The sequence below is a fragment of the Heteronotia binoei genome, chromosome 16, assembly GCF_032191835.1.
Source record: "Heteronotia binoei isolate CCM8104 ecotype False Entrance Well chromosome 16, APGP_CSIRO_Hbin_v1, whole genome shotgun sequence".
NCBI lineage: Eukaryota > Metazoa > Chordata > Lepidosauria > Squamata > Gekkonidae > Heteronotia > Heteronotia binoei.
Genome location: NC_083238.1, coordinates 52,345,781 through 52,489,959, shown reverse-complemented (window position 1 = coordinate 52,489,959; position 144,179 = coordinate 52,345,781). Strand labels below are relative to the sequence as shown.

General features: G+C 46.3%; 1 pseudogene; it reads left to right on the top strand.

Annotated features, from left to right (window-relative positions):
* Positions 1–67,135: 67,135 nt before the first annotated feature.
* LOC132585246 (proline-rich protein 18-like) lies at positions 67,136–110,035 on the top strand (annotated as a pseudogene).
* Positions 110,036–144,179: the final 34,144 nt, after the last annotated feature.

Genomic DNA, 144,179 nt, shown 5'->3' with positions numbered 1-144,179 from the left:
TTTTTGGCACCAGGGACTGGTTTTGTGGAATGTTACTCAGGTTTTGTGGTCATGCTACTCAGATCAAAGGTTTGCTCAATTTGTTAATTTCACTATTCTGTCATTGTACCATTTTACATTCTAAACCACTGCCTACCAGATAATTTTACTTCACTGTCATTGGTTCTTAAATCTGTACCATGTTGCATTCGGGGCCACTGCCTACCAGCTATGTCTGGCTTTGCTCACTGTGCTGGATTCCTCGTCTGATGAAGTGTGCTTAAGAGCAGAGGAAAGCTTACGTTCTAAATAAAAATGGGTTGGTCTTAAAGGTGCAACTTGACTCCTGCTTTGTTCAACTGCTTCAGACCATTCTGTACCATGCTACATTCTGGGCCACTGCCCACCAACTATGTATGGCTCTGCTCAGCTATGTATGGCTTTGCTCACTGTGCTGGATTCCTCATCTGATGAAGTGTGCTTAAGGGCACACGCGAGCTTACGTTCTAAGTAAAAATTTTGGTCTTAAAGGTGCAACTTGACTCCTGCTTGGTTTTGTGGAAGGCAATGTTTCCATGGACCGGAGGGGTGGTGGTGGTTTCAGGAGGATACAATTGTGCACTTTATTTGGGTGTGGTGGCTAAGTGTGCGGACTCTTATCTGGGAGAACCGGGTTCGATTCCCCACTCCTCCACTTGCAGCTGCTGGAATGGCCTTGGGTCAGCCAGAGCTCTCGCAGAGTTGTCCTTGAAAGGGCAGCTTCTGGGAGAGATCTCTCAGCCCCACCCACCTCACAGGGTGTCTGTTGTGGCGGAAGAAGATAAAGGAGATTGTGAGCTGCTCTGACATTTGGAGTGGAGGGCAGGATAGAAATCCAATGTCATCTTCTTCTTACTACTACATTGTAATGTGTAATGAAATAATTATACAATTCAAGGCTCGGTTGCTAACAGGCCACAGAGTGGGACCAGTCCACAGCCCGGGGGTTGAGGACCTGGCCTAGAGCATTCCTGACAAGGGTTTCTCTAGCCACGGCTTAAAGACTACCATGGAGAGGGAGCCCACCACCTCCATAGGCAGCTGATTCCACTGTTGAACAACTCAAAACATTATTTCCTACTATCCAACCAGTACCTTCCCAGCCTTCATTTAAACTTGTTATTGCGAGTTCGCTCCTCCGCTGCCAACAGAAACAGCAAATACTCTAGGAGACAGCAAATACTTATAGAGATCACACATCCGGGCATACATTCAGTCAGCACTGCGTCAACTGCACTGGCTACTAATTGAGTACCGGTCCCATTCCATGGTTTTAGTTCTGACCTTTAAAGCCTTACATGGTCTGGGACCGACATATCCATGGGACCGCTTCTCCCCATATGTGCCTTGGAGAGCACTACAATCCAGCACGCAACATTTGCTGACCATTCCTGGCCCGAAGGATGTCCAACTTGCCTCAACCAGGGCAAGGGCCTTTTTGGCCTTGGCCCCAACCTGGTGGAATCAGCTCCCTTTAGAGAGCCGGGCCCTCATTGAATTGTTACCTTTCCGCAGGGCCCGCAAAACGGAACTATTCTGCCAGACCTTTGTTTGAGGCAGCGGGTGTCCTGTTCCATCGGCTGGCCTTATGCTATGGTATCATCTCTGCTGTAATATGAATTTTGCTCTATCTACTGTTTTAGATTCTCCGTTCATATAACGTGCCCAACTGAGCTGCTATGTATAGCTTATTAAAACTTATTATGATCTATCAAACTCTATTGTTCACATTGATTTGTTTTTTTAACTCTTGTTTTATATGGTTTTTAGAATGTTGTGATGCGCCCTGAGCCCGTTTTTTGGGAAAGGGTGGAATAAAAAATTGCCTAAATAAAATAAATTACAACCTCCTCTTCTCCAGACTGAACATTCCTAAGTCCCTCAGCCTTTCCTCCTAGGGCGTGGTCTCCAGGCCCCTGATCATCCTCATTCTGTTCATTCTCCAGGCCCCTGATCATCCTCATTCCTAAGTCCCTCAGCCTTTCCTCCTAGGGCATGGTCTCCAGGCCGCCGATTATTCTCATTCTGCTCGTTCTCCAGGCCCCTGATCATCCTCATTCCTAAGTCCCTCAGCCTTTCCTCCTAGGGCATGGTCTCCAGGCCCCTGATCATCCTCATTCTGTTCGTTCTCCAGGCCCCTGATCATCCTCATTCCTAAGTCCCCCAGCCTTTCCTCCTAGGGCATGGTCTCCAGGCCCCCGATCATTCTCATTCTGCTCGTTCTCCAGGCCCCTGATCATCCTCATTCCTAAGTCCCTCAGCCTTTCCTCCTAGGGCATGGTCTCCAGGCCCCTGATCATTCTCATTCTGCTCGTTCTCCAAGCCCCTGATCATCCTCATTCCTAAGTCCCTCAGCCTTTCGTCCCAGGGCTTGGTCTCCAGGCCCCCGATCATCCTCATTCTGCTCGTTCTCCAGACCCCTGATCATCCTCATTCCTAAGTCCCTCAGCCTTTCCTCCTAGGGCATGGTCTCCAGGCCCCTGATCATTCTCATTCTGCTCGTTCTCCAAGCCCCTGATCATCCTCATTCCTAAGTCCCTCAGCCTTTCGTCCCAGGGCTTGGTCTCCAGGCCCCCGATCATCCTCATTCTGCTCGTTCTCCAGACCCCTGATCATCCTCATTCCTAAGTCCCTCAGCCTTTCCTCCTAGGGCATGGTCTCCAGGCCCCTGATCATTCTCATTCTGCTCGTTCTCCAAGCCCCTGATCATCCTCATTCCTAAGTCCCTCAGCCTTTCGTCCCAGGGCTTGGTCTCCAGGCCCCCGATCATCCTCATTCTGCTCGTTCTCCAGACCCCTGATCATCCTCATTCCTAAGTCCCTCAGCCTTTCCTCCTAGGGCATGGTCTCCAGGCCCCTGATCATTCTCATTCTGCTCGTTCTCCAAGCCCCTGATCATCCTCATTCCTAAGTCCCTCAGCCTTTCGTCCCAGGGCTTGGTCTCCAGGCCCCCGATCATCCTCATTCTGCTCGTTCTCCAAGCCCCTGATCATCCTCATTCCTAAGTCCCCCAGCCTTTCCTCCTAGGGCATGGTCTCCAGGCCCCCGATCATCCTCGTTCTGCTCGTTCTCCAGGCCCCCGAACATCCTCATTCCTAAATCCCTCAGCCTTTCCTCCTAGGGCTTGATCTCCAGGCCCCCGATCATCCTCATTCCTAAATCCCTCAGCCTTTCCTCCTAGGGCTTGAACTCCAGGCCCCCGATCATCCTCATTCTGCTCATTCTCCAGGCCTCTGATCATCCTCATTCCTAAATCCCTCAGCCGTTCCTCCTAGGGTGTGGTCTCCAGGCCTCTGATCATCCTCATTCCTAAGTCCCTCAGCCGTTCCTCCTAGGGCTTGGTCTCCAGGCCCATGATCATCCTCATTCTCCTATGCACCTGCTCCATTCCGTCCACATCCTTTAAAAAAAAAACTTTTTAGAAGTTTATTTGAAATAAATAATGTTATACAGATCCACATCCTTTTTTGAAGTGAGGCCTCCAGAACTGCACGCAATACTCTAGGTGAGGCCTGAGCAATGCCGTGTATGGCAGGACTAGGACATCTTGTGATTTGGGTGTTATGGCTCTGTTGATACACCCCAAGTTCGCATTAACCTTTTTTATCACTGCATCACACTGGCTGTATCACATTTCACATTTTTTATCCTACCCTTCCTACAAGGAGATCAAGGAAACTTTGATGGCTCTCCACCTCTGTTTTATCTTTATAACACCCTTCCAGGGGAGGCTAGTTTGGTGAGTGAGAGTCAGTTTGGTATAGTGACTAAGTGCACAGACACTTATCTGGGAGAACAAGGTTTGGTTCCCCACTCCTCCGCATGCACCTGCTGGAGTGACCTTGGCCAGTGGCAGTTCTCTCAGAGCGGTTCTCCCAAGAGCAGTTCTCAAAAGAGAGCCACATCTACTTCACATGGTGTCTGTTGTGGGGTGGGGAAGGGAAAAGAGCCACTCTGAGTGAAGAGCAGGGTATATATCCAGTCTCTTCCTCTTCTAGGCTGACAATGAGAATGACTGTCCCAAGTTCATCTAGCCAAGATTCATAGTTGAGTGGGATTTGAAAAAAGCCCAGCAGGAACTCATTTGCTTGTTAGGACAGACACCCCTCTTTCCAAGCCAGCCAGAACTTTGGGGGTGGAGCCAGGAGCCAGGAATTATGTCATTTCCTGTGGTGTCAAGGGCCAAGTGATTACACTTCTGGGGCACACTGAACCAAAACTCCACATTTTTCTATGACGTCACTTCCAGAATGTCCTCCTCCCACCAAATAAATCCCTATGAACAAGGATTTTTATAGAACCCCGCCCAGAGGAGAAGTTTCTGATTTTTTTTGTATCATTAAAGCATACTGTTTAATGGCCCTTTGGGACAGACACTGTGCCATGCCATTGCCCTCAAGCCAAACAACAACAAATATCTCTGTGATATGAATAAACTACCAAACTTTTAAATACTTTTAAAATATGTTTATATACTTTTTAAATATAAAACTGCTTCATACATAATATGTTTAACACATAGGGTTGCCAATCCCCAGATGGGGGCAGGGGATCCCCTGGTTTGGAGGCCCTCCCCCTGCTTCAGGGTCATCAGAAAGCAGGGGGGAGGGGAGGGAAATGTCTGCTGGGAACTCCATTATCCCCTATGGAGACTTATTGCCATAGAAAATAATGGAGAATTGATCTGCTGGTATCTGGGGCTCGGGGGGGGGGGCTGTTTTTTAAGGTAGAGGCACCAAACATTCAGCACAGCATCTAGTGCCTCTCCCCAAAATATCCCCCAAGTTTCAAAACCATTGGACCAGGGGGTCCAATTCTATGAGCCCCAAAAGAAGGTGCCCCTATCCTTCATTATTTCCTATGGAAGGAAGGCATTGAAAAGGTGTGCCGTCCCTTTAAATGTGATGGCCCGAACTCCCTTTGAAGTTCAATTATGCTTGTCACAGCCTTGATCTTGGCTCCACCCCTAATGTCTCCTGGCTCCACCCCCAAAGTCTCCTGGCTCCACCCCCAAACTCCCCAGATATTTCTTAAATTGGACTTGGCAACCCTATTAACACAAAAGTTCACATTGACAACCATAGAAAAACAATTAAATCGTTATAAACGGAGCCCATCGTGATTAACTGATGCAGCAGACAAAGAACTAGTTAATAATATAATAGACCCGTTTCGTGTTCCCCACTTCATCGGTATTATGATATCTTCCACTTGTGCTGTATATTACAAGGGAGTAAGCCAGTTCCTTTCAGCAGAAGCATAGCGAAGCCTTCCACGCCATTGCTGGCCACAAAACTCTCCATACAAATTGCATACAAACACTGAGGCTTCCTAAAGGCACCGCCTTGAAAATACAAATAGCAAAACTCTAATACAGGTTGTTTAGGAACTAATATGATACATTTCAAAGACCCAGGGGTGAAACCAAAACTTTATCTCCAAACCATTTAGCTATTACAGGGAGCAAACACCCACTGTTGCAATGTATTTCTTTTCATGTGGAGCAAGCCACTTATATATCTGGTTCCAAACCGTCACTTCTATGTATGGCATAATGCTCTCCAATAAATTTAGCTATGCAGCAATGAGACCAAGTATGTATAAGGAGTAAGCTATTATTCATTTAAAGCAGGACCAAAGTCTGTCTTTATTGCTGGCAAAAAGGCTCTAAAGATACTGCCTACTGTTGGTCCTTTTCAAGTGAGTGTACCTCGTAATTGCCTACAGCTGGCGATGCAGGCACATGGGCCCAAAGGTGTACAAACCTTAATCAGGGTTGCCAACTTATATATAATAACACTTTAATGTGATTTCTTTAGTTCTTTAAGGCAACCTAATTTATAGTACATGTTTCATACAAAACCAGCTGACATAAAAAAGTTTGTTTCATATTCACAATTAATTTCATTAACTTTCGTAGGAGTCAACCCATGGGTCAATATACGTATACTAAACATTTAATATTACTTTTTAAATCATTTTTAATCCCCAAACTAGGCGTAGCAAGAACAACAGGGGAATCACAGTGAGGATAGATGCAAACAACAACAAAAATCTCTGTGCTATGAATAAGCTGCCCAACTTTTTAATACTTTTTAAATACGTTTATATACTTTTAAATATAAGACTGCTTCATACTTAATATGTTTGACACAAAAGTTCACATTGACAACCATAAAAAACAATTAAATCCTTATAAACAGAGTCCACCGTGACCCCTCTGAAGGAATGCTGGATAAGGCGACAGCCCTGGACTCCAGACCAACACTGGAGCCTGACACTGGATCAGCTCGAGGCGTTTCAAGTCACTAGAGACTATGACATATTAGAGACATAATGAAGTAGATATGAGGTCCTTATCTTTTTTTAACCTCGGGGCACTGAGCACCTTTGGGATTCTAAAACACAGTGTGGTGGGTGCATTCACAAAATGGCTGCCACAGCTTACCTTCAATCCTACCAAGAACATCCTTGTGTTGTGGTGGCAACTGTTGCTAAAGCTGTGCTTTTAAAAAATCTGCAGAGCCAATCAAATTTCCAATGGCCACACATGGCCCTGCTCGTTTTCTAAAAATACTTAACAGACCCCAAGAAAGGTATCAGCAGGATTACCAGTTTGGTGTACTGGTTAAGAATGGTGGATTCTGATCTGGAGAACCAGGATCGATTCTCCACTCCTCCTCCACATGCAGCTGCTAGGTACTCTTGGGTCAGTCATAGTTCTCGCAAAGCTGTTCTCTGAAGAGCAGTTTTCAAAGAGCTCTCTCAATCCCACTTCCCTTACAGGGTGTCTTTTGTGAGGAGAGGAAGGGAAGATTCTTCTTCTTCTTCTTCAAAATTTGTGGCAGGGTATGAGCATTTGTGAGTCACTGCTCACTTCTTCAGAGAGTCTGTTCCCTGGGAAAGCTGCAAAAACAGCTGGGTGGTGGGCAGCACCTCCCCAACACTCAGGTGTTTTGTTGTTGTTGTTGGATATCTTCTGCAGTCCCTTTGGGTTTCTGCTATTAAGCAGCATTTGAAACAATGGGGTAACTTTTAAAAGAACTAAAGCTACTATGGAGATGAAAGCTCACGGATTCTGTCAGCAATCAGAGCATAAAAATGCACCAGTTGTTTATGACTCTGGGGTGACGTCGCATCACAACGTTTTCATAGCAGACTGTTTATGGGGTGGTTTGCCCTTGCCTTCCCCAGTCCTCTACGCTTTCCCCCCAGCAAGCTGGGGACTCATTTGACCGACCTCAGAAGGATGAAAGGCTGAGTCAACCTGGAGCCAGCTACCTGAACCAGCTTCCGCCGGGGATCGAACTCAGGTCGTGAGCAGTGGGCTCTGACTGCAGTATGCAGGTTTACCCCTCTGAGCCATAGGGCTCTTACTAATCAGAGCATAGGGAACATTTAAACCAGTTCATGGCGGTTCGTGAATACAGCAGGGAACCTGAAGAAGTGAGCAATGACTCACAAAAGAGCATACCCTGCCACGAATTTTGTTAGTCTTTAAGGTGCTCTTACTCTTTTGTACTGCTACAATCAGACTAACATGGCTATCCACCTTGAGCTAGATGAACCGAACCACAAAGCAAAATTCATCACAATTTTTGCCCTGCTTATGGTTCATGAACTGAAATTTGTGACTGGTTTACCCTCAAGAACTTCCAGGAACTTTTAAAGCAGTCAATTGTGGTTAGTGGATGGAGCAGAAAGCAGGGGTTTAAAGGGTCTCAGAACCCCTTTAAAACCCCTGCTTTCTGTTCACAGGGAAAGCTACAAAAACAGCTGGGTGGTAGGGAGCACCTCCCTGCCACTCAGCTGGTTGTTTTTTTTTGTTGGCTTTCTTAAGAACATAGGAGAAGCCATGTTGAATCAGGCCAGTGGTCCATCCAGTCCAACACTCTGTGTCACATAAGAACATAAGAGAAGCCATGTTGGATGAGGCCGATGGCCCATTCAGTTTAACATTCTGTGTCACATAAGAACATAAGAGAAGCCATGTTGAATTAGGCCAATGGCCCATCCAGTCCAACACTCTGTGTCACTCAGTGGCACCTCCCCTCCACTCAGCTGTTTTTTGTTTTTTGTTGGCTTTCTTAAGAACATAAGAGAGGCCATGTTGGATCAGACCAGTGGCCCATCCAGTCCAACACTGTGTCACATAAGAGAAGCCATGTTGGATCAGGCCAATGGCCCATCCAATCCAACACTTTGTCACATGAGAACATAAGAGAAGCCATGTTGGATCAGGCCAATGGCCCATCCAGTCCAACACTCTGTGTCACATAAGAACCTAAGAGAAGCCATGTTGAATTAGGCCAATGGCCCATCCAGTCCAACACTCTGTGTCACCCAGTGGCCAAAAAACAAAAACAAAAAAACCCCAAGTGCAATCATGAGGTTCACAAGTGAGTCTAGAAGCCCTTCTACCCCCCCCCCCCAAGCTGTGTGCAGTCCCTTTGGGTTTCTGCCATTAAGCAGAATTTGAAACAATGCGGTAACCTTTAAAAGAACTAAAGCTACTATGGAAATGAAAGCTCATGGATTTTGTCAATAACCAGAGCGTAGGGAACAAGCACTGATGAGAAAGAGAGAATTAAATGACAAAATATTGTCTTTTAGAAACCTGGCAAAAAAAAAATTGGCAAGACGTTAGTAAATTTGAATAGTTAAGCTGTCGTTAGTAAGGGTTTATGCCCATCTGTTACTGAGGAAGCTGAAACACTTGGACCGATTCCCCACTCGCCTTGTTCCAGTCTTGTTGCTCCTTTTCCCTTGGTGCTTCTGCTGGATTTTGCACAAGCTGCCCGGCAGTGGCGAGTTGCGCCAGCTCTTTTCAAGTTCAGGAGGTGGTGGACTCTCCTTCCTTGGAGGTTTTTAAGCAGAGGCTAGATGGCCATCTGACAGCAATGAAGATCCTGTGAATTTAGGGGGAGGTGTTTGTGAGTTTAGAGTGGTTCCTCAGTGGAACAGGCTTCCTCCTTGGGAGGTGGTGGGCTCTCCTTTCTTGGAGGTTTTCAAACAGAGGCTGGATGGCCATCTGACAGCAATGAAGATCCTGTGAATTTAGGGGGAGGTGTTTGTGAGTTTAGAGTGGTTCCTCAGTGGAACAGACTTCCTTGGGAGGTGGTGGGCTCTCCTTCCTTGGAGGTTTTTAAATAGAGGCTAGATGGCCATCTGGCAGCAATGAGGATCCTGTGAATTTAGGGGGAGGTGTTTGTGAGTTTCCTGCATTGTGCAGGGGGTTGGACTAGATGACCCTGGAGGTCCCTTCCAACTCTACAATATACAATTACAATATAAAACAGACTTAAAATACAGACTTAAAAAAAACCTCTGCCTCAACAGTCATGACCAATAAGGTTCAGAGGGCCATCAGTGTCCAAGATTACCAGGGAAGGGGCGAGGGGAGGCCTAATAGAAGGTGACGTCTGTTGCCTCAACTTAAGGCCTGGTGAGAAAGTTTGGTTTTGCAGGCCCTGTGGAACTATAGAGGTTGGAGAGCCACACTGGGGATGTGGAAAACCCAGATTTGAATTTGAATCCCCACTCTGCCATGGGAGCTTGTTGGGTGACTTTGGGCCAGTCACATCCTCTCAGCTTCACCTACCACACAGTTCTTGCGAGGATGAAATGGCGTACAGGAGAATAACCTGCTCATCATTGGTGAGAAAGGCGAAGTATAGATGAAGTGAAATAAAAATAAATACGTTCTCTTCAGTCGTTATTGCAATCTTTTCTCATTTTTTTTTTTTTAAATCTGGTTTTACTGTGTTGTTTATTGGGCATATTATACTGTGAGTCTCTGTGAGAAAACTGGATTAGAAATGAAGTAAATAAGCAAGTTTAGAACAGCAAGTCATGGCTGAAGGGCTACATTCACTTTAGAGGATGGAAAGCTGATTGCCGCAACGTCATTGACACGGTAACATTTCAAAAAGGGCAACTATTTAATTTGCTGTCATCTTTCTTTGACTCAGCCAAAGGGTAAAGGCGAACTGCAAGTTGTTTAACCTGAACGTGAAAAGTCTTTCAAACTGGCGGCATGATTGACATTCTAGGTCTATTGAAATCCCTTCTTATTAGAAATAACTAAATGAGTAAGCAAGTAAACAAGTAAGACCATGATGGTGAAATATTGAGTAGGTAGGGTTGCTCGGCCTCCAGCTGGGGCCTGGGGATCTCCCGCTTGTACAACGGATCTCCAGCTGGCAGAGATCAGTTCACTTGAAGACACTTGAAGAAGATGGCTGCTTTGGAAGGCGGACTCTGTGGCATTACAATCCATTGAAATCCCTGATCTCCTCAGGCTCCGCCCCCAAAATCTCCAGGTGTTTTCCAACCTGGAGCTGGCATCACTATAAGGGCTACCAAGCATGAGGCTGAACATTCAGATTCTTCCTCACTCGCCTCAGTCAAGTGTTATCAAATTTTACCGCTAATTCCCATCAAAGGTATATCTGTGTTTCTGAATTCATTGGCTTAGTCATTCCTTCTCTCCAGAATTTGGTCAAACTGTAGTTCCGTGAATAGGGTTGCCAAGTCCAATTCAAGAAATATCTGTGGACTTTGGGGGTGTAGCCAGGAGACTTTGGGGGCGGAGCCAGGAACAAGGGTGTGACAAGCACAATTGAACTACAAGGAAGTTCTGGCCATCACATTTAAAGGGACAGCACACCTTTTTAAATGTCTTCCTGCCATAGGAAATAATGAAGGATAGGGGCACCTTCTTTTGGGGCTCATAGAATTGGACCCTCTGGTCCAATCATTTTGAAACTTGAGGGGTACTTTGGGGAGAGGCACTAGATACTATACTGAAAAGTTGGTGCCTCTGCCTCAAAACACAGCTCCCCCAGAGTCCCTGAAACCTCCAAATCAATTCCCCATTATACCCTATGAGAATCGATCTCCACGGGGAATAATGAAGTGCTCAGCAGATGTTTCCCTCCCCCCCCCCCTGTTTCTGGCGACTCTGAAGTGAGGGATTGGCCTCTACTCACAAGTTGCAGCCAACTTCTTCAAAGTAACACAGACACCCCATCCCAAGTGGAAGCCTTTCAGTTGGAGACTGAAGCCTCCGGAGGTGCAAAGGCACATGGTCCTCTGGGGGCGGGGCTTCCTCCCGCTGGCCAGCTGACTGTGGGCGGGAAGGAGTCTGGGAAAGCAGAAAAACCTCCGCTGGGACCTGGGGATTGGCAAGCCTATTCGTGAAGGATCTCTGTCAGGGAATTCTCAGGGCACCAAACATAATGGCTAACTGGTTTAACACTGGTATGTTTGTAGTGTAGACAGTGTTCCTATTTGCCCTCTTACGGCAGTAGACCTCTCGGTAGTTTGTCCACCAATGCTCATTTGAGTGGCAGAGAGAAACTTGGGCCAAAATGGGGGAAAGCAATATCAGCCTGAGGAGAAAAATTAAAAAGAAAGACAAGGTCTCATCTATTTACAGGAAGTCTTGACCATAGAATTCCTGATGATTCCTAGAGCTACCCTTGCCCCTTCTGGGTAGCTCTGGGATTTACAGGAAATCTATGGTCAGAACTTCCTGCTCATGGACAGGGCCTTATTTTTTATTTTATTCCACCCCCGCCAGGGACATTGCCCCTGCCGCAACCCTTCTGTGGGTATCAGACAGCTAGGCTTGTCAGGTCTGTGTTTGAAAATACCTGGAAACTTTGGGGATGGATTTGGGAGAGGCTGGGGTTTGGGGAAGGGAGAGGCCTCAGCGTGGTACAGTGCCCTAGAGTCTCCCCTTCAAAGCAGCCATTTTCTCCAGGGGAGCTGATCTCTGCCAGCTGGAGATCAGTTGTAAAAGCAGGAGATCCCCAGGCCCCACCTGGAGGCTGGCAACCCTACAAGTGCCTGGCAACCCTTAGCATAGGCCTAACAGGAAAATGTGACACTACACAGCAACTTTGGTTGCCACCAAATATAACTGTGTGTCCCATTAAGTAGCGTCTAATAGAATATTGCCTCAGGTTGTGACGTGTTTTGCGTTTCTCTCCTGTTCCGTGCCATTGGCTGATGGGGGAAGGGAAAGATAACATTAATATCATAGTTCAAGGAAATTCTCCAGGACATTATAGAAGGAGTGGAGCAACACATGTGGTCCCCATTTTCAGGACATCTGGTGTAGAGTTGCCAACCCCCAGTTGGAGGCAGGGGATCCCACAGTTTGGAGGCCTTCCCCCCACTTCAGGGTCATCAGAAAGCTGAGGGGAGGGAGGAAAATATCTGCTGGGCACTCCATTATTCCCTATGGAGAATAGATCTGCAGGTATCTGGGGCTCTGAGGAGGCTGTTTTTTGAGGTAGAGGCACCAAATTTTCTGCGTAGCATCTGGTGCCTCTCCTCAAAACACCCTCCAGGTTTCAAAAGACTGAGCCGAAAGAAGATGCCCCTACCCTTCATTATATCCAAAGGAGGGAAGGCATTTGGAAAGTGTGCAGTCCCTTTAAATGTGACGGCCAAAACGCCCTTTGGAGTTCTATCATGCTTGTCAAAACCTTGCTTCTGGCTCCACCCCCCAATGTCTCCTGGCTCCACCCCCAAAGTCCCCGGATATTTCTTGAATTGGACTTGGCAACTCTAGCCTGATGCGACACTGAGCGTGCCTTTTAACAAAGGCGGCTTGCTCACTCCTGCAGTTTTTTCCTCTTCCTATTATCATCGGAGGTCATCTCTGTAAGGGATTCCATGTCACGTTTTGTGCTGCAGCACCAGAGAGATGGGCAGCCTGACCTTTTATGATTTTCGCAAATGGATTATTCCAAGCATGGTTTGCGGAGCTCACGGAACTATTTTCTTCCCCCCACGCCATGCTGAGTGGGCAGTGCACAGATGGCCGTTTCTCTCAGCACAAGTGATTCTTGTCAGAAGTGCCTGAAAGTTCTGCCTCACGCTCATAAATCTTCCATGCCAAACACTGATAGGGATGTCGGTAAAAACCCTCATTAATGCGCAGCCTCTGACGACTGTGAAGTGTAACTAATTAACATCCTCAAAGCTTCCTTTCTCAAATTCATTGGACCAACTTGCAGTTGAGATTTCACTTTTCTTACCTCACACACCAAAAGGGGAAAAAAGCCATATTTTTGTTACTAGAATAATGATATTTAATGTCAGGCCTCATTTTGGGCAGGAGCTCACAGGACCAGAACTTGGGAACCTCTACATTTTATTGTGCTCTTTCTTTCTGCCCCACCCCCACCCCCCCAAAAAATACTTGCTTCTGGGCTCCATTGTTCAACGCCCCCCCCCCCCGGTGAGAATGTTACTGAATTCTAAAATTGACAAACTTTTGAATATTTTTCCTCACAAAAAAGGGAAAAAATAACCAATAGATATCAAGCAGACAGATGGAAATCTTCCTCATGCCACTGTGGCCACATAGGAGAAAGTAATTTTAAAAGTATGATGGAGTAAGATTTTATTATGCCAATTGTAATTCAAGAAGCATTTTAAGGTCAAAGCTGGGCTGAATTTAGTACACCTTCCAGTGATTACAGGGGTGTGTGGCATATGCAAATGAGTTGTGCTAATGAACTCTGGCACCTCTTTGTCTACGAAATGACCCCTGTTTAATGTTATAAGCGTGAGCTTAAATTCTTCAGAGTGCTTTGCTCACAACCACCTTATACGTTATTCCTCTGGTAAAGAGGTAAAGGTAGTCCCCTGTGCAAGCACCAGTCATTTCCAACTCTGGGGTGACGTTGCTTTCACAACGTTTTCACGGCAGACTTTTTATGGGGTGGTTTGCCATTGCCTTCCCCAGTCATCTACACTTCCCCCCCCCAGCAAGCCGGGTCCTCATTTTACCGACCTTGGAAAGATGGAAGGCTGAGTCAACTTGAGCCGCCTAGCTGAAACCAGCTTCTGCTGGAATCGAACTCAGGTTGTGAGCAGAGAGTTCAGACTGCAGTACTGCAGCTTTACCACTCTGTCCTCTGGTACAAGGGTGGAATTCTAGCAGGAGCTCCTTTGCCTATTAGGCCACACCCCCCTAATGCAGCCAATTCTCCAAGAGCTTACAAAAAAGAGCCTTGTGATGATGATGAAGAAGAAGATATTGGATTTATAGCCCACCCCCCACTCTGAATTTCAGAGTCTCAGAGCGGCTCACTATCTCCTTTATCTTCCTCCCCCACAACAGACACCCTGTGAGGTGGGTGGGGCTGGAGAGGGCTCTCACAGCAGCTGCCCTTTCAAGGACAACCTCTGCCAGAGCTATGGCTGACCCAAGGCCATGCCAGCAGGTGCAAGTGGAGGAGTGGAGAATCAAACCCTGTTCTCCCAGATAAGAGCCCACACAATTAACCACTACATCAAACTGGCTCACATAATCTCTTTGAGGATTGGCTACACCAGGGGTGTGTGGCCTAATATGCAAAGGAGCTCCTGCTAGAATTCCACCCTTGCTAGGGTTGCCAAGTCCACAGCGTTCCATAGAGTTTTCCCTCCCAAATGGCTAGAGCATCTGGGAAAACCATAGAATTTTAGAGCGGCCACTGCGCAACATCGTCCGTGCGATGATGTCACTTCCAGGTGATGTCATTGTGCTGACGACATTGGGAGAGGTTCTCCTCACTGACCCAATGTAGGCTGGCAGGTTGGGAACCTCCCAGGCAGGGGAACTCCTGCCCGGACCGGGGGCTTGGCAGCTCTAGACCCCCTGCTCGGGTTTAATCTTCATAATTCAGAGTTTGAAAAATTGAGATGGAGTGGCTGAATCTCAGGGACAGTGTCTTACCCAAGGCCAGTCAATGAATTTGTGGCCAGGCAAGATTTGAAGGCGAGATTTCCCAGCTCATGGCTCTCTCCCTTTTAGGTACAACACTTATTATTTTATTGGATTTGTTTTAAACATCTCATTTTATTCACTAGCGATTTCCAACATACAAAGTCTTACAGCTTGTTTTGTGATTTAACATATCATATGAACTTTATGATTCTTAAGCTCAATTACCCTCCCCGACGAGCACATTATCCTAACAGATTTTCATTAAAACGTTCATATTTATTTTTAAGCTGAAGGTGGGAGGCGTTCTGGTGGGAATAATTAGGTTTTACAGATTGCCGTGAGAAGAAGCTTCTTGCCTCTTTAACAGCTCCGCAGTTCATTGTAAAGGACTCCTTTCACCACCCGGCTTCCCCAGATCCTGTCACCCACCCGTGTCTTTGCCTAGGGCTGCCAGTTCCCACGTAGGCAGAGATATAAAGCAACACTCCCGTGTATAGATTAGTCTCAATTGTGCTTCTGAAAGCGAACACAAAGTTACTCTAACACAAAAATATAACTGGCCTCATCAAAATATATTTATAGCAAATGAAACATCAGCAGGAGAAGAGCCAAATGTCTAATTTTATACACACACACACACAGAGATGATGATGAAGATAGATAGATAGATAGATAGATAGATAGATAGATAGATAGATAGATAGATAGATAGATAGATAGATAGATAGATAGATAGATAGAGAGAGAGAGAGAGAGAGAGGGAGGGAGGGAGAGAGGGAGAGGGAGAGAGACAGAAGAGTGGCTCTCAAACATCTGACGTTTCTACTGTGTGGCTCTTACATTAAGCAAGTTTGGCCACCCCTGGCATGTATGAAGTGCAGGGTTACCAGCCTCCAGGATATGTCAAATAAACAGTAGAGCCACCACTTTCTTTAGCGAACCAAACAAAACTGGGATTCTCTGGAGATTAAATAAATACAAACCAAATAGGTAGGGATAAAGGATATAAACACAATGCAAACAATGAATGTAAACTAATAAAAGAGACAGTATACGAATAATTGCAAACAAATATAAAATGTATTTGTAAATAACTATAGGCAAACAATTATGAACAATACCAGTTCGCAATCCCATTTCAAAAGCCAGTCTTCTTCAAGTCTTGGAAAAGAAATCATATGGTAGAAGGTCGTCCCAAAAGGGTACGCTGTACAACAGTGGCAAAGGTCTAAAGAAATAACAGGTTGAAATTACACAAGCATAAATGCAAAAAGGAAATATGCATACAAGGACTTACCAACCTACCAGTAGTTAATTTTTAGGCGCTCAATGATGCTAATACCCTTGTTGTTTCGCAATAGTGAATCCATCTGGAACATATGCTAATAAAATATTCATGAATTTTATAGAAAATTGAACGCAACTACAAGCAGTCCAAGAGTCAATTATACACCCAGTTGCGGCACTGGAAACCTGCCCAAGTCTAATCAGTTGGCAATTGCCTCAAAAGTACGTGTCGAAACCGTAACTCATAAGGACCAACAATGAATTAATAAATTGCTTGCAGGTGTGTTCTTATGGCTTATAGAGAACATCATTATTCCCATAAATACTATAAAAGCAATTAATGCAGGAGCCGACATAGCAGCATGTCAACACTATGGGGTTTGTATTTCATCTTTACTCCGTGGTCCTGTGTTTTGTTTTTTAGCCACCAGGTGTGGACTGGAGATCCCCAAACATACAAATGATCTCCAGACTACAGAGACCAGTTACCCTGGAGAGAATAAAGATATAAATTCAACAGGTTCCAATGTGTGAATATGGAACAATACAATCAACACTGGAAATATACTTATTATCCCACCAAAGTGAGTACAAACATATATTTTAGTGACAAAGAGTTAACATTTAAACATACAGTCATGCTGCCAGAATAACAGCTGATTACGAAAGGCAATCATGGAAGAAGTCTAACAGCGAAAAAGTCCACACAACTCCATATATGGGGCAAAGCCCACTTCTTGTACACGTCTCTGTGTCCTGTCGTCTTCCGTGCTGCTACCAAGGAATCCCGAAAATTCCACTGGAGAGAGAAAGGGGACCATACTCCTAGGTTAAATTACAATTTCGTTTCTTGTCCCTTCGTCAGCCTGATCTCTCCACAACCGTCTTTTCACGGAGCCACAGAGAAATACTTTTGCTTTTGGATCACCACACTTCTGTTTTGCTCTGCACCAGGCACTAGAGAAAATGGTTGTTTTGGAAGGTGGACTTTCTATGGCAACGGTCCCCAACCTTTTTGGCACCAGGGACCAGTTTTGTGGAAGACAATTTTTCCTTGGCCTGGGAAGGGGGGATGGTTTCAGGATGATACAGTGGTGCACTTTATTTCTATTAGTTTGGGGTAGTGGTTAAGTGTGCGGACTCTTATGTGGGAGAACCAGGTTTGATTCCCCACTCCTCCACTTGCAGCTGCTGGAATGGCCTTGGGTCAGCCATAGCTCTTGCACAGTTGTCCTTGAAAATGACAGCTTCTGTCAGAGCTCTCTCAGCCCCACCCACCTCACAGGGTATCTGTTGTGGGGGAGGAAGGCAAAGGAGATTGTGAGCCACTCTGAGACTCTAAAATTCGGAGTTGAGGGCAGGATATAAATCCAAAATCTTCTTCTTCTTACTATTATTATTATTATTATTATTATTATTATTATTATTATTATTATTATTATTATTATTATTATTATTACATTGTAATATATAATGAAATAATTATACAACTCATGGCCCAGTTGCTAACAGGCCGCGGACAAGGACCTGGGGACTCCTGCTCTATGGCATTATACCCTACTGAGGTCCCTCTCCAGGATCCACCCCTAATCTCCAAGTATTTTCTAAGGCTCCATCCCCATGATTGGCTTTTTAAAAAAAGCTTCCCGCATCCTGAAACATGCGGGTGGAGTCAGTGCATGTACAGTTTATGTTCATGGTCCAGCACTCATGCATAGAGGATTGGGTGGGACCCAGTATATCCATTCCCTCTCCCTTTCCATATGCATTGATCTCCATGTGCCACTGAGAACTCCAGAACTTTTTTTATTGAACCTATTTCCAGAGGAGTATTCTAAAGAGATGAGACACATGGTGGCACTTTTTAACACTGCAGCTAGAATCCTTTTGGGGCAGAGATGGAAATCTCAGGAAATTCCCACGAAAATGGACTTGATGGGAAAAGTTTTGGAGGCTGCAGAGCTTGACTTTTTATCCCAGTTGATGGCTGGGAAATCTAAAGAAGCAAGAAAAAATTGGATGAAATTGTATGCCTGGTTGGACACTCAAGACTCTTATGATTCTCTGGTGTGATCTGATTTTTCTTTCCTTTTTTCTTCTGTGCTTATATTATAATATTTATCTTTAGTGGAATTATCAAATTTATTTTGAATGAAATTGGTAATTACTAGAATGTAACTAAAGATTTACATTATAAAACTTTAAAATGGATTATATATGGTTTAGATAAAAAATAATAATAATAAAAGACAACTTATGTTAAGAAAATATCGTAGAACTATCCTTTTGGTTTTGGGAAGTATTTTATATAAAACAAGGCCAGAATGTATCATGCTTTTATCCCCCTTTTTCCCCAATCCCTATTTTCTAAACTTTTCTGAAACTAATAAAAACTTTTGAAAATTGAGAACACCAGAAGGCCTCCCACCGTCACCCCCACCAAGTACCAAGAATACAGAGCATTTGTGCCCCAGACAGAGTGCTGCATTCATACCATGTGGCTAATAGCCACTCATGGACCACTGCTCCATGTGTTTATCCAATCCTCTCTGGAAGCTGTCTATGCTTGTAGCTGGAAGAAGAAGGAGAAGAAATTGGATTTATATCCCAGCCTATATTCTGAATCTCAAAGTCTCAGAGCGGTCACAATCTCCTTTACCTTCCCCCCCTCCTCACAACAGACACCCTGTGAGGTAGGTGGAGCTGAGAGAGCCCTCCCAGAAGCTGCCCTTTCAAGGACAACTCTGCGAGAGCTATGGCTGACCCAAGGGCATTCCAGCAGGTGCAGGTGGAGGAGTGGGGAATCAAACCCTGTTCTCCCAGATAAGAGTGCGCACTTAACCATTACACCAAACTGGCTTGGGTTACCACTTCCTGTATCAAAGAAATGCACATATGAACATATGAAGCTGCCTTATACTGAATCAGACCTTTGGTCTATCAAAGTCAGTATTTTCTTCTCAGACTGGCAGCGGCTCTCCAGGGTCTCAAGCTGAGGTTTTTCACACCTATTTGCCTGGACCCTTTTTTGGAGATGCCAGGGATTGAACCTGGGACCTTCTGCTTCCCAAGCAGATGCCCTACCACTGAGCCACCGTCCCTCCCATATGTTAATGACTCTTTGGTTGAAGAAGCACTTCCTTTTTTCTGTTCTAAGCCTCCTGCTTATTAATTTCATTGAGAGCCCATGAATTCTTCTATTTTATGAACAGGAGAAAAGTGCTTCTTTCACTGCCTTCTCTACCCCAAGCGGAAAAAATGTGAGGTTAAAAAACATAAGAGAACAGAATAGCATGTGAATCTAATGTAAGAAGCAGGATAAAGCAGGATAAGGTTGAATAAGATAGAAAATCAACTCTATGACAGAGATAGCTGAAGGGTTGAATATCTGACTACATAACCTTCAGGTCATACCTCACCCAACATTTTTGTGACTACGTTGTTCACTTTTGCACAGCGGGGCCTAATTCAAAATAGCATTTATACAACATCCGTTTCATACCGTGACAGTTCTTTAAAAAAAAAACCCTCCTAAGTAGGTCAAGGGTATTATCCCTAAATTCCAGGTATTTATGTAGTTAATCCACATCTCGGCCACTTTTCCACTCAAACAGGGCCTCAAGGTGGCAAAACATCAAAACGTTCAGTTGGATAGTTGTGCTGGGGTGAAGCCACAGAACAAAATTCAAGTCTGGTGGTGCTTTGAAGACCAAAAAAGTTTTATTCAAGGTGTAAGCTTTCGTGTGCCTGCCCACTGCTTCAGATACAAAACATTTGAAAGTTGAACTCTTTAAATATTTTGAAGTCCTTCTTCACCCAAAGAGTAATTGACGGGTAGGATTCACTGGCACGGGAAGTGGTGGTGGCTATAAGCACAGACAGCTTCTAAGAAGGGGACAGCAGAAGATGAGATGGCTGGACAGCGTTACTGATGTGACTAACATGAATTTGAGCAGACTTCGGAGGATGGTGGAAGACAGCTTCTAAGATGGAATTGGATAAACATGGGGAGGGACAGCAGCTCAGTGGAAGAGCATCTGTTTGGTAAGCAGAAGGTCCCAGCTTCAATCCCCGGCATCTCCAACTAAAAAGGGTCCAGGCAAAATAGGCATGAAAAACCTCAGCTTGCGACCCTGGAGAGCCACTGCCAGTCTGAGTAGACAATACTGACTTTGATAGACCGAGGGTCTGATTCAGTATAAGGCAGCTTCATATATTCCTATAATTTGGGGAGGGACGGTGGCTCAGTGGTAGAGCATCTGCTTGGGAAGCAGAAGGTCCCAGGTTCAATCCCTGGCATCTCCAAAAAAGGGTCCAGGCAAATAGGTGTGGAAAACCTCAGCTTGAGACCCTGGAGAGCCGCTGCCAGTATGAGAAGACAATACTGACTTTAGGGAGGGATGGTGGCTCAGTGGTAGAGCATTTGCTTGGTAAGCAGGAGGTCCCAGGTTCAATCTCTGGCATCTCCAAAAAAGGGTCCAGGCAAATAGGTGTGGAAAACCTCAGCTTGAGACCCTGGAGAGCCGCTGCCAGTCTGAGAAGACAATACTGACTTTGATGGACCAAGGGTCTGATTCAGTATAAGGCAGCTTCATATGTTCATATGTGGAGCAGAGGTCCATCAGTGGCTATTAGCCGCAATTTTATACAGTTATGACCAGGGGTCATTTTGTAGAAAAAGAGATGCCAGAACTAATTAGCACAATTCATTTGCATAACTCATTTGCATATGCCACACACCCCTGACATCACTGGAAGGTGTACTCAATTATATCAGCTCAGCATCTACCTTAAAATGCTTCTTGAATTATAATCGTCATCATAAAACCTTACGTGGCCACAGTGGCATGATGAAGATTCCCATCTCTCTGCTTTATTTGTTTGGGTTATTTTCCCATTTTTTGTTGGGGTGTGGGATATTTGAATGTTTGATAAATCTTAGAGTTCAGTATTCAAAAAATACTTTGGCCACCCAATGAGAAGGGAGCACTCCCTGGAGAAGATCCTGATGCTGGGAAAGAGAAAAGGCCAAAGAAGAAGGGGACGGCAAAAGATGAGATGGCTGGACAGCATGACTGACGTAACTAACCTGAATTTGAGCAGACTTCGGAGGATGGTGGAAGACAGGAGGGCCTGGAGTGACTTTGTCCAGGGGGTCGCAAAGAGTCGGACTCGACTGTGAGATTGAACAACAACAAAAAGGGTTCAACCAAATTCTCACAGGGGGTTGAACAATGGAGCCCAGAAGCAAGTACTGGGGAGGGGGGGAGTAAGATAAAAAGAGCACAATAAAAATTAGAGGTCCTGGAGCTCTGCTCCTGTGAGCTCCTGCCCAAAATGCCTATTGTGGATGTCTGGATTATACACTGGAGGGTTGTCAAAATCTGTTCTGGGAAATTCCTGGAGATTGGTGTATGGAGCCTGGGAAGGACAAAATTTGGGGAGGGTATAATGCCACAGACTCCACCCTCTAAAACTGCCATTTTCTTCAGAGGAAGTGATCCCTGTGATCCGGAGATCAGTTGTAATCCCAGAAGATCTCCAGGTCCCACCTAGAGGTTGCCAGCCTTACAAATAGCACACACCAAGTGATGTTCCATCATGTGGACCTCAATACACATGATGGTTGAGGTGGTGGGAGGAGATGCAGAAGTTCTGATTGCAGATCGTTGCCCATTTACCCTTACAGTATCCCTTGATGCTACATTTATCAAGTAATGAAGTGTCAACCAGCCAATAGTCAAGTTGTGTACTTTCTTTAGGTGTTGTAGCTACTGCCATTTCAAGCATGAACAAAAAGGAAGACAGGAGTCATGAGCCTTAGATTGTGAGGAAGAGAAAATTTGAGCAGGTGGATCTTGTTTCTTCCTGAACGGCAGGGCTTTCTTTTTGTAGTAGGAACTCCTTTGCATATTAGGCAACACCCTCCTGATGTAGCCAATCATCCTGAAGTTTACAGTTGGCCCTGTACTAAGAGAATTGGCTACATCAGGAGGGTGTGGCCTAATATGCAAAGGAGCTCCTGCTACAAGAAAAGCCCTGCTGAAGGGCAACCTGGTGGTGGTGGTGGAAAGTGCCATTAAGGCACAGCTGATTTATAAAGTCATAGAATCATAGAGTTGGAAGTGATCTCCAGGGTCATCTAGTCCCACCCCCTGCTCAATACAGGAAATTCACAAATACTTCCCCACCACACACATACCCTCAGTGACCCCTGCTCCATGTCCAGAATATGTGGAAAGAAAGAAAGAAAGAAAGAAAGAAAGAAAGAAAGAAAGAAAGAAAGAAAGAAAGAAAGAAAGAAAGAAAGAAAGAAAGAAAGAAAGAAAGAAAGAAAGGAAAGAGAAGAAATAAAAGAAAAAAAGAAAGACGAAAGGAAAGGAAAGGAAAGGAAAGGAAAGGAAGGAGACAGGGAGAAAGAATGACAGAGAGAGAGAGAGAGAGAGAGAAAGAAAGAAAGAAAGAAAGAAAGAAAGAAAGAAAGAAAGAAAGAAAGAAAGAAAGAAAGAAAGAAAGAAAGAAAGAAAGAAAGAAAGAAAGAGAAGGAAGGAGATGGGGGAAAGAATGACAGAGAGAGAAAGAAAGGTCCTCCAGTATTATGGCAAGCCCCATAGGATTTTCAAAGCAAGCGACATTCAGAGGTGGTTTGTTATTGCCTTCCTGTGCCGAGCAACCAATATATTTCTTGGTGGTCTCCCTTCAAACGCTGATCAGTGCTGACCCTGCTTAGCTTCCCAGATCTAAGGAGACTGGCCAGCCTGGGCCATCCAAGTCAGGGCAAATGGAGACTTGCACCATCCTCCTTCCCACATAACTTCTGCACAGCATCAAAAACACAAGAGCCCAGTCCTCCTTCACACCTGGTCGCCCTCTGTGGTCTACTTCTTCTGAATGCCAGAGAGGCACACGCTGTCTTTGTAATTATCTCAGAACTCCTGTGAGAAACTCGCCCAGGTTGTCGTTCAAAGTGCAGACAAGGCATAATGAGGAGGTTTGTGTGAAAAGGTCAAGGCAAACTTTTTGCACTGCTGAATTTCAACAAACACTTTTTCTCTGAGAGCGGAAATGAAAACAACAGCGACCATCTCCCTCCGCTCTGCATTCTGTTTTGGCGGTCATGATCAGGATTGGCAAAGAAGAAGAAAAAATGAGAGTTTGCTCTGGAGCTTTATGCAAAATTCAGATTAAACAATTTGGGAGTCCATGGCCGTGGTCAGATGTCCCTTTTTATCCGACACAGCGGCAGATGCCCTTCAGATTTAAAGTGCACATTCAGAGGACAGCATCTGGGAGTAGTGGGTGAGTTGTGGGTAACCTGTCATGCCCTGACTTACTGTCAGACTTTTTTGATAGTGGAGAAAATCTAGTCCTAAACACTTGATGGTCTACAAATGAATTCCCCCCTGCCTGATGGCACCAGCGCCAGTGAGTCATCGTAACTTGCATCCTAGATCGGTGCAATTTTTAAAAAATCTCAGCGATACACGCATAACTGCATAATCAGCAAAAGGCAGCAGGGGCTCTCTGGTGCCTTAAGAATTGCAAGAGATGCATTCCAAGCAACTGCAAATGTTTCTTTTAAAGTTGTTGTTGTTGTTTTTTAGGTTGAATCTTGTGAGTTGTCGTGCCTGCCCCAGACCCCGCCCTTGCTAACTCCGAGCAGGAGCCACCTGAAACTGATCAGGCCACGCCAGGCCCTAGTGCATCCCCTCCTGAATCACCACCTCCTGTAAGCCGGTTACGTGAGAGGAGGCGACAGGAATTCAGAAACAGACAGAGAGATGCACGCATGCGTGGGAGGAGAGATCTCAGCCCAGAGTACTAACAAGTTAACAAGCCAGCACAGTATATCTGTAGCCCTTACCCCAAGGCAAACTGTGCTGGCAACGAACGACCTTCCTGGGACGTGACTACGCTCTGCACCCTCTTGCTTGCTGCAAGAACCCGTGTGACTCCTGACCCGGCCTGAACCTTGGACTTGGACTTCTGGACTCTGACTTAGCTTTGTGGACTGACCTAGGTAATTGGCGTTGTTTTCCCTGGCTTCCGACCCCCTGCATTCCTGTGACCAAGCTTTCTGTCTTCTCCTTCGGCCGGACTGATTTACGGTGTTGAAATAATTGGACTGTTTAACGACCACCCCTGTGCTCCTCCCCAGCCGGCTGACAGAGTCCTGGCCAGCTGCCAGACGTCGGCCGCCGTCGTTCCTTATCTGCAAACCCGGGCCGTGACATGAGTATCATTATTTCGCCCATGCATCTAGCAAAAAGGGAAAGGTCAAGGTAGTCCCCTGTGCAAGCACCAGTCGGAGGCTCAGTGGGAGGGACAGTGGCTCAGTGGTAGAGCATCTGCTGGGTAAGCAGAAGGTTCCATGTTCGATCCCCGGCATCTTCAACTAAAAAGGGTCCAGGGAAATAGGTGTGAAAAACCTCAGCTTGAGACCCTGGAGAGCTGCTGCCAGTCTGAGTAGACAATACTGACTTTGATGGACCAAGGGTCTGATTCAGTATAAGGCAGCTTCATATGTTCATATGTCGTTTCCAACTCTGGGGTGACGTTGCTTTCACAACGTTTTCATGGCAGACTTTTTACGGGGTGGTTTGCCATTGCCTTCCCCAGCCATCTACACTTCCCGCCCAGCAAGCTGGGGACTCCTTTGACCCACCTCGGAAGGATGGAAGGCTGAGTCAACCTGAGCCGACTACCTGAAACCAGCTTCCGCTGGGATCGAACTCAGGTCTCTACGCTGGAAATTCATCAGATGAGGTGACTGAATTCTAGGGCAAAATAACAAATATTAACAAAGCACGGGGTAAGCGTTGATTGGTTTGTATCAGAGAAATATTTGTTATTCTTTGTTATGATTTGTATGGTAAATGGTTATTTTATTTATGTTAAAGTTCCAAAGTTAAAAGAAAAGTGGCCAGTGGAAGGTGAACGAAACACAGAACTGAACCTAGGACCCGTGTAGCCGCAGCACTCGTCAGACTTCGGTCTGCTGCCCATAGGAGGAATCATATACAAGTGTAGTCCTGCCTGTGTCTTTCAAGCAAAGGAGAACCGAGACAGTGGACTGTAAAGTACTACCTTACAAGAGCGGTGTGAAATAACTTTTTGATTTTTCTATGGACATTTAATGAATATTGGTTTGTGATGATAATAATACAATTGCATCATTATGAAAGAAATTCCTTGTGGTTAAAACAATTTTATTTGGTAACATATGGTAACAAATTATATTTCTTGCATCATTAATAACTTCTTTTATCTATCCTATATATTACTTTCCACACACTCCTCCCCCCGTTACTTGACCCCTGCCGGTGTTATTTACTAATGTTTAAAGGTACCCTTAGCTAATAAAAACAAAAAAATAATATTCTTCTTTTTTCTAAGACTTAATCATTATCAAAAATTGTCCAATGTCCTTTTATTTTCCACTCTTTTTCTTTTTTTGCTTAAGCATTTATTTGCAACATAAAAACACAGTGGTTTTTTTAATTTATTATTATTATTTTAAAAACACTTGAAAACATGCTTAAAATGCTAGCACTCGTTGGTCTTAAAGGTGCTTTCTTTGTATTTCTACCATGGGATCCAGGGAATTGGGCAAAGGAAGCTCTGGCTCTTTCCTCAGGGGACAGTGGGAGCCTCAGCCAATAGAAGGGAGAGAGGCTTGGCTCAGTAGCTCTGCTGTGTGATTGACAGAGCCTGGAAAAACAAGCTCTGCCTCCCCCCCTTCCTCCCCAAAGGAAAAGCCTCAGCCAATGGAGAAAATAGAGGTTTTGCTCTGAGGCTCTCATGCAATTGAGAAAGCCTTGCAAAGCAAGCTGTTATGTAGAAGGAAGCAAGAAAGAGGGAGAAGGAAGCAGATGACAGCCAGTTGCTTGGGGACCTGATAGGAGCCCTCCGGGGGCCTGATTCAGCCCCCTGGCCGCATGTTTGACACCCCTGGTCTAGAGTATTCAAGCAGTCAGGGATGGATTGAAAAGAAATCCAGTCTGTGGTTTCTATAGCTTAAGGCTTCACAGCAGTTTCGGATAAGGAAACATTTTGTTGCCTCTGTTAATATCCTCTGGTTGCCAGGAGCCATTAGATGCTCTAATAAGAGAACTCTTTTGCACGTGGCAAGTTGACAGCTTGTCTGTGGCAAGATGGGAGAGTAAATCACAAATCAGTCTGTATTTGCATCTCATCCCTTTCGCCTCTGCCTCATTCCTTTACAGCAGGGGAAGGAGTGACTTTTTACGATAAGCATTTCTTTTGGTGTGACTTTAATCCTTTCTGAGTAGAAATCAGAGAAGACTTCGAATACATGTCAGTCAGGTAAGTGCTGCCAATCATAGTGTGCAGAGTTTGTGTTTGTGTGTGTGTGTGTGTGTGGGGGGGGGTTAGAATCATATAATCATAGAGTTGGAAGGGACCCCCAGGGTAATCTAGTCCAACCCCCTGCACAATGAAGGAAACTCACAAACACCTCCCCCTAAATTCACAGGATCTTCATTGCTGTCAGATGGCCATCTAGCCTCTGTTTAAAAACCTCCAAGGAAGGAGAGCCCACCACCTCCCAAGGAAGCCTGTTCCACTGAGGAACCACTCTAACGGTCAGGAAGTTCTTCCTAATGTTGAACCGGAAATTCTTTTGATTTAATTTCAGCCCACTGGTTCTGATCCTACCTTCTGGGGCCACAGAAAACAATTCCACACCATCCTTTATAGGTCAACCCTTCAAGTCCTTGAAGATGGTGATCCTATCACCTCTCAACTGCCTCCTCTCCAGGCTAAACATGCCCACCTCCTTCAATCTTTCCTCATAGGTCTCCAGATCCCTCACCATCTTTGTTGCCCTCCTCTGGACCCGTTCCAGCTTGTCTAGATCCTTCTTAAAATGTGGTGCCCAAAACTGAACACAAGACTCCAGGTGAGGTCTTATATGAAAGCCCTTCAAGTCCTCGAAGATGGTGATCAGATCACCTCTCAGTCATCTCCTCTCCAGGCTAAACATGCCCAGCTCCTTCAACCTTTCCTCATAGGACTTGGTCTCTGGACCCCTCACCATCTTCATTGCCCAGGACTGGATCTTGGGGGGGGGGGGGGGAGAAGGGGGTGCTTGCCCCAGGCACTGACAGAGGGGGGCACCAAATTGGGCATGGTCCATTCTATTCTATGAGCCCATAAGATAGAATGGGTCCATAAGGGGGTGTCATTTTTTAATTCCTCCCCCACAAAAACATATAGATCCGGTCCTGTCATAGCCCTCCTCTGGACCCGTTCCAGCTTGTCTATATCTTTCTTACAATTATCCTTGCTGATAGTTACAGAGAAATAGTTACAGAGTCAGTTTATAGCCAAATCTGCAATAAGGCTGCGAATAAAGGTGTTTGACATTTTGGATTCCTGGCCTCTTGGGTGGAGTTTCCCCAGCATTATGAGCGATCACCGGACTACAGTGATTAGTTCTGCTGGAGAAAACAGTAGTTCGGAGTGTGGCCTCTATGGCATACCACAGAGTGCAGGAGAACTGGAAGTCATTTCCTAGGCGTCACCCCCAAGTCTCCAGGAACTGTTCTGTTCTAAGTCATTGTGACAGCATTGTGAAAGAGTGAGAAGTTATTAATAATTAAAATTTGAGAAGCCGGGGAGAAAGCTGCAGAGTGAAGGAAAGGAAAAGGAAAGGTCTCCTGTGCAAGCACCAGTCGTTTCCGACTCTGGGGTGACATAGCTTTCACAACGTTTTCACGGCAGACTTGGCTGCTCTGGAGGGAGGGCTCTGTGCCCTTGTACCCCACTGAGGTCCCAGCCCTCCCCAGACTCCACCCCCCCAAACCTCCAGGAGATTCCCAGCCTGGATCCGGCAACCCTACCCCTCTCCTGGCAACCTTTATCAGCTACCCATCCATCCATCCTAGGGGTGTCAGCCTCCAGGTGGGACCTGGTTATTCCCCAAGTGTTAGCTATCAGTTCCTGTTAAATAAACAAAATGTTAAAAGGTAAAAGGTAGTCCCCTGTGCAAGCACCAGTCGTTTCCGACTCTGGGGTGATGTTGCTTTCACAATGTATTCACGGCAGACTTTTTACAGGGTGGTTTGCCATGGCAAACAGGACATTAAACTGACTTTGCCTGTCATGTTGTTGTACAGGTTGAATGTTTGATAACGCTGCAGGTGGGTTTACGAAAGTAAATTTTCAACGGATTTTCAACTGAGATTGGAAGAGTGGGATTATTCTCTAAAGAATTCATTATATGCCTTTGAGAGGCGCGCAACATGGAGCCTTCGGGTTTCCTCCTGTTCCTCTTTCTGTGTGACTCTTTTTTGTCTGTTGTAATTTCCTGGAAGAGCCCCGTGGCGCAGAGTAGTAAAGCTGCAGTCCTGCAGTCCAAGCTCTGCTCACGACCTGAGTTCGATCCTGGCGGAAGCTGGGTTCAGGTAGCCGGCTCGAGGTCAACTCAGCCTTCCATCCATCCTTCTGAGGTCGGTCAAATGAGGACCCAGCTTGGTGGGGGGAAAGCGTAGAGGACTGGGGAAGGCAAGGGCAAACCACCCTGTAAAAAAGTCTGCTGTGAAAACGTCGTGAAAGCAACGTCACCCCAGAGTGGGAAGCGACTGGTGCTTGCACAGGGAACTACCTTGACCTTTTTAATTTCCTGGTGGTGGCTAGAGATCTTCTGGGGTTATGACTGATCTCTGGGAGACACAGATCAAAGAACTTGGAGAAAATGTCTTCTTTGGAAACTGAACTCTATGGCATTATATCCCAGGGGTGGCCAACGGTAGCTCTCCAGATGTTTTTTGCCTACAACTCCCATCAGCCCCAGCCATTGGCCATGCTGGCTGGGGCTGATGGGAGTTGTAGGCAGAATACATCTGGAGAGCTACCGTTGGCCACTCCTGTTATATCCCATTGAAGCCCCTCCCCTCCCCAAACCTTGCCGTCCTCACGCTCCATCCCCCAAATCTCCACGTTTCTCCAGCTGGTAATCCTATCTATTTGCAACCAATGACTACTGGCTTTCTTAGAGATGCATACCCCACTGTGATCAGAAGGCATCACTTTCTGCTACTTTGGGGGGTCTCAGGAAATTTACAAATACCTTCCTCATTCTTCTTTAAAAAATATTGCTGTTGTGTGCCTTTTCTTTTAGTCTGTTTCTGTTGCTAATGTGCCTGAAAAAAAGAACATAGCCATGTTTTATTTATGCGCCAAAATAACACAAAAAGCAACACTGATGCCATCAATCTTAAAGGGAAAAGTTTGAAACATGCTAACAAAAAATGACAGCTGGAACACTGTGTCTGGGGCAGTGATGCTGTGTGTTCTTGGTGCTTGGGGGGCAACAGTGCAAGGGCTTCTGGAGTTCTGGTCCCGCTGGTGGACCTCCTGATGGCCCCCGAGTTTTGGCTACTGTGCGACTCAGAGTATTGGACTGGACAGGCCATTGACCTGATCCAACATGGCTTCTCTTAGGTTATTATATTCGGGGCAGTTATGCAATGTTCTGCATTATTGGTGCTTGGGGGGGCAACAGTGAAAGGGATTCTGGAGCACTGGCCCCACTGGTGGACCTCCTGATGGCCCTTGGGTTTTGGCCACTGGATGGCACACAGCATTGGACTGGAGGGGCCATTGGCCTGATCCAACATGGCTTCTCTCACATTCTTATGGCAATAAAATGAAATGGGTTTGATTTGCAGAAGGGAGAAGCTAAATTGAAGCAGAGGTTTTTAAGTCGAACAGTGTGGGTCCAAAGGTGCACCCCTCAAGGCTCTATGGCTCCATTTTTAAGGCCATTTTGCATCAGAACATGAGAGGTTGGCAAGAGTATTACAACAGATATCACTACCTTGATCAAGGATTCTTACATTAATGGCAGATGTAGAAGCAGGGGTCATTTTGTAGAAAATTAGGTGGTGGAGCTCATTAGCATAACTTATTAACATATACCACCACCCCCAGCCAAAAGCAACCTGATGCAAGAAAGGATCTCTAGCCAGCCCAAGCAGGTCTCGCTCGCCTGGGGCTCTCCTGGGCTGCCATCCCCCACAGTCAAAAGGCCAGTAAGCCACCCGCCACCCAAAATCACATCAAAAGTGGAGAAAGGGTGGTGTGGGCTTCTCCAGGGGTTAATATAGGCTTCCCAATCCCCAGGTCCCAGCAGGGGATCCCCCGTTTTTACAGGCTTCCTCCCTCTCCCAGCCAGCTGGCCAGCGGGGGAAGCCCCACCCCCACAGCCATTATGCACCTCCATGAACGATTCCCATAGGGAATGATGAGGAATTGATCTGCAGGTATCGGGGGCTCTGGGGGGGGCTGTTTTTTGAGGTAGAGGTGCCAAATTTTCAGTATAGCATCTAGTGCCTCTCCCCAAAATACCCCCCAAGTTTCAAAAGGATTGGACCAGGGGGTTCAATTCTATGAGCCCCAAAATAAGGTGCCCCTATCCTTCAATATTTTGTATGGAAGAAAAGCATTTTAAAAGGTGTGCTGCCCCTCTAAATGTGATGGCCAGAACTCCCTTGGAGTTCAATTATGCTTGTCACACCCTTGCTCCTGGCTCCACCCCCAAAGTCTCCTGGCTCCACCCCCAAAGTCTCCTGGCTCCACCCCCAAAGTCCCCAGATATTTCTTGAATTGGACTTGGCAACCCTAGGTTAATAAGGGCTGCTGGGGGCGTGGCAAAGCCCCTGGCGGCTGGCTGGCTGCCCGCTCTCCTAATCCAGGGATTGTTATGCAACTGCACCTACTATCCAGTGGACAAGGTAGGTGGGTGGGGAGGAAGAGGGGGAACCGTCAGAAAGGTTCAGGAGCTGTGCTCCTGCTGATTTTAAGGCCTGTACAGAAGGTACTTGAAGCTGTGAGAACGGATGAAGAGAGATTGCCCAGCGCACAACTACATGCTCATTGGCTGTGCCTGTAAAACCCTGCTTCCATTCATGGATCGCCTTGACAGAAACGAGGTAACAGCATCGATTTCCTTCTTCCCTTTGGTCTGATGGATACGTAATCAGAGCATAGTAGGGGGTAATGGATTGTTGAGCTTTCCTTCACCAAGTTCATTGGCTTGTTTATGTTCCTCGTTTAAGGGAGTGCCCGGGAAAAAAGTCAGGCAGGCTTGGGAAACGATTTTGTTTTTCGTTCGGTCTCTGCGGCGGGTCCCGCCTTTTCTCATTAAGTTGTGCTGGAGCTCTCGTTCGTTCCAATTATACAACAGACTCGCTTTATTGATCCGCAACAGCCTAATTAATTCACAAGTGAGACATTTGGCATCTGTGTGTGCTAGAATAATGGTCCTGCTTAGGTGTCGCTGGTTGAAGAAGAAGAAGAAGAAGATTTTGGATTTATATCCCACCCTCCACTTCGAAGAGTCTCAGAGCGGCTCACAATCTCCTTTAACACCCCCCCCCCACAACAGACACGCTGTGAGGTAAATGAAGATATTGGATTTATATCTCGCCCTCCACTCCGAAGAGTCTCAGAGCGGCTCACAACCTTGTTTACCTTCCTCCCCCCCAACAGACACCCTGTGAGGTGGGTGGGGCTGAGAGGGCTCTCACAGCAGCTGCCCTTTCAAGGACAACCTCTGCCAGAGCTGTGGCTGACCCAAGGCCATGCTAGCAGGTGCAAGTGGAGGAGTGGGGAATCAAACCCAGTTCTCCCAGATAAGAGTCCGCACACTTAACCACTACACCAAACTGGCTCTCAAACTGGTTTTAGGGAAAGTGTTTGTTAGGGACGTAGACGTGTGCTTGCCAGCCTCCAGGTGGGGCCTGATGATGTCCTGCTATTATAACTGTTCTCCAGACTACAGAGGTTGGTTCCCCTGGAGATGATGGCAGCTTTGGAGGGTGGAGTGTGTGGCGTTGTACCCTGCTGAGGTCCTCCCCTCAACAAACCCCGCCTTCTTCAGGCTCCGCCTCTGAAGTCTCTGGGCAGAGTCGGTTGAAGCTGAATCCAATGAAGACGGAGGTTCTCTATCTGGGTCAGGGTGGTCCAGAAAGGGAGATCCCTTTACCAACTCTTGATGGGGTGCCACAGGGATTCCGACAGGCTTTTGGCCCTTAAACTGGGAGAGAGCTGCCACCTACACTACTGAGATATTGGAACTACTACTACTACTACGGTTTAACTGTTAGTAAAGGGCAATCCCGCCGAGGGATTTAACAGCACCGTAAAATGGTTTTAAAATGTTTTAATGGTGTTTATTGTTTGATGTTTGATCGTTTAATTGTATTTATTGTCTGCAATTTTGAACTGAATTGTTAGCTGCCCTGAGTCCGCTTGCGGAAAGGGCGGGGTATAAATTAAAGGTAATAAATAAATTTTCCTACCCAGAGCTGGCTACCCAAAGAAGAAGACCACAGATTTATACTCCACCCTTCTCTCTGAATCAGAGTCTCAGAGCGGCTTACAATCTCCTTTATTTCCTTCCCCCATGATGTGTAGATAGATCCCAATAGGCAGCCATGTTGGTCTGAAGCAATAGATCAGAGCAGTAGACAAGGGCACCTTTAAGACCAACTAAGTTTTATTCAGAATGGAAGTGTTCAGATGCTCTTAAGCAGACTGCATCAGACAAAATGGGAATGGAAGCAGCAATACTTAATATAAGTGGGCAGTGAGTTGGTATGCAGAATCATGGGAATGTTTTTAGCAGATTAAAAGAATCACAAATAGGGATCTGTGCTTGTTAGAGTTAGAACACAGCAGGGTTGAAACAACGCTGGAGGGTGATAAAAAACAGACTGCTGATCTAGGTGTGACGTGCCATAAATCTAGGTAACATTCTGGCTTTGTTAGTTTAAATAGAGGGCATGGTTTCTCAAGAGGTTATAACATTCAGCCCTGCTTTGTTCTAACACTAACAAACACAGATCGCTATTTGTGATTCTTTTAATCTCTTAAAAACATTCCCATGATTCTGCGTACCAACTCACTGCCCACATATTAAGAATTGCTGTTTGCCATTCCCATTTTGTCTGATGAAGTCTGCTTAAGAGCATATGAAAGCTTACATTCTGAATAAAACTTAATTGGTCTTAAAGGTGAATTTGTCTACTGCTTTGTTCCCCCACAACAGACACCCTGTGAAGTGGGTGGGGCTGAGAGAGCTCTCCCAGAAGCTACCCTTTCAAGGACAACTTCTATGAGAGCTATGGCTGACCCAAGGCCGTTCCAGCAGCTGCAAGTGGAGGAGTGGGGAATCAAACCTGGTTATCCCAGATAAGAGTCCTCACACTTAACCACTACACCAAACTGGCTTTCCGTAGGTAGAAGCATGAAGCACAGCACAAGATTAATGGAGGAACCCATCCCGGTCTCCTGCATTCTGGCACAGAATGGTGCTTTAGATGTCAGTAGTCCAGCCATAGTTTCCATTTGTTCTTCTCAGGATGTTTCCACACATGTTCTGTGGCAATTCTTGCAGTGGCTCTTGGGACGTGGCCATCATGGCTGTTGTGGTGGCTTGCTGCCCCTTTCCTTGTTCTTTTCTTCATGTGTATACCATAGTGCTATAATGGTCCTGTTAAGATCTGAGATACATCAGATGCAATAGATTTTGTACAACTATAGTGCTATAGCGCTGTTTTTGCTACAGTGTTATAGAGCTATAGGGATTACAATTTTTTTAAAGAATGCCCTCAAGAGACCATGAATGCAGCTTTGAGGTTCCTGGAGGAAGGATAAGTTAAAAATTCATTAGATAAACAGCCTCGTCAAATATACCTGGTTGAAAGCCATTTAGGGCTTTATTACATGGATCATAAGTAGCTAAACTAACAATACTTGCAGCGTGTCCCTGCGTTGATCTGATCTCAGTGTGTTAGCCAGTGATGCATAAATATGGGCAAGCTGGACAAAAATACAGTGGGAAGTTTTATCTAATGAACACCTTTCTTTAATATATGGGAACTTCCTAAATGTGTATGCTGGAGGTTAAAAATCTGTGAGCTAGCTCACACTAACTCAGCTTAGAGAACACTGGCCTGGAGGGAACACTGTCACCACCTGACCCAGCTTCCGAGATCTGACAAAATTTGGATGAAAAGAAATGAAAGAGCACAAAAAGGCAGAGGCACCAGAGGAGGCTCCGCTAACAAGAAGGTGGTAGGTCTAAGGCAGAGCGATGACAGCCAGGGAAAGAAGTAAACAGATGGGGTGGAGGTGTGAACGGGAAGTTCAGACGCGATAATGAAAAAGTTAAAGAGCAGCCGGTGGGATAACTGGAAGCCGTTATTTTCAGCGGAATACAGTTTGGGCACTCTGAAGTAACTGTTCACGGGATAATCGTGCACGTAGATTATTTCCGCGACACTGAGCTGCTATTAAAGCAGAGAAGAGCGGTGAGTTATCACAGCATCTTTCTATCTTTGTTTCGGTAATGGAAGAGGAAGAGCCCCGCGGTGCAAAATGGTAAAGCTGCAGTACTGCAGTCCAAGCTCCGCTCACAACCTGAGTTCGATCCCAGAGGAAGCTGGTTCAGGTAGCTGGCTTGAGGATGACTCAGCTTTTTTAATGGGAGAGGAGGAAAGAAAATAGAGGAATTGTATCACTGTTGAGCTTCTCAGACAGGGCTTTTTTTTTTTAGCAGGAATGCACAGGGACATAGTTCCGGCTGGCTCGGCATCTGGGGGTGTGGCCTAATATGCAAATGAGCTCCTGCTGGGCTTTTTCTACAAACAAGCCCTGCGTGAAACAATGGTGATGTCGGGGATGTGGATTAATATGCAAATGAGTCCCTGCTGGGCTTTTTCTCCAAAAAAAGCCTTTTGTGGAACATCAGAGGTATGGTTTAATCTGCAAATGATTTCACCAGGGGTTTTGCCGCGCCCCCAACAGTCCTTATGAACCCCTAGAGAAGCCTCCACCACCCTTTCTCCACTTCTTATGTGATTCTGGGCAGTGGGTAGCTTCCTGGCCTTTTGACTAGGAGGTGACGCCCCAAAAGAGCCCCAGGCAAGCAAGGCCTGCTTGGGCTGACTGGATCTCTAGCCAGCCCAAGCAGGCCTTGCTCATCCAGGGTTCTCCTTTCTTGCATTGGGTTGCTTTTGGCTGGGGTGTAGGGGTGGCATATGCAGTGTAGATCATTGTAAGTAAGATCCCATAAATGTCATTTCTGTACCATGTAATGTGTCATGTGAACACTTCTGCTATGCTTCGGTTCTTTCCGGTGGTTCCAGACTTCTAAAATTCTCACGCAATGGTTATTGATTGTTCCGTTTTGTCAATTGTACTGTCTCACAATGTATTGATCTTCCTTGAGCCCCAGTGAGTGGAGGATGATAAATAACATACAAATCAATCAATCAATGGATTGTTTTTAGCTTTGAGCACCTTTGAGCAGAGCTCTGCCAAGATAACATGCAATCCCCCCCCCCAATAAGTAAGTAGATAAGTAAGTAAGTAAGTAAGTAAATAAAGAGCAGAGAATGAAAAAGGTCTGCTTTTGTGGAAATGAGGAACAATATGTCTTCATTTTCTTGCCAAATTTGTGTTAAGGTTATCACGTGATGCAGAGTGCTAACTTGCAGCGCTGCAGTCCTAAGCTCTGCTCACGACCTGAGTTCGATTCCAGCAGAAGCTGGGTTCAGCAAGCTGGCTCAGGGTTGACTCAGCCTTCCATCCTTCTGAGGTTGGTAAAATGAGTACCCCAGGGCTTTTTTTGTAGCGGGAACTCCTTTGCATATTAGGCCACACCCTGCTGATGTACCCAATCCTCCTGGAGGATTATAGTAGGCCTTGTACTAAGAGCCCTGTAAGCTCTTGGAGGATTGGCTTCATCAGGGGGTGTGGCCTAATCTGCAAAGGATTTCCTGCTACAAAAAAAGCCCTGGCGTACCCAGCTTGCTGGGGGTAAAGCGTGGATGACTGGGGAAGGCAATGGCAAACCACCCCGTAAAAAACCTACCAAGAAAATGTTGCGATGTGATATCACCCCATGGGTCGATTACGACTTGGTGCTTGCACAGGGGACTACTTTGCCTTTTTATTACTATGGAAGTGAGGAGAGTCAGCAGAGATTTTTTAAAATGAAGTATCTGAAAAGGAATTGAGGTGTTTTTGGGTTTTAAGAACATAAGAACATAAGAGAAGCCATGTTGGATCAGGCCAATGGCCCATCAAGTCCAACACTCTGTGTCACACAGTGGCAAAAAATTTTATATACACACATACACTGTGGCTAATAGCCACTGATGGACCTGTGCTCCATATTTTTATCTAAACCCTTCTTGAAGGTGGCTATACTTGTGGCCGCCACCACTTCCTGTGGCAGTGAATTCCACATGTTAATCACCCTTTGGGTGAAGAAGTACTTCCTTTTATCCTGGCTGCTCAGCAATTTCATCGAATGCCCACGAGTTCTTGTATTGTGAGAAAGGGAGAAAAGTACTTCTTTCTCTACTTTCTCCATCCCATGCATTATCTTGTAAACCTCTATCATGTCACCCCGCAGTCGACGTTTCTCCAAGCTAAAGAGCCCCAAGCGTTTCAGCCTTTCTTCATAGGGAAAGTGCTCCAGCCCTTTAATCATTCTAGTTGCCCTTCTCTGGACTTTCTCCAATGCTATAATATCCTTTTTGAGGTGCGGCGACCAGAACTGCACACAGTACTCCAAATGAGACCGCACCATCGATTTATACATTTGTTTTCTCTCAGTCCGTTAAATGGCCATCAGTATTCCACAGGAAGTAGAATGAAAAAAGTGAAAGATTCTGTGAAGGGTACATTAAAATGTGAGTGTCTCATTCCAACTAAGAGGAGATTTGTCTCACGCTATTTAATCTACAAAGTGATTAAACTCTGCTTTCTGTGGACTATTTCGGTCCCCAAATCTAATCAAAAGCTGTTTACAGTCTAACATTCCTCTTAAGCAAAACTGAGATGTCAGAAACACATAATTTGGAGGTGTTTGAAAATTTGATTTATAGCTTTTACACCCATGACGGTGTTGATTTGAAAAGGCTTCTGAATTTAAATTCCAATTATATCAGGAGCAACAGAAGATGGTGGTTCACCTGTTGCTAAGGTTGCCAGGTCCAATTCAAGAAATATCTGGGGACTTTGGGGGTGGAGCCAGGAGACTTTGGGGGTGGAGCCAAGAGCAAGGTTGTGACCAGCATAATTGAACTCCAAAGGAAATTCTGGTCATCACATTTAAAGGGACCGCACACCTTTTAAATGCTTTCCCTTCCTTGGAAATAATGAAAGATGGGGGTACCTTATCTTGGGGCTTATCGAATTAGACCCCCTGGTCCAATCTTTTCGAAACTTGGATGGTGTTTTGAGGAGAAGCATCAGATGCTACACTGCAAATTTGGTGCCTTCACCTCAAACAACAGCCTCCCAGAGCCCACAACACCTGAACAGCATGCTCAAGATTGCTACAGCACAGACATTGTCTCCAGATTTTGATGCAATAATTCCGAACTAGAGGTGTCAGTTATCAGAGACTATTACATTGTGAGAGTGCTAATGTTGTAAGCATGTTTTGTTTTATGTTTTAAAAATTTAATTGTGTTTGTCTGTGTCCACTACCCAGACCTCAGGTTCATCAGGAGTTCACAGGAGCACAGCTCCGGAACCTTTCTGAGGGTTCCCCCTCTTCCTCCCCACCTACCTTGTCCATTGAATAGTAGGTGCAGCTGCATAACAATCCCTGGATTAGGAGAGCAGGCAGCCAGCCAGCCACCAGGTGCTTTGCCACACCTCCAGCAGCCCTCATTAACCCCTGGAGAAGCCCACGCCAACCTTTCTCCATTTCTTATGTGATTTTGGGTGGCGGGTGGCTTGCTGGTTTTTTGACTGGGGGCAGGGGTGGCCAAGGAGAGCCCCAGGTGAGTGAGGCCTGCTTGGTCTGGCTGGATCTCTAGCCAGCCCAAGCAGGCCTTGCTCGTCCGGGGCTCTCCTTTCTTGCATTGTGTTGCTTTTGGCTGGGAGAGGCATATGCTAATGAGTTATACTAATGAGCTCCACCATCTATTTTTCTACAAAATGACCCCTGACACTATCTGACATTACAATTCATGACACACATGGCCTGGCCCGACGAAGTCTCATTTATGTCAGATCCGGCCCTCATAACAAATGAGTTCAACAGCCTGGCCTTATGCTATCCGCTGGAAGCAAAGACTATCAAGCTGAAGCCTGACAGAATCTGAAATGGTTCAACTTGAAGCTCTGGTTTCTGGAAGGAACTTGAAGCTCCCATTTCTGCTAGGAAAGAAGACCTACCTGTTCTCTCCCAGCAGCTGCAAAAGAGCATTTGAGAAGGACTAATTGGCTTGTTGCTCTGCTTCTCAACATTAATGTAGTTGGGATGGCAAATAATTAATGCAGGTTGGCCTCAATTCCCACACCCTCTACCAGCGTGCAGGACAGAAATTAATTCAGCAATAGCAACATCCTTTCTCCCAGGAACAAGCGGTGATTTTTTTTTTTTTAAATATATATACCCTTGGTTTTGTTGCTATTTCAACAGTCAATGTTTTTTTTACTGGGTTCTACCTTTTCGGTTTGTCATGTAAAATATCTCTATCTATCTATCTATCTATCTATCTATCTATCTATCTATCTATCTATCTATCTATCTATCTATCTATCTATCTGTCTGTCTGTCTGTCTGTCTGTCTGTCTGTCTGTCTGTCTGTCTGTCTGTCTGTCTGTCTGTCTGTCTTCTGTCTGTCTGTCACAAGGTCACTGCTGGAGTGTCCTTGGGTCAGCCATAACTCTCTCAGAGGTGTTCTGCTCAAGAGCAGATTCTATTTTGCTCTAGAGCAGAAGGATTTTATATTAAACAACTATTAGAATATTAGTGGGTAACTTATTGATAGGTCAATTGGAGCTGGGAGGGTTGAGAAGGGATAAGCTTAAACATCCTGTCAGTAGAAGGGCTGGTGGATACCAGTAAGAGATGACTGGTCTGGGGATTCCGGTACTCCTGGGGAGGGAAAGTGGGAACGGTGGGAACAGGCGGAAATGTAAGGGAAGGGGATTGAGACAAGATAGTGCTCGACCACCTTCCAGCCTGCGTCCCATCCCGATGGTGACAGGTAGTGGGGCAAGGCGAAATTACTCGCCTCCGTCACTGGTGTTATGTAATGCCAGGTCCATTAATAATAAGACCTCCATCCTTCGGGAATTCCTGCTTGAGCAGGACATGGATCTGGCATGCGTGACCGAGACCTGGGTGTGCGATGGGGAGACCGTAGCTCTCTCCCAGACGGCTCCCCCAGGATACTCGGTCTTTCACCAGTTGTGGACTAGCGGGCGGGGGGGAGGGGTGGCACTGTTCATACGAGAGGCTTACTCCTTCCGGGCCCTCCCGGCCCCGGAGATCAAGGGCATTGAATGTGCCGGTCTGGCGTGGGACATTGGGGAGGGGTTGGCGATCTGGCTGGTGTACTGACCGCCTAACGCACCGGCCAGCGCCTTACTATCCCTGATGGAGGCCGCAGCAGGATGGGCATTGGAGCACCCGAGGCTTCTGATCCTGGGTGACTTCAATGTTCATGCCGATGACGTGACCTCCAATCAGGCTATGGACCTAGTGTCTTCCATGGCGACACTAGGACTCTCCCAATTAGTTACGACGCCCACTCAACAGGCGGGGCATATGTTAGACTTGGTCTTCGCGGCGGGAGTTTTAGTGAACGATCTTGCTTCTATAGCAGTGCCATGGTCGGATCACTATGCCCTCAAGGCTCGTGTGGACGTCCCACCCCAAGCCCGTTTAGGCGGCGAGCACATTTTAGCTTGCCCGCGGAGCCTGATGGACCCAGAACGGTTCCTGATGGCTCTGCAGGATCCCTGGCCCCCTGGCGATTCCCTTGATGACCTGGTGGAGACTTGGAACGATAGGCTCTCCGGGGCCATCGATGAGATCGCACCTAGGCGTCCTCTGCGCCCTCGTTCAAAGCCGACACCTTGGTATAACCAGGAGTTGCAGCGTTTGAAACGGGGACTCAGACGACTAGAGACGCAATGGCGGCGTACTCGAGACGAAGTGACTCGAACATCTTATAGAGAGTTTATGAAGTCCTATGAGATGGCAGTCAAGGCCGCAAAGAAAACATACTTTGCGGCCGAGATTGCGTCTGCAACTTCGCGCCTGGCACAACTGTTCAATATAATTCGGACTCTTACAACACTGCCACAGGGCAGACCAAATTCTAACGAATTGGAAATTGGCTGTGAGGCTTTTGCAAATTTCTTTGCGGATAAAATCGCGTTGCTCCGTTCCGACTTCCCTGCCATATTAGATACAGTTAGCAAACCTGAGGCTCCGTGCCTGTCTTCAGATCGTGTTCTGGACGGCTTCAGTGCTCTCAGCCTGGAAGAAGTCGACAGGATCCTCCTATCTGCACGCCCAACAACTTGCAAATTGGACCCGTGCCCCTCCTGGCTTATTAAGACCTGCCAGAGGGAGCTGAGATATCCTATACGGGATATCATAAATAGATCCCTATTGGAGGGGCATTTTCCATCAGCGCTTAAAGAGGCGGTGGTCTGTCCCCTCTTGAAAAAAACAACGTTAGACCCGGCCGAATTGGCACATTATCGGCCGGTCTCGAATCTGCCCTTTTTGGGCAAACTTATTGAGAGGTCAGTGGCGTTGCAGCTACAGAGTTTCCTGGAGGATGCTTCTGTCCTTGACTCCTGCCAGTCTGGCTTTTGCCCGGGCCATGGGACGGAGACAGTGCTGGTCACCCTGGTGGATGACCTTCAACGGCATCTGGATCAAGGCGGCTCGGCGGTGCTGATGCTGTTAGACCTATCGGCAGCGTTCAATACAGTCGACCATCGGTTGCTGGCTTGCCGCCTTGCCGACGTGGGGATTCAGGGGCTGGCCTTACAATGGCTTTCCTCTTTCCTTGACGGTCGGGGACAAAGGGTGGCGATTGGGGACGAACTGTCCTGGAGACACACGCTTGATTGCGGAGTGCCTCAAGGGGCGGTACTTTCCCCGATGTTATTTAACATCTATATGCGCCCCCTTGCCCAGATTGCCCGAAGGCATGGGTTGGGCTGTCATCAGTATGCTGATGACACCCAGCTCTATCTACTTATGGATGACTGGCCTGCCTGCACCCCAGAAAATCTGGACCGGGCGTTACAGGCGGTGGCTAGGTGGCTTAGGCTGACCGGGCTGAATCTGAATCTGGAGAAGACAGAGGCCCTTTGCTTGGGTCTTTGTGGCCCGGGAAGGGAAATCCCCCTGCCAGTCTTTGACGGGGCACCGTTGACAGCGGCACACAGGGTCAAAAGTCTGGGGGTACTATTGGAGCCTTCATTGACAATGGAGGCTCAGATAGCAGCCACTGCCAAGTCTGCATTTTTTCATCTTAGGCGGGCGAGGCAGTTGGCCCTTTTCCTGGAGCACGACGACCTAGCAACGGTGATTCATGCCACGGTCACCTCGAGGTTGGACTACTGTAATGCCCTCTACATGGGGCTACCCCTGTGCCGAACCCGGAAACTGCAGTTAGTGCAGAATGCCGCTGCCCGGCTGTTATTAGGGCTCCCAAGATGGGAGCACATTCGGCCGGGGCTTCGGGATCTGCACTGGCTGCCAATAACATTCCGAGTCCGGTACAAGGTGCTGGTCATTACCTTTAAAGCCCTATATGGCCTAGGACCTGCGTACCTTAGGGACCGTCTCTCCCCACATGTTCCCCAGAGAGTACTAAGATCAGGCTCACAAAACCTGCTAGTAATCCCCGGGCCAAAGGAGGCCCGTCTGAAATCCACCAGGGATCAGGCCTTCTCGGTAACGGCGCCTTACTGGTGGAACCAGCTGCCGGAGGAGGTGAGGGCCCTGCGGGACCTAGGCCAGTTCCGCAGGGCCTGTAAGACAATCCTCTTCCGGCTGGCCTACAACAACTAACTGACACTGAGAATTTCTGGATGGAGCTAGAATGCATTTGACAGACCGCTGGTTTTTATGTTCTATGTTTTATTAATGTATTGTTTTAACTGTTACTATGTAATTGTTTTTAAGCTAAACTTATGTAAGTTTATATGTTGTGAGCCGCCCTGAGCCACTTCGGTGGGAAGGGTGGGATATAAATCGAAATATAAATAAAAAAAATAAAATATAAATATCAGAGCTCTCTGAGCTCCACCTACTTCACAGGGTGTCTGTTGTAGGGAGGGGAAGGGGAAGGAGATTGTAAACCACTGAGACTCCTTTGTGTACTGAAGGGTGGGGTATAAATCCAAAGTCATCGTTCTCCTCCTCCTCCTTCTTCTTCCTGTATATCTGTCTAGAGGCATCAGCCTGTCCACACACCACAGCCTGAGGGGCACTAATTCATTCATTCATTCATTCATTCATTCATTCATTCATTCATTCATTCATCCAAGCAAACCATTTCTGTGCTGCCTTTATAACCAGCTAGGGCCCTCCAGGTCAGGGCAGGCCCTAGACCATCTGGCACCCTAGGCAAGGCTAACTTCTGGCACCCCTCCTTGAACTGAGAACCAATTTTCAAAAAAATTGAATTGTGGGAAAAATGAAAAGCACCAAACTTGAAATTGCTCCCTCACCTGGATAGCCCAGGTCACTGAGTCACGTGGGGGGCACCCAGTTCAGTGCCCCCGGAAGGCCAGCACCCTAGACAATCTCCTAGATTACCTAGTGGCAGGGCCGACCCTGTTCAAGGTGGCAAACAATGAAGAAGACATTGATCAACTTAGAAACAACCACAGTACACGGGAGGGGTGGCTCGTTGCTAAACATCTGTTTGGCATGCAGTCAAAGCTAGACACCCGACCTCCCCACCCCCCATCTGTGGCTAGTGAGACCAGGGAACCTTAGGTGGGCCAGTCACACACTTGGGGCTTTATTGTAGCAGGATCTCCTTTGCATATTAGGCCACACACCCCTGATGTAGGCAATCCTCTAAGAGCTTACAGGGGCTCTTCTTATAGGGCCTACTGTAAACTCCAGGAGGATTGGCTACATCAGGGGTGTGTGGCCTAATATGCAAAGGAGCCCCTGCTCCAAAAAAAGGCCCTTCATAAACTCTTGGCTTAAAGTTACCTCACAGAATTGTTGTGAGGAGATAATGGAGGAGCGGAGAATGAATTCAGCTGCTTTGGGTACCAATTCGGAGAATGGTGGGATCTAATAATAATAATAATAATAATAATAAGTTTTATTTGTATCCCGCCCTCCCTGCCGAAGCAGGCTCAGGGCGGCTAACAGGACATGGTATACCATGATCAATTATACAATTCATAAAAGATACAGTTAAAATACAGTTTAAAAGTTACATAAAAATTATAAAACCATAATAAATTAAAGGTGCTATTTTCAGTGGGATGAAGTAGATAAATAAATCTAGATGAAGTAGATAAATTAATAACTTACAAAAAAACCCCTACATTCCTAAAGATCTGCACTTAGAAATGAAGATGTCATTAAACCACAAGTGATGTGGTCATGCATCGGGAGATTTTCTTTTGGGATCAAAATCTTAACCCTTAAAAGCCCAGCCATTTGGAAATGTTGATTCCTCATCAAATCCAATTTTAAGAAATTGAGTTGAGTTCTGCATTTTGGAAGGACGGATGAAAGAAAAGAAAGACTTCTGAAGTGGAAAATGAAAGACGGAAGAGCGGAACAGTCACATCAAAATTAACAAAAAGGAACAAGTGTGAGGGGAAAGTGACAGAAAAATAAAACTCTAACATCACTGAGTCTATTTTCAGCTTCATTTCCCCCTCAGCAAGTTTTGACAAGGTGTTAAGATGCTTCCTTCTGCAAAAAAGGCTAACTTCACACTTCATCCGAACTGCCCACTGAATTAGTGGTGAGCCCAGCATGAAAAGAAAGTATGAGCCATCCCCAAATTTAAGCTTATTGTACATTATATGCACACAAATAAATGGGATTCTGTCTCCTTCAGATGAGTTTGGGATCTTGCTCTTTTAAAGACGTACATAAGAGAACATAAGAGAGGCCATGTTGGATGAGACCAATGGTCCATCCGATCCAACACTCTGTCTCACACAGTGGGCAAAGCCCAGGGGCCATCAAGAGGTCCACCAGAGGGCCAGAACTCCAGAGGTCCTCCCGCTGTTGCCCCAGACATAAGTACATAAGAGAAGCCATGTTGGATCAGACTAGTGGCCCATCCAATCAAACACTCTGTCTCACACAGTGGCTAAAACCCCTGGTCCAGTCCTTTTGAAACTTGGAATGGGGTTGAAGAGAGGCACCAGCAGCTATGCTGAAAACCTGGTGCCTCTACCTAAAAAAACAGCCCCCCCCCCCAGATGCAGATACCCATGGATCTAGCTTCCATTATACCCTATGGGAACCAGTCTCCATAGGGTATAAACTGTATAATGGAGTGCCCAGGGGACATCCCTCCCCTGCTTTCTGGTAATCCTGAAGCGAGAGAAGGGTTGCCAAACCAAGGGGTCTCCTGCCCTCAACTGAGGATTGTGTAACAAAAAGGGATCACAGTGAATGGGACAGGCAAGAGAAGTTAAACAACTCCTGTGAGGGTAAACAAGGAATATAGTAACCATTAAAAAACTTTCATATATTTTAAGTTAGCAACCAGATGCTAAAACCTTCTGGAGTTTATATTTTAAAATGCTCAACATTTTAAATTTTACAAACTTCATGCCATAATAAAAATCCAGTTTAAATATCCATTCATATATTTCATATTGTAAAATTAGGCATACGTCATGTTATAATAGAGGTCCAATATTAACATTTCCATATTGCAAAAAAAGTCATATTTCATATTGTAAACTAGGCATACGTCATGTTGTAAAAGAGGTCTAATATTAACGTTTCCATATTGCAAAAAAAAGTCTATGGGCACCCGAATATAGGCCCATTTCATCAGTAGAGTTCCTCGGGAGTAATGCCTTTCTATGGGCGTTTTCGCACTGACCTTTTACTGGCGCAACCACCCTCCTCACGCCGGCGGATCTGCAGGATTTCGCACCAGAAGCGCCGGCGCACCCAAAAGAGCCGGCTACTTCCGTCGCGAAGCCAGCTCAAACGTTTTCCTGCTTCTTGGCGGTTTCCGTTTGAGCTGGCTTCGGGACGGAAGTTGCCGGCTCTTTTGGCTGCGCCGGCGCTTCTGGTGTGAAATCCCTGCAGATCCGCCGGCGTGAGGAGGGTGGTCGCGCCAGTAAAAGGTCAGTGCGAAATCAGCCTATGTTTTTTTCAGGAGTAACAGCCACTAGCACAGACCAGTGTTCATGATTCTTCTTATCACATCTTTACTCTCAATCACTCCAAGACACTTCAGTGTGTACATTTTTCATATAGGAGCTGGAGCCAGTTCAAACTGATACATTCAACCAGATGCTAAAACCTTCTGGAGTTTGCTGGCCCGCAGCCCTCTATGAATATATTAGGCAAGCTGTTCTTTAGATGGCCGTTTGCTCTTATTTACTTAATTAATATATTTTTATGTTTAATGTTGAGCATTTTTGCAGCAGTTTAGCTGAGGGGACTCTCACAGCAGTTGCCCTTTCAAGGACAACCTCTGCCAGGGCTATGGCTGACCCAAGGCCATTCCAGCAGCTGCAAGTGGAGGAGTGGGGAATCGAACCCGGTTCTCCCAGATAAGAGTCCGCGCACTTAACCACTACACCAAACTGGCATTGTACCCCACTGAGGTCTGTGTCCTCAGGCTCCATCCCCAAATCTCTAAGGGTTTTCCAACCTTGAGTTGGCAACCCTACCCCTACATCTCCCACTGGTGGCTGGGAGAGACCGGGCACCCCTACCACAAGCTCAGGAAGGTGAGAGACCCCTGGTCTACAGGCTCATATACATTTCAGTGGTGATCAATTCTTAATTTCCAACTTTGGTTACATTTCATAGACTGAATGCTTCACTTCTTAACAGCTAATGTTTGTTTTCAGACTGGGGATATGCCATTTTGGTATGTTTCCGTTAAAGGCAATTGTCTCATGGAACCTTGAAACACACGGGATGTTAACGATAATTCAAATGTGCATGTTATTAAACTGACAAAATCTCTCACGCGGTGACTTTACTGCCGGTTCATTTCCTTGCTTAATAGACTTGAACTCAGTTAAAGTAGCTGTAAAAAAAAAGGTCTACCCTGATATGCATTTTCACTTCACTTCATCTCATCATGCAGTAATAAGCCAGTTACCAGTCCTAAGTGAATGGAGAAGATGGAAATATTCATCCCTGCTTCGTGCTCATTTCAGATAAACACGAAGTAAATCAAGGGCAATTGGAGTTCTTTTGGCAAACTTTCTGCAGCAGTAGAGCTTATGATTAACCACCTCGCTCAGGAGTCCCCAGCCTTTTCATATCTGTGGGCTGGAGTTGCCAAGTTCAATTCAAGACATATCTGGGGATTTTGGGGGTGGAGCTAGGAGACGTTGGGGGTGGGGCCAGGAGACTTTGGGGGTGGAGCCAATAGCAAAGTTGTGACAACCAAACAGAGTTCTGGTAGGGTTGCCAAGTCTGACTCAGAAAATATCTGGGGACTTTGGGGGTGGAGCCAGGAGCAAGGTTGTGACAAGCAGGCCTCGGATTCAGTGGGAGCTCACAGGAGCACAGCTCCTGAACCTTTCGGAGAGTTCCACCTCCTCCTTCTGAGAGTTCCACCTCCTTGTCCATTGAATAGTAGGTGCAGCTGCATAGCAATCCCTGGATGAGCTCCACCACCTATTTTTCTACAAAACAACCCCTGGTGACAAGCATAATTGAACTCCAAAGGGAGTTCTGGCCATCACATTTAAAGAGACCGCACACCTTTTATATGCCTTCCCTCCACTGGAAATAATGAAGGATAGGGGCACCTTCTTTTGGGGCTCATAGAATTGGACCCCCTGGTCCAATCCTTTTGAAACATGGAGGGTGTTTTGAGGAGAGAAATTGGGTGCTATGCTGCAAATTTGATGCCTCTACCTCAAACAGTGCCTTCCGCCCAAGCCCTAGATACCCACATATCAATTCCCCATTATGCCCTATGGCAGGGGTGCCTTGGGCAACTTAAGAGCCACATATAGTAAATGTCAGATGTTTGAAAGCTGTAAGACATGAACAAATATAACACACATGTCTTTGTTAAAATTCTTAATACTTTCTTTGCACAGAAAGATACTATACATATGTATGCACCTTAGACCATGACCATGCTAGAAGGAGACTTTAAAAACAAAACAAACCCAAAAGCTGGGAATAGCAGTCCCCATAAGACCAGCATAAGGAATGGTTAGGGAATTATTTTTTGGCGTCACTGGGAAAAAGGAAAGACCCGTGTGCCATAAGAATCACTGACTACTGTTTGCATCATTATGCATCTCTGCCTTGACACCAAGGTTAGTAAACACAGCTCCTACAAGAGCTTTTAAACTATGGAGGGGCCTTGCATTGTCCTCTTTAATTCCATCCCTCCTTCCAATGGCTCCCTCAGCTCTTGCACTCTCTTTCCCCACTCTAGGCCTCCAGGCGACCTATGTGGTAGAGGAGAAGAGCTTGCAAGCCTGCCTATTTCCCCCTCTTTCCCCACTTCACACACATCAGCAATAGTTGCTTACCTATGGGTCAGTGCTCAGAGGCTGACTGAGGTCCTGATGCTATGCACGCTTACCTGAGAGTAAGCCAGCATTAAGTTCCTCCTTGACCTCCAGGAGCCGCACAGTATGTGTCAAAGAGCCACGTGTGTCTCCTGAGCCGTGGTTTGCCCACCCCTGCTGTAGGGTTTTCAAAGCAAGAGACGTTCAGAGGCAGAATGCCATTGCTTCTCTGTGTAGCAACCCTGGACTTTCTTGGAGGTTTCCCATCTAATTAGGCTGACTTTACTTAGCTTCAAATATCTGACAAATGAGAGAGAGAGAGAGAGAGAGACAGCAAAAGAGACAGAGAGAAACAGGGAGAGAGAGAGACAGAGAAAAACAGACAGAGACAGAGAGACAGAGGCAGACATGGAGACAGAGAGAGAGGTAGAGACAGAGAGAGACAGACACAGAGAGAGACACAGAAAGACAGAAGAAGAAGAAGAAGACTGCAGATTTATACCCCACCCTTCTCTCTGAATCAGAGTCTCAGAGTGGCTCACAATCTTCTGTATCTTCTCCCCTCACAACAGACGCCATGTGAGGTGGGTGGGGCTGAGAGGGCTCTCACAGCAGCTGCCCTTTCAAGGACAACTCCTACGAGAGCTATGGCTGACCCAAGGCCATTCCAGAAGCTGCAAGTGGAAGAGTGGGGAATCAAACCCGGTTCTCCCAGATAGGAGTCCGCACACTTCACCACTACACCAAACTGGCGAGAGAGGCTGGTTTCACACTATGGAATTGATACAATTTTATCCCATTGGGGAAAGAAAAAACCTGCTTGAGTCTGATACATTCCCAGGCTATCAGACAGCTGCCGGTGAAGTGGCAGGATCCAAGCAGCAGCCTGTGGTTGCCCATTCACACTGCTAGCGCGGCTCAACCACGGTGTGCACTCAAGCAGAGACGTGCACAAGCGCACCTTGGAGAGGGGTTAGGAAACACACACCCCACACACACACTCACACACTGTGCTCAAAACGGCTTGGCACAATCACACAGCTCTTCCACTTATGAGTCGCGCCTGGACATTCAGACAGCGGCTGATTCAGTCAACCTACATTCGATTCAAGGGCATACCGCTGGGAAAATCCAGGTAGCTTTTTCATGCGGATAGGAGGCGTCAGGAGACGGGGTGAGAACGGGTGCAGCTCGGAAGGCAGATGTGCTTGCGCGGCCGTGCGATTTTAATCCAAATGGGAGTCGGGACTCGGTCGGGCCAAACCTCCTGTGTGAAACCACCCAAAGAGAGATAGAGCCAGAGAGAGGCACAGAGAGAGAGAGAGAGTTTCGTGCTTTGTATTTTCATAAAATTGTCATCTTGACATATTCCAAAATGTGTGGAACCCCCCAGCCCCCAAAAGCACTGTCAGGTGTCAGCATTAGAGCAAGTCACTCCTCCCTCATTTTATGGCCATACATCCCGAGATTCTGCTGCTCACCGCCTGGGAAATATGAATCCCCCCTTCCTTTTACTTTGCTCACTGTCACCAGAGAATTGGGGGTGGTCTCTTTGAACTGTTTGTCATCTCCAGGAGAGGAAACTCTCCCTCCCTGTTCTGCAGGGCAGCTAATTATAACCTGCCGAAAGTCCATTAAGTGCCTCCATTTGAAAACCGCCATTTAATTTTATCTAGTCCAAGCGATCCCCTCTCTAGAGCGGGCTGCAAATCTTAAGAGGCGATTATTAATCTTGCTGCAAACGGCGTTCATAACATTAAATTGCTAGTTGCGTCTCTTCCACTTTGCCGCATGCCTTAAATGTTAGATCTTATTGGGCTATATAATTCTGTGACTTGTCTCGTTACTAACTCGGTACTCTCTCCCTCTGTTTGGGTTAGCTTCCGAATGCCACCCGTTTCTGATCTTCAAAGCGCTTTGTAACTGGTGTAACACTTCTCCATTTCTTGTTCAAACAGCTCTGCCATAAATTGTCTGAGATCTGCTGTGGTACTCTGCTCTGGTAAGACCTCACCTGGAGAATTGTGTTCAGTTTTGGGCACCACATTTTAAGAAGGATATGATGGAGGAGGAGGAGAAGAAGAAGGAAAAAGAAGAAGGACAAAGAAGAAGACTGCAGATTTATACCCCGCCCTTCTCTCTGAATCAGAGACTCAGAGCGGCTTACAATCTCCTATATCTTCTCCCCCCACAACAGACACCCTGTGAGGTGGGTGGGGCTGAGAGGGCTCTCACAGCAGCTGCCCCTTTCAAGGACAACTCCTACGAAAGCTATGCCTGACCTAAGGCAATTCTAGCAGCTGTAAGTGGAGGAGAGGGGAATCAAACCCAGTTCTCCCAGATAAGAGTCTGGGAGACTACACCAAACTGATGTAACCACTACACCAAACTGCTGGAATGGGTCCAGAGGAGGGCAACAAATATGATGAGGGGTCTGGAGACGAAGTCCTATGAAGAAAGGTTGAGGGAGTTGGGCATGTTTAGCCTGGAGAGGTGGTGGCTGAGAGGTGAAAGGATCACCATCTTCAAGTACTTGAAGGGCTGTCATATAGAGGATGGTGCTGAATTGTTTTCTGCGGCCCCGGAAGGTAGAACCAGAACAAGTGAGTTGAAATTAAATCAGAAGAGCTTCCAGCTCAACATTAGGAAGAACTTCCTGACAGACTGGTTCCTCAGTGGAACAGGCTTCCTCAGGAGGTGGTGGGCTCTCCTTCCTTGGAGGTTTTTCAACAGAGAGTAGATGGCCATCAGACAGCAATGCTGATCCTTAGGGGGAAGTGTTTGTGAGTTTTCTGCATTGTGCAGGGGGTTGGACTAGATGACCCTGGGGGTCCCTTCCAACTTTATGATCAGTCCTGGGTAGGTTTGCCAACTCCCCCCAATTCCTGGAGGTTTTTTGGAGGGTGGAGCCAGAGAAGAGCAGGGTTTGGGGAGGGGAGACCTCAAAGGGGTAGAATTCCATAGAGCACCCCCCCCCGTGGTCATTTTCTCCAAGTGAATGGAGCAACATTGTGCTAAGATCAGTTGTAATTCTGGGAGATCTCCAGGCCCTACCTGGAGGCTGGCAACTCTACTCCAGATCATTCCCTTATCTAGGGTTGCCAACTATGACTGTAATCAATATCTTCAGAGAGCCAGTTTGATATAGTTGGTTAAGTGCGTGGACTCTTATCTGGGAGAACTGGGTTTGATTCCCCACTCCTCTACTTGCAGTTGCTGGAATGGTCTTAGGTCATCCATAGCTCTCACAGAACTGTCCTTGAAAGGGCAGCTTCTGGGAGAGCTCTCTCAGCCCCACCCACCTCACCGGGTGTCTGTTGTGGAGGAAGAAGATAAAGGAGATTGTAAGCCACTCTGTGACTGATTCAGAGAGAAGGGCGGGGTATAAATCTACGGTCTTCTTCATCATCATCATTATCAGCTCTGATGCCAACTATGGTTGGGAAATTACTGGAGACTTGGGTGTGGAACCTGGGGAGGACAAGGTTTTTTAGATGGACCTCAGTGGGGTACAATGCCATTCACCCTCCAAAGCAGCCATTTCCTCCAATGGATTTTTGTAGTCTGGAAAGCAGTTATAGTTCCAGGAGATCTCCAGGTCCCACCTGGAGGCTGACAACCCTTTTAGAAACATTGCAAAAATCTAACTTTTTCACACCACAAATTGCAGAGCTTTCTAAAGTCCCTTGCCTATAGCCCCTGTCCTCCAACTCTAGGCATAATGCATCTCTGAGGGACCATAATTCCCTACTACAAACTTTCTGCAGTCGCATTCCTCAAACCAGTTATTACTCACAGTGCCCTTTTGCATGTCTGTGCTTCTCTGTGCACTCTGTGACCTTTTCAGTCATTGGCCCAGCTCTGTGGAACTGCTTGCTGGGAGAAGTTCAGAGGGCACCATCACTGCCTACGTTCAAGGAAAGCAAGGGAAAAAATGCTTGTGTCAAAACAGAGAATCTCTGTGGTACAAACTGTAGGCGGAGAGCATTTTTCCAGGCACAACCAGTTGCAATGTGCAGAAAGCCCAGCAGAACCTAGTATCCCTGTGGCACGGCAAGATAAACAGCACTATATTTTGTCTTATATAAGCTCACCTATGATTTGGATCCTCGTTGCTCCTCCCAAACCGCTTCCCTAGACTTTATGTGCAAATGGCGTCCCTTTATTGATAAAGTCTCGATGGACAGCAGGAACCCTAATGACTCATACCATGCTATTTTGATGTCATGTCAACTAATGTTGTAATTAGCCTTTAATAGCTAACGTTGTATGTTTCCATTTCCCTGTTTTATATTGGTACATGCTACACATCTGTTGATGTCTCATCACTATTGTACCTTGAACTTTATATTAATAAAGCTTTTCAAAAATTAAAAAAATAAATAAAAATAAACAGCGCTAATGCCAAATCTGACAGCTTTCTGCAGCACAAACTGAAGGGGGGCATTTGGTTTTTGAGCCCAGCACAACCAATCGTAATTATAGAAAGCCCAGCAGAACTATGCTATTGTGGCAGTGCAGGTTCAACAGGACTAATGGCAAACCAACAGATCTGTGGTAGAAGTTGAACGGTGGGATTTTGCAAACCCAGGAGTATACAGAATCCAATGTGAGAAATAGTTATTTCATGGCCCTGTTCAGATGCACAGTATAATCAGATGTCCCTGCTGTTTCCTTCCGGATTTAAAGTGGCTGATCAGACAGCAACATCTGCCTCCCGGTATTAACTCGTGGTAGCCCCCCCCCCCATAATCACATAAGTGATATGTGCATAACCCCATAACCACATAATGTTTAGCGGAGGGAAACAAAGAACTGCATGGTGCCCTCATGTGAACGGCAGAAGACAGTTTCACTGTGGAGTGATTCGAATTGCAGTATGGCAGTCTGATCCATAATATCCGGAACAAAGATATTCAGAACAGAACCGGGTCAGTTTAACACGGACTCAACATGCTGTGTGAACAGGGCCATAGTATGGAAACCTAAAATGGTATTGGCCACTTTAAGAATGAACTGTAGTGACTCTAAGAAGAAGAAGATAATGGATTTATATCCCGCCCTCCACTCCGAAGAGTCTCAGAGCATCTCACAATCTCCTTTACCTTCCTCCCCCACAACAGACACCCTGTGAGGTGGGTGGGGCTGAGAGGGCTCTCACAGCAGCTGCCCTTTCAAGGACAACCTCTGCCAGAGCTATGGCTGACCCAAGGCCATGCTAGCCGGTGCAAGTGGAGGAGCAGGGAATCAAACCCGGTTCTCCCAGATAAGAGTCCACACACTTAACCACTACACCAAACTGGCTCTCTAGCAGGTGAACCTTGTTTATGATACACCTTAAAAGTACAAACCAGCCTGTAAATGGACAACGCCTGTTTTGCTGACAAGGAATGGGTTAACTATGGTGTTCCCGCTATTATGCCAGAAAACTAGAGAAAGCCAGGGTGAGTGGTTCAGATGGTGATACATTTTTCATGTTATGGGTGCTTGGAGTACACCCTGTCTGTAAGTTATATATTTATTGCTTTGTAGAATTCTGGATTGACATGGATGATGATTGTATAATTTTTGGCACTACTGGACCTAGAAAACTGCACATATTATACAAGATTGGTCCCCAGAAGACGGACTTGAGATCCGAAACGGCTTGCTAAGTGGACTGGTTCTCCATTGGACCTTTTCTCAAATATAGTACTGGAATACAATATAGTGGCTCTGTGCCATATAAGGACAGTAGAAGCATTGTGGAACTAATGAAGTTGCAACGTTCTGGTGTGACTGATGTGTTTTGTATCGATGATGCTCCTTTTTGTATTCTGATACTATATACTCATTACACAGTCAGAATTGTTTTAACACGGAGAGTTTTAGCTTTGTTGTGGTTTAGCGGCTCCTCCGTGGTCCCGGCAATACTGTGAGCTATACAGAATGCCCAGCAGAATTCAGTCAAAGCACAGAATCTCTAAATAAATAAAATCCAAGCAAGGGTGAGGAGGATTTTGCAAACTGTGCAAGAAACTGGGAAGGTAACGCTGGCCATTTCTGGTGCATACCAGAAGTGATGTTTCCATATTGCTGGTGACATTGCTGTGGCTGGACTTTCCCCTGCGGCCAATGACCGCCCCCCCCCCCCGAAAACATCTTTTTAAAATTATAAATCTATCATCCTTATATGTACTGTTGATTAATTGCTGTAGCTCTTGGACCAGATATTTTGGGCTGAAAAGAAGGATAAAAGTCCCATAAACCACTATCACGATGATCATGTTTTCCTTGTAATTCATCTGGTGTTAAATGAAGAAAATAGCATTTGTCGACACAGGGACTTGGCAAATTAATCATTTAATACATTCATTTTTAGCCAACTAAATGTGTAGATGATGTCGTTCAACAGGCCCTTCTTGGGAGCAATTTCGCTCACAACTAGGGTTGCCAAGTCCAATTTAAGAAATATCTTGGGACTTTGGGGGTGGAGCCAGGAGACTTTGGGGGTGGAGCCAGGAGACATTAGGGGAAGAGCCAAGATCAAGGCTGTGACAAGCATCATTGAACTCCAAAGGGAGTTCTGACCCTCACATTTAAAGGGACAGCACACCTTTTCAATGCCTTCCTTCCGTAGGAAATAAAGAAGGATAGGGGCACCTTCTTTTGGGGCTCATAGAATTGCACCCCCTGGTCCAATCTTTTTGAAACTTGGGGGTTATTTTTGGGGGAGGCACTAGATGCTATACTGAAAATTTGGTGCCTCTACCCCAAAACACAGCCCCCCCCCGAGCCCCAGATACTTGCAGATGAATTCTCCATGATTTTCTATGGGAATAAATCTCCATAGGGAATAACAGAGTTCCCAGCAGACATTTCCCTCCCCTCCCCCCGCTTTCTGAGGACTCTGAAGCGGGGGGAGGGCCTCCAAACCGGTGGATCCCCTGCCCCCACCTGGGGATTGGCAACCCTACTCACAACCCACTTCCAGCTAAAAGCTGCAATGCAATTTTCATCTATGAAAATGTATTTGGAGGTGCTCAACATAAGATGGTATCTCAGATTAAAGTTGATGTTGCCGCTTCTGCTTTTGGGACATACTAATGTGCTGAACACGTGATTCATGCACTGGCTGTGCTGAATGGTAATCGGGGAAGGGAAGATGCTTACTTAAAGCCTTTTCATTTCGGCTCTGCGAAATCTTCGCGATCCCATTCGAGCGAGCGGTCACACCGCGTTTCTCTTCCCCCAAATTCCCTGTTTTCCCTTATCTTGTTTTGCAAGCTTCTTTTGCAGCAACTGCAGGAGAGTTAAGCCATTTTTAAATACCCCGGGCGCTTCTCATTTTCATAGTGTCATGCCGAAAACTCTCACGGCGGTAGTTACATAATTTATTAAGCGCTTTTAAAAAACCTCGAGGACGCCTGAAGAACTTGAACCCTCCCAACATAATTTAGAACCGTCAGCCAACTTTTGTCACTCCTAATAGCAACATCGCCCACTGAGAAAGAGAAGGGGGGAAACACTTTGGAAGGGGATTGCGGCCCAGATCGGTGGGTCTCTTTTATGAAGTCTGCTCGAGTGACTGGCCATTTTGTAGGGAGTGAGCAGATTCTCGCAAGTTCATACTGTCATTATTCCACTATTGCCTTGTTTTTAATTCTGCTTCCTGGATGAATGCTCCCATACTCTCCTGAAGAACAACACAATAGGGTTGCCAAGTCCAATTCAAGAAATATCTGGGGACTTTGGGGGTGGAGCCAGGACCAAAGTTGTGACAAGCATCATTGAACTCCAAAGGGAGTTCTGGCCATCACATTTAAAGGGACTGCACACATTTTAAATTCCTTCCCTCCACTGGAAATAATGAAGGATAGGGGTACCTTCTCTTGGGCTCATAGAATCAGTTCCCGGTACAATCTTCTTGAAACTTGGAGTGTGTTTTGAGGAGAGGTACTGGATGCAATGCTGAAATTTTGGTGAATCTACCTCAAAAAAAACAGCCCCCCAGAGTCTCAGATTCCCCTAGATCAATTCACCATTATACCCTACGGGAATCGGTCCCCATAGGGCATAATGGAGTGCTTAACAAATATTTCCTCCCTCCCCCCTCGCTTTCTCATGACCCTGAAGCGGGAGGAGGGCCTCCAAACCGGGGAATCCCCTGCCCCAACCTGGGGATTGGCAACCCTATAACACAATCATCCAAAACAACCACTGTGGCTGCACCATTCTGCTGGTCTTATAGATGGCTTCGTTGTCGTCGTTGACTTTTAAGGATCTCCATTTTTATGCAACTGTATCTTCTTGAGGCTGGTTTCATTTCATTGCTGGAATCCTTTTTTTCTTTTACTGCTCTGTTGGGCTGTAAACATTGATTGCACTGAGGTCTAATAAGGCAATCCTAAAACAGAGCCGTGCCTTTTTAATGGACTTAGAAGGGCCTAACTCAGTTTAGGATTGCATTGTATAGCTTTTAAATAAATAGACTTTAAAATAAATAGACTTTAAAATGTAAGCTTCTTTTTTTTTAGTATACACATTTAGTATACACAATTCATATCCCAGCCTTATGAATTGAATTCCAGTAAATCTATATATGTTCATAGATCCTAGCATGGGTTGTCATCTTTACTTTGCTTTTCACACAGTTTCTAATTGACGGACAGTTTGTAAGTTATCATATCCAATAGTCCAGGGGTGGCCAAACTGTGGCTTGGAGCCACATGTGGTTCTTCCACACATATTGTGTGGCTCTTGAAGCCCCTACCACCCCATCAGCTGGCTTGGAGAAGGCATTTCTCTCTTTAAATTGTTTCTCCAAGCCAGCTGGCAGGTTGGATAATACATTTAAAGTTGCTTTCTTTCCACCTCTCCCTTCCTTCCTTCCTTCCTTCCTTCCTTCCTTCCTTCCTTCCTTCCTTCCTTCCTTCCTTCCTTCCTTCCTTCCTTCCTTCCTTCCTTCCTTCCTTCCGGCTTTCAAATTGTTATGTGGCTCTTACATTAAGCAAGTTTGGCCACATCTGTAATAGTCAATTGTCATTTCATCTTTGGATACTTAAATCTGTGGATTGGGCCCACACTGTCACAAAACAGATAGTTGTAAAAATTGGGGGATCCCTTTAGGTATGTGGAAAAAAGTTTTAAATTACATTTTGAGATATACAATAAAGTATATGATGTGAAACAAAGTAGGAGTCAAGTGGCACCTTTAAGGCAACAAAGTTTTATTCAGAATGTAAACTTTCGTGTGTGCATCCATATGTTTATCCAATCCCCTCTTGGAACTGGCTATGCCTGCAGCCACCACCACATCCTGTGGCAGTGAATTCCACGTGTTAATTACCCTTTGGGTGAAGAAGGACTTCTTTTTATCCATTCTAACCCGACTGCTCAGCAATTTCATCGAGTGCTCATGAGTTCTTGTATTGTGAGAAAGGGAGAAAAGTACTTCTTTCTCTACCTTCTCTATCCCATGTTTAATCTTGTAATCACGTCACCCCGCAGTCGACGTTTCTCCAAGCTAAAGAGCCCCACGCGTTTTAACCTTTCTTCATAGGGAAAGTGTTTCAACCCTTTCATCATTCCAGTTGCCCTTTTCTGCACTTTTTCCAATGCTATAATATATTTTTGAGGTATGGTGACCAGAATTGTACACGAGGTCTGAAGAAGTGTGCATGCACACATGAAAGCTTACATTCTAAATAAAACTTGGTTGGTCTTAAAGGTGAACTTGACTCCTACTTTGTTCTACTGCTTCAGACCAAACGGCTGCCCACTTGGATCTTTGTATATGATGTAAATATTCCTAGGACTTTTTTTGTAACAGGAACTCCTTTGCACATTAGGCCACACCCCTGTGATGTAGCCAATCCTCCAAGAGTTTACAGGGCTCTTCTTCCAGGGCCTACTGTAAGTTCTTGGAGGATTGGCTACATCATGGGGGTGTGGCCTAATATGCAAAGGAGTTTCTGTTACAAAAAAAAAGCAAGGAGTATTCCTCTACATGTGGCTTACCTCACATCATATACTTTACTGTACAGCTGAAAACTCCGGCTGTTCATGATTGTGGAACTATGTGAATGCATTTAAATTAAACTAACACTTTTTGGTACTTTCCAGTTTTCATTTGTCTCATGGAATGATCACGCCTGCTGGGTAATGTTTCTATATGGGATAAAATACATTAAGAGCCCTGTGACAAATGTGAGAGCAGTGCCACCGATAACAGCAGTGTTGGAAGTTCTTTCACCAAAGCCTCATTTCATTAACTTGCTGATTAACTGGGTTAATACATGTAATTATTATTTGCTGAATAACTAATTAATGGGCTGATTGCAGCGCATTTGTTGGCCTGCTGGTTTCCAGGAGATTAACAGAAAGCTGTTTGTTACACTGGGTAAGTCCTTGTTCAGACAACTTTCCCCCATCTTCTGCTTTGGAACAGATAAGAACATAAGAGAAGCCATGTTGGATCAGACCAGTGGCCCATCCAGTCCAACACTCTGCATTACACAGTAGCCAAAAAAACCAGGTGCCATCAGGAGCTCCATCAGTGGGGCCAGAACACTAGAAGCCCTCCCACTGTTGCCCCCCCCCCCCCCAAGCACCAAGAATACAGAGCATCACTGCCCCATCCATAAGAACATAAGAGAAGCCATGTTGGATCAGGCCAATGGCCCATCCAGTCCAACACTCTGCGTCACACAGTGGCCAAAACAAACAAACAAGCCAGGTGCCATCAGAAGGTCCATCAGTGGGGCCAGGACACTAGAAGTCCTCACACTGTTGCCCCTCCCAAGCACCAAGTGTCACGGGCTGAGGCTGGGTCAGGCAAAGTCCAGGGGCAGTCCAAGGTCTGTAGCTGGTGAGCAAAGAGGGTCCAAGGCGCCAAAACCGAATCACAGTCCAGGTATCGCAGGTCAGAGGTTCAGAAGCCGAAGTCAGGGGGTCCAGAAGTCAAAGTCAAAAGCCGGCGTGGATGCTAGAACATCAGGTAAGTGACTAGTTGCTTCCACAAAGCCTCCTCCCAAAGCCCACAGCTATATAGCCCTCTGCTGGCTGTTGCCCATTTGGGCTAATTGCTGGCTCAGAGAGGCAGCCAGGATCCTGCTGAGACTCAAGCATCCTCACTCCAGAAGGGCCAGAATCCTTTCAAAACTCAGGGAGCGTCTTGCTCGTGAGCGTGCCGCCCTCCTCCGATCCCTGAGGTCCTGACGAAGGCGGTCACGCACACGAGCCACCCGAGAGGGCGAGGCAGGGGGGCTTGGATCTTCTCCAGCAGGAGGCAGGGGCACTGGTGCAGGTGGCAGGGGCACAGTTTCTTCTGCAGGCTCAGCTTCTTCTGCAGGGTCCCCAGCACCCATGACACCAAGAATACAGAGCATCACTGCCCCATCCATAAGAACATAAGAGAAGCCATGTTGGATCAGGCCAATGGCCCATCCAGTCCAACACTCTGTGTCACACAGTGGCCAAAACAAACAAACAAGCCAGGTGCCATCAGGGGGTCCACCAGTGGGGCCAGGACACTAGAAGTCCTCCCACTGTGCCCCCCCAAGCACCAAGAATACAGAGCATCACTTGCTCCAGACAGAGAGTTCCAACAATACACTGTGGCTAATAGCCACTGATGGACCTCTGCTCCAGATGCTTATCCAATCCCCTCTTGTAACCACCGCCACCTCCTGTGGCAGTGAATTCCACGTGTTAATCACCCTTTGGGTGAAGGACTTCCTTTTATCAGTTCTAACCCGAATGCTCAGCAATTTCATTGAGTGCCCACAAGATCTTGTATTGTGAGAAAGGGAGAAAAGTCCTTTCTCTGCCTTCTCTGTCTCACGCATAATCTTGTAAACTTCTAACCCGACTGCTCAGCAATTTCATGATGTTCCCATGATGTTCCTTTCCTGCATTCCTTCTTGGCTCCATCCTCCAAAGGGAGACTGCAACCAAGAGCTCAAAAGGAGATTGAGACTGGAAAGGAGCTAGGAAAAAATCAAGTAACACTGCTAAGTCCTATTGATCTCACATGGAGAAGGAAAAGCGGGTGCTTTGAAGTGTTTTTAGCTGGCTACCTCTCATTGCAGGAACACCTGTTCAGATTTGTGGGGGGCAAAGAGATTTGAGGAAAAGGGGAACAGATGTATGGGTTTGCTTTTGGCATCTATGGATAATTGCTTGGTGCTTCGCGTAAGTGGCATAGAAGCATGATAGACAGCAAAGTTCAGAGCCTAGCTTTTGAATATATGCAAGCGAGTGTTCCAAAAGCAGAGAAGGACAGAGAGATTATATTTTAAGAGCTTTCAATCATAGTAGTTCAATATACAGGTTCTCCTTAGTGATAATCAGGGTGCTTTTTTGAGCAGGAATGCACAGGAACACAGTTCTGCCTGGCTTGGCATCAGGAGGTGTGACCTAATATGCAAATATGCTCCTGCTGGGCTTTTTCTCAAAAAACCCTCTATGTAAAGCAATGGTGACATTAGAAGGTGTGGTCTAATATGCAAATGAGTTCTTGCTGAGCTTTTACTTAAAAAAAAGCCCTGTGTGAAACAATGGTCCTGGGGTGTGGCCTAATATGCAAATGAGTTCCTGCTGGGCGTTTCATACAAAAAAGCCCTGTGTGAGACAATGGTCCTGTCAGGGGGTGTGGCCTAATATGCAAATAAGCTCCTGCTGGGCTTTTACTTAAAAACCCACTATGTAAAGCAATGGTGACATTAGGGGGTGTGGTCTAATATGCAAATGAGTTCTTGCTGAGCTTTTTCTTAAAAAAAAGCCCTGTGTGAAACAATGGTCCTGGGGTGCGGCCTAATATGCAAATGAGTTCCTGCTGGGCGTTTCCTAAAAAGCCCTGTGTGAGACAGTGGTCCTGTCAGGGGGTGTGGCCTAATATGCAAATGAGTTCCTGCTGGGTTTTTCCTACAAAAATGAGCCCTGGTTATAACCACACATACAGCATGGTGAGAGAATCTTCCCTATTCTCCATAGGCATATAAGGAGACTATAGGGCCGGCTTCTCCCCACACAATAGACCATGTATAATAATTTCTTGGTATGCATATGTGCCACATCCAAATATGGTACAACAATATCCTGAGAAGACCTCCAGAGCCTCAACTGTCCTTGTTTTGTAAATCAGATACCTTTCAGTAATGTTTTGAGATTATTGCTGCCACTTATCAGGAAAGCGATGTAACCTACCTAAGATTTTTATCCACTTCCTTAGGCTTAACTTGCCTTGCTGCCTATGCATATTTCTTTTGAAGTATTCACCTCAGCAGCTTTCCAGATTTATTCTCAAAGAGATCGCCTGTGTGACACATACGAATTTTTATAATGGGCCTTTTTTGTTCTCACGTGTACCACTTGTTCCCCCCACCCCCCAACGTTTACGTCCTTTATATCATCTCCCCTTCTTCCTAGACAGGGCCTTGAACTGTTTTTGACCTCATTCGCAAATGACTTTCACAACACTTGACTTTTCATTACTCAGTCAGATTGTGTTTGTTTGTGAGGGTGGCCATATTTCTTTGATCGAGCACAATCTGCTGAATACCATAACTTGCGCTTAATGGTTCTGAGTCTATGTGGCCCCTCAGACGGTGAAGGTAGCCTTTAGATAGTAAACACAGTATCATAGTTCAGGGCCTTTTAATAGCAGGAAGTTCTTAGCATATTAGGCCACACACACCCTGATGTAGCCAATCCTCCTAGAGCTTACAGTAGATGCTGTACTAAGAGCCTTGTAAGCTCTTGGATGATTGGCTATTAGGGATGTGCATTCGGCTCGGCCGAGCCATATTTACAGCCGAACCAGTGTTGATTCGGCCGCATACGGAATAGCCTGCAGCCGACTTCCATAAGCGCCCATTACACGGCAGCCGAATAGGCTCGTTGTGTAGTTACGAATAGCTATTCATAAGCAAACAGCTGTCAATTCAAAACAAAAGGCGGCAATTAGCTTCTGGAGCTTCAAAGGAGCTCCTTTGGCACCTTCCCGCCTCTGCCTTAACATCCCTGGGATCAGGGAGGGGGGAGGGGGAAGAGGAGCCCCAACAGCTAATCCAAAGCATGCATTTGTAAAATACATTGGAAATGCATGCTTTGAAGGGCTTTGTAAGGAGTCTTCACTTCCTGGCTGACTCCTCCATGCTGTGTGTAAGAGATTGCTTAAGCTGCTGCAGCTCTCTCACTCAGACTTCCCTGGAAGACAAGGTAAAACACTCTTTGGGTTCTCTTTTTTTATTTATTGTTGGTAAAAGGACTTTTTTTAAAGACTTAGAGTCCCTTTACTTATCCAGATTTGGGTGGTGGTGGGGTAGCTTATTTGGGGTTTCTGCTTGGGGAGGGGGGCCTGGGGTGGGGGGGTTTGCCAATCTGCCCATATCTTAATTTAGTGAGAGGACTTTTAAAAGTGCAGTGTCCTTTTACTTCTCCTGATTTGGGTGGCTTTAATTTCTTGGGGTTAGGGTGAAGGGTTTTTTGGGGGGGAGGGGGTGGCAAAGTTCCTGTATTGTTAAAAGTTAATTTTTTACTGTTTTAAAAGTATTCAGTGTTTGATTTGTTGCTGCTGTGCTGTGTTGTGCTGCTGCTGTTACTCTTTTCTTTGGGTTCTTGGGGCGGGTGCTGTTTGGCCTAATTTCCATTGTTTAAAAGGCCACATTTGTCCCCCTTTTCTTGTTGGTGAAAAGGCCACTTTTTTTTAACACTTGGCCTTTTGTGATTCTGCTGGTTTTGTTTTGGTTTTTTAAATTGCCTCTGGTTGGTGTGGGGGTTGGTGAGGGTGTGTGTGGGCTGGGTCACTTTCTTGTTTTTATAGAGTAGGTTGTGTGTTCTGTGGCAGGGAAGCTGGCACCTGGGTGAGAGACCCAGAACCAGCGGGCTTTTTGTGGTTTGCCAGCTCTCCCCTTGTTATTTGGGGCAGGGCTGGAGAGCTGGCATCTGTAGATTGTGTGTTCTGTGGCAGGGAAGCTGGCACCTGGGTGAGAGACCCAGAACCAGCAGGCTTTTTGTGGTTGACAAGCTCTCCCCGTGTTATTTGGGGCAGGGCTGGAGAGCTGGCATCTGTAGATTGTGTGTTCTGTGGCAGGGAAGCTGGCACCTGGGTGAGAGACCCAGAACCAGCAGGCTTTTTGTGGTTGACAAGCTCTCCCCGTGTTGTTTGGGGCAGGGCTGGAGAGCTGGCATCTGGGTTTGCTGCAAGCAGGTCTGCAGAGCAGACCTTGAGCAGATTGTGTTTTGTGTGGCAGTGAGGTTGGCAACTGGGTTTATGTTGGTGCCAGGCCTGCAGGCCCAGGGTTCATAGATTAGATAGAGGGATGTAGTGCATTTGGGGCCTATAGAGATTCTCTGGTGTGAAGTTAGGTTTGGCTTTGGGTGCCCCAGGAATTGGACCCCATGGTCCAATTTTTTTGGGACTTGGGGGGGTTGGAGGGGAGAGTCCCCTTCAGGTCTCCTGCAAATTTGGGGGCTCTCCCTCAAACCCCCTCCCCTCCAGGCGGCTTCAATTATATCCTATTTGCCATTGATTTTAATGGCCCATAGGGTATAATGATGGAATAGGGGCACCCTCTTTGGGTGCCCCTGGAATGGGATCCCCTGGCCCAATCTTTTTGGGACTTGGGGGGGTTGGAGGGGAGAGTCCCCTTCAGGTCTCCTGCAAATTTGGGGGCTCTCCCTCAAACCCCCTCCCCTCCAGGCGGCTTCAATTATATCCTATTTGCCATTGATTTTAATGGCCCATAGGGTATAATGATGGAATAGGGGCACCCTCTTTGGGTGCCCCTGGAATGGGATCCCCTGGCCCAATCTTTTTGGGACTTGGGGGGGTTGGAGGGGAGAGTCCCCTTCAGGTCCCCTGCAAATTTGGGGGCTCTCCCTCAACCCCCCCCCCTCCAGGCGGCTTCAAATATACCCTATTTGCCATTGATTTCAATGGCCCATAGGGTATAATAGGGCCGTATATTCGGTAATAGCCGTGCATCTACCGTATATGCGGCTATTCCGAATACGGTATTCAGTAGTGCATGGGGAATCCGAAATTTTTTTCCCTGTGCACTTCCGAATCCGTGTAATTCCGAATTTTTTTTTTTTGCACATCCCTATTGGCTATATCAGGAGTGTGTGGCCTAATATGCAAAGGAGTTCCTGCTACAAAAAAAAAAAACCTGATAGTTTTCCAGCTTGGTGTTCAAGATAGGTAAGATTTGTTAGAGTGGGAGAAAGGCAACGTTTCATTTCATTTATTTAGTTTATAACCCGCCCTTCCCACCAAAGCGGCTCAGGGCGGCTCACAACGCAAAAGTTCTAACATAGGATTAAGTTTTAAAATACATCAATTTACAACATTTAAACAATAAGCCAGTAAAAACAGTAAAACGGTAAAACAAAGCCATTTACCAAAGTACCATACTACAGCCTTCTATTCGAAATTTTCAAGTACCGATCAGTTGTATGCCAACCGGAAGAGGACTGTCTTACAGGCCCTGCGGAACTGCCCAAGGTCCCACAGGGCCCTCACCTCTTCCGGTAGCTGGTTCCACCAGCAAGGGGCTGTGATTGAAAAGGCCCTGTCTCTGGTCGACTTAAGTCGTTGAATTGGGAAGAGATGTATCTGGAGGAGTGGAGGTGTAAAGATATTCTGAGCTCAGTACACCAATGAAACCATGTGGCAACTCCAGTCTTTTCAGATGAACCTCCTTGCTGATAACTCTGGTCTTCTCTGGTTCCTCCTTGCTGTGTCCACTACTGCTCTGCTAGAAATGCCAGTGTATGGTTTTGGCTCTTCAGCAATGTGGCCCCATTTCTGTGGATGATCCACCTGGGAAGGTAGGAAGACGTCTTTCCTTCCAGTCTTCCAAAGATTTTGAGAGCCAGTTTGGTGTAGTGGTTAAGTGCCTGGACTCTTATCTGGGAGAACCGGGTTTGATTCCCCACTCCTCTACTTGCACCTGCTGGAATGGCCTTGGGTCAGCCATAGCTCGCATAGGAATTGTCCTCGAAATGGCAGCTGCTTCAAGAGCTCTCTCATTCCCAGCTACCTCACAGGGTGTCTGTTGTGTGTGTGTGTGTGTGGGGAGAGGTAAAGGAGATTGTGACCACTCTGAGATTCAGAGTATAGGGTGGGATATAAATCCAATATCATCTTCTTCTTCTTCCTCCTCTTCTTCTTCCTCCTCCTCCTCCTCTTCTTCTTCTTCTTCTTCATCTTCTTCTTCTTCCACTTCTTCTGGTTGACTTGTTAGGAAGGCTTTTGAGAGTTGTTAGATGTGATCAACGTCATTCTACTCTTAATGGTGTTTTGTGGTTGTAAGTTCTGTTGCAAGCCACTTAATTCCCTTTCCAGGAGAAAAGTGGGGTAAAAAGTGTTTTAGATGGTTAAGGTTTATTTTTAAAAGTATGAAATCCCTAGGTGGGGGAGCGTGGCAAGTCTCTCGCTCTCAAACTGGGACTATGGTTGTGGGATTCAGGGAGAATCCTACCTTGCCAAGCTCTGAAAGCTGAACTCCAAGGAAGGAGAAAGGAGCTTTTGAGGACTGCGTAGCCCAGAACTGCCAATCCTGAAGGATAGAAACATAACATCAGAAGGGACCTCCAGGGTCATCTAGTCCAACCCCCTGCACATTGCAGGAAACTCACAAACACCTCCCCCTAAATTTACAGGATCCTCATTGCTGTCAGATGGCCATCTAGCCTCTGTTGAAAAACCTCCAAGGAAGGAGAGCCCACCACCTCCTGAGGAAGCCTGTTCCACTGAGGAACCGCTCTAAACCCACAAACACCTCCTCCTAAATTCACAGGATCTTCATCGCTGTCAGATGGCCATCTAGCCTCTGTTGAAAAACCTCCAAGGAAGGAGAGCCCGCCACCTCCCAAGGAGGGAAGCCTGTTCCACTGAGGAACCACTCTAAACTCACAAATACCTTCCCCTAAATTCACAGGAACTTCATCGCTGTCAGATGGCCATCTAGCCTCTGTTCAGAAACCTCCAGAAGGAGAGCTCATAGCCTCCTGAGGAAGCCTGTTCCACTGAGGAACCACTCTAAACTCACAAATACCTCCCCCTAAATTCACAGGAACTTCATCGCTGTCAGATGGCCATCTAGCCTCTGTTCAGAAACCTCCAGAAGGAGAGCTCATAGCCTCCTGAGGAAGCCTGTTCCACTGAGGAACCACTCTAAACTCACAAATACCTCCCCCTAAATTCACAGGAACTTCATCGCTGTCAGATGGCCATCTAGCCTCTGTTCAGAAACCTCCAGAAGGAGAGCTCATAGCCTCCTGAGGAAGCCTGTTCCACTGAGGAACCACTCTAAACTCACAAATACCTCCCCCTAAATTCACAGGAACTTCATCGCTGTCAGATGGCCATCTAGCCTCTGTTCAGAAACCTCCAGAAGGAGAGCTCATAGCCTCCTGAGGAAGCCTGTTCCACTGAGGAACCACTCTAAACTCACAAATACCTCCCCCTAAATTCACAGGAACTTCATCGCTGTCAGATGGCCATCTAGCCTCTGTTCAGAAACCTCCAGAAGGAGAGCTCATAGCCTCCTGAGGAAGCCTGTTCCACTGAGGAACCACTCTAAACTCACAAATACCTCCCCCTAAATTCACAGGATCTTCATCGCTGTCAGATGGCCATCTAGCCTCTGTTCAGAAACCTCCAGAAGGAGAGCTCATAGCCTCCTGAGGAAGCCTGTTCCACTGAGGAACCACTCTAATCATCAGGACGTTCTTTTTATTGCTTAGTAAAAAAACCCTCTTCTGATTTAATTTCAACCTGTTGGTTCTGGTCTGACCTTCTGGGGCAACAGAAAACAACTCCGCACCATCCTTATATGACATCTCTTTAAGATGGTGATCCTATCACCTCTCAGCTGCCTCCTCTCCTGGCTAAACATCCCCAGCTCCTTCAACCTTTCCTCATAGGACTTGGTCTCCAGACCCCTCACCATCTTCATCGCCCTCCTCTGGACCCGTTCCAGCTTGTCTATAGCCTTCTTCAACTGCGATTCTCCAAACTGATTTTGGCAAAAGGATGGCCTTGTTCCATATCAAACTCATACCGGGTAACAGGTGAGGTTCAGTGCTCCCTCTTCTCATCAGGACCAGTCTATGGAAACCTGTCTTTGGAACTATCTTCCCAAGGAAGTTAGGAACAAACCCTCTTTCCTTCAGACTGGGAGGGGGCTAGGAGGGACTTTGGTTGTTTAGACTTTAATTCATATATTAGGGTATGGCAGGGTATGTACAGTGAGGCTCTCTCTCTCTGCTTATATATAAAAGGACTTATTAGGGCTGCCAAGCCCCTGGCCCGGGTGGGGGTTCTCCCGCCCTGGAGGTTCCCAACACCAGCCCACATTGGGCCGATGGGGGGAACGTCCCCTGACATCGCCGGCACAATGACGTCACCCAGACATGATGTCATCATGCCGGTGACATTGCATGCCGGCCACTCTAGGCATTTCTGGGAAAACTCTAGTGATTCAGACACTCTAGTGATTCAGGAGGAAAAACTCTATGGTACAATAGGTACCATAGAGTTTCCCCCTCCCGAATCACTAGAAGGTTCGGGAAAACCATGGAGTTTTCCCGGAAATGCCTAGAGCAGCTGGCATGCGACATTGCCGGTGCAGTGACGTCATGTCCAGGTGACATCATCATGCTGCACGCTCAAAGCGTGTGTGAGGCAAGTCCCCCTCCAGAACCAGCAGGGGACTTGGCAGCCCTAGAACTTATATATAACCTCACTTCCTGACTTTTTGTGGCTGGTTCCACTTCCAGTGGCATCCATTTTGTGATTGGTTTCACTTCCTGTGACAGCCATTTTGTGATTGAACTCAAAGAATTTGGGATGCCAATGGTAGAGTTTTAGAAGTGACCAAATTGATCATAATTATTAGCTGTGGCTGTTATGGGGAGATGGGGAAGGTTGTTGTAGATGGGATGTGTATTTTGATTCATCGATAATTCCTGAGATGGTTTTATGTATAGAGGACTGTACATCTAAATAAAGGGTTAAGCAACGTGTGCTTCCAATGCTGGCAATATGATCCAAATTTGATGCAGTTAGCTCAGATAGCATAGTCAGCATAGAGTTTAGCAGAGAAATGATTGATTTGTGAGCAGACTTTCTAAAGAGGAGGGCAAATGAGCATATAACCACTTGAAATTAGGTGCACTTTAGCTGTAGCTTCCAGTGAAAGTTTGGTAAATTGCACAGAACTAATGATATGGTGAAATGAAGTCCATCACTTGGGTCCCAAGAACGCGAGTTAACCAGGGAACTAATTCTTCATCCATCTCCCACCTGCAATTTCGTATGAAGACATTCAGCGTTCGCCTCACTTCTCTTCTGGAAGCAGCCCAGTCGAGAAGGCAGGTTTCTGATGAGGCTTTCTGAATTACACCTGAAATGATAGATGAGCTAAGAGAGATGATGAATGGATTATAACTTCCTCTTCAAAGAACAGGTAAAGTCTCGTTACAGCAAGTTTCACATTGAGGTGCCGGGGAATGTTATAATCAGCATTTCTACCGAGGTGGTCAGAACGGATGGCAGGTCCAGTTTAACAAGGTCACCAAGAACTTCTGGAAGCTGCACTTCCCACCGCTTTGGAGAAACCTGTGAAGATTATATAGGGTTGCCAAGTCCAATTCAAGAAATATCTGGTGACTTTGGGGGTGGAGCCAGGAAACTTTGGGGGTTGGAGCCTGGAGATGTTGGGGGGGGGGGGGCTGGAGCCAGAAGCAAGGTTGTGACAAGCATAATTGAACTCCAAAGGGAGTTCTGGCCACCATATTTAAAGGGACCGCTCACCTGTTAAATGCCTTCTCTCCTCTGGAAAGAATGGACAGGGGCACCTTCTTTGGGGGCTTCCAGAATTGGACTCCCTGGTCTAATCCTTTTGAAACTTGGAGGGTATTTTGGGGATAGACACTGAATGCTATGCTGAAAATTAGGTGCCTCTATCTAAAAAAAAAAACAGCCACTGCAGAGCCCCAGATACCCACAGATCAATTCTTCATTATACCCTTTGGGAATCGGTCTTCATAGGGAATCATGGAGTGCCCAGCAGACATTTCCCTCCCCCACCCCCTCCTTTCTGATGACCCTGATGCGGGTGGAGGGTCTGCAAACTGAGGGATCCCCTGCTCCCACCTGGGGATTGGCAACCCTACTCTCATTTTTGTGAAGCGTTAGAATTAGCGGTGCTCAAAGTAGGATGGGACTGGGGAAGCTGATCTTGTGTCACTTAGTAACTGCTCGAGCCCTCTATCTGCTCAACCTGCATTTCATTTTAAGAAGTCCCCAGTGATTACAAGACACCATGACGGCAAAGGTCTCCCCAGACTTTCTTCCCCCAGTAGTATTAGAAGTTCAAGGATGCATTCAGATTTTTCATCCCCAGTCCACCCTATTTCAGATTTCACTTCTCTCATGTGCGAATGGAGTACATGCTTGTTTTCACATCATTTTTTTCTTTCCTCATACTGACTTTGCCTGTGAAAAAAGTGCATTTGTAGTGTTATTTGTGCACTGTCAAATTGATTTCGTTTGTAGTGTTGCACCAAGGAATTCTGCCCGTTGTATGCAATACAAACAGATCTAGAAATTCAGAGAACCAATCCTATTTGCAAAAATATAAATGGATGGGAAAGGAAAATAAATTATGTATTAGTATTATTTTCACTTAGGTATTTATTTTTATGGTTTCTGTGCTATATGTTGTATGTTTCCCAGAGCCCTGCAGCAGCAAGAATTGGGAGGAGGAGGAGAAGGAGAAGGAGGAGGAGAAGAAGGAGGAGGAGGAGGAGAATAAGAAGGTGGAGAAGGAGGAGAAGAAGGAGAAGGAGGAGGAGGAGGAGAAGGAGGAGAAGGAAAAGGAGAAGAAGGAGGGGGAGAAGAAGGAGGAGGAGAAGAAGATGAAGGAGAAGAAGAAGGAGGAGAAGAAGAAGAAGGAGGAGGAGGAAGTGGAGGAAGAGGGGAAGAAGGTGAAGAAGGAAGGAGAAGGGTGGTGCAAAATATTAACTTGTGTGTTATGTTCATATGCCTAGAAAATACAACCAACCAGAAAGGAAATGCTAAAGCCTATTGCAAGCTTAATGCTTGGCGCCTTGACTTGGCAGCGGTGCCCAAAGACTTTCTGCCTGTTTAGTTTCTTCTTTTTATTTTGTTTGACCTTAAGGAGATGAAGAGCAAAACATGCAAACTCGGCACTTTTAAAACCAACTTTGCATTGCAGAAGTTTCAGGGTAGATCTGATTCGCCGGATAACATCTCTCAAGGACTCCTCGCTTGACGTTTTATCAGGCTAATGGCTGAACATATGAATGACCTCTGTGGAAAAGGAGTACGCTTGAAGAGAGCGGAACATTTTGTCTACTCCGTGATGCACAGTTGCCGGGCCCTTATCCAGAGATGGTTTCTGTGTTTAATAGCTGCTTTTACAAGTCATCTGTGGAAATTGTTTAAGGTGGCATTTTTCCTGGTGGATGAGTCAACTGATTCCAAAATCGTGTTAAAATACTTTATAAAAGCCAGTTAGGAGTGAATGATGTTACTTTGGATTGAGGAAAGTGTCGAGATCTCTTTCACACATATTGTGCAGCTCTTGAAGCTCCTGCCGCTCTGTCAGCCGGCAGCTTGAAAAATGCATTGAAAGTTGAAGTTGCTTTCTTTCCACCTCTCCTTCCTTCCTTCCTTCCTTCCTTCCTTCCTTCCTTCCTTCCTTCCTTCCTTCCTTCCTTCCTTCCTTCCTTCCTTCCTTCCTTCCTTCCTTCCTTCCTTCCACAAAGTAGAATTTTTGCTCACAAAACTCTGCAGCGTAGAGGGGGCATTGCGGCTGCCTCAACCTAGGGTTGTCAGGTCTTACCTGGCTCCCGGTGGGGGACACCGGCCCTCCTTCAGCCTTGTAGCTATGAGGGCTCCAGGGAGCCAGGCTCCACGTTTAATTCCCACTTCCATCTGGAGGCCCCCTCCATTGGATGGCAGCCATTGAGATCCTTCTCCCCCCCACTGCTGCTTCTGAGACCAAAGTAGACCACCGTGGAGTAGCCTTGGCTGGCTGGTGCACAAAGGAAGCCCCCCACCCCGCGCCAGTGGGGACTGTATGCTGCGCCACCAGCACCTGCTATGTCCTGATCGACGAAGCGCTGAGGCGGCAGCTGGCTGAGGGCCCCTCTACAAAGCTCCTTGGGGTGCTCTTTGTGTTTTGCCAGCGGGGAGGGGGTTGTTTTGCTGTGGAAAGGAAAGGTGCCCTGTGGAAGCACCAGTCGTTTCCGACTCTGGGGTGACGTTGCTTTCAGGTTTTCACGGCAGACTTCTTAACGGGGTGGTTTGCCATGGCCTTCCCCAGTCATCTACACTTTCCCCCCAGCAAGCTGGGCACTCATTTGACCGATCTCAGAAAGATGGACGGCTGAGTCAACCTGGAGCTGGCTACCTGAAAACTCAGCTTCCGTCGGGGATCGAACTCAGGTCATGAGCAGAGCTTAGGACAGCAGTCCTGCAGTTTTAACACTCCATGCCACGGGGCTCACATTTTGCTAAGGGGAGGGGGTTATTCACAGCTGGCAATGGCAAACTATGCATTTTGCCTCAAAAAAACCCGATGGGTGCGAATTGACTTCCCACTGCTTTGGAGAAACCTGTGAAGATTGATCACCAATGACAAAAAATTAATTATAGAATTTATTACCTCTTGTGCATTGGTTTAGGCTGAACTACCGCCGCTCCTGTGATCCTTGTGGAAGAGGGAAGTTTGTGCCAAGAGTATAATGTTGAGCTACTTAACTCACAAATGTATTTTCTTCAGTCTCTGGTCATCTATTCCAAGGCTCTTTCTCTAGCAGGAGCTCTTCTGGATATTAGGCCATGCCCCCTAATGTAGCCAATCATCCTGGAGCTTACAGTAGGCCCTGTGTTAAGAGCTGTCTAAGCTCTTGGAAGTTTGGCTACATTAGGGGGGAGTGGCCTAATATGCAGAGGAGCTCCTGCTAGAAAAAGACCCACGCCTATACTGCAGTAGATGCTATCGGTGTCTGAAATTGATGAAACTGAAAGGGGGAAAGATCCTGGAGTCATAGTAGATGGTTTAATGAAAGCCAGTTTGGTGTAGTGGTTAAGTATGCGGACTCTTATCTGGGAGAACCAGGTTTGATTCCCCACTCCTCCAATTGCACCTGCTGGAATGGCCTTGTGTAAGCTATAGCTCTGGCAGAGGTTGTCCTTGAAAGGGCAGCTGCTGTGAGAGCCCTCTCCAGCCCCACCCACCTCGCAGGGTGTCTGTTGTGGGGGAGGAAGGGAAAGGAAATTGTGAGCCGCTCTGAGACTCGTCGGAGTGGAGGGCGGGATATAAATCCAATATCTTCTTCTTCTTAACCCAGTGTCTGGCATCAGTGAAAAAGGCAAAACCTACATTAGGGATTCTTAGGAAAGGGATTGGAAATAAAACAGCTGATATTATAATGCCTTTGTGTAGCAGGGGTGTCAAACTCATGAAGGCCAGATCTGACATAAATGAGACCTTGTCGGGCCGGGCCATCTGTGCTATTAAATATAATGCTAGGTAGTAGATATATAAACTTTATAAAGGACACAGACAAAGAGATTTTTTAAAATGCTTAAAATAAAGCATACCTAAAATATTAGCACTCATCTGTCTGAAAGGTGCTTTCTTTGTATCTTTCCCATGGGATCCAGGGAACTGGGCAAAGGAAGCTCCGGCTCTTTCGTTCTTTCCCCAGGGGACCAAGAGGGAGAGGAGCCTCAGCCAGTAGAAGGAAGAGAGGTTTGACTCAGTAGCTGTTCGATTGAGAGAGCCTGGCAAAGCAAGCTCTTCCTCCCCACTTCCTCCTGAAGCGAGGAGCCTCAGCCAATGGAGAAATCAGAGGTTTTGCTTTGTAGCACCTGTGCGATTGAGCAAGCCTGGCAAAGGAAGCTGTGATGCAGAAGGAAGCAAGAGAGAGAAGGAAGCTAGGGTTGCCAATCCCCACTTGGGGGCAGGGTCATCAGAAACTGGGGCGGGGAAAATGTTTGCTGGGCTCTCCATTATTCCCTATGGAGACCAATTTCCATAGGATATAATTGAGAATTGATTGGCAAGTATCTGGGGCTCGGGGGTGGGGCTGTTTTTTTGAGATAGAGGCACAAAATTTTCAGCATGGTATCCAATGACTCTCCTCAAAAGACCCTCTAAGTTTCAAAAGAATTGGAGCAGGGGGTCCAGTTCTAAGAGCGCCTAAAGAAGGTGCCCCTATCCTTCACTATTTCCAATGGAGGGAAAGCATTTAAAAGGTGTATGGTCCCTTTAAATGTGATGGCCAGAACTCCGTTTGAAGTTCAATTGTGCTTGTCACAACCCTGCTCCTGGCTCCACCCCCGACGTCTCCTGGCTCCACTCCCAAAGTCCCCAGATATTTCTTGAATTGGACTTGGCAACTCTAAAGGAAGCAGATGACAGCCAGTTGGTCAGGGTCCTAGGAGCCCTCTAGGGGCCTGATTCGGCCCCTGGGCTGCATGTTTGACACCCCTGCCTTAGCTCTGAAGTCTGATGACATCAGGCTAGCCTGAGCCATCCTAAATTGTGATATAAATTAAAAAAAAAACGCTAAGAGACGCCATAAATTTTCAACTACAAAGCAGTGTAATGTAGAGGTCAGTGGTGTTCTGACAAAGCTTGCACATAGAACTTCAAATAGACAAAAGCATGTAGCAAAAAGACATTCACAGAAGACAGTTCAGAAACAGTCTTTCCGATCACAAAGGAGTGACAATGTTCCAGTATTTAGTTCATAGAACTACAAGAAGACCTTCCAAAGACGTCTGTTCTAGATATCAAGATGTTTCATCCATCTTTCTTCAGTTTGGAGGCTTATTTGTCACTGGAACCCAATCTTTACAATACATTCACAGGAGACCAACAAGGATCAGAACATGTTTGTTAGATTTCCAGGTTCCTAAATTGTGAAGTTTGGGAAACAACAAACAATGCTATTTCCGCACCCCCAACCCCTTTACTGACCTGTGGCATATGGGACTGAAGGAAATGAAAATCCCCTTGTTTCATTTTTAGGCAGCAAGCTCTTGTGACAATTCTACGCGGTGCTTATGGACTCAGGGAAATCCTGCCACTTCTTCTAAAGGCCCGACTCCTCCATCCAACAGGGGGTCTTTAATTTTTTAGGCATCTCGCCTTCTTAATACAAGAGCAGTCCACTGGAGGTTTCAGAAATGATCATCCACAGATGTTTGGCCATGAACAGAGGCCGTTGCTTGGTGCCAAGAACCGCCTACTCACTTGGCAGCTCAGCGATGATGGTCTACATGCCAGTTTAATTTTGGAAGCCGATTGCAGAGAGCCATAATGCAAAGGAAGGGAGCAGTGGAGGGTTATTATTTTTTTTGGGGGGGGAGTACCTTTAAACAAGGGGCCCCCGCGGCGCAGAGTGGTAAAGTTGCAGTACTGCAGTCCGAGATCTCTGCTCACGACCTGAGTTCGATCCCGGCGGAAGCTGGGTTCAGGTAGCCGGCTCCAGGTTGACTCAGCCTTCCATCCTTCTGAGGTTGGTAAAAGGAGTACCCAGCTTGCTGAGGGGGGGAAGTGTAGAGGACTGGGGAAGGCGATGGCAAACCACCCCGTAACAAGAAGTCTGCCGTGAAAACGTCGTGAAAGCAACGTCACCCCAGAGTTAGAAAGAACTGGTGCTTGCACTACCTTTACCCTCTACCTTTTTTTAAAAAGGTAAAGGTAGTCCCCTGTGCAAGCACCAATCGTTTCCGACTCTGGGGTGACGTTGCTTTCACAATGTTTCCACGGCAAGACTTTTTATGGGGTGGTTTGCCATTGCCTTCCCCAGTCCTCTACAACTTTCCCTCCAGCAAGCTGGGGACTCATTTTGATTGACCTCGGAAGGATGGAAGGCTGAGTCAACCTCGAGCCAGCTACCTGAAAACCCAGCTTCCGCCGGGATCAAACTCAGGTTGTGAGCAGAGTTTAGGACTGCAGTACTGCAGCTTTACCACTCTGCACCACGGGGCTCTTCCTCTACCTTTACCCTTAAACAAATCTTGTCAGTCATTGGAAGCTAAAGATTGGCCGGGGTTAGTAGTTGGATGAGAAACCACCAAGGAAGTCCAAGGTTGCTACACAGAGGCAGGCAATGGCCAATCACCTCTGAACATCTCGTAGATTGAAAACCCTCTGGGGTTGCTATAAGTCAGTTGCAACTAAGGTTGCCAGGTCCAGTTCAAGAAACATCTGGAGACTTTGGGGATGGAGCCAGGGGACTTTGGGGGTGGAGACAGGAACAAGGTTCCTGACAAGCACAATGGAAAAGGCAAATGCAATTTTGGACTTTATCAACAGAAGTCTAGTGTCCAGATCACATGATGTGATGGTATCGCTTTACTCTGCTCTGGTAAGGCCTCACCTGGAGTCTAGTGTTCAGTTTTGGGCACCACATTTTAAGAAGGGTATAGACAAGCTGGAACGGGTCCAGAGGAGGGCGATGAAGATGGTGAGGGGTCTGGAGACCATGTCCTACAAAGAAAGGTTGAAGGAGCTGGGCATGTTTAGCCAGGAGAGGAGGCAGCTGAGAGGTGATATGATCACCATCTTCAAGTACTTGAAGGGCTGTCATATAGAGGATGACGTGGAATTGTTTTCTGTGGCCTCAGAAAGTAGGACCAGAACCAATGGGTTGAAATTCAATCAAGGGTTTCCGGCTCAACATTAGGAAGAACCAACGGGTTGAAATTAAACCAAGAGTTTCCGGCTCAACATTAAGAAGAACTTCCTGACTGTTAGAGCGATTCCTCAGTGGAACAGGCTTCCTCGGGAGGTGGTGGACTCTCCGTCCTTGGAGGTTTTGAAACAGAGGCTAGATGGCCATCTGATAGCAATGAAGATCTTGTGAATTTAGGGGGAGGTATTTGTGAGTTTCCTGCATTGTGCAGGGGGTTGATGATCCTGGAGGTCCCTTCCAACTCTATGATTCTATGAACCCAAAGGGAGTTCTCTACATGGCCTTCCATGGAGATGCATATCTCTGCAAGCCTCTCTTATAGAGCCAATGCCCTCATATTCCCACACACCTGATGCTGGAAAGTCCTCTTTCGATTAGGCTTCTCTCTTTTCCTTTTGATGGCAACCTTAATGTGAACTCAGTCTATTTGAATCAATGTAAGTTCCCCCCTTTTTACAATATACTACTTGAGAGATTTATTTACTGCACTTGATATCATGCTTCTATGACCGAGCAAAGCTCTGCTATATGAATCAAATATCCCAATAGGTGATTCGTCATTGCTTCTCTCAACTCTGGAATCCCTTGAGAGCCAGTTTGGTGTAGTGGTTAAGCGCGCGGACTCTTATCTGGGAGAACAGGGTTTGATTCCCCACTCCTCCACGTGCACCTGCTAGCATGGCCTTGGGTCAGCCATAGCTCTGGCAGAGGTTGTCCTTGAAAGGGCAGCTGCTGTGAGAGCCCTCTCCAGCCCCACCCACCTCACAGGGGGTCTGTTGTGGGAGAAGAAGATATAGGAGATTGTAAACCTCTGAGTCTCTGATTCAGAGAGAAGGGTGGGGTATAAATCTGCAGTCTTCGTAGTCGTCATCTTCTTTGTGGTCTCCCATCCAAGAATTAACTAGGGCTGACCCTGCTTAGTTTCTGAGATGTGATGAGATTGTTATAGCCTTGGTCAGGTGTTAGGGTTAGAGGTTCCGGAGCTCATTAGCACAACTCATTTGCATACGCCGCACACCCCTGTCATCCCTGGAAAGTGTACTACATTATATACACTCAACATCTACCTTAAAAAGGCTTCTTGAGTTATAATTGTCATAATAAAAACTTATTTCTTTATTTCCTGCCACAGTGGCATGAGGAAGATTTCCACCTGTCTGCTTTAGATGTTTTGGTGTTTTTCCCATTTTTTTTATGGGGAAAATATTTAAAAGTTTGTCAGATCTTAGAGTTCAGCAAAATTCTCACAGGGGTTTGAACAGTGGAGCCCAGAAGCAAGTATTTGCAGGGGGAGGGAGGAAGGGAGAGGGGGGGGAGAGAGAGAGAGAGAGAAAGAAAGAAAGAAAGAAAGAAAGAAAGAAAGAAAGAAAGAAAGAAAGAAAGAAAGAAAGAAAGAAAGAAAGAAGCAAGCTTAGAGGTTCTGGAGCCCCACTCCTGTGAACTTCTGCCCAAAATGAGACCTGCCCTGGTTATCCAGGCCAGGGAAATTGTTAGTAACTTGCGGGGGGGGGGGGGGGGGGGGCAGAAGGAAATGTCCTGACATGGAAGTATCTGACTGCATATCCTCTCCATGATGGTATCGTTACATGCAAGGTTTTCCAGCAATATTTGAAAGCAATCAAAACCTAGTTACACCCTTAGATTTCACCCATCCGGAGCCAAGGAGGAAATCTCACTGGCCAGTCTGTAAGGGCTGAATCACATCCAGCCATTCCACAATTTCCGGTGACTTCACTGAGTAATCTTACAGGGACAGGGCTTTAACTTGTTCCTCGTGGCTTTATATTGATGCTAGCAGATCCAACTAAGCTGCATTACTGTGATGGGGTGGGATGAATAAAATCCGGGAGTGTTCAAAAACTGCTTGTATATAAAATTATGAAGTGTTTGGGCAGAGTTCTGATATCCTAAATCCTTATAACATTGCAGGGTAGCTTCTATATGATGTTATATATTTGGGGGGAGAAGGCAGCATGGTGTAGCCCACTCTTCTCAGATCTTGGAAGCTCAGAAAGGTTGGTACTTAGAAGGGGGACCACCAAGGCAGAATTTGTAGAGACAGGCAGTGCAAACTACCTCTGCTTCTCACTTAATAATAATAATAATAAATTTTATTTATATCCCGCCCTCCCCGCCTAGGCAGGCTTGGAAGCCCCTTGCTGGGGTCACCATAGTCTTGGATGGGAGTCCACCAAGGAAGAATCTGCAGAGGAAGGCAATGGCCGACCACCTCTACTTCTCATTTGCCTTGAAAGCCCCTTGCTGGGAAACCACCAAGGAACACTCTGCAGAAGAAGGCAATGGCCAACCACCTCTGCTTCTCACGTGCCTTGAAAGCCCCTCGCTGGGGTCACCTTAAGTCTTGGATGGGAGACCACCAAGGAAGGCTCCACAGAGGAAGGCAATGGCCAACCACCTCTGCTTCTCCCTAGCCTTGAAAGCCCCTTGCTGGGGTCACCTTAAATCTTGGATGGGAGACCACCAAGGAAGGCTCCACAGAGGAAGGCAATGGCCAACCACCTCTGCTTCTCCCTAGCCTTGAAAACCCCTTGCTGGGGTCACCATAAATTGTCTTCGACTTAACAGTGTTTTGTTCACACCATATTATATTTACATTTTTCCCTATGCTGTCAAGGCCTTTGAGGTCAAACAGTAAATAATTTTGATGGACCGAATTTAAAAGATAATGAATGAAAGTGATATACTTTGTTGATTTTCCTCATAATGGGAATTTATCTTTATGGCCATCGCTCTTTTTAAAGATAAAATATTTACTCGTTTTCAGATAATCCTCACTGCTTCCTAGGGTTGCCAAATGCCAAGTCCAATTCAAGAAATACCCGGGGACTTTGGGGGTGGAGCCAGGAGACATTGGGGGTGGAGCCAGGAGCAAGGGTGTGACAAACATCATTGAACGCCAAAGAGAGTTCTGGCCATCACATTTAAAGGGACCGCACACCTTTTAAATGCCTTCCCTCCTTGGAAATAATGAAGGATAGGGGCACCTTCTTTGGAGGCTCATAGAATTGGACCCTGCTGTCCAATCTTTTTGAAACTTGGAGGGAGTTTTAAGGAGAGGCACTGAATGCTTTGCTGCAAATTTGGTGCCTCTAACTCAAAAAACATCTCCCCGGAGCCCCAGATACCTGCCAATCAATTCTCTATTATACCCTATGGGAATCGGTCTTCATAAGGAATAATTAAGTGCCCAGCAGACAACCCCCCCCCCCATTTTCTGATGACCCTGAAGCAGGTGGAGTGGGCCTCCAAACTGGGAAATCCCCTGCCCCCACCTGGGGATTGGCAACCCTAATACTTACATGCAGTTGCTTTGTCTGCCTTCCTTACCCTGTTGTTTAGACAAATGAGAACCTCACTGGTGTTGACATTGGGGCGGCGGCTGCATCTTGCCTGGGGTGGCGGCCTCGGGTCAGTGTCCTAGTGCCATCACTGCATCTGGTGAGGCATCCCACTAGGATGGGGCCAAGGTGGAGAAGGCCCTTGTTCTGGTGGTTGTCAAGGGGACCTCTCAGGGGCCCGGCACCACCAACAAGTTGTGTGATGATGAGCATAGCATACAGTAAAAAAGCCCGTCCCTCCGATATGACAGTCCCAGACTGTTTGGGGCTTTAAAAGTGGCTACCAGCACCTTGAACCTGGCCGGAATATCTCTAAGGCCGTCTGAAATGAAACATTGTTGGTTTGGCTGAATAGACTGTGGCAGCACATATACAAAGTGCTTTTTATAGATCCTGAGCGAGTATTCTTGTGCCTCTTTCAGGATGGAGGGTAGGAAAGGAGGAAGAAGGAGACATTGGATTTATATTCCGCCCTCCACTCAGAGCGGCTCACAGTCTCCTTTATCTTTCTCCCCAACAACAGACACCCTGTGAGGTGGGTGGGGCTGAGAGGACTCTCACAGCAGCTGCCCTTTCAAGGACAACTCTGCCAGAGGTATGGCTGACCCAAGGCCATGCTAGCAGGTGCAAGTGGAGGAGTGGGGAATCAAACCCGGTTCTCCCAGATAAGAGTCCGCATACTTAACCACTACACCAAACTGGAAGAATATAAAGATTTTGAATAATGTCAATTAAATCAGACATTTCCCTTTTATGTATCAGAACTGACCTCATTAATAGAAAATGGCCTTTTATAGCAACACTTGGATGGCGTTCGCTTTTGGAGTGTGTGTAAAATGACATCAAGTGGCAGCCAAATGCCAGAAGTTTTTGAGGCAGAAGTTTTCGAGGCAAGAGATAAACAGAGATGGTTTACCATTGCCTGTGTCTGGACTTCCTTGGTGGTCTCCCATTCAAATACTGATCAGGGCTGAGATCTGTCAAGATCAGGACTTTTTTGTAGCAGAAACTCCTTTGCATATTAGGCCACACACCCCTGATGTAGCCAGTCCTCCCAGAACTTACAGTAGGCCCTGTACTAAGAGTCCTATAAGCTCTTGGAGGATTGGCTACATCAGGGGGGTGCGGCCTAATATGCAAATGAGTTCCTGCTGGGCTTTTTCTGCAAAACAAGCCCTGTGCAAAGGAATTCTTGCTACAAAAAGAAGAGAAAGAAAGAAAGAAAGAAAGAAAGAAAGAAGGAAAGAAAGAAGGAAAGAAAGAAGGAAAGAAAGAAGGAAAGAAAGAAGGAAAGAAAGAAGGAAAGAAAGAAAGAAAGAAAGAAAGAAAGAAAGAAAGAAAGAAAGAAAGAAAGAAAGAAAGAAAGAAAGAAAGAAAGAAAGAAAGCAAGAAAGAAAGCAAGCAAGCAAGCCTTGGTCAAGATTGATCTAGCCTGGAGAATTCTGGTCAGGTCTCACATTAGGTAGATGGGTAGATATGCCACAAATTTTGCAGTGAGAATGTCTGATAACGTATCTTGTTTGTTATCTGCAATCACCCGTCAGCTGAACATCTGATCTGTTGGTCTGTCCATCAAATGGTGTGTTGAACAGCTCTGTATCTCTACAGTCACTCTACAATATCTGTGGGGATGGGGTTTCATTTCCTTGCCTTGCAGTAGGTGTGATTGGTTCTGCTTGGGATCATGGATGCTTAGGGCTTAAATTATATGAGGGGAGAAATAAGGCGGTGCCTAAATGAACTTGCATGACATCAAGTTGATAGCACGGACTGAAATGAGTATCGAACAGGAGGATTTTTTTTTTTTTTTTAAACACACATTATTAATGGAGCGTGATTTCTAATTGCTGGCTGATGGAGTGGTTTGTTCACAAAATGTTTATGAGTGGTGTTCAGTGCCAACCAGGGCTTTTGGGGCAGCAGGAACTCCTTTGCATATTAGGCCACGCCCCCCTGATGTAGCCAATCCTCCAAGTGCTTACAGTAGGCCCTGTAAGAAGAGCTCTGTAAGCTCTTGGAGGATTGGCTACATCAGGGGTGTGCGACCTACTATGCAAAGGAGTTCCTGCTACAGAAAAGCCCTGGATGTAGCCAGTCTTCCAAGAGCTGATAGTAGGCCCTGTACTAAGAGCGCTGTAAGTTCTTGGAGGCTTGGCTACATCAGGGGTGCATGGCTTAATATGCAAAGGAGGTCCTGCTGCCCGAAAAGCCCTGAGGCCATCAACAGGTTGTTGTGTGAGACGGAAAATTAGAACGGCTGTCAGACTCTGTTAGAAGTCAGATGCTTGAAACATCACAGATGACTCCACACGGCATCGTCTGAGTATCTGAAAAGAGCCCAACAAGTGTCCTGTCCTGGTTGACCTGGGCTAGCCTGATCTCATTAGATCCATTGTGCCAGGTCAGTCTCGGTTAGCACTTGGCTGAGAGACCACCAAGAAAGTCCACCGCTGAATGCCTCTTGCCTTGAAAACCCTCATGCACAGATAGGGCTGCCAAGCCCCCGGTCCGGGCAGGGAATCCCCCACCTGGGAGGTTCCCAACCTGCTGGCCCACATTGGGGGAACCTCCCCCTACATCTCTGGAGCAATGATGTCACCCGGAAGTGATATCATCAAAATGGCAGCGCCCGCGCAGGGCCGCTCTAGGCATTTCCGGGAAAACTCTGTGGTTTTCCTGGGTGCTCTAGCCATTTGGGAGGGAAAACGCTATGGTACAATAGGTACCATAGAGTTTTTACCTCCCACATGGCTAGAGCATCTGGGAAAACCATAGAGTTTTCCCAGATATGCCCAGAGCGGCCCCTCATGGGTACTGCCATTTTGATTACATTACTTCTGGGTGATGTCATTGTGCCGTGCACATGTGATGTGCACGCGAAAATCTTCCGCTCCAGGAAGCTGGGGACTTGGTAACCTACACACAGATGTCATCAGAGGCAGGCTTAGGTGGTCACTTGCTGACCAATGAGAGCTGCTGGAAGCCCCACTCGCAGTGGCAGCAAACCCACTCCATTCGTCCTGTGTCTTGAAACCCCTACAGGGTTGCCATAAGGCGGCTGCAATTTGATGTCACTTTCCTCCATCAACCTAACCAACAGGCTCAAACTGCTCACAAACAGCAAACTGATTGACCAAAAACTGACTCCTTCTTCTCACCCAGCAAATAGATGGTGAACTGAACCAGAGGTTGTTCAAGTTTCCCTATATACAGGGACACTTCAAAGACTAACTCCCTGTTTCTATTCACAGTTGCTCCATTCTCATTAAATGTGATGTTAGTTCCTAGTAAGTGTTCATAGGACAATATATGGACTTGACAATATGCTACATTGACTTCAGGGGGGAGCAACTGTAATGGACTAAGGCCATTAGCCTGGTAGCTGGGAACAGCTTGCATTGATTGGCTGATCCGCAGCCATGGTTACCAAATGTATTGATTTGCCAAGAGGCTTGTGTGAGTGAAAAACACTTTGGGTTTTAGTTCAGCTTTGGAACTGGAGTAATTCAGTCTGAGTCTGAGGACTGAAGGAGTTCAGTTGAAGCACTCAACTGGGAAGGAGCTGAGAACAGTCTGTGGGCTGAGTTCCTTGTGAGACAGAACTGAGTTTAAGGTTTCTCAAAGATTTCATGTTTTCATGGCTGGCATCATCATTAGGGTTTGTAGAATCTTTCGGGCTCAAGTGCCGTGTTCTACTGGAGAACATCCTCAGTGGCGCCACTGAGGATGTTCTCTGCAGCTGAGAACGAAACATCTGGAAGAAAAACTTTCTCCAGTAGAACACGGCACTTGAGCCCGAAAGATTCTACAAACACTAATAATTTAAGGTTTCTGTCTGTGAGAGAGAGTTAATTGGAAGAAGGGAGCAAAACCAGACACTTTCTGTGAGGAAAAGCTCTCTGAGGAGATCTGTCAGCACATCAGGGTAGACTCCTGGTTCTATTTAGAACACTCAAACACACTGACAGAAAGACTATATTTTTGTGGCTAAGAAGAAACCCCAAGAGACAAACTAGGACACTAGCTGGGTGGGACTGAGACACACAGGATTGTGATAGCACTCACAGGGTGTGAGTTCTGGACATTGCTGTAATGTCTGGAGTGTGCCTGTATGCAAGTGAGAGTAAGTCTGTGTGGGAATATTTCTGGCACAAGTCAGAAGTCTGTGTGAAAGACAAAGAGTATGTGATCCTTCATTATGTTTATGGTTTAAGAAGCCTGAACATAGCATTATACAATCTTCTCTGAATAGAGTGTTCCCTAAGGCTAAGGAAGCACTGACTGACTGCTTATTAGTTTTCATGTATCTTCTGTCCCACAGTCTTGTTACTAACTGAGGCTGAGAATTCTCAGCAAAGTTGGAAGTAACATCTGAGCTGTTTTAACCTTAAACAAATATGTCCTTACTCTACTTGTATACATGTCTCAACGAATATTATGTCCTTGTCTATCTTCACTGTTGGGCAATAATCAAATTGAGTTGGATGGGTGTATTGGCATAGGGAAGAAACGAAGTATTAACAGGATCTTTTTTTAAAAAAGTCTATCCTTGATTTTATCCCAAATTTAGATGTTTATAGTTTTAAATGGCATTTTCTTTTATTATATAATTGTATTGCCTCCTACTTCCCACTACCTGGATTCCTATGAACAAATGCCTAATAAAGGTTTAGAACAAAGCAGTAGGCAAGTTCACCTTTAAGACCAACTAAGTTTTATTCAGAATGTAAGCTTTCCTATGCTCTTAAGCAGACCATCATTATCTGATGAAGTCTGCTTAAGAGCATACGAAAGCTTACATTCTGAATAAAACTTAGTTGGTCTTAAAGGTGGACTTGTCTACTGCTTTGTTCTATTGCTTGAGACCAACACGGCTGCCTACTGGGATCTATCTAATAAAGGTTTGTATGTATGTATATATCTTCTGCCAGTTTTATGTTTTATAGTAATTCAGCTTGCCAACATCTCTGGTCATCAGAGATTGTCTGTTTAGTGAACTCCTTCCTGCCAACTGATTTGTTTATAAAAACTAATAACTATTATTTTACTCCCTCCCTTGCCTTTTGTACATCAAATAAATATATCTTTTGGTTTGGAGTTAAAAATATCTGGTGCCTTGTTACTTTTCTGACAGGATTTTAGTTTGTGTGCCTGAGGTTCTGGGTGAAGGTGACAGAAAAAAATTCATAGTGGTCACCCTCTCAAGCTGACCCTGACTGGTTCTTCACAGCAACATATGGAATCAAATTGAAAAACTTCAACCCTTTGCCTCATTTACTTAGGAGAAATCCAACTTTAAAAGGACTGGTTTCTGACTACACTACATTTGAAAAGCAAACACAACAACTGTCCAGTCATTTATGCAAGTTATGATTTTAATCAAGGAGGTCTAGTTATTAATGAAACCCTCCGAAAAGAACTGGATTAGTTCTGAAATCAAATAAGCACGTCTGGTTCTGCTCTGGCTACTACTTTTGGCTGGGAACTCAAATACCGACACCCTGCAGCTGTTAGTAGCATTTCACTTTCCAAGCCATTAGAATGATTCATTAAAATGAGCAAAGAGTTTCAGTAGTTTCCTTTCTAGAAACGCAACATGACATGCTTTACTGGCAGGAAAATTACTTTTACTGAAGGTTACTGGAGTTGGGTTGGGAAATTCCTGGAAATGGGGTTGAGGTGAAGTCTGAGGAGGCTGGGAGTTGGCGAGGGAAGGGGAGGGACTTCAACAGGCTGCAAAGACATAGACCAATTTCCCACTCGCCTTATGCTGCTCTCACGCTGCTCTTCTTAGTGGGCTTCCCTCCAATTTCACACTATTTGCCCCGGTTTTAGAGGTTTCTGTTCGGCACGCGAAAGAAGCGAAGCTAGTTGTAGTGTCTACCGGCAGATAGTGTGAAATCGGAGGGATGCCCCACTGAGGAGCGTGAGAGCGGCGTAAGGCGAGTGGGAAATCGGTCATAAAGTCCACCTTCCAAAGTGGCCATTTTCTCCAGGTGAACTGGTCTCTGTCACCTGGAGATCAGGGCTTTTTTTTGTAGCAGGAACTCCTTTGCATATTAGGCCACACCCTCCTGGTGTAGCCAATCCTCCAAGAGCGTAGAGGGCTCTTCGTACAGGGTCTACTGTAAGCTCCAGGAGGATTGGCTGCATCAGGAGGATGTGGCCTAATATGCAAAGGAGCCCCTGCTAGAATTTCACCTCTGCTCCATTGCATATTAGGCCACACCCTCCTGGTGTAGCCAATCCTCCAAGAGCGTAGAGGGCTCTTCGTACAGGGCCTACTGTAAGCTCCAGGAGGATTGGCTGCATCAGGAGGATGTGGCCTAATATGCAAAGGAGCCCCTGCTAGAATTTCACCTCTGCTCCATTGCATATTAGGCCACACCCTCCTGGTGTAGCCAATCCTCCAAGAGCGTAGAGGGCTCTTCGTACAGGGCCTACTGTAAGCTCCAGGAGGATTGGCTGCATCAGGAGGATGTGGCCTAATATGCAAAGGAGCCCCTGCTAGAATTTCACCTCTGCTCCATTGCATATTAGGCCACACCCTCCTGGTGTAGCCAATCCTCCAAGAGCGTAGAGGGCTCTTCGTACAGGGCCTACTGTAAGCTCCAGGAGGATTGGCTGCATCAGGAGGATGTGGCCTAATATGCAAAGGAGCCCCTGCTAGAATTTCACCTCTGCTCCATTGCATATTAGGCCACACCCTCCTGGTGTAGCCAATCCTCCAAGAGCGTAGAGGGCTCTTCGTACAGGGCCTACTGTAAGCTCCAGGAGGATTGGCTGCATCAGGAGGATGTGGCCTAATATGCAAAGGAGCCCCTGCTAGAATTTCACCTCTGCTCCATTGCATATTAGGCCACACCCTCCGGATGTAGCCAATCCTCCAAGAGCTTAGAGGGCTCTTCATACAGGGCCTACTGTAAGCTCCAGGAGGATTGGCTGCATCAGGAGGATGTGGCCTAATATGCAAAGGAGCCCCTGCTAGAATTTCACCTCTGCTCCATTGCATATTAGGCCACACCCTCCTGGTGTAGCCAATCCTCCAAGAGCGTAGAGGGCTCTTCGTACAGGGCCTTCTGTAAGCTCCAGGAGGATTGGCTACATCAGGAGGATGTGGCCTAATATGCAAAGGAGCTCCTGCTACAAAAAAAGGCCCTGCTGGAGATCAATTGTAATCCCAGGAGATCTCCAGGCACCACCTGGAGAAGGGTAACCAACGGAGAATCGCAGAAAAAATGGAGCAGGAGATAGGTAAAATACCTCTGCGAAAAAACAGCCTAAAAATTGTTAAACAAACAATGTAAGTGCTTTATAAATAAACAAGCATGAATAGTATCAAGAGAAATTAATCAAAAAATACACACAGACCATACCCACATTCAAGTCTCTTAATGGACGAATCAACACTGTAAAAGTCATGTACGCAGTTCAGGTTGTGGTAAAGGTAGGTTCATCTGGGGAGTCCGAAATGTCCTCACAAGTACAATGAAGAAATAATCCAGCACAGCAAGGCAAATAAGACGCGACAGGGCCGTACTTGATCCCCTGTTTCACAATAAAGCTTTTACCAGCTGAGGGTCATCTTGCTTTTCACTTGATACTATTTATTCTTGTTTATTTATGAAGCACTTACATTATATGTTTAACATTTTTGAGGCTGGTTTTTCGCGGAGGTATTTTACCTATCTCCTGCACCACCTGGAGATGGGCAACCCTACTTATTTGCATATTAGGCCACACCCTGCCACCAAGACAGCTTGAAGAGCCAGTTTGGTGCAGTGGTTAGTTGTGCGGACTCTTATCTGGGAGAACCAAGTTTGAGTCCCCACTCTTCCACTTACAGCTACTGGAATGGCCTTGGGTTAGCCATAGCTCTCATAGCAGTTGTCTTTGAAAGGGCAGCTGCTGTGAGTGCCTTCTCAGACCCACCAACTTCACAGGGTGTGTTTTGTGTGTGTGTGTGGTGGGGAGGTAAAGGAGATTGTGACCACTCTGAGATTCAGAGCGGAGGGTGGGATATAAAGCCAATATATTCTTCTTCCTGTGCGTTCCTGCTAAGAAAAAAAAAACCCTTGCTTTTACTAATGCTATATAGGACCATACACATTTGTTGGGAATACCAAATATATTCCATGTTTTTCCTGCTCAGTTGTTTTTTGATAGTTGTATCTATGGTTATCCACTGGGGCAAAAGCAGAACTCAAACTCTGAGACTCCGCTAATCATTTTGAACAAAGTTTTCAAATTCTGGTGAGCCTGAACACTTGCCACGATGTTTTGTGTAATTTTTGGGGGGATCTCTAATCAAATGTAGCTCATGGATTCTGGTTTGGGATTTTGCGCGAACCAATATGGCTGGTTACGACTTCTTTCTAATGACACACCAGCCAAAGAAATAAAGAAATGCCATTTCAAATAAAGTCTTTACTGATCCAAAATTCTAAATCCAGACAAGGAAAAAGAATTGTCAACCTTATGAAGGAATGCCAGTTTGAGAGCCAGCTTGGTGAAGTGGTTAAGCGTGTGGACTCTTATCTGAGAGAACTGGATTTGATTCCCCACTCCTCCACTTGCACCTGCTGGCATGGCCTTGGGTCACTCATAGCTCTTGCAGGAGTAGTCCTTGAAATGGGCAGCTTCTGGGAGAGAGCTCTCAGCCCCACCCACCTCACAGGGTGTCTGTTGTGGTGGAGGAAGATAAAGGAGATTATGAGCCGCTCTGAGAGTCTAAGATTCAGAGTATAGGATGGGATATAAATCCAATATCATCATTATCTTCTTCTTCTTCTTTTTCGTCTTCTTCTCCAGGTGGGATGTGGTGATCCCTAGAATTTCATCTCATCTCCAGACTACAGAGCTCAGTTCCCCTGGAGAAAATGGCGGTTCAGGAGGGTGGACTCTGTGGCGTTGTAGCACACTGAGGTTCCTGACCCCCAAATCTCCAGGAATCCTTCAGCCTGGAGCTGGCCACCTTGCTGCCTCTACTTCCACCAGCATTTGCGGGACTTGGCAACCCTAATTTATGTCAAGAGCCAAGGCTCAGAAGAAATGAGGCACAGTTGGATTCCACAGACCAACAATTTAGGAGCAAAATGTTATTATTGGGTGGATGGCTCCATGACTAATGAGTCGGGTTCATCGAACGGTCACCAGGCCTCTTGCTGGGTTTCAATCAGATCATGGCTTCTTTCCTGAATGCCTTTGTTAGCTGTCTCATGCAAACCCTCTGATAAAGGTCAGCATTTTTCAACTGATGCTTCTCAGTTTTGCTGAAGCAATTTTTGCAGGGCTTTTTTTTTGTAGCAGGAACTTCTTTGCATATTAGGTCACACACCCCTAATGTAGCCAATCCTCTCTCTTCTCTCTCTTTTTCTCTCTGTCTCTGTCGCTCAATCTTGGGTTCTGATGCAGGGCAGAGAATCTGTAGATTCTGGTCTGAAGAAATGCTACTTTGCCTTGAGGTTGCTAATTGCCAGGTAGGGTTTGGAGATCTCTCAGAATTACAATGGATAGGGTTGCTAAGTCCCCTTGTGGCTGCCGCTGGGGGACTTTTTCTCATGCATGCACAGCGCGATGACATCACCTGGAAGTGACACAGCTTGTGAGGACACTCTAGGAATTTTTAGGAAACTTTATGGTTTCACACTGGGACACTCTAGCAATTGGAGGGGGAACTCTGTGGCACCATAGAATCCCCCCCCAAAACTGTGAAACCATAGAGTTCCCCATACATTCCTAGAGTGTCTCTGTGTGATGTGCCCAGCACAATACATCATTTCCGGGCACCGCACTTGTCACTTGGTAATGGGATGCTTTGGGGGGGGGATCCCTGCTGGCAGGTTGGGGCCCACCGAACCAAGGGATCTTCTGTCCCTGGTGGGAACTTGGTAGCCCTTTCTCCAGTCCACAACAATCAGTTCCCCTGGGGAAAATGGACTGTATGGCATTATACCATGCTGAAGTCCCTTCTCAGCCTCCACCCTCCAAATCTCCAGGAATTCCCCCAAGCCAGGCCTGGCAACCCTTCTTTGCCTCATCTGTGTCCCATTGGCAAATATATAAAAAAGCAAGGGTCATTTTGTAGAAAAATAGGTGGTGGAGCTCATCCAGGGATTGTTATGCAGCTGCACTTACTATTCAATGGACAAGGTAGGTAGGGAGGAGGAGGGGGGACCGTCAGAAAGTTTCAGGAGCTGCGCTCCTGTGAGCTCCTGCTGAATTCTAGGTCTGTAAAAAAGTAACTACCACACAGACACCTGAAGACTTCTGTTCTCTCTCTTCTCAGAGCAGCTGGTTCGGTTAAGTCATGGCTGCTGAAAATTCTCACTGCTCAGAAGAGTAGGGTGAGCAAAGCCAGATTTTACCGGCTGGCTGAGGGGTCTCATTTTGCAAATCCACCAAAAGCAAGAGAAGGCATGCTTTTTAAAAGGGAGATTGATTTACTTGTGGACTGCAATTAAAAAATAATGCCTCTTTTGCTCCAAAGAAGCATGTTTTGTTGGAACTCACCAAATGAGTGGAGGGGAAGTTTGGTTTCTGAGATTCATTAAATTGCTCGCACGGCTGCAAAAACAAAACAAAACAAAAAAACCTTCCTTTCAGTTAAAAGTGAAAATTTACAGCCACAGTTGAAAGAGTTGCTTACATAGGAATAGTGTTGCTTAAGACAGGGGTGGCCAACGGTAGCTCTCCAGATGTTTTTCCCCTACAACTCCCATCAGCCCCAGCCATTGGCCATGCTGGCTGGGGCTGATGGGAGTTGTAGGCAAAAAAATATCTGGAGAGCTACTGTTGGCCACCCCTGGCTTAAAACAAGAACTTAAAAATCTTCATTCTCCATTTTGTGTATTTTTACAAAGTGATATGTTTAGTCATGATCTTAAAGTTCCTCAGACCATAGCCCTGCGGTGGTGGGAATGCCATCAAATCACAATTGGCTTATGGTGACCTTGTAAGGCTGCCAAGCTTGACTCAAAAAATGTCTGGGGACTTTGGAAGTGGAGCCAGGAGACTTTGGAGCCAGGAAACATGATGCAATACCACAGAATCCACCCTTCCAAACAGCCATTTTCTCCAGGGGAGCTGATCTCTGCCAGCTGGAGATCAGTTGTAAAGGCAGGAGGTCTCCAGGCCCCACCTGGAGGTTGGGAACTCTAACATCAATCTTAGAAAGTAAGATGCAAACACAGAGAGACAGAGGCCATATTTTTAATTGTGCATTAGGGTCCATATTTTTAATTCTGCACAGGCTGAAAGGCCCTCGGCAGTGTCTTTCTTTTTGCTGTGTTGAGCAGGGCGGTGACTTAATTATTTTTCTTGTTAATGGTGTTCAAGTTAATAATTTAATATGGCCCTGTCAGCTAAGGTTAAGGAAAGAACAGTGGGTGTAGCAAACAGGGTGCCTGAGGAACAGAAGGGAAGCAATTCATCTATCTGCCCTGCTTGACTTTCTAAATACAAACCAGTTTTGTTTACAGCAGGATGAGACGGTGATAAAGGCTGATAAGAACACCTCTGCCTTATAAAATGCTCCTCCTTGAAAAACTTGGATCCCAGCAAAATAAAAGAAAGTTGAACTGTCGGGCCAGTCACTGACAGGATTGTTGTGAGGAGAAACTGAGGAAGGGAAGTCAGTGTGGATGAAGAAAAGATGACACAGAAATGTGATAGAAACAACAGACAAATGGATTCCATTTTTAGGATACACAGCAGCAAATATGGCCTCCAAACATTATTGTGGTAATCAACAATATTATAGTATTATGGCCAGGGCTTTTGTTGAGCAGGAACGCACAGGAAAGCCGTTCCGGCTGGCATGGTGTCAGGGGGTGTGGCCTAATATGCAAATGAGTTCCTGCTGATTATGGCACTTCTATGGTTTAATATTTAGTTATATACTACTTAAGATTATAAAACTGTAATTTATTATACCGACTCATCTATTCTTGTACACTGCATGATAATTATACACCTTGGACATATGAAGCTGCCTTATACTGAATCGGTCCATCAAAGGCAGTATTGTCTCCTCAGACTGGCAGCGGCTCTCCAGGGTCTCAAGCAGAGGTTTTTCCACACCTATTTGCCTGGACCCTTTTTTGGAGATGCCAGAGATTGAACCTGGGACCTTCTGCTTACCAAGCAGATGCTCTACCACTGAGCCATCGTCCCTCCACTACCTTAGATTGCTTTGTATTATTTGCTGTATGTTGTATCTTAAGAACATAAGAGAAGGATAAGCCATGTTGGATCAGGCCAATGGCCCATCCAGTCCAACACTCTGTGTCACACAGTGGCCAAAAAAACAGGCATCATCAGGAGGTCCATCAGTGGGGCCAGGACACTAGAAGCCCTCCCACTGTGCCCCCCCCCACAAGCACCAAGAATACAGAGCATCACTGCCCCAGACAGAGAGTTCCAACAATACACTGTGGCCATACCATACCATACCAAACCTTTAATGGCATAATAGATTCAAATAAAAATACACAGAATATAAAAATTTAAACATTGGAGATAAAATCAAAATGAAACCGAGCTTACAGATGCATTCAAACATGGTCAGAATTAAATTTAAGGATGTCAGCCAGAAATTTTGCCACAGCCTCACTAACCACCCCCTCAGTATCACTCAATAAATAATAACAGGGTGGCAGAATAGACAAATCTGGGGGAAAAGAAAGCTTGCCAAATAAATCTTTACGGAGGTCATGGTAAAAAGAACAATCAAGCAATATATGCTGGATTGAGTCAGGAGTATTCGCTCCACAGGAGCAAAGTCTGTCGGCTAAAGGGACTCGCTGATATCTCCCTTGTAAAACTTTGGAGGAAAACGCATTTAGTCTAGCCAACATAAATGCCCTGCGATGACTTGGAATGGTTAAGTCTGATAGATAATTGGGCATTTTGCCACAGAAAACATAGAGACCTAAGGAAGCTGGAGAGCAAATATAAGGGTCTGTTGGCCGTAATTTCGTTTCCTCCGATTCCCACAGTCTCAGTTTAATACATCTGAAGATATATGACTCATCAGAGGTAGAAAAATCATCTACCTCTAACCCCAATTGATTGAGTTTGGACAGAAGCACTGCTGTCCAGGATGAAATATATGAGTCTCAATACACTGTGGCTAATAGCCACTGATGGACCTCTGCTCCATATGTTTATTCACTCCCCTCTTGAAGCTGGCTATGCTTGTAGCTGCCACCACCTCCTATGGCAGTGAATCCCATGTGTTAATCACCCTTTGGGTGAAGAAGTACTTCCTTTTATCCGTTCTAACCCGACTGCTCATTAATTTCATTGAGTGCCCACGAGTTCTTGTATTGTGAGAAAGGGAGAAAAGGACTTCTTTCTCTCCCTTCTCTATCCCATGCATAATCTTGTAAACCTCTGTCATGTCACCCCTCTGTTGCCATTTCTCCTTAATGATATTAATGCTATCCAAACTTGTTTATGCAACGTTATGTTTGTATATCTTCTAAACATTCAAGCAAATTTGAATGTAAAACCAGGAAACTAATCTTCTAATTTATGTGCAGTAAAGAAGGACCACTGTTTCCTTCTCTTACAATGCCATAATAAGAGCACTTTCCTGGGAATAAGCCTCAGCAAAATAAAATCGGACCTGATTCTGAATAGATGTCCTTAGGTCTTCTTGGGGCTCTTTTTCTAGCAGGAGCTCCTCTGCATATTAGGCCATCCCCCCCCCCCCCCCGATGTAGCCAATCCTACTGGAGCTTACAGTAAGCTCTGCACTAAGAGCCCTCTAAGTTCTTGGAGGATTGGCTACATCAGGGGGGCATGGCCTAATATGCAGAGGAGCTCCTGCTTGAAAGAGAGCCCTGGGTCTCCTTCCTAAGAGGGTATTCCTAGGAGAGACTACTCAGAGAATCCCACTTGGGTCTAACAATTAGCTGACTCCAAAGAAAGTGTCCTGAGTACAATATGGGTTTTTTACAGGGCTGGCATGTCCATTAGGTGACCCTAGGTGGTCGCCTATGGGCACAGCCCTGGGGGTGAACCAGTTGTACTGCACTGTGGCACTTAGCATGGCTGTCAGTGTAGCAAGGAAGGGAGCTCCACCCCGCTTTTCAGACGCTCCAGGTAAGGTGGCTGAGGTGAGGTGAGGCTGGCCGGGCACCTGTGGGGGGGGGGGAGACTGGGTGTTGGGGAAGTCTCACCTGGGGCACTATGTGGCCTGGTGCAGCCGCTGGGTTTTTATAGGGGTGAAAATACATTTTCAAGTACAGAAAGATTTTTATTTTACAAATGGGGGATTGAGTTGTAACTGATGACATTAAGCCAGGTCTCTGCTGCTGTTTTAAACACTCATTTCTGAACACAGATTATGGCTGGGGGCATACAGATTAAGCACTCCTTGGTGTTCTCCTTGGTCTGAGAAACACCGAATCCTTATCTATGACAGCAGAGCTACAACCTGTTGCATTATAACCCTTTCCTCCCATTTGTTGCTCATTGAGTGGGTGCATAACTAAATTTCTGAGCTGAAGATATATATGAGTCTTTACTGTATTGGGTCTTTACTGTGACTTTGTGGAATGATATTAGGAATCTGAAAATCTTAGTGAAAGTAAATTATCCGCCCCAAAGGTGAAATCTGTTTTCTGTTCAAGTTTAGGTGCTACTAACTGGCTACTGCATGTGCTCATGTTTTTTCTTGATTCTACTGATTTCTTGGGCAATGGCCTTTCTCACTTCCAATCAGAGATTTGCAAAGGAGGAGCACAGAGCTCCTCCAGCCAATCGCCTTTGGAGACAAGTCACAGAGAGCTGCAGTTCTCTTTCCCTCCCTCCGTTGTGAGGGAGGAGCCCTATTGTACTTTGTAAGTACTATGGCTGGGAAAATAGAGATCTGGGGGCAGCTTGTTCAGAGAGCCATAGAATTCATTGCCTTGGTCCAATTTGCTTGAAGCTTGGGAGTTCTTCACTCTGCTGCAATGTACTAAAAAGAATAACAGGAATGCCCATGGGGAAGAATGGGAGATGCCCGAAGCCCCATTAACTATATTGGGAGCCAGGAATGCCAATGGACTTGCATACGTTCATTGAAATACATTACAGCACACAAAAGTACCAACGCAAATATGGAACAGATTGTGAAAAATCTGCCTTGGGCCTGGAGTGAAAGCCTCCAGATTGGAATGATGGTCCTGGGGACTGGATTAGGCTTGCCAGTTCCAGTTCAAGAAATATCTGGGGGTGGAGCCAGGAGTGAGGTTGTGACAAGCATAACTGAACTCCAAAGGGAGTTCTGGCCATTACATTTAAAGGAACCACGCTCTTTTTAAATCCCTTCCCTTCCTTGGAAATAATGAAGAATAGGGGCACTTTCTTTTGAGGCTCATAGAACTGGACCCTCTGCTCCAATCTTTTAGAAACCTGGAGGGTGTTTTGAGGAGAGGCACTGGATGCTATGCTAAATGTTTGGTGCCTTTACCTAAAAAAAAAAGAGCCCCCCACCCAGCCCCAGGTACCCACAGATCAATTCTTCATTATACCCTATGGGAATCGGTCTCCTCAGGAAATAATGGAGTGTCCAGCAGACATTTCCCTTCCCCCCTGCAAGACATGATATTTGTTGATATGACCCACCTGGGGATTGGCAACTCCACGCTGGTGAAATTATATTCAAAATATCAAGAATTTTATTCTCCAAGAGCAAATGCTTGCGTGCGTTTCCTCCTTTTTCGCCTGTCTTTGGGAGACAAACTGGTTTTACTGGCCTCCGTTACACCACAGATTAAATCTGTGCCTTCTCCAACGCATCAGCGAGGAACAGAAAGTAATTATGGACTCAGGAACAAGACTTATGAATTTTATTAGAGCTAAATCTAGCTTCCACAATGGGTTTGTTCCTGAACTGCTAGTGTATTATGTTGAGGCTTTCACCGGGGGCAAACTGAATACTTGGTCAAAGGCAAGGAAACTTCTAATTTCCAAGCAACAGGGGAGGGAAGCAAATAGAAAAGAAGTACATGGAGGACAACTGAATAATCTTCGGCAGCACAAAGAAAGGGAACAGAATTAAGCTTCTTACAGAGGCAGAGCCAGCGCACGTTTGCTTGGCAGTAAATCTCTCTGTGCTCAATCAGGGTTTACATCCCTAGGATACAGAGGATTGTAAACTTTTTCACCTTTTAATTCTTCCTCCACAAAAGTGTATCCGGCCTCTTTCATCTCCCCAAGGCTGTTTTGTTAAATTACCTACATTATAAGCCATTCAGGGAAGAAATAGGAGACTCTAGATAAAATACGGCTGCTTGTTCTGGGCCCCCAGAAGATGGTGGGTTGTAAATCTCAGAAACAGGGCTTTTTATGTAGCAGGAACTCCTTCGCATATTACGCTAAAAGGTAAAGGTGTGCAAACACTGGTCATTTCGAACTCTGGAGAGACATTGCATCACAATGTTTTCACAGCAGACATTTTTACGGGGTGGTTTGCCATTGCCTTCTCCAGTCATCTACACTTCCCCCCAGCAAGCTGGGGACTCATTTTACAGACCTCAGAAGAATGGGAGGCAGAGTCCACCTTGAGCTGGGTACCTGAACCCAGCTTCCACTGGGATCAAACTCAGGTCATGAGCAGAGAGCTCGGACTGCAGTACTGCAGCTTTACCAGTCTGCACAACTTTCTGATTGATAGGGCTTTTTTGTAGCAGGAACTCCTTTGCGTATTAGACCATACACCCCTGATGTAGCCAATCCTCTAAGAGCTTACCCTGCTGTTAGTACAAGGCCTAATGGAAGCTTCAGGAGGATTGGCTACATCAGGAATGTGTGAGCCAGGGGGTTAATTCTAGCAAGAGCTCCTTTGCATATTTGGCCTCACCAAAACGCCATGATGTAGCTAGGCTTGCCAATCCCCAGGTCCCAGCGGGGGTTCTCCTGCTTTCCCAGAATCCTTCCCACTCCCAGTCAGGTGGCCAGCGAAGGGAAGCCCCACCCTCACAGCCACCATTTGCCTTTCCACCTCCGGAGGCTTCAGACTCCACTTGGAAAGGCTTCCTCTTGGGATGGTGTGTCTGTGTCTTTAAGGCTGAAGGGGGGTGGGGGCAAAACAACATGACTGCTCCCAGTGGCTGTGAAAGGAGCCCAAACCCATTGGTTGTGCAATCTTTTCAGAGGTCGTTTGCATAGGAAAGGTAAACATGAGCCTTTGGTTGTTCTGACTGTGCTCCTTTGAAGAAGTTGGAAGTTCAGCAACTCGTGAGTAGAAATGTCAATCCCCAGGTGGGAGCAGGCCCTCCCCCGCTTCAGAGTCGTCAGAAATGAGGGGGGGGAGAGAAATGTCTGCCGGGCACTTCATTATTCCCTATGGAGATCAATTCCCATAGGGTATAATAGAGAATTGATCTGGGGGTATCTGGGGCTCTGGAAAGGTTGTTTTTTTGAGGTAGAAGTGCTAGTTTTTTTGCATAGCATCTGATGACTCTTCTCAAAATGCTCTCCAAGTTTCCAAAAGATTGGACCACAGGGTTCAATTCTATGAGCCCCAAAATAAGGTGCCCCTATTCATTATTTCTAATGTAGGCAAGGCATTTAAAAGGTGTGTGGTTCCTTTAAATGTGATGGCCAGAACTCCCTTTGGAGTTCAGTTGTGCTTGTCACAGCTTTGCTCCTGATCCCACCCCTAATGTCTCCTGATCCTACCCCTAATGTCTCCACCTTCAAAGCCTCCTGGCTCCACCCCTAAAGTCCCCAGATATTTCTTGAATTAGACTTGGCAACCCTAGATGTAGCCAATCCTCCAAGAGCTTACCAAAAAAGAGCCTTGTAAGCTCTTGAAAGATTGACTACATCAGGGAAGTGTGGCCTAATATGCAAAGGAGCTCCTGCTACATAAAAAGCCCTGCTGATTGATCGAGTTGCAGTTTAGCATTAGGAGAGAAGTATGCTTCCCCCCCCCCCACCCCCATAGAGATGCCCACTCCTGACTGAGAAATTCCTAAAGGTTTTGGGAATGGATTTAGAGGAACCTGGAATTTGGGAAGGGAAGGGGCCTCAGTAGGGTGCCATGCCATACAGACACTCTCCAAATCGGCCATTTTCTAGAGATCATTTTGTAACTTGGGGGAGTTCTTCAAACTAGGATTGTCAACTCTGAGCTGGAAAATCCCTGAAGATTTTCTTTTTTGGGGGGGACTTGGGGAGGGCAGGGTTTGGGAAGGAACCTCAGCAGGTATAATGCCATAGAGTCCATCCTCCAAAGCAACCATTTTCTCCAGGGGAATTGATTTCGGTCATCTGGACATCAATGGGAATAGCAGGAGGTCTCCAGGTGTCACCTGGAGACTGGCAATCCAGAACCCAACTTGGAGGTTGACAGGAAGGGAAAAGGAAAGGTCCCCTGTGCAAGCAGCAGTCGTTTCCGACTCTGGGGTGACGTTGCTTTTCACGTTTTCACGAAGGACTTTTTACGGGGTAGTTTGCCACTGCCTTCCCCAGTCTTTTACACTTTCCCCCCAGCAAGCTGGGGACTCACTTGACCGACCTCGGAAGGATGGAAGGCTGAGTCAACCTCGAGCTGGCTACCTGAAAACCCAGCTTCCGCCGGGGATCGAACTCGGGTTGTGAGCAGAGCTTAGGACTGCAGCTTTAACACTCTGCGCCACAGGGCTCTTATGGAGGTTGACAAGCCAGCCCCAATAGCCCTCAGGAAACTGTTTAAACAGTTAGGGCACGGGCAGGCCTCGGATTCAGCAGAAGCTCGCAGGAGCACAGCTCCTGAACCTTTTGAGGGTTCCACCTCTTCCTTTCCACCTTGCCCATTGAATAGTAGGTACAGCTACATAACAATCTCTGGATGAACTCCACCACCTATTTTTCTACAAAATAACCCCTGGCTGGGGTGTCAAACATGTGGCCCAGGGGCCAAATCAGGTCCCTAGAGGGCTCCTATCAGGCCTCCAAGTAACTGGCTGTCATTTGCTTCCTTCTCCGTCTCTTTTGCTTCCATCTGCATCACAGCTTACTTTGCCAGGCTTGCTCAATCGCACAGGAATTACAGAGCATCCCCCAAGTTACAAAATGATCTCTAGAAAATTTTCTCCATTGGCTGAGGCTCCTCCCTTCAGGAGGAAGGGGGGAGGGAGAGCTTCCTTTGCCAAGCTCTCTCAATCACGCAGCAGAGCTACCAAGTCAACCCTCTCATCCCTCTATTGAAGCTCCTTTCCCTCCTGGTCCCCCATGGAAGGAAGGAAAGAGCCAGAGCTTCCTTTGCCCAGTTCCCTGGATCCCATGGGAGAGGTGCAAAGAAAGCACCTTTAAGACCGAATGCTAATGTTTTAATCTTGTTTTATTTTAAGTTTTTTTAAAAATCTTTAATTGTATTTGTGTCCTTTATAAAGTGCATATCTCTACTACCTGGCATTACATTTTATGACACACGTGGCCCGGCCCGACAAGGTCTCATTTATGGCCCTCATAACAAATGAGATTGACACCCCTGAGTTAGAGAATGGGGCTTCTTCACTTACGACAGGTTTTCAACCAGCACTCTGCTTCTTTCTCTTTCTTGCTCTCTCCCTTCTCCAGTCCTTCTCCTTTTTGACAGCGGCAAAGAGCCTTTGAAGGGTGATAATGCTGCACTAATGCCAGTGTTCCCGGCCAAATTGTTATCTATCTGCACATGCAAGACAGAAGGGAAAAGAATCAGTCGTGCGGCGGACAAGCGGGAAGCCCTTGATAAGAAACCTTGCATTATGTTTTCTTGGAAACACTTCAGCATTTCAGAATGATGCTATCTCATCGCTCAGAAACGACGGGGCAGAGTTCAGGACCAGGATGACTTGTTTGAGAAGACCACTCGAGACAGGCTAGATTTCAGTTCTCTCTTTTCTACAGAGCTTCAGCGTTTCGTTCCGGTTCCATTTGCGAGTGACCTCGAAGGCAGACAGCTGTCAGCTGACGTCCCCACAAGTGACTCAGCATCAACAACGGGATGGTTGCAGCTGGCTCCGTGTCAGGCATTTTCCTCCGCTTAAAGTGCTAGCGGGGAAATGCACTGCCAGCTCGAGATTGTATGTCTGCAGATGGAACATATAATCAGCTGGCGTGGCTTGAAGTTAACCAAAACTATTGTAAGGTGGGGGTGTCAAACATGCGGCCTGGGGGCCGAATCAAACCCCTGGAGCGCTCCTATCAGGCCCCCGAGCAACTGGCTGTCTTCTGCTTCCTTCTCCCTCTCTCTCACTTCCTTCCGCATCACAGCTTGCTTTGCCAGGCTTGCTCAATCGCACAAGAGGTACAGAGCAAAACTTCTATTTTCTCTGTTGGCTGAGTTTCCTCCCTTTGGAGGAAGGGGGGAGGCAGAGCTCTCAATCACAAAACAAAGCTACTAAGCCAAGTCTCTCTTCCTTCTGTTGGCCGAGGCTCCTCCCCCTCCTGGTCCTCTGGGGAAGGAAGGAAAGAGCCAGAACTTCCTTTGCCCAGGTTCCTGGATCCCATAGGTGAAATACAAAAGAAAGCACCTTTAAGACCAATGAATGATAATGTTTTTAAAGCACTTTTTTTTTCATTTTAAGGGTCTTTAAAAAAATCTTTAATTGTGTTTGTCTGGCTGATAACAGACGGGCAATTTGGGGTGGCTGGGAGGAGGTTCTATGCTGGAAATTTGGTGCATCTGTTTCAAAAAACAGCCCCCCCAGTGCCCCAGATACCCGTGGATCAATTCTCCATTATACCCCATGGGAATCGGTCTCCATAGGCAATAACAGAGTGCCCAGCAGACATTCTCCCCACCCCCACTTTCTGATGAGCCTGACACGGGGGGAGGGCCTCCAAACCAGGGGATCCCCTGCCCCCACCTGGGGATTGGCATCCCTATTTTCCAGACGCCTTTTCCTTCTGCAAAGTCCCTCTTCAAGACCTCCTTTTTCTACCAATAAATAAATAAATAAATAAATTCCTGCCCTGATTTTTGATGTAGACTTTTTTTTTTTAAAAAAAGAAGAAGATTCCAGTAAATGAAATGGCTTCCCTTTCTGAAGAAAGATGCTTTATCCTTCTCCTTTGTTGCACTCTACAGATGGAACTCCATTTTGAAACTCCTTTTTTTTCTGCGAAGTCCCTCCGCAAGATCTCCTATTTCTGCAAAGAAAATCCTGCCCTGGTTTTGAGGCAGACATTGAAAAAAAATTGAACACTTCCAGTAAACGGATTATTGTAAGAACAGCCTGAGAAGAATAACGTTGAGCAAATTCCCGCTCCTGTTTCCTTGGCATCCAAAACAATGTATTCTAAATAAAGGTGCTTAACATAAATTTTGTATTCCATGCATCCAACGCTTTGATTTTTTTTTCCTAACAAGTTTTTCTTTCGTTCCGCAAATCATTTTGGCTTTCTATTTGGGCAACTTTTTTTTTTTTTAAAGCTTTTCTAAAGATGATGTCTGTCTTGGCTTTTATTTTCAGATTTGATGTATTTGCTCGTTTGTGCCCATTCTGTTTCAAGACATGCACTCACTTGGCCTGGTCTTCCTTTAATAAAATGGAGTTGTTTTACTGGTTCTGGAGAGAAATTTTAAACCTGTTCAAAAACTTTCACAGGAAAATGCAATGGACAGAAATGAATTAGGGTCTTTTCACACATGAAGGACACTCATGCCCCTTCACTTAGAGTTTCCTCATCTCTTTGGGAAACCTGGTGGCCTCCAGAACCTGGAGTGAACTGGTGTTTTGACCCTTGCCTTAATTAGCCGTTCATCTTTATTAGCCATTTTTCATTTCTCCTTAGAATTGACATCTATGATTAGCCTTACTTTGAACCTTTCCAGACCATCAGGCATTGACAGTGTTGTGTGGTATTATTTGAGGGCTTACATGACACCAAAGTTCTTGTCATGTTCTCTGTGGAGAAAGTTTTCACTGAAGAAAAGGGTGGCCACTTGAATGTCAATATTCAGTACTGAAAATCGCTAGCGTAGTTGGGGAAGGACTCAAAATTCCATGTGAAAGCTGAAAATCTCTGGAAATAACACGGTTTTAGATAGTATTAATTATATTCCATCAAATTTTTGTTGATTTAGGGGTGGCCAGACTTTAGGGTTGCCAAGTCCAATTCAAGAAATATCTGGGGACTTTTTATTTATTTTTATTTATTTTTATTTATTTAAGATTTGTATCCCGCCCTTCCCACAAGTGGCTCAGGGCGGCTTTCCAATAGTAGATCCAACAAAATTACAATAGTTAAACATATAAAGGGATCCGTATTTAAAACAGATAAAACAGATAAAACCTTAGTTATTAATACACATTAATAAATATTGCAACTGTATATAAAGAAATCCAGCAAGTTACATTAAAATTCTCAAGCTAGTTATAGGCTAGCCGGAAGAGGGTCATCTTACAGGCCCTGCGGAACTGAACAAGGTCCCGCAGGGCCCTCACCTCTTCCGGCAGCTGATTCCACCATGTAGGGGCCATAACAGAGAAAGCCCTTTCTCTGGTGGACTTCAAGCGGGCTTCCTTCGGCCCAGGGATGGTAAGGAGATTTTGTGTTCCCGACCTCAGTACTCTCTGGGGAACGTGCGGGGAAAGACGGTCTTCAGGTAGACAGGTCCCAAGCCATATAGGGGCTTTTAAAGGGTGATAACCAGCACCTTGTACCGGACTCGGTATATTACTGGAAGCCAGTGCAGGGTCCGAAGACCCGGCTGAATGTGTTCCCGCTTTGGGAGACCTAATAACAGCCGGGCCGCGGCATTCTGCACCAGCTGCAATTTCCGAGTTCGGGACAGGGGCAGCCCCATGTAGAGGGCATTACAGTAGTCTAACCTCGAGGTGACCGTGGCATGGATCACTGTTGCTAGGTCGTCGCGCTCCAAAAAGGGGGCCAACTGCCTTGCCCGCCTAAGATGAAAAAACGCGGACTTGGCAGCGGCTGCTATCTGAGCCTCCATCTTTAGGGAAGCTCCAACAGCACCCCCAAGCTCCTGACCCTGTCCGCCGCTATCAGCGGCGCACCGTCAAAGGCTGGGGGTGGAGCCAGGAGACTTTGGGGGTGGAGCCAGGAGACATTAGGGGTGGAGCCAAGATGAAGGGCTGTGACAAGCATAATTGAACTTCAAAGGTCAAATCCTGCGGCGACCCTGCACTCGTGACGGGGTGGGGGGTGGGATGCGGCTTGGCCTCTGCTGGCACCTTCCTGCAAACGGGGGCAGGGGCCTCCACTTGCCTCTCTGAGACGGCTCTGCTGGATGTGAACGCCGGCCGACAGCAGCACCGCTCTTGGGACTCCCTCCTCCATCTCCCGCCCAGGGCCGCTCGGGCTTGGCGCTGCCGAGCACACGCTCCTGCGAGGAGTCTCGGCGCGGCGCAAGGAGGGCGCGGAGAGGCGGTGCTGCGCTTCTCGCTTAGCCCTTCCCCCGGAGGCAGTGCGGGTGCTGCAGCGCCGAAGTCTGGAGAAGCAGCAGCGGCGGCAACGAGTGCGGACCCCCCAGGCACGCCTCGCCTGACGCGGCAAAGCCTCTCCTGGCGCCAGGCTCCAACCCTGGCGGGGACTTGCGCGCCCTGCTCCAGGTCTCCCTCTTGAATGAGCGCCACCGCTACGACGACGTGAAGTATGAGGAAGAGGACGCCCGGTGCCACCGGGGCCTGTAAGCCGCTGGCGAAGGGCTGGTGCGGAAGTGCACCGAGTGGCTGCGAGGCGTCGAGAGCGCTGCGGCCCGCGACCAAGGCAACAAGCTGGATACCCTGCCCCACTTGAGTAACCCTGTGAAGGTCCCGCCGGTTCTTCCCCAGGCAGCAGTGTGGACCCCCAGGCACGCGTTCGCCCGACGCGGCAAATGCCTCTCCTGGCGCCAGGCTCCAACACCGGCTCGGGAAGCCTCGCGGTGCAGCCATTTCCCCCCCTCCCCCCGCTTCCATTTTTGGGGGGAGCGGGGGAAGAGGCGGAAAACCTGGGGTCCCCCGCCAGGGCGGGAGGGTTGGGAAGCCTACCAGACTTGCATAACATAGGTTTTTGAGAGTCCCAAGACATGAACGTCAGATGTCTGAGAGTCAGGAAGGAAGGTAGGAAGGAAGGACGACAGATGGGGGAGGGAAGAAGAAGAAGACATTGGATTTATATTCTGCCCTCCACTCAAGAGTCTCAGAGCGGCTACAATCTTCTTTATCTCCCTCCCCCACAACAGGTTGCCCTGTGAGGTGGGTGGGGCTGAGAGGACTCTCACAGCAGCTGCCCTTTCAAGGACAACCTCTGCCAGAGCTATGGCTGACCCAAGGCCATGCCAGCAGGTGCAAGTGGATGAGTGGGGAATCAAACCTGATTCTCCCAGATAAGAGTCCGCACACTTAACCACTACACCAAACTGGCTCTCTAGGAAAGGCAGAAAGAAAGCAGCTTCACTCTAAATGCGTTCTCCAAGCTGCTGGCAATGGGGAGGTGGGGGCTTCAAGAGCTACACAATATGTGTGAAAGAGCCACATGTAGCTCTCAGCCACAGTTTGGCCACCCTTTAGTGAATGCAGGTGAGATTGTTTACATCCCTTCACAATGGTTGACAGCTTTGAAACATTAAAGTAAAACAATAGAGATAAGAGCAGTGCTCCCTCTAAGCAAAGTTAGTGTGAGCTGGCTCACCGTTGTGTTGTTTTTTCACCTCCAGCTCACCCATTTTTGTCCTTAGCTCAGGAAGGATGGCCCCAGAGCAAACTAATTTAGTAGCAAAATCACTTGCTCGCAACCTTAATGCCAGCTAGCTCAGGAGCAGAAAGCGTTTTGCTCACGAGACTCCACTGCTTAGAGGGAGTATTGGATAAGAGTAACATATGGAAAAGCAGAGGTGGAATTCTAGCAGGAGCTCCTTTGCATATTAAGCCACACACCCCTGATGTAGCCAGTCCTCCAAGAGCTTACAAGGCTCTTTTTTGGTAAGCTCTTGGAGGATTGGCTACATCAGGGGGGGTGGGGCCTAATATGCAAAGGAATCTCTGCTAGAATTCCACCCCTACATATTAGGCCACACAACCCCTGATGTAGCCATTCCTCCAAGAGCTTACAAGGCTCTTTTTTGTCTTGAAGGATTGGCTACATTGGAGGGGGGGGCTAATATGCAAAGGAACTCCTGCTAGAATTCCACCCCTACATATTAGGCCACACACCCCTGATGTAGCCAATCCTCCAAGAGCTTACAAGGCTCTTTTTTGTAAGCTCTTGGAGGATTGGCTACCTCAGCAAGGTGTGGCCTAATATTCAAAGGAGCTCCCACTAGAATTCCACCCGTGTTGAAAAGAAGTGTAAGGCAAAAATGATAGACACATTTCCATGTGACCAACCAACCAGTGGGATGGAGGCCTTTTTTTATTGTCAAGGAATCTTTTTCCTCAAGAGCTCTGGATCTTAGAGGTTATGCAGTCTATTAGGAAGTACCAGTAGATCAGGGGGAACAGAAGACCAGAGCCAGGGGTGTGGGAGGTTCAATTACCCGGGTGGTGTCAGGACCTCATCTAGAAGTTCTTTAACTTTATGAAATGTTATCTTAAAACTTCCCCCCCCCCCCCGGGGGAATTGCATATGCTGGCAATTAAGATAAAACCATATCTACCCCTCCTTTCATTCAAGCCATTTGGGCGGACTTTGATGAGTTAAGTTGGGTCTTTTCAGATGAAAAATCGATTTATAAGGGGGCACGCTCCCTTATTTGCTTCCTACGGAGCTAATGAAGTACAAAAGAGCTCTACAAAAAAAAAAAAGCCAGCTTCTGTCTGGTTAAACATCATCAAGAATTCTAATTAATGCCGAGCGGTATATTAATTAGCTTCTGAATTCTCCACTTTTCATCTTCATTACTAGCCCACACAAATCCATCATTTCGACACTCCTGTTTGAAATATCAAAGCTGTAGCTGATTTATGAAAGGAGGGGAGATGTACGCTAATGTATGTCAGCGCTGTTGTCAGAGGAACTTAAGTGCGGCTCAAGAGGAGGCTGACATAAGGGAAAAATCAGAAGACAGCTCCTGAACCCAGAACTTGGAGGAATCAAGAGAAAGAAAGAAAGAAAGAAAGAAAGAAAGAAAGAAAGAAAGAAAGAAAGAAAGAAAGAAAGAAAGAAAGAAAGAAAGAAAGAAAGAAAGAAAGAAAGATAGATATTGGATTTATATCCCACCATATAATCTGAATCTCAGAGTCTCAGAGCGGTCACCATCTCCTTTACCTTCCCCCCCCCACAACAGACACCCTGTGAGGTAGGTGGGGCTGAGAGAGCTCTTGCAGCAGCTTTCCTTTCAAGGACAACTCCTGTGAGAGCTATGGCTGACCCAAGGCCATTCCAGCAGGTGCAAGTGGAGGAGTGAGGAATCAAACCCGGTTCTCCCAGGTAAGAATTCGCGCACTTAACCACTCCACCAAACTGGCTCTTGTTATGTTGTGCTCTTGTTATGGTAAAACATAGCCTACACTTATTATGAACTACTCAGATGATATGCACCTATCTTTGGGTTTAACACCACAGTCTCCCATAGAAAAGCTGGCTATTTTTTTTCTTTTTGTCCTCTCACCCTTTCCTCAAATACATTTTCATTTTCCATGCTTTGTGTGTTCCTGTTGCTTTGAGGGTTGAGGGCTTTTCTCTTCCGCATGTGCTTTGCGTCCTCCAGTGGCCAATTTGATATTACATCAATCTGTATCAGGCATAAAAACCTGCAGTTTCAATCTACAGGGAGATACACCGGCTATAAAACAATGTAATATCAAATTGACCATTAGAGGCAGCAACACGTGCGCAGAAAGCAAAAGGAACACAGAAGAAAGGAAAATGAAAATGTAAGTCCGTTCACCTGGCCAACTTTGACATTTCCTTCTTTGAATTTCATGTTATTCTTTTTTCCCCCCCAAGCTATTTTTCTTTATTTGGCTGTGTTTAATCAGTTGCGTATTTCCTCATTCTTCTCTTCTTCTCTCTTTTTTTTTTTTTTTTAAAATTATTCCTGAGGTGCTTTCTCCTTATTTATGTGTTTTATTTCAAACTTTTCTGTCCTGCTTATCTCCTTCGACTCAAGGTGCCCTTTTCCCTTCTGACTTTTAAGATGTGTTTAATATTCATATTGATTCTTTTTCAGGCCCAGCCATTTTACATTTTCTTTCTTGTCAGATAATTCGAGTTTGTTCTTTGAGCACCTTGTTCTGGTAGCCCAATTATAGATTTTGTTAATTGCTCAATTTCTAATTATCTTTTTATTCCTCTTTCCTATTATCTCATCACCTGTAAAGTGACTTATTCGGCTTCTCCGCTCTCCTCTGGTACACTTTTTTTTGCCTTTCATTTTAGGTATTTTTTTCTTCAGCTCTGTCTTTTGTTTTCTTCATTGTCTCCTGCTTTCCTTTCTGTCCCAGATTATTTGACCCCAATTTCCTTCAATCTGATCGGGCGACTGGCTTGCTGCTTTCCCTAAATTCCTTTCTCAGATTGCACCATATTTTGTTTGACCAGTGGATTATCTCTAAATGCATCCTGTATGTTGATGGTAGATACCCATTTCTTAAATTACATGGTTCTGTCATTATAAGCTTGCCTTGTGTTCTCTGATCAACAGGCCAGTTCCTAGGCCTAAACTGAGTTACACACTTCTGAGCCCATTTAAGTCTAAGGGCGTTTTCGCACTGACCTTCAAGTGGTGCGACCACCCTCCTCACGCCGGCGGATCTGCAGGGATTTCGCACCAGAAGCGCCGGCGCACCCAAAAGAGCCGGCGACTTTCGTCGCGAAACCAGCTCAAACGTTTTCCTGCTTCTTGGCGGTTTCCGTTTGAGCTGGTTTCGCGGCGGAAGTCGCCGGCTCTTTTGGGTGCGCCGGTGCTTCTGGTGCAAAATCCCTGCAGATCCGCCAGCGTGAGGAGGGTGGTCGCACCACTTGAAGGTCAGTGCGAAAACGCCCATTGTCTTTCTCTCTTCTGCTCATTTCTCCTGTTGTTCTTTGATTTTCTCTTTCCCCGAAGATTTTTCTTCCAGTTTCACTGATAAAATTGAGCTCGCTGACATATTTATTCTACCATTTATTGCTGTCACATAAACACATGAAGCCACCAGGGTTTTTTTGTTTTTGTTTTTTGTAGCAGGAACTCCTTTGCATATTAGGCCACAAACTACTGTTAGGGCGCTTCTTCTAATTTCTTCTTCTAATTTCTCCTGTTCTGTGATTTTTCTCTTTCCCCCAAGTTTTTTCTTTCAGTTTCACTGATAAAATTGAGCTCACTGACATATTTATTCAGTACTGGGTCCAATGCTTTTTAACATGTTCATTAATGATTCGGAGTTGGGAGTAAGCAGATGATACTAAATTGTTCAGGGTGGTGAGAATCAGAGAGGATTGTGAGGCACCCCAAAGGGATCTTTCCCAAGAAGAAAGGTTAAAATGCTTGGGGCTCTTTAGCTTGATGAAATGTTGACCGAGGGGTGATGTAATAGAGTTTTACAAGATTCTGCATGGTATAGAGAAGGCATAGAAAGAACTTTTCTTCCTTTCTCACAATACAAGAACTCATGGGCACTCGATGAAATTGCTGAGCAGTTGGGTTAGAACAAATAAAAGGAAGTCCTTCTTCACCCAAAGGGTGATTAACACATGGGATTCACTGCCACAGGAGGTGGTGGCAGCTACAAGCATAGTCAGCTTCAAGAGGGGATTGGATAAACATATGGAACAGAGGTCCATCAGTGACTATTAGCCACAGTGTATTGGTGGAACTGTCATGGGTACTGGGGACCCTGCAGAAGAAGCTGAGCCTGCAGAAGAAACTGTGCCCCTGCCACCTGCACCAGTGCCCCTGCCTCCTGCTGGAGAAGAGCCAAGCCCCCCTGCCTCGCCCTCTCGGGTGGCTCGCGTGCGTGACCGCCTTCGTCAGGACCTCAGGGATCGGAGGAGGGCGGCACGCTCACGAGCAAGACGCTCCCTGAGCCCTGAGTTTTGAAAGGATTCTGACCCTTCTATGAGTGAGGATGCTTGAGTCTCAGCAGGATCCTGGCTGCCTCTCTGAGCCAGCAATTAGCCCAAATGGGCAACAGACAGCAGAGGGCTATATAGCTGTAGGCTTTGGGAGGAGGCTTTGTGGAAGCAACTAGTCAGTTTCCTGATGTTCTAGCATCCACCCCGGCTTTTGACTTTGGCTTCTGGACCCCTGACTTTGGCTTTGACTTCTGAACCCCCTGACTTCGGCTTTTGAACTTCTGACCTGCGATACCTGGACTGTAATTCGGTTTTGGCGCCTTGGACCCTCTTTGCTCACCAGCTACAGACCTTGGACTGCCCCTGGACTTTGCCTGACCTGGCCCTGGCCCCAGCCCGTGACAGGAACTCTCTATCTGGGGCAGGGATGCTCTGTATTCTTGGTGCTTGGGAGGGGCAATAGTATGAAGGCTTCTAGCATCTTGGCCCCACTGATGGACCTCTTGATGGCACCTGGGTTTTTTGGCCACTGTGTGACACAGAGTGTTGGACTGGATGGGCCATTGACCTGATCCAACATGGCTTCTCTTATGTTCTTACATACCATTTATTGTTGTCACATAAACACATGAAGCCACCTGGTACTGAATCAGATCCTTCATCCAACAAAGTCACTGTTGTCTACTCAAACTGGCAGTCAGGGTCCCAGAAAGAGACCTTTCACTCACTTACAGGCTTGGTTCTTTTAACCAACAAGCAAAAGAGACCTGGGGTAATTATATGGCTAAAGAATGAAAGAAAAGCCCCAGGGTGACAAAAGACTTAAGTACTTAATAAAACTCTAAAGTATTTAGCATCTTTAAGTAAGAACAATATGTAAAGTTACAAAGCCCACTTTAACGAGGAAAATTTACAAACAACGAAGTAATACAATATGCAGTGTGACACAGTGCAGTAACTCAATGCGAACGCCATTTGCTCTTAACAAAGAGATGTCAGTCTCTTCTTTCAGCTCCAGCACTTCAGCATAGGGCTGTTAAACTCCTGCTGGGGGCAGGGGATCCCCCACCCAGGAGGGCCCCAACCTGCTGGCGGGGAGCAGGCCACTGGGTGGATCCCTGCCCCCCATAGATCCCCGTTGGCGCTTGCCATCCCTGGTGGTTGATATCACCTGGAAGTGACATCATCACACTGGGGACACTCTAGGACTCGCACTAAAACTCTATGGTACCCTAGAGTTTTATCGCGAGTTCTAGAGCATCCCCAGCACAACATCCTCCGGTGCGATGATGTCACTTCCGAAACTCGGCAACCCTATTGAATCATAATGTCAGTCACGCAATGGAGGAGCCGAGGGGCAACTTTGCGTGGCTGGGCTGAGGGCAGGTCTTTTTTTTGTCTAGCAGGTACTCCTTTGCCTATTAGGCCACACCCCCTGATGTAGCCAATCCTCCAAGAGCTTACAGGGCTCTTCTTACAGGGCCTACTCTAAGCTCCAGGAGGATTGGCTACATCAAGTGGGAGTGGCCTAATAGGCAAAGGAGCTCCTGCTACAAAAAAAGCCCTGGCTGTGGGCGTCTGTTGGCCTGAATCCAGCCCCGTTCCAGACAATGAACAAAATTGATCTCAGCTGCATGATTAAGTTTTGTGTGGCTTTCCAGGAGACTATTCACCCCCCCCTCCCCTCTTCAGTCAATGACAGTGTGGGAGGCAGATCCCGTCCCAGTTGCTGCTGCCCAGGACTTCCGAGGCACAAATAATAAATAATCTATGCAAGCCAGCTTCATCTGTTTCCTTTTCTGAGATCTCCCTTTCCCACAATATACAGTTAATTAACTAATGTGTCTTAAATTTTTTTTTTGCCTCAAACCATAGAAGAATATCCAGAATACCATTGGCAGACATAAAAATACAAAGCCACTGCCCCACAAATCAGTGCAGCCATCGAGAAGGTGACCTTGGACGGCCCTTTGCTTCGGTTTTACTGCAGTGCTAGCAAACAAAGCCAATTTATATGCAGCGGCCACATCTGTCTGTTCAGGAAGAAATCCAAGTTGCCGACAAATTATAATAAGATCCTCTAGACCACGAGGCAAACTAGTAGAAGTAAATCAAACACCTGTGCCAAAAAACTAACACTTCATTTCAAGTAGAAAAGTATTAACGTATTTATAAGTGCACAAGCATCCAAAGTGTTCTAATAGCAATTACAAAACATTTAAGAACACCAAGTCCCATAAAGAGTATGTCAGTTCCACTGCGTGACTCCGGAAGAATTCTCAGTCCTCAAAGGGTTGTGTAAACTCCCAAATTATTTCTAAAACAGGGTCTGTCCACAGAAATCGGCTTCCAAGGGAAATTCACCTTCACAGGATCACCAGCTTGATATGGCGTTTCACTGCGTACAGCTTTTTCATAAGCCGAACAAATATACTGTGGATAAAGTGCAGCGATACACAAAGTAACAAAAGACACATAACTATACTTCTTACAAACAAAGTTATGACAATAAGACAGAAACCATAAAACAATACCTTGCAATGCCATCCTGTAACTCTTGTACTCTTGTAACTCTTTGAGGACTGAGAATTCTTCCGGAGTCAGACGGTGGACTTGACATAGCTGCAGTACTGCAGTCCTAAGCTCTGCTCACAACCTGAGTTCGATCCCCGGCGGAAGCTGGGTTTTCAGGTAGCCGGCTCCAGGTTGACTCAGCCTTCCATCCTTCCAAGGTTGGTCAAAGGAGTCCCCGGCTTGCTGGGGGGAAAGTGTAGATGACTGGGGAAGGCAATGGCAAACCACCCCGTAAAAAGTCTGCCGTGAAAACGTTGTGAAAGCAACGTCACCCCAGAGTCGGAAACGACTGGTGCTTGCACAGGGGACCTTTCCTTTCCTTATGGGACTTTGTGTTCTTAAATGTTTTGTAATTGTTATTATAATGCTTTGGATGCTTGTACATTTATAAATACTTTAATACTTTTCCACTTTAAATGAAGTGTTAATTTTTTGGCACAGTTGTTTGATTTACTGCTCTGTACTGTGCCGGCACTGTTTCTCTCTCCACTAGGCAAACTAGGCAATTACCTAGAGCGCCAGCCTTCTGGGGGTGACAAATTGAGACCCCCATGTGCTGCGATGATGTCATCAGTGTGTGTGGGGGGGCAGAAGTTAGCCTTGCCTAGGATGCCACACTCTAAGGCCAGCCCAGCTTCCAGTTAGAAAACCGGATTCAGGATTTCTTTCCTTGCACTTCTTCAAGGAAGTTTGTTGTCATTGTTCGTTAAAGGGAATGATAGAGAAGGAAAAGAAACTTGACATATGAACCTCTTCGGCTGTCTTATAATGAATGGAGCCGTTGGTCTATAGAGAGTCAGTTTGGTGTAGTGGTTAAGTGCGTGGACTCTTATCTGGGAGAACCGGGTTTGATTCCCCACTCCTCCACTTACAACTGCTGGAATGGCCTTGGGTCAGCCATAGATCTGGCAGAGGTTGTCTTTGAAAGGGGCAGCTGCTGTGAGAGCCCTCTCAGCCCCACCCACCTCACAGGGTGTCTGTTGTGGGGGTGAAGATAGAGGAGACTGTAAGCCTTGAAAGGGCAGCTGCTGTGAGAGCCCTCTCAGCCCCACCCACCTCACAGGGTGTCTGTTGTGGGGGGAGAAGACAGAGGAGATTGTAAGCCTTGAAAGGGCATCTGCTGTGAGAGCCCTCTCAGCCCCACCCACCTCACAGGGTGTCTGTTGTGGGGGGAGAAGACAGAGGAGATTGTAAGCCTTGAAAGGGCAGCTGCTGTGAGAGCCCTCTCAGCCCCACCCACCTCACAGGGTGTCTGTTGTGGGGGGAGAAGACAGAGGAGATTGTAAGCCTTGAAAGGGCATCTGCTGGGAGAGCCCTCTCAGCCCCACCCACCTCACAGGGTGTCTGTTGTGGGGGTGAAGATAGAGGAGACTGTAAGCCTTGAAAGGGCAGCTGCTGTGAGAGCCCTCTCAGCCCCACCCACCTCACAGGGTGTCTGTTGTGGGGGAGAAGACATGGGAGATTGTAAGCCACGCTCTGAGTCTCTGATTCAGAGAGAAGGATGGGTTTGTCAGCCTCCAGATAGTAATACAATACACCCGTGTAAAATAATATAGTCTCTGTACGCTTCCGGTGTTTCATTTTCACACCTACCTCGTATATAACAGGGGTGGCCAAACTGTGGCTCTTTCACACCTACTGTGTGGCTCTTGAAGCCCCCACTGCCCCATTGACTGACTTGGAGAAGGCATTTCTCTCTTTAAATCACTTCTTCCTTCCGCAGGGCCTGCAAGACAGAACTGTTCCAACAGGCATTCAACATCTGACCCGGGAGAAGACGGCCACCCCACATCTCTAAAGAGCTATGATTGCTATCTGATCACCATCAGGAAAAGAATCCGTCTATATTAAAGACAGCACCATAGAATGTTTTTTTTTTTAGAATGTTTTAATTGCAATTATATTTTATTGGTTTTTAAATTGTAAATGCAAACATCTACATTGACTGTTAGCTGCCCTGAGTTCTCTTGCGGAGGGCGGGATAGGAATTTAAGGTAAATAAAATAAATAAATAAATTCTTCAAGTCAAGCCAGCCAGCAGCTTAGAGAATGCTTTTAAAGTTAAAATTGCTTTCTTTCCACCTCTCCCTCCCCGTCTAATTGCCATTCTTCCTTCCTTCCTTCCTTCCTTCCTTCCTTCCTTCCTTCCTTCCTTCCTTCCTTCCTTCCTTCCTTCCTTCCTTCCTTCCTTCCTTCCTTCCTTTCTCCCTCCCTTCCAGAGAGCCAGTTTGGTGTAGTGGTTAAGTGTGTGGACTCTTATATGGAAGAACCGGGTTTGATTCCCCACTCCTCCACTTGCAGCTGCTGGAATGGTCTTGGGTCAGCCATTGCTCTGGCAGAGGTTGTCCTTGAAAGGGCAGCTGCTGTGAGAGCCCTCTCAGCCCCACCCACCTCACAGGGTGTCTGTTGTGGGGGGAGAAGACATAGGAGATTGTAAGCCGCTCTGAGTCTCTGATTCAGAGAGAAGGGCGGGGTATAAATCTGCAATTCTCTTCTTCCTTCCTTCCTTCCTTCCTTCCTTCCTTCCTTCCTTCCTTCCTTCCTTCCTTCCTTCCTTCCTTCCTTCCTTCCTTCCTTCCTTCATCTGATGTTTATTCTCTGCAACCATTACATTAAGCAAATTTGGCCACCCCTTTAAAATAATATAAACATTATTTTAAACATTGCTCATAGCCCATTTGCAAAATGTGTGGCGTTACAATGTATTCTAGAACACTCTAGGTTCACAAATCATTTCCAAAATCATGGACGTGCCATATCTGTAGACATTTATATCACATTGTTCCTACCCACGATGTGGGGGAAATTTAAATGTCCTTTAATCCCAGGGATCGTTGTGTATTGCCCCCCAGAAGTGAGTGGCTTGATGCACTTTTCTGGACTCTTATGTTTTTGTTGCCTTCATTAAAAGTTGCAACCTTTAAGAACCTCTTCAATGATCTGGAACTAGCAAATATCACATATTAAGTCTTCCAGTTTTTCACTCATTTAAACCCACCATTAGCACTTCTACCATACCTATTTCTCATTCCAAGCTTACACACTGCTTTCATAATTTTTTTTAACGCAGACTGCAATTGCTCCAGGAGTTTTCTGCGTGGGTATCATTCTCAGTTCTCAAAAAGAAGGAGGAACCTTACATTTTTTAAAGACATGGACTTCCAACATTCCTGTATTATTTAAAGAAACCATCGCCAAATGATCTGCTTCACTACTTTGCAAACTCAATTTTTATGCATGTGACAAGTTAATACTTATGTCTTATATCCCACGGCCCCGTGGCACAGAGTAGTAAAGCAGCAGTACTGTGATCCGAACTCTCTGCTCACGACCTGAGTTCTATCCCAGTGAAAGCTGGTTCAGGTTTCTGGCCCAAGGTTGACTCAGCCTTCCATCCTTGTGAGGTCGGTAAAATGAGTACCCAGCTTGCTGGGGGGGGGGAGCGTAAAAGACTGGGGAAGGCAATGGCAAACCACCCCGTAAAAATTCTGCTGTGAAAACGTTGTGAAAGCAACGTCACCCCAGAGTCGGAAACGACTGGTGCTTGCACAGGGGACCTTTCCTTTTCCTTATATCTGCTTAATATCGCTTTCCATTCCTTCAGCTACCCCAGATTCTAATCACGGAATAATCCACCAGATTACTGTAGGTAATCTATCATTCTTTACAGGATTATTATAGATTGTGTGTCAGATTGAGACCAATTCAGTTCACACGTCTGAATCCAGAAGGTCTCTTTCTGCAGTTAAGGTTTTTGGGACATCATTTGTGTTATATTCATGACCTGTATGTTTAAATGTCACACATCTAAACATACCGGGTCCAATTCTATGAGCCCCAAAAAAAGGCACCTCCATTATTTCCAACGAAGGGATTTAAAAGGAGCACAGTCCCTTTAAATGCGATGGGTGGGACTCCCTTCAGGGTTCAATCCTGCTTGTCACAACCTCGCTCCTGCCTCCACTCCCAAAATCCCCCGATATTTCCTGGGTTGGACCTGGCAACCTTATTGGTGAGGACACCTGCCACTGCCCCACCCACACATCTCCCCCCACACACACCTGTCCATACCCCTACTCCCAACTGCCCAGAGTCACTGAGGAAGGATATGTGGGTGGTGCATGGTGGGAGCATTTCTGATGGCAATAGCAGCAGCCCCCTCCATCTGCATGTACTGGCCCTGGGGTGGCCAAACTGTGGCTCGGGGGCCACGGGGCTCTTACGTATATTGTGTGGCTCTTGACCCACCCCCCTCATTCCCACTGCCCTGCTAGCTTGCTTGGAGAAGGTATTTCTCTCTTTAAAAAAACTTCTTCAAGCCACGCCAGTTCAATCAATCAATTTATTTGGCCAATGACCAGTACAGGTCAGAAGCAAAAAGTATTCAATAAAACATTTAAGAATAAAATTGATCTAAAGATAACAGGAATATCTCCAAGCTTAAACGTGTAAAATCCATACATAAGGATTTGAAAATCTGGACCTATTGTATAGCTCTAAAATTTAGAATCTATACCTAAAATTTCATGCTGAATTCTACAAGCTGCTGAGCAAGATTCAGCACAGCTAACAGTGGCCTGTGGATTCGCACCCATCAAAAGCTTCCTTAAAATATCTGCATCAGAACAACCTAAGTAATTATTAAGCAGAGGGCAAATTCCATTAGATCGAATTTCCTGATAGAAACGACAACGAAACAGTACCTGTTCTATAGATTCCACCTCATCAGTGCCACATGGACAGGTTCTCGCCTTCATGGGAGTTTTTTTAAATCTCCCATCTACGACCGTTTTCGCACTCAGCTTACCACGCAGTCACGTCCCTGTTCTCTCCGCAGCGTCCATCGGATTTCCCACCATCTGCGCCAAAGTTACAGGAAGTGCCGCGGCTTTTGCGTAGCAAACGTAAACCGTTAAAACCAGTTTACGTTTGCTACACGAAAGCCGCAGCACTTCCTGTAACTCCGGCGCAGATGGTGGCAAATCCAACAGATGCTGCGGAGGGAACAGGGACGTGACCGCGTGGTAAGCTGTGTGCGAAAGCAGTATACAACTGCAGACGGGAGGGCTCACCATCTTGCCAAGGTGAAAGCCCTCCTTTGAGTAGGAATCTCTCCTGAATTGCAGAATTCTTTTAGACCATTTAGCCAGATTCTGTTAAATTGAATACAAAATTTGGCAAGGCAAATTCCTGCAGAATTCCTATCTTTATTCTTTGCAAAGTCCTCAACAGCGTAGGGCCTTTTCATTGGCAAGATTTGATGTTATGCCATCAGCAGTTCTATATGGCAGATATCATAATATACCCTACCCGGCCAGACTATGTCCATGTAAGTCTGGATCTATTGAAACCATTTCACATATTCTCCTGTATTGTCCTTTTTATCTAAGTATTCGTGGTCGATTTTTGGATCCTATTCTTTTAAATAAGATGGGTCTGGCTGATTCAGATAAGGTCCAGTTTCTTTTGAAGGACGTTATTCCTGACATAACTGTAAACACTGCCTTATTTCTGTACTGGGCCAAAATGATTCGTCAAGACAAGGAACAGCCTTGTTGTCCCATTTAACTGTGATCTTATGTAAATGTATTTTAATCCTGATGTCCAGTATTTTAACCTATTTTCTGTTTTTCAACCCATTGTTCTTTTAACCTGTTTTTACATGCCATTAAAGGTTGATTGATTGATTGATTGATTGATTGATTGATTGATTGAGTAGGAATCTCCAAAATGGAGAGGTAGGGTGCTGGGGCAACCACATATTTTAGCTTCTCTGGAGTTAGGAAATTTGGGGTATCATTGCTATCCCTTTGGCGCTCTATATCAAGCAATCTTTGGAGTTGGTGGCTTGGAGAATGCATTTAAAGTTAGAGTTGCTTTCTTTGCACCTCCCCTCCATTTATTTGCCTGCCTACCTTCCTGTCTGGCAGCTCTCCAACATCTAATGTTCATATCTTGCAGCTCTCAAACATCTGAAATTCCTATCTTGCGGCTCTCAAACATCTGATATTTATTTTATGGGGCTCTTACGTTAAGCAAGTTTGGCTGCCCCTGCTCTGGCCCGTGCTGTTGAGGAAAGGGTGATGGCATCTGAGAATGGGTGGTGGCAGGGCCAGTCTTGCCACTAGGCAAACCAGGTGATCGCCTAGGGTGCCAGCCTTCTTGGGGGTACCAAATTGGGTGCCCCAATTTGACTCGGTGATGTTATCCGTGCAGGGGGGAGGCACCAGAAGTTAACCTCGCCTAGGGTGCCCGACAATCCAGGGTCAGCCCTGGGTGGTGGGAGCGCTTGAGAGCAGTCTGATCTCTCCCTTCCTCCCATGTCAGACTCTCCGCTCTTCCCTCTCTCAACTCGGATTTCTTGAGCAGTCTGTCAACTCAGTCCTTTTCCTTCAGCTCCGCTGTACGCTTAGAACCTTCTCCGCATTTATATTCAGCGCGCTGCTTCTTCTTCTTCCCGTTTATAAGCTCCTTAAAGGAAATGGCTTTGCTTCCATCTCCTTCGTCTTATTTTGAAGCGTACTCAAGAAGCCAAGGCGCCGTTTCGATAAGGTACTCCTCGCTCCTGCTGTTTTAGACCCCATATGAGTTCTCCTCGGGAGCAGCCAGATTTCTTTCTTTTCTTTTCTTTTTTTTTTGAGATGTGCAAAACTTAACCACAGCCAGTGTCCTTCTAGTGTGCCACTTTGTGCTTCTGTGCCATTTTCTTTTGACAGGAGTCAAAACCAGGTCTTGGAATCGGGATGCTAGATGAAACAGATCCGTTCCCCTAGAGAAAAAGGATGCTTTGGAGGGGGGACTCTCTGGCATTGTAGCCCACTGAGGTCCTGCCCTCCCCAGACTCCACCCCCAAATCTCCAGGAATTCCCTCACCTGGAGCTGTCAGCCTCCCCACCACCACCCTGCAGTGGCCAAGGGATCTTGTAACTCTACCTTGGAAACTCACACTGAATTTTCCCTCCCTCACACGCAGCACATACATTGAAACAGTACTTTTTTTTTAGACAATGCCCAGCAGGAACTGATTTGCATATTAGGCCACACCCCTGCTGTCACCATTGTTCCACACAGCTTTTTGACGGAAAAGCTCAGCAGGAACTCATTTGCATATTAGGCCATACCAGTGATGTCACCATTGTTCCAAGCGGCCTTTTTTGTCAAAAAAGCTCAGCAGGAACTGATTTGCATATTAGGCCACACCCCTGCTGCCACCATTGTTCCAAGTGGCCTTTTTTGCCGAAAAAGCTCAGCAGGAACTCATTTGCATATTAGGCCACACCCCCGTTGTCACCATTGTTCCAAGCGGCCTTTTTTGTCGAAAAAGCTCAGCAGGAACTCATTTGCATATTAGGCCACACCCCTGTTGTCACCATTGTTCCAAGCGGCCTTTTTTGTTGAAAAAGCTCAGCAGGAACTGATTTTTATATTAGGCCACACCCCTGTTGCCACCATTGTGTCACACTATTTTTTGCCGGAAAAGCTCAGCAGGAACTCATTTGCATATCAGACCACACCCCTGGATGGCACCATTGTTCCAAGCGGCCTTTTTTGTCGAAAAAGCTCAGCAGGAACTGATTTGCATATTAGGCCACACCCCTGGTGTCACTATTGTTCCACAAGGCCTTGTTGAAAAAGCTCAGTGGGAACTCATTTGCTTATTAGGCCACACCCTCTGCTGCCAAGCCAGCCGGAACCGCGTTCCTGTGCATTCCTGCTCAAAAGAAGCCCTTCGTTGAAATTCCCACCCCCCACCCCACCCACAAAACCAGAAGTTATCCCCTGTTAAAGAAGAAATGTTGTGTGGATGGTGATCCTGAGTGCTCCTCAGAGACTGGACTGTTGGTTTACCTGTAAATTATTTTCCCCAGGGCTTTTTTTGAGCAGGAACCCGCAGAATGCAGTTCTGGCTGGCTTGGCATCAGGGGGTGTGGCGTAATATGGAAATGAGCTCCTGGCGTTTCCCCATTTTTTCATTGCTCTTTCTACTGCATTGCTGCATTGCTATCTGCCCAAAGTCATATTTGGTAGGTTTTTTAAAAAGTAAAACATCGACAGTGTCCGCTAGCTAAACACATGCTTCGTTCCACTGAATTATAGAATTAACTTTAGCTGGATCATTCCCCTCTTGGTATGATATTTCATCTGGTCCTTGAAAGAAGGGCTGTGGCTCAGTGGTAGAACATCTGCTTGGCATGCAGAAGGTCGCAAGTTCAATCCTTGGAGTCTCCAGTTCAAAAGGCCAGGCAGTAGGTGATGGGAAAGACCTCAGCCTCCTTGGGAGAGCAGCTGCCAGTCTGACTAGAAAATACTGACCTTGATGCACCAAAACTCTGATTCAGTGTCAGGCAGCTTCACATATTCATGTGTACTCAGAGAAGCACAGCATGGTACACATGGTTCTCCACTTCTTTATTTCATCTTCACAACAACTTTGTGGGGCAGGTTCATCTGAGAGGGTGTCTAGTCCAGGGGTGGCCAACGGTAGCTCTCCAGATGTTTTTTTGCCTACAACTCCCATCAGCCCCAGCCAGCATGGCCAATGACTGGGGCTGATGGGAGTTGTAGGCAAAAATATCTGGAGAGCTACCGTTGGAAACCCCTGGTCTAGTCCAAGGATGTCACTCATCTGTTATGAGGGCCGGATCTAACATAATGGAGACCTTGTTGGGTCAGGCCAGGAGTCTCATAAAATGTAATGCCAGGTAGCAGAGATATACACATTATAAAGGACACAGACAAACACAATTAAATATTTTTTTTTAAACTGACACTTCTTGCTCTGAATTATTGCATCAAAATCTGGAGACAATTTCTGTGCTGTAGCAATCTTGAGTAGAATGCTCAGGTGTTGTTCAGATGTGGGTCTGTAAGCTGCAAACCCACTTTTGATTTATTGACATTCATTACAGAAATCTCATGGTCAATTCTTTGAGCCTAAGACCCAGGAGAAAACATGAAACGGCTGGGCATTGTGAGCTTTTGTTCATAAGCTGCTTCATGTGCTGGTCAGCCAATGAATAAAATATAGACTTTGCTCTGTAATTCCTGTGCATTTGAGCAAACCTGGAAAAGCAAGCTGTGACACACAAGGAAGCGAGAGAGAGAGAAGGAAGCAGATGACAGTGAGTTGCTTGGGGGCCTGATAGGAGCCCTCTGGGAGCCTGATCCAGCTCTCGAGCCGCACATGTGACATTCCTGGTCTAGTCCAAGATTACCCATGGAACTTCATGACTATCCAGTAATTTGCAACCATGTCAAAATCCATCACACTGACCTCTGCCCCTCTAAATGATAGCCTGCAATACATGAGCGAAGGCTGCACTCTTTTACCATCCCCAAATTAAAATCCTAATGATTTGCTGTCCGATGTTCTAAAGGTAAAGGTAGTCCCCTGTGCAAGCACCAGTCGTTTCCGACTCTGGGGTGATGTCACATCACAATGTTTTCACGGCAGACTTTTTACGGGGTGGTTTGCCATTGCCTTCCCCAGTCATCTACGCTTTCTCCCCAGCAAGCTGGGTGCTCATTTTACCGACCTCAGAAGGACGAAAAGCTGAGTCAACCTTCAGCCGGCTCCCTGAACCCACAAAAGCAAGCACCACTGTGTATACCAACAATAAAGAATTTATAATTTCAAAAGTCTGTTATTTTTTTTTCAAAGTTACCTAAGGTACAGTACAAAAACTTCTAAAGGGGGTGGGTTCCACAACACAAATTTCTATCCAATTCTTTCAAAACTTTCAAAAATGTTCCAAATGCTGTCGCAGGGAAATTTCTTATAGCAGCTCGCCGGCTTTCATTCAGAACATATCATATATACTCCTGGTCCTCCTCATTGCTGTGGCAAGTCCAATTCCCCTGAGGTAAAGACTCCAATCTTTTCCTTTATTTGCCTGTCGGCTATGAGCTTATGCCTTTGGTCAATTGTAAGATGTCTTAGAATGGCTCTGGGATAAAGCATCTCTGTGAAACATGATTCCTAAAGTCGACAGGTAACCACTTCGTTGGCTACCTGAACCCAGCTTCGCCGGGATCGAACTCAGGTCGTGAGCAGAGAGCTCGGACTGCAGCACTGCCGCTTTACCGCTCTGCACCACAGGGCTTTCTGCCATTCTAGGACGTATTATATTCCAGTTCCAGACAACCGAAATAGCTGTCAGTTGCAAAAGAGCGCCTGCTTGCTGAGGAACCACGGATTCTCCGTCCGCTGTTCTGTTTGGACATTCTCTCTGCAGATTGCCCTCCCTTAGCCCTCTTGCCTGAAATGCTCTTCCCCCAGGCAGCAGGCAATTAGCAAATGCCATCAAGGCTCACAAGAAATGTCAATTTGCAAATGCAAGGAGATGGCTGTAAGTGGCCATTAACCGGCCATGTGTTGAAATCTGTAATGGAAAGAGGGAGAGGCAGGGAGGTTCCTTTTTGCCATTGAAGACAGAAACGAGAACGCCTGGCATCATGGCGGTGCCAACGGGATGCCAGGGTGAATAGAACTAAGCAATGGGTGCATGGGTCCTTTCTTTGTAGGGTTGCCAGTCTCCAGTTGGGGATGGGATCGCCCAGTTTGGAGGCCCTCCCCCTGCTTCAGGGCCATCAGAAAGCAGTGGAGTGGGGAATGTCTGCTGGGCACTCCATTATACCCTGTGGAGATCAGTCTCCATAGGGTATAATGGAGAATTGAACAGTGAATATCTGGGGCTCTGGAGGGGCTGTTTTTTGAGGTAGAGGCATCAAACTTTCAGCATAGCATCTGGTGCCTCTCCTCAACTCCTCCCCCCAAGTTTCAAAAAGATTGGAGCAGGGGGTCCAATTCTATAAGCCCCTAAAGAAGGTGCCCCTAGCCTTCATTATTTCCAATGGAGGGCAGTCATTTACGCAGTGTGCGGTCCCTTTAAATGTGATGGCCAGAACTCCCTTCGGAGTGCAATCATGCTTGTCACACCCTTGCTCCTGGCTCCACCCCCAAAGTCCCCAGATATTTCCCGAGTCTGACCTGGCGACCCTATTTGATCGGATGCACACTAGGACTGCCAATCCCCAAGTCTGGGAGGAGGTTCTCCAGCCTGGGAAGTTCCCAACCCACCGGCCCACATTGGGCTGGTGGGAGGAACCTCCCCCAACATCACTGGCACAATGACGTCACCTGGAAGTGACATCATAAAAATGGTGGTGCCCATGAGGGCCGCTCTAGGCGTTTCCGGGAAAACTCTATGGTTTTCCTGGATGCTCTAGCTATTTGGGAGGTAAAAATTCTATGGTGCATAGGTACCATAGAGTTTTACCTCCCAAATGGCTAGATCGTCTTGGAAAAACATAAAGTTTTCCCGGAAATGCAAAGAGCAGCCCCGCACGGGTGCCACCATTTTTATGACATCACTTCTGGGTGACGTCATCGCATCACACGTGCACTCGGCGCGTGAGAGAGAGTCCCACACTGCAGGAAGCTGGGGACTTGGCAACCCTAATGCACACGCAGGATCCTGGTTGAGTGCCACTGTGGCCTAGGGTTGGTTCACCAAGCAACTTTCATCACTTGCTAAGTAGATAGGGAAGGGAGGAAGTGGCAGAGATGGTGGGGAAGCCCTGCACGGCTTGGGTACAAAGATTTCTGAAGGACCACCTTCTCCCCTACGTTCCTGCTGGAGATTCATGCAGACAGTCACCCTGGGAAAGTAAGGAATGGAGCAAGTAGCCGATTCTCTACTGGCCCTCAACCTGCTAGGGCAGCAAGGAAGCGGGCAGGTGAGGAGGCTGCTGTGCTTCCTCTCTGCAGTGCACCTATACCATAGGTAGAGTCATGTGACCCATCAGGAGTCACTTGTCCACCTGTCTGCTCGTCTAGTAGGTAGAGAGGCATTAGAGAACTTGCTGCTCACTCTGTTCTTGAGAGAAAGGAACTGGGGTTATTCTGCTTGCCTGCTGCCCTGGTGGCCGATAACTTTTCTGACTTCCACCAAGTGTTTTCAGGCAGTGGGTGGGGCCAAGGGGGGGCTTTTGCCCACAAAGTCTTCTGATTGTCCATTAGTGATTTGATTGTGCAGGTTTTTAAGTATTGATTTGACAGCAGCTGCCACCACCACCGCACAAGGTTCTTCACTGAAGGTAAGCTGCGGGAGCCATGTTGTGGCTGGCTCCATTTCCTCTGGCAGCCATTTTGTGGGTGTGCCCACGATGCTGTGTCAGAATTCCAAAAGTGTCCATGGCCTCAAAAGTCTGGGGCCCCCATCTGTAAGAAGCTGGAGTCAATATGTGAATGGTACTATTTGATACAACACTTGCTCCTTCCCAACAACTGATTTTTCAGGGAGTTATTTATAATCTTCTTTTCAGTCATGGCCAAATGTCAGTGACATATTTTTTTTAATTTATAGCCATCAAAATTCTTGGTCAGAATAAAAGCATCTTAACATGATCCAGCTGGCAAAATATGAATGCCTAAAATTTACTTTTAAGTGCAAATGAGAAATAACTAAGCTAGAGGATTTCCTAGGATAATTTAAAAAAAAATGGGGGAAAATCCTATAGACAAGAGATAGTCAATTTCTGTGTTTCTGTATGGCACTTTAATCTGCTAGGAAGTGGTCCAGAAGTGTATTTTTGTTTAAATCAACCATCAGCCATTAGGGTACCAAGTTTCCACCAGGAGCAGGGAATCCCTTGGTATAGTGTAGATGACTGGGGAAGGCAATGACAAACCACCCCACAAAAAGTCTGCCGTGAAAACGTTGTGAAAGCAACGTCACCCCAGAGTCGGAAACAACTGGTGCTTGCACAGGAGACCTTTCCTTTTCCTTTCCTCTCCAAAACCGGCTCCAAAATCTGTTCTAACTCCAAAATCCATTCTAACTCAGGTTAGAACAGATAAAAGGAAGTACTTCTTCACCCAAAGGATGAGTAACACATGGAATTCACTGCCACAGGAGGTGGCAGTGGCTACAAGCATAGACAGCTTCAAGAGAAACATCTGGAGCAGAGGTCCATCAGTGGCTATTAACCACAGTATATTGATGGAACTCTCTGTCTGGGGTAGTGATGCTCTGTATTCTTGGTGCTTGGGGGGAGGGGGAAACAGTGGGAGGGCTTCTTGTGTTCTGGCCTCACTGATGGACCTCCTGATGGCACTTCTCCCCTCCCCCACTTGGTGACACTGAGTGTTGGGCTGGATGGGCCATTGGTCTGATCCAACACGGCTTCTCATATGTATTTAGAGTGAGTGACAACAATGCATAAAGATAGATCCAGGTGGGCAGCCATGTTGGTCTGAAGAAGTAGAACAAAGCAGGAGTCAAGTATCACTTTTAAGACCAACCAACTTTTATTCAGAATGTAAGCTTTCATGTGCATGCACACTTCTTCAGACGAGAGGTTCCTCGTCTGAAGAAGTGTGCATGCACACGAAAGCTTACATTCTGAATAAAAGTTGGTTGGTCTTAACAATGCATTAATATATCATTTAAAACCTTCTAAATTACAACACACAGTTAAACAGAATTAATATATAACAGTAAAATCAATAAAACAGTTATGATACAGTTTAGAAAGGAAAGGAAAAGGAAAGGACCCCCGTGCAAGCACCAGTCGTTTCCAACTCTGGGGTGACGTTGCTTTCACAACATTTTCATGGCAGACTTTTACAGGGTGGTTTGCCATTGCCTTCCCCAGTCATTTACACTCCCCCCCCCCTAGCAAGCTGGGTAATTTTACTCACCTCGGAAGGATGGAAGGTTGAGTCAACCTCGAGCCGGCTACCTAAAAACCCAGCTTCCACCAGGGATGGAACTCAGGTCGTGAGCAGAGCTTAGGACTGCAGTACTGCAGCTTTAACACTCTGCACCACGGGGCTCTATGACACAGTTTAAGATGGCGTAAAACTCATACAGAGGGGAAATATAAAAAATTTAAAGGGAAGAAAGGGGGAGAGGGAGAGCAAGAGAAGAAGGGGGAGGCCAAAACTAGCTGTAGCCTGTTCTGGGTGCATGTCTCTCTTCAACACTCTTTTAGGCTCAATAAATTGGTTTGTTCTTTTAAAAAACCAACACTGTAATTAAAAAGCTGAAGGTGGCATGGGTCTTTCTCCACTCTGCCCCATTTCTGTTGCGATTGATATTCCCGCATCAACAAAACCATCAGCCAACTCAAATCCATTGTTATGTTTTTCCTGGAGAAATAACACAGAGGAGGGAACATGTAGAACTTTGCCTTGGAGGCGACTTTTCCAAATTGCAACGTAGTCATCGTGCCTTTATTTTGTGTGCAACAAAATGACCAGAATTCTAAAAAATGTGAATTAAAAGCTTGAGATGGGTGGGATTGCTTTCGAGGACATCGTTTCAGCCCTGACCTGGATAGCTCAGGCTAGCCTGACCTTGTCAGATCTCAGAAGGTAAGGAGGGTTGGCATTGGCTAGAATTTGGAAGGGTGACCTCCAAGGAATACCAGGGTACTGATGCAGAGGTGGGCAATGGCAAACCACCTCTGAAACATCTCTCACTGGATTGCCCAGGCTAGCCTGATCTTTTGTGATTTCCCTGGGCCAATGGTATAGATAGCTTTACTCGCTGGAGTTGCTGAATGTAACAATCTGCTGTATTTCAACCAACTGATGGAGGGAGAGGTCTAGGGGGTAGAGTTTCTGGTAATCAGGTTCTAGTTAACTCTTTACCATCCCTTTTACTACACAAACAGCTCTGAAAAGGAATGCAAAACAAACAGAGGGATTGGGCTCTCTTGCTTCTTCTCTCCCCGCCCCCCACAGCCTCAGTCTTGTGTTACTTGTGCAGCTCAGTCCTCAGCATGTTACTTAGATGTAAGTCCGGGCTTGCCAGTTCCCCAAGTAACACAAGACTCCATCTGCTGTGCTTCTTCTTCTTTTTTCCTGTTTAAGTCTTATATGAAATTATTTGAAACCTTTTATTTAACCTTCACACACTGAATGTTCACTGGCATGGCTGCCCTCTGGTGCTTCCCATATAGCCGTGACGCTCTCATGTTGTCAATGCACAGAATTCGTTCCCCGTTCTCAACCACAGGCCCAGGAAAGATCTGAATCCCCGCTGTGCCGTTGGCTCAAGTGTACATCTTGTGCATCGCATAATTTCTTGTTGCAATGTACCAACGAAAGCAATTTGCAAACCTGTTACCTGCTGGGTGCACCAATCCGCAGCCACAAATACATAATTTTCACTCTGGGAATGGAAAATCGCAGATCTTTCTGATGCTGTTAATAGAGGCGGCTGCAAGTTCTGCATTCGAAAAGCAGCAGTCCAGAATATTTCCTTGTCACGATCCACAAGAACTGCACAGACCAATTGTCAGTGAATATATGCAAAGGAATAGCACATGTTAGTGATATACCTCACGCCAGAGGTCAGTCAACAGCATTAAGGAATATATTAATCTCTGAACATTATAAAACAGATATTGCAAAAATAGTCTTAGAAGAGAGTAAAAATAAAAGCAGATACTCCAAAATTACATTTAGTTGGTCAGCAGAAGTCCTGAATAGCTGTCCCCCAACATGTTTTTGAAGTTTCCCTATTATATTGTTATAAAGTTTTTTTTAAAGGTAAAGGTAGTCCCCCTGTGCAAGCACTGAGTCATTACCAACCCATGGGGTGATGTCACATCATGATGTTTTCCTGACAGACTTTTTATGGGATGGTTTGCCATTGCCTTCCCCACTTTCCCCCAGCAAGCTGGGGACTCATTTTACTGACCTCGGAAGGCTGGAAGGCTGAGTCAACCTTGAGCCGGCTCCTGAACCCAGCTTCCGCCAGGATCGAACTCAGGTTGTGAGCAGAGCTTGGACTGCAGGACTGCAGCTTATCATTCTGCGCCACCATTATAGTATCACATAAATCTTTGGGTTTAAGGCGGGGGTGTCAAACTCATTTCTTATGAGAGCCAGATCTGACATAAATGGGACTTTGTGGGTCTGGACCATGTACGTAATAAAATGTAATGCCAGGTAGTGGGGATATAAACTTTATAAAGGGTACAGGCAAGCACAAAGATTTTTTTTAAAAAATAACTTCAAGTAAAATATGCTTTAAAAATTAGCACTCTTACAATATTCTGTTTATTTAACAGTCTCTGATAACTGACACCTCTTGCTCTGAATTATTGCATCAGAATCTAAAGACAGCGTCTGTGCTGTAGCAAATCATAAGTATGCTGTTCAGGTGTTCAGGCGTGTGTCTGTAATTTGCAAACCTACTTTTGATTTATTGACATTCACTACAGAAATCTCGTGGTCAATGCTTTGAGCCTAAGATCCCAGGGAAAACACGAAATGGCATTGCAAGCTTTTTAGAAAGTGGGCAGGACCTGTGAAGACTTTTGTGCGGCAGGGCTTCTGATTAGCTACTGAAGTTCTGGCTGGCTATGCAGATTTTTTTTTTAAATGTTCATTTAGAAAAGGCCTCCTGTTAAACAGAGTTCTGCCTGAAATGCTGAAACATTGCTCTCAGAGTTGTGCATAGTCTCACTCCCTCACATTTTGTGGTTGGCTCTGCCTCCAGTGACAGCCATTTTGTGGTTGGCTCCCCCTCCCATGACAGCCATTTTGTGGTTGGCTCTCTCTCTTGTGACAGCCATTTTGTGGTTGGGTCTGCCTCCTGTGGCAGCCATTTTGTGGTTAGGCCCACCACCTGTGTATGAATTCCAAAGGTGCCCACAGGCTCAAAAAGTTTAGGGACCTCTGCTGTACAGCTTGAGTGAATGTGGGGTTTTGCACTATTCTCTGCATACTCTTGAAGGCCTTCCCTTCAAGGGGAAGGATGGTGGCTCAGTGGTAGAGCATCTGCTTGGTAAGCAGAAGGTCCCAGGTTCAATCCCTGGCATCTCTCACTTAAAAGGGTCCAGGCAAATAGGTGTGAAAAACCTCAGCTTGAGACCCTGGAGAGCCGCTGCCAGTCTGAGAAGACAATACTGACTTTGATGGACCAAGGGTCTGATTCAGTATAAGGCAGCTTCACATGTTCATATGTTCCCCTTCCATAGCTGCCAAAGCTCCATCTATGGCTTTGAATTACATCAATGAAATCATGCCACTACATTAACACATCTTCCGCACTTCTGATAAAAGCACAGCAGAACACGAAGCTCTAATGGAACAATCTTGTCTCTCATGCAAATGAGAGGGGAAGGCATTGTGGAGTAAATTATGCATACTTTGAACATATGTTCAGGGTGGAAAACATTTTCATTCAATAATCGTTTCGGATTGTTCATTAGCTCGCCATTAACTTACACCGTATGTAAACACTGATTGCGCTTTTCAAAGGGATAACTAGACAAGATAATTGAGGGGAAATATTGCATTTTTTAGGCCGTTCTCTTTGCATTCCCCCCTCACCCATATTACCACAATAATTGCCTTATAAACAGCAGATACTCTATAGAACAAATTAATACACACACAGGGTGGGATCCAGAGAACTGTAATGCCAGCCTCCAGGTGAGACCAGTGTTCCCTCTACACCAGGGGTGTCAAACATGCTGCCCGGGGCCCGAATCAGGCCCCTGGTGGATTCCTATCAGGCCCATGAGCAACTGGCTGTCATCTGCTTTTTTCTCTCTTGCTTCCTTCTGCATCACAACTTGCTTTGCCAGGCTTGCTCAATCACACAGGAGCTACAGAGCGAAGCTCCTCCCTTGGGGAGGAAGTGGGGGAAGGAGAGCTAGTTTTGGCCTAGGACCTGCCTACCTGAAGGACCGTCTCTCCCCACATGTTCCCCAGAGAGTACTGAGATTGGGAACTCAAAACCTCCTGGTTATCCCCGGGCCAAAAGAAGCCCGTTTAAAATCTACCAGGGACCGGGCCTTTTCTTTTATGGCCCCTTCCTGGTGGAACCAGCTGCCGGAAGAGGTGAGGGCCCTGCAGGACCTTGCTCAGTTCCGCAGGGCCTGTAAGACAACCCTCTTCCGGCTGGCCTATGACTAACTAGCACAAGAAACTAAGTGTGGTTTTACTAGACTTCTGCTGTCTTTAATGTTTTAAATGTTTTAACTATTTTAACGGTTTAAATGTTTAAACCCTATTTATGTTAGATTCTATGTTGTAAGCCGCCCTGAGCCACTCGTTGGGAAGGGCGGGATATAAATCATTAAATAAATAAATAAATAAATGATTGAATGAATGAATGAATGAATGAATGAATGAATGAATGAATGAATGAATAAATAGTTTTGCCAGGCTCTCTCAATTGCACAGCAGAGCTACTGAGCCAAGCCTCTCCTCCTTGTGTTGGCTAAGGCTCAACAAGTCAGTGAGCTGGATTAGGCTAAGTGTATGTGTTTGTTTGTGTTCTTTATAAAGTTTATATCTCCCCTACCTGACATTACATTTTATGATGCACATGACCTGGCCCGACAAAGTGAAGATCCGGCCCTCATAACAAATGAGTTCCACACCCCTGCTCTAAGCTGTGGGGTCATGTGGGCAATAATTCTACTTTGTGAACTACTGGCCCTGAGAAACTGTAAAAGATCCCACAGGGCCTTGATGTCTTTTGGCAGAGCGTTCCACCAAGTTGGGGCCAGGACTGAAAAAGCCCTGACCTTTGTTGAGGACAGCTGGACCTCTTTCAGGCTAGGGATCACCAGCAGATTTCGACTACTGGAGCGCAACGCCCTTCCAGGGACATAGTAGAGGAGGTGGTCTTGTAGATGCATCGGTCCCAGATCGCTCAAAGCCTTAAAGGTCATAACCAAAACCTTGACTCTGACTCAGTACTCAACTGGTGACCAGTACAGAAGAAGAAGATATTGGATTTATATCCCGCCCTCCACTCCAAAGAGTCTCAGAGCGGCTCACAATCTCCTTTACCTTCCTCCCCCACAACAGACACCCTGTGAGGTGGGTGGGGCTGAGAGGGCTCTCACAGCAGCTGCCCTTTCAAGGACAACCTCTGCCAGAGCGATGGCTAACCCAAGACCATTCCAGCAGGTGCAAGTGGAGGAGTGGGGAATCAAACCCGGTTCTCCCAGATAAGAGTCCGCACACTTAACCACTACACCAAACTGGCTCTCCACACCAAACTGGCTCTCCACAGGTAGAATATGTACTAGCGCGGCACAGGTAGAATATGTACCATCCATGGCATTCTTGTCAGGACTCACACTGATTACTGTGCGAGTTGGTCGTAGTGATGTAACCTTTGCTCCAAAATTTAAGTAAGGCAAGATGGACATGGGCCCTAACTGATGGCAAGCCCAGTTCCGCCCTCATTCGGGCTGCAGGGGTCCCCTTGGGCAGAGCGAGAAGTCTCCTAATGAATAAATTTTGAATTGATTTCAGGCGGGATATTATACGTTCCTTCCAGCCCCATTCCTCAACACCATAAAGAAGATGGGGGATTGCCTTGTGTGTAAATATTTTTACTGCTTGATCTATAAGAAATCCTCTCCTAGTATGGTAAATTTGTAATAATTAAAAAAAGACTAAAAGCATTGTAAAAAGAAATCAGTTACAAAATAAGATATAGAAGCAAATAATATTGAATTGTAGGAATGCAAGTACCATAAGGCTCAACCATAGTAAACCTAATGAACTACAAATATTAATATGTGATAAAATTATGAACACCTGAAATAAAACCAGTTAGTCATAAGATTTATTTACTGAAACGGCAATCTCGGCCCTAATTTTTTTTGCAGCCATGGCAAAAAGCAACACTCTGTAGGTAACAAACGGGTCAGTATCAGATAGTAAGAAAACCAGCTTGTCAAGATCGGAGGAAAATGTTTGTCTCTTTTACAGGTTTTCAAGGAATTTAGTTCTAACTTCTGCATACATAGGACAAAATGAAGTGTAATTTAATATATCCTCTGGAATTGAAGCACCACATATACAACGCGTTGTGCCATTGGTATTTGAGAATATCGTCCCATGAGCAAAGTCATTGTCATTGTCTGAAAACATAAAGAAGTGAATGCCTTTCTGAGGTTTTGGGATGAGAAAATTACCAAGTAAGAAGATCTAACATGATCTCTTTTGATTAGAAGAAGAATTGCAGACTTATACCCCGCCCTTCTCTCTGAATCAGAGACTCAGAGCGGCTTACAATCTCCTTTATCTTCTCCCCCCACAACAGACACCCTGTGAGGTTGGTGGGGCTGAGAAGGTTCTCACAGCAGCTGCTCTTTCAAGGACAACTTCTGTGATAGCTTTGGCTAACCCAAGGCCATTCCAGCAGGTGCAAGTGGAGGAGTGGGGAATCAAACCTGGTTTTCCCAGATAAGAGGCCAAGCACTTAACCACTACACCAAACTGGCTCTTAGCTTAAACCAAGGGGAAAATTTGGACTTGGAAATGGTAAAGCTATCCAGTAAGGCATCATATCTGTATGCTCAATTTCGTAAACTGGAACCATTATCCAAAGCCCCAGCAAGTCATTTGGAATGGAATAGCGGGCGAGTATGTTATTATCGCATATAGACCAGATTGTATTGCTACGTGACATTAACTGAAAACACTGATTACTGTGCGAGCTGGTTGTAGTGATGTAACTTTTGCTCCAAAATTTAAGTAAAGCAAGATGGACCTGGGCCCTAACCAATGGCAAGCCAAATTCCCCCCTCAAAAGGGCTGCAGGGGTCCCCTTGGGCAGAGCGAGAAGTCGCCTAATGAATAAATTTTGAATTGATTCCAGGCTGGAGATTATATGTTCCTTCCAGCCCCATTCCTCAACGCCATAAAGAAGATGGGGGATTGCCCTGTGTGCAAATATTTTTACTGCCAGATCTATAAGAAATCCACCCCTAGTATGGTAAAATCTCAGGTTTGCCCTGATTGTTTTTATGGTTGAGGATTTGACAATTTCCAGATGTGGATTCCAATTTAAAGTCTCGCTGAAGGTCACTCTCAGGTATTTAAAGGAACTACACTGTTCAATAGAAATTCCGTGAATACTCCAGGATAATTTGTCCTTGAAAGGGCAGCTTCTGGGAGAGCTCTCTCAGCCCCACTGACCTGAGAGGGTGTCTGTTGTGGGGGGAGAAGATAAAGGAGATTGTAGGCCGCTCTGAGACTTTTAGATTCAGAGTAAAGGGCGGGATATAAATCCAATATCCTCCTCCTCTTCCTTACCAGAAAATAAGTAGAGTTTTGTTGATGATAATGGGTGTTTTTACATTCAGTTTGATCCAGTTTTAGAGTCATCAAATCACGTAGCCAAACTTCTATATTTCCTGCTGAAAGCATTTCAATTTGTCTCTGATCAGAGGGCAAATGGAATACCAGTGCTTAGTTAAATGCATACGATTGCTTGGAAATGGTAACACTGCAAAAGCAATACAAATTTAAATTACAAGATGAAGCAAGCAATGATATGTAAAAAATTCAAGTGCTGTCAGTTCTCATGCAAATTACTGCACCTTGTGGCTTTTGGAGGAGTCTTTTGAAATGCATGAAAACTTCTACAATACAAGTTTGAAACGCCTGTAGAGAAATGACCAGATCAAAACTAGTTTTGAGAAAAACGTTGCAGCAGCAGCGCCGGAACTCATCTCACCAAAACAATTGTAGATGCTTTGGGCAGCAGCGATGCAAAACTGTTGTGAGAACGTTCGGTAATGTAAAAGGTGAGTTTCCAATGTGGTGATAGTCACAAACCGTCAGCGTAAAAACACCCAGTGTGTAAAAGTGACTCATCAACATTCCATGCAGATGCTCTTTTACAGGATACCTTTCACAATGAATGTATTCTCCTCTGAGTCAGGCCTCCCTTGTGAGGGAAGCCTGGCTAGGAGAAGCCACGCTGATGCCCCGCCTGGCTGCTTTCCCCTTGAAGGCGAGAGCAGCCAGTGGGCTGCATTCTCCTCCGGGCAGGTCTTTCTTTGTGAGGGAAGCCCTTCTTGGAGGAGAGCAAGTGCTGACGTGCCTCTGAGCAGAGCACCTTGCAACTTCCTGAATCAGTGCTCTGACAAAAGGATGATCGATGGGGCTTTGTGGAGGAGTTTGAAAACTCGTAGGGAAGGTTCTATAATTATGACCTTCGATCTGGATGTTCAGGAAAACTCCTATTCAAAAGTACTCTTGAGAAGTGTGGGGTGACTCCAGGGTGAAAGCGTTTTTGGTGCCCGTTCAACAAAATGAATGTAGAAGATTTACAAAAATGCAAAGCAAGACTGCGATATGCAATGTGGAATTCTAGCAGGAGCTCCTTTGCATATTAGGCCACACCCCCTTATGTAGCTAATACTCCACGAGCTTACAAAAGAGAGCCTTGTAAGCTCTTGGAGGATTGGCTACATCAGGGGTGTGTGGCCTAATATGCAAAGGTGTTCCTGCTAGAATTCCACCCCTTAATACACACAAAGACAAGATTTTCTGCCAAGTGTAGAAACAGCCTTAATTGCAACCCGTCGATTCTTGTCTGACCTGGGGAAACAGAAAGCGACTCTGCACCATCCCCTATATGACAGCCCTTCAAGTACTTGAAGATGGTGATCATATCACTTCTCAGTTGTCTCCTCTCCAGGCTAAACCTAATACCTGCTCCTTGAGATACCAGGGATTGAACCTGGGACCTTCTGCATGCCAAGCAGATGTTCTGCCCCTGAACGACTCTGCATCGCATGACACAGGGTCTCGAGCCAGCCAGGATCTACAGAAGATATGAAACTTCAAAAATGGTCTCCAAACTGATGCGGGATGTGGTGATACTGAAATCCGGGGTGGAATTCTAGCAGAAGCTCCTTTGCATATTAGGCCACACCCTCCTGATGTAGCCAATGCTCCACAAGGTTTACAAGGCTCTTTTTTGTAAGCTCTTGGAAGATTGGCTACATCAGGGGTGTGTGGCCTGATATGCAAAGGAGCTCCTGCTAGAATTCCACCCCTGCTGAGGTCAGAGCTTCAATGGGTGAGTCTGTCACCTCCACTTAGCCAGATCGGGGCAGTAATCTCTGCTGCGTACTTTCCTATCCATCATCTGACCTATCATATTCTACAGATGAGTGATTTCATTGTCTGTTCTGATTCTTTTCTACCTTCAACTTTGCCGAGTGTCGCCTCATTATTGGCACTGCCCTTCTGCAAGCGTCTGCCTTCTTAACCCAGCCTGCGATTGTGCCCATCAATTCTTTCCTTCTCAAGATTTACTGTGCATGCTAGCTATTCACTCTCAAGGCTGAAGCCGTATCTTATTTCCTGTTTAGAGTGGGAAGAACAGCTCTAGCATTCATCCGGGGGAGGAAATGACTTCCACTGGCTGCTATTTCTTCCAGATCCCGTCTGTCAGCTCTCCTAATGTCTCTCTTTGTTGCCCTTCTATTGCCTCTCTGAAGTGGGATCTGAGCATAATGTCATAAAGCTAGACAGAGCTTGTCCCTCTGAAATAAGACACAGATCTATGACTGCAACACAAAAATGCCAGTCATTGAACTGCTGGCCTAAGACTGCACGTCTGTGAGAGAGAGATTTCTTCTCTCCGCTGTAGAATTCCACAATTTACATACCAGTGTAGAGTCCCACAATTTACATAACAGACCACTATAGTAGGGTGGCCAATCCCCAGGTGGGGGCAAGGGATCCCCTGGTTTCATGGCCCTCCCCCCACTTCAGGATCATCAGAAAGTAGGGGAGGGGAAGGGATTCTGCCAGCTTGTCCAGCATCATGTGTATAGGAGTTTGAGGAGATTCTATCTACAAGAGAGACCTGCAGAGATGTGTCTCTGTGGAAGGCCATGTGGGGAGAGAGTGAGAGGACAAAGGGAGAGGGGGGAGAGGTCAGAGGATAGCTCCCAGTTTAAGAGAAAGACATCTCATTCAAGGAGATAACACCTACATACTAGGGTTGCCAATCCCCAGGTGGGGACAGGGGATCCCCCAGTTTGGAAGCCCTTCCCCCCACTTCAGGGTCATCAGAAAGCAACGGGGAAGGAAATGTCTGCTGGGCACTCCATTATTCCCTATGGAGACCGATTCTCATAAGATATAATGGAGAATTGATCCATGGGTATCTGGGGCTCTGGAGGAGCCGTTTTTGAGGTACAGGCACCAAATTTTCAGCATAGCATCCAGTGCCTCTTCTTAAAATGCCCTCCAAGTTTCAAAAGGATTGGACCCGGGGGTCCATTTCTATGAGTCATAGAATCATAGAGTTGGAAGGTACCTCTAGGGTCATCGAGTTCAACCCCGTGCACAATGTAGGAAACTCACAAACACTTCCCCCAAATTCACAGGATCTTCATTGCTGTCAGATGGCCATCTAGCCTCTGTTTAAAAACCTCCAAGGAAGGAGAGCCCACCACCTCCCGAGGAAGCCTATTCCACTGAGGAATCGCTCTAACGGTCAGGAAGTTCTTCCTAATGTTGAGCCGGAAACTCTTTTGATTTAATTTCAACCCATTGGTTCTGGTCCTATCTTCCGGGACCATGGAAAACAATTCCACACCATTCAAGTACTTGAAGGCAGCCCTTCAAGTACTTGAAGATGGTGATCCTATCACCTCTCAGCTGCCTCCTCTCCAGGCTAAACATCCCCAGCTCCTTCAACCTTTCCTCATAGGACTTGGTCTCCAGACCCCTCACCATCTTCATCGCCCTCCTCTGGACCCATTCCAGCTTGTCTAGATCCTTCTTAAAATGTGGTGCCCAAAACTGAACACAATACTCCAGGTGAGGTCTCCAGGTGTGCCCCATATCCTTCATTATTTCCAAATGGAGGGAAGGCATTTAAAAGGTGTGCAGTCCCTTTAAATGCGATGGCCAAAAGTCCCTTTGGAGTTCAATTATGCTTGTCACACCCTTGTTCCTGGCTCCGCCCCCAATGTCTCCTGGTCCCACCCCCAAAGTCTCCTGGCTTCACCCCCAAAGTCCCCAGATATTTCTTGAGTTGGACTTGGCAACCCTAGACCCCAATAACCCAAATGTGCTGATATCATAGCAGAGTGATCCTGCAGTTCAAAGAAGCTGGGGCAAAATTCCACACTAGACTATCACTTCTGTACATGCGGGACTTAATAGGATTCCCAGTTCCAGGGGAAACCTGCCAGAATTACAAGTGAACTCCAGAGAGCGGAGTTCACATCCCCTAGAGAAAATGGCTCTGTAGAGGGTGGACTCCGGGACAGTATATCCCAGTCTGCTCTCTCCCTTCCCCAAGCCCCTCCCTCTTCAGGCTCCACCCCTCCCAAGAAAACTCCAGGTATTTCCGAACCCAAAGCTGGCAATCCCATGGGCTAGATATGTAGTTTTTGAAGAAGAAAACTGCAGATTTATACTCTGCCCTTCTCTCTGAGTCAGAGTTTCAGAGTGGCTTACAATCTCCTATATCTTCTCCCCCCACAACAGACACCCTGTGAGGTGGGTGGGGCTGAGAGGGCTCTCACAGCAGCTGCCCTTTCAAGGACAACCTCTGCCAGAGCTATTGCTGACCCAAGGCCATTCCAGCAGCTGCAAGTGGAGGAGTGGGGAATCAAACCCGGTTCTCCCAGATAAGAGTCTGCACACTTAACCACTGCAGCAAACTGGCTCTTGAATGAAAACAGCTCAACTCTGACACAAAAATGCCCACATTGTCCTTCAGGGACATGATTTCTGAAGCCTTTCTTTGTGTTTCAGCACAGAGAGAGCAGCAATTTGCAAAATTAGATTAATCTGTCATCCCCTGGGCCCATGCCGCCTTCTCCAAGTAGCATGTCTGTGCAGAAGTAACCTTGTTTATTGCCTTCGCAGTACATTTCAATTACCCCGAACCTCCTCGATAATGAATATTCGCATAGCAAACTGTAATATTCGTGCATTACTGATGTATATGCTCCATGTTATCTGCGCTTGGAATCTCTCTGAAAATGGCAATATATTTTCTTCTGTCCTATTATCTTCATTTTAATCTGCTGCCAACAGCAGGCATAGATGTAGCATGTCTAAGTCTAGCGGATGATCTAACAGCACAGAAATCTAATTGGCCGGTATGAAATGTTAAAGACTTCTTGAAATTCCTTTGGATCATAATGCAACGAGCGCGTTCAATCTTCTAGAAAATGGAGAAGCCCTGTGATTAGGTGGTTACAAGCATTCTTCTCATCTCCCGGTCTTTTACTTGACAAAGAAGGAACGTCTCTCCTTGTGAGATGCTGATGCAATTTCCCGGTTCATACTTTATCTCACACTCACATTGATCACTTTGCAAGGTAACAAAAGTTGGAGCAAGGGCATTCTTGTTGATAGCTGCTGGGACGGGGGAGAAATATCACCTAGCTTTCAACTGTAAGAAATAAGTGTATGTTTCATGGGCGGTCCTCTGTAGAAGAGTCCCCCAGTTCCTAACTTCATCTAATCATAAAGTCGGTGTCTTTGTGATTAAATGGAGCAGTTAACAAATGTGTTTAATTCCAAAGTGCCTGAATGTATTTCATTACAACCTTACTTCTTCTGGATAGTGAACACATAGATAAAATAAGTCCTTTAATATCATATATTTTGCATCTAGGATTCATAACAGTGTAGCTAAATTCCGACTCCAGGTGCTCTCGCATTGGGGTAACTTCACATGGTTGCCAGGCTCCAGGTGGGGCCTGGGGATCTCCTGGAATTACAGCTCATCTCCAGACTACGGAGGTCAGTTCCCCTGGAGGAAATGGATGCTTTGGAGCAGGGGTGTCGAACTCATGAGGGCTGGATCTGACATGTGAGACCTTGCCGGATCAGGCTGTGTATGTCATAAAATGTAAGGATGAAGAAGATGGTGAGGGGTCTGGAGACCAAGTCCTATGAGGAAAGGTTGAAGGAGGTGGGGATGTTTAGCCTGGAGAGGAGGCGGCTGAGAGGTGATAGGATCACCATCTCCAAGTACTTGAAGGGCTGTCATCTAGAGGATGGTGTGGAATTGTTTTCTGTGGCCCCAGAAGGTAGGACCAGAACCAATGGGTTGAAATTAAATCAAAAGAGTTTCCGACTCAACCTTAGGAAGAACTTCCTGACCGTTAGAGCGGTTCCTCAGTGGAACAGGCTTCCTCAGGAGGTGGTGGGCTCTCCTTCCTTGGAGGTTTTTCAACAGAGGCTAGATGGCCATCTGACAGCAATGAAGATCCTGTGAATTTAGGGGGAGGTGTTTGTGAGTTTCCTGCATTGTGCAGGGGATTGGACTAGATGACCCTGGAGGTCCCTTCCAACTCTAGGATTCTAATGCCAGGTAGCAGAGATATGGCCTGGAACCTGTCTACCTCCAGGACCGCCTTTCCCCATACTCATTCCCATAGGGTATAATGGAGAACTAATCAGCGGGTATCTGGGGCTCGGGAAGGGATATTTTTTGAGGTACAGGAACCAAATTTTCAACATAGCATCCAATGATGCTCCTCAAAACACCCTCCAAGTTTCAAAACGATTGGACCAGGTGGTCCAATGGAGGGGAGGCATTTAAAAGGAGTGCGGTCCCTTTCAATGTGATGGCCAGAACTCCCTTTGGAGTTCAATCGTGCTTGTCACAACCTTGCTCCTGGCTCCACCCCCAATGTCTCCTGACTCCACCCCCAAAGTCCCCAGATATTTCTTGAACTGAACTTGGCAACCTTGCCCAGGCTGCATATTTGACACTTCTGCTTCTAGGGCATCATATGATCTTCCCAGGCTCCACCCCCAAATCTCCAGAAGTTTTCAGGAGTAGCACCCTTATCCTCATTCACTGTCAGTGGCCAGGAAGGACCTGCCAACTGTGTAACAGCATCAAGGTTTCTTTCTTTCAAAAGGAGAAAGTTGGTACAACATTGAAATCATTCCAGTGGATTTAACAATTAGAAACTGAGCTGGTACGGTGAATGCAATCTACTACTTGTTTGTAAATTGTTCATATTATTAACATGCATTGAAGATAAATCATCTCTTTTCCTAACCTGTTATCTGATGGGATCTGTTGGAAAGATAGGTTATAGAAATAGCAATTAATTTCTGCTAGGCCAATGGGAGGAACACGTTACCATTGTAAGCCTCTCCGAGTCTCTGATTCAGAGAGAAGGGTGGGGTATAAATCTGCAGTTTTCTTCTTCTTCTTCTTCTTCTTCTTCTTCTTCTTCTTCTTCTTCTTCTTCTTCTTCTTCTTCTTCAATACCTATAGCTTATTATGATGTATATTCTATGATATATGGCTTTTTTCACCTACTAGGAAGAAGAAGAATGTAGATTTATACCCCGTCCATCTCTCTGAAACAGAGACTCAGAGTGGCTTACAATCTCCTTTATCTTCTTCCCCCACAACAGACACCTTGTGAGGTAGGTGGGGTTGAGAGAGCTCTCACAGCAGCTGCCCTTTCAAGGACAACCTCTGCAAGAGCTATGGCTGACCCAAGGCCATTCCAGCAGGTGCACGTGGAGGAGTGTGAGAAAATGACCCCTCTGTCACAAACATGGTTGCCAGGGCGCCTGGAGAAGTACGCTTGCATCCGCCTGGCCAGTGAATGCGAGCAAAGCTATCCAGGGACTGTGTAAGCCTCCCGTGTACCTATTACTAATTATACAAGTGCTTGAGACGGGCACAGAGTGTCTGCAGCCGCACACAAACATTTCCCCGCTACCGCGTGGAAGCCGCCATGGCGAGGAGGAGGCTACGCCGCGACGGAGCTGTCCAGGCGGACGGTGTTGAAGCGCTAAGCATGGAAATCACTGTGTTTCGCTTACACCACATGTAGCCATCTTCCTGCCTGGTTGGGTTTCATTCCTTCTAAGTGGGAACCTCACGTACACACCTTGAGTCATTCCTAGCCCGCAAGCAACCTATCTAGTTTATGAATGGATTAATGGTTCCACAATCAATCCTGATTGCCAAGTAATATCCTGAACAACAGGCTTCGCCCAGGAGATGATGAGAAAGAGGAAGGATCTCTCCTGATACATTCAAGCCCTTTTGTCTACACCGGAATACCTAGGCTCATATCTGATTCTCTATTGTCACATTCCCAGTTAATCCCATCTCATCCCAATCACCCAACTATCCACATACTGATATCATTGGAGCCGCCCCAGGCCCTGTCGCAACTTGGAAGTTTCCAGGATGCCCAGGATGAAGGTGATGCTCATTGGTTGAAGCACACACCCAATCAGGTGTCGCCATTGGCTCGCCATTGGTCCAGCCGATGTCCAGCCTTCTTGGTCATCAGCAGAACCTCCCATTACCACTCCCAGTCACCTCCCATCCCCTCAGGACTAAGGTGACTCTATATAACCTGTGGACTAGCTACCCACAGGTGTGCCTTCTACTCAGTAACCCCCATTCCCGCTGTGTAGTTACACCCCCGATTCCTGATCAGTTTCGGGACCTTTCCCCCATTTCCTCATTCGTCGCCATCGGAGCCTTCCCTTGGAGTCTGCGAGAGGTAGTATTACCCTGTATGTCCATCCTTTATGTTCCCCTATCGATCTCTCTATATTTCTTAGACCTGTGTGAATGTGTGATTGATTTTGTACCTTGAATGAAAGAACTATTGTTTCAAATAAACCACAATTGATTTTATTAAATTAGAGTCCTTTATTGAGCTTTGACTCTCTGATCGGTTGAGCCTCGTATACACAGATAACAAAGATTCCTTTTTGGGGCTAGCTGTCTCTCAGTCTAATTCCCCAAGTTATTTTGAGAGCAGTTTCCCTAACAGGAGTGGGGGATCAAACCCGGTTCTCCCAGATAAGAGTCCGCACACTTCACCACTACACCAAACTGACTCTCGGAGAGAACTGCTATGGTCTGGTGGATGGAACATTTTGCTTTTTATTCGGCTGGGCTACACATTTCACTGTAGCTGCTAACTTCCCAGTGGGGCTTGGAGATCTCCTGAAATGACAACTAATCTCCTGCCTACAGAGTTCAATTCACCTGGAGAAAATGGTAGCTTTAGTGAGTGGAGTCTGTTGATTACTTTCCTGCTGAGTTCCTTCTCCTCCCCAAACTCTGCCCTTCCCATGCTCTACCCCTTAATCTCCACGGATTTCCTAAACTGGGTTTCGCAACCCTACCTCCAACATGGTCCATCGCTCCTGTGAGTACAGGTGTGACACTCTCTAAGTGGGCTTAACCAGATGCCACACCTTTATTAACTTTGCACAGTTTACCTGCAATAAGGTAAAAGGTCGCCCCCTGTGCAAGCACCAGTCGTTCCCGACTCTGGGGTGACGTTGCTTTCACATTTTCACGGCAGACCTTTTCACAGGGTGGTTTGCCATTGCCTTCCTCAGTCGTCTACACTTTCCCCCCAGCAAGCTGGGGACTCATTTTACCAACCTTGGAAGGCTGAGCCAACTTCGAGCCGGCTACCTGAACCCAGCTTCCGCTGGGATTGAACTCAGGTCGTGAGCACAGCTTAGGCTCTCTAAACTTGAACTTCCTTCCTGTTTGTTTTGATTATGGTTTAATATTGTGTGAATTGTGTTAAAGGAGATTTTGATGTTTTTTTAAAATGTTTGTCCCCTTGAAAGCCCTAATTAGGCAGCAAGACAGGATAATGTTTTTTAAAATAAATAAATAAATAAATAAATAAATAAATAAATAAATAAATAAATGTCTATATACAACATTTCACAGAAATATTTATTGCTTTCCAAAACAGGTAGATTCCACTCTCAGCTTGCATGCCCTGGGGATAATGAATTACCTGTCTGGAATGTATAAAGGCATTCAACTGGTAATTTTTTTTAGAAAAAAACCCTGATTTATTAAATTATGGGTCTCTCTCCGTCGAGCCATTTGCAGCCTATGACAAAATGACATCATTATCATCCTCTCTTATTCCCTCTGATTATGAGATGTATAAGTGGTTTCTGTAAGTTCATTGAGAGACTGAACAATTGTGGGATTACTATTTACTTCTCTGGAATGAAACATTAACATTTTCCTCAGCACTCCATGGGGAAAAAAAGAACCCACATCATGGAACAACTACATAAAGTTTTATGAATATACAGCTCTAATTTCAGTCTGTGCCACGGGTCAGCCAGGGCTCAGCAATAACGAGGACTCCTGAGGAGAAGAGGACTCCTTGAGGGAAGAGGAGCCTCAAGTAGTCAGCCTTGAATCAACAGGAGTTCAGCAGGAAGAGAAGGAGATGCAAGCTTATCGCAGCAGACAGCTGGTGCAGAGCCAACAACGCCCTCCAGCCCTGATGCAGCAGGTGAGCCTCAGTTAGCTGTTCCCAGGCCACCAGTATCTCCCACACCCATAGAACACTGCAGGCAGAAGTTGAGAACAGAACTACAGGCATGGAGGCAAAGTGTACGCCTAATAGCCTGATGCCAGCTACTTGCTGATGACGAGGCTGAGTAGCTGCAGGATTGCTTCTGAGCGGCTGCAAGCATGACTCTTCGGACACTGTAGTTCCTCCCCTCCACAAACCCCACCCTCCACAGGCTCCATCCCACAAATGTCTCCACACAAATGTCTCCAGGTATGTCCTAACTCCAAGGTGGCAGCTCTAGTAACCACATCCCACACAGCAAATTCCACAAGTTATCTTTGTAGTTTTAAGAAGGGCTTTTGTGTGTGTGTGTGTTACTTAGGGTTGCCAATCCCCAGGTGGGGGCAGGGGATCTCCCAGTTTGGAGGACTTCACCCCGCTTCAGGGTCATCAGAAAGCAGAAGGGGAAGGGATGACTGCAGGAAACTCTGTTATTCCCTATGGAGACTTATTCCCATAGGAAACAATGGAGAATTGATTCACGGGTATCCGGGGCTCTGAGGAGGCTGTTTTTTGAGATAGAGGCACCAAATTTTCAGCATAGCATCCAAAGTCTCTCCACTAAATACCCCACAAGTTTCAAAAAGATTGGACCAGGGAGTCCAATTCTATGAGTTCCAAAAGAAGATGCCACTATCCTTCATTATTTCCTATGGAAGGAAGACATTTAAAAGGTGTGCAGTCCCTCTAAATGTGATGGCCAGAACTCCCTTTGGAGTTCAATTATGTTTGTCATACCCTTGCTCCTAGCTCCACCCCTAATGTCTCCTGGCTCCACCCCCAAAATATCCTGGCTCCACCCCTAAAGTCCCCAGATATTTCTTGAATTGGACTTGGCAACCCTAGACTGTTACATTAATTGTGAAACAGTAGGGTAAACTGAATTCTATAAAGATCATAGATCCCTAAGTCAAGTTTTTCAAAAGTGGATCATAAACCAGGCCGGTGGTTTCCATGGATACTGGGTGTTTATTCTGCCAGGTAACTGAGGAAATAGCATTTTATGCTTCTAGGGCTTGAAGCTCAAAACACTTTTTGCAGAGCGGTTGCCACTCTATTCCTTCTGAACCCTGAGAAGAGCCACAGAGCTCAGGTGTGTCCTTTCAAGGACAGATGGTTTAATTTTGACAAATGCCTGAAGTGGGCCTTCATGACCCATTGGATGCTTGAGTCATATGATACCATCTGGGGAACCGTTGCATAAAAATGGGATATTTCCTGTGGTATGGCTAGCAAGGCATAATGTTACTGCAATTTATCCGACCAACGCATCTGTTTCTTTTCAAGCACTTGACTATTTGAGTCCTAAACAACCAATAGTAGGGTATCTCTACCCGCGAGGAGGCGCTTCAGCAGTTCCATTCTTATAAGGGTGCCAACTCCAGGTTGGAAAATTCCTGAGATTTGAGGGGTGCAGCCTGGGGAAGGAAGAAGAGGAGGAGGAAATTGGATTTATATCCCACCCTTCACTCGAAGTCTCTGAGTGGTTTACAATCTCCATTCCCTTCCCCCCCCCCACAACAGAAGCCCCGTGAGGTAGGTGGGGGATGAGAGAGCTCTGACAGAAACCACTCTTTCCAGAACTGCTTTTGACAGAGTTATGACTGACCCAGGGTCACTCCAGCAGCTGCAGGTGGAGATGTGGGAAATCGAACCCTGTTCTCCCGGATAATAGTCCACGCACTTGGCCACTATACCAAACTGGCTCTTTGGGGATAGTACCTTTGCATTTAAACATCTTGAGAGAGCAGCTCTTTCAAGAATTGTGGCTGACCAAAGGTCACACCAGCAGCTGCATGTGAAGGAGTGGGGAATCAAACCCGGTTCTCCCAGCTTAGAGCCCATGCATGTAACTAACCTCTACACCAAATTGGCTCTCGAGGAAGGGATCTCAGAGGGATACAATACCATTGAGTCTCCCCTCCAAAGAAGCCATTTTCTCCAAGAACCACAGATGCCTTAGGCCAGAAATGTCAAACTCATTTGTTATGAGGGCTGGATCTGACATAAGTGATACTTTGTTGGGCTGGGACATGTGTGTACCTATTTAAGATTAGGTAACAGAGAGATAAATTTTATAAAGGACACAGACAAACACAAATATTTTTTAAAAAACAACTTAAAACATGCTTAAAACATTAGCACTCATTGGTCTTAAAGATGCTTTCTCTGTATTTCTTCCATGAGGTCCAGTGAAATGGGTAAAGGAAGCTCTGGCTTTTTCCCTCCTTCCCCAAGGGACGAAGACGGGGAGGAGCCCCAGCCAATAGAAGGAAGAGAAACTTGGCTCATTAGCTTTGCTGTGCGATTGAGAGAGCCTGGCAAAAGCAAGCTCTCTCTCCCCACCCCTCCTACCCAAGGGAGGAGCCTCAGCAAATGGAGAAAACAGAGACTTTCCTCTGTAGCTCCTGTGCGATTGAGCAAGCCTGGCAAAGCAAGATGTGATGTAGAAGGAAGCAAGAGAGATGGAGAAGGAAGCAGACAACAGCCAGTTGCTCGGGGGCTTGATAGGAGCCCTCCAGGGGGCGGGTTTGGCCCCTGGCTGCATGTTCGACACCCCTGCCTTAGGAAGAGAACACTCACACCTGCTTCTGTTTTCAGATATTGCTGCCCAGAATATAGACCTAATCTGAACCATGGTGTCTCAGATTGTGCGGACAACAGAATTTGTCAGTCCTGCTATTCTCCTCATGTGTTGTTCAGTGTGACTCTGTGATGCCAGCAGCGCTGTCAGTTTGAATGCTGCTACATGAACAGCCTCCCAGAGTTTCGAAAATATCCTGGGATGTGATTATCCATGATCCGGCTTGAATTGGGAATGCGGTAGGGTTGCCAATCCCCAAACGGGGCAGGAAATAAGGCTACCTCAAA